This window comes from Bactrocera oleae, chromosome 5 (assembly GCF_042242935.1).
Source record: "Bactrocera oleae isolate idBacOlea1 chromosome 5, idBacOlea1, whole genome shotgun sequence".
NCBI classification, from domain to species: domain Eukaryota; kingdom Metazoa; phylum Arthropoda; class Insecta; order Diptera; family Tephritidae; genus Bactrocera; species Bactrocera oleae.
Window position 1 is genome coordinate 42,366,445 of NC_091539.1, and position 144,179 is coordinate 42,510,623.

The 144,179-nt window shown below is 33.7% G+C and overlaps 1 protein-coding gene and 1 long non-coding RNA gene across 4 annotated transcripts; one reads left to right on the forward strand and one right to left on the reverse strand.

The window, feature by feature from the left end:
- Positions 1-45,278: 45,278 nt before the first annotated feature.
- Myc lies at positions 45,279-99,963 on the reverse strand. 2 transcript variants are annotated; one of them, XM_014248233.3, is made up of 3 exons: positions 99,723-99,963; positions 83,008-84,461; positions 45,279-51,542 (listed from the first exon to the last, which is right to left on the reverse strand). In XM_014248233.3, exons 2-3 carry the CDS (start codon positions 84,311-84,313, stop codon positions 50,719-50,721), a joined length of 2,130 nt encoding a protein of 709 aa, XP_014103708.1. In that variant the 5' UTR covers positions 84,314-84,461; positions 99,723-99,963; the 3' UTR covers positions 45,279-50,718. The 2 variants fall into 2 exon arrangements, with proteins under 2 accessions (XP_014103708.1, XP_014103707.1); XM_014248232.3 differs by lacking the exon at positions 99,723-99,963 and adding an exon at positions 88,994-90,766.
- A 2,391-nt stretch (positions 99,964-102,354) lies between these two features.
- LOC118681461 (uncharacterized) lies at positions 102,355-118,138 on the forward strand. 2 transcript variants are annotated; one of them, XR_004977202.2, is made up of 3 exons: positions 102,355-102,569; positions 109,987-110,083; positions 117,783-118,138. It is a non-coding gene; the product is annotated as an uncharacterized lncRNA (long non-coding RNA). The 2 variants fall into 2 exon arrangements; XR_011396432.1 differs by lacking the exon at positions 102,355-102,569 and adding an exon at positions 102,826-103,326.
- Positions 118,139-144,179: the final 26,041 nt, after the last annotated feature.

Here is a 144,179-nt window from a genome sequence, read left to right on the forward strand (position 1 = left end):
TCATGCTTAATTAAGCACTTGAGGCTTTAAATGTTAATAATGCACACATATATACATAACACATACATACATATACATTAGTATAGAAAGGTACATATATGCGTATGTATTTTCAAGAATGACATAATATTCGCTAAAATATAATATAATATCAATGAAATCTACGAACTCGTAGTGAAATTTCTATATAAGGTTTTCTCTTCGGCCACAACAAGGCAGTAACATACATAAAAATGACAAATTGTGCGTTGCTCTGAGTCATTGGCAGCCGTCGTAGCAAACTCAATAGTTTTGACCCACACAACCAGCTTTTTTTTTATATAAACGATTCACTTTTATACGTTCAAATTTCAAACGAAAAAATTACCAAACACTTCATTACCACTAATTTTCTTTTACTGTTGACCGCTTATTATCTACCGTTGGAAAAAATTAACGCTTTGTTTTGTAGAAAGGTCAAAGAATGCCTACTTAAATCGTGATGAAGAGAAAATGTTATAAACAATCTAGTTAAAGATGTGAATTATAAATCAATAATAAAAAAAATACTAGTTTTTATATTTTAATATTAACAAATGTGTTTTATAACAGTAATACAAGTGTTAATGTATTTAATTAGTACTTTAGGTCTGCTATATTCTTAATTCACAGCAGTTAGTAACACATGGGTTTTTTGCATTTCCCGAAATTGGCTTCCAAACAAATACTCTACAACTGTTTACAGCACTTCTGTGTTAGTATTGAAAGTAAGGATGCAAATGCACGTTTGGTAGAAGTATTATAGATCCGTCTCTCCAAAAGTTTAACAACTCGTATAGTTTTAGAAGAGGGGATAGTCTCATGCCAAGAATACTAAACTCAGCAATATTTTTTTTTTATACCCACAATAAATTAGTGTATGTATGATTTTCCTTAATATTACTATAATATCTTTTCATTTATAAATTCCAACACGTCTGTCTCACATGAAATATGAGCACAACAAGTATGGTTTATATATAATACTTTTTTACACAGATGTCTAAAGACATCTTGCTGCGTATGCCGATCGAAGTGTATCGGTAACAAATTGATCTAACTACGAATCTTCGCGGATCACTAACAAACCATATTAAATTTCACACTTAACACTTGCTTTAGTACTTGCCGCCTTGCCCAGAGTATGCACAGGTTCACATAAAAATATATGTGTGAAGAAATTCTATGTATACGGGTATGTGTGTCTATTGAAAAATATAAAACGCTTGTGTCTATATAACAACAACAAATGTGCTGTTCAACACCTAACCAATGGCAGTTTTAACTTATCAATCACCTTCGGAACATTTCACACATTCATCATTAAAGAGATAGCTGCCTATCTGTAGACATACATAAATACATAGCTCTTTCGCGGTGCCTAGCACACAATTCACACCTGAGTCCATACAAGAGAGCTGAGCAAAGAAGGGTATCTTAAATTTTTATTTGCACAATGCCAAAATACAACAAAAAAAAATTATAGACACACACACATACAAATGCATATATGGCATATACTAACAATGGTGTTAATCCCAGTGGTCTCCTTAATTACAGCTTCACGTTACACAAACAAAAACTGAACTGGAGCAAAAAGAAGCATTAAATCATCGTGACACTTTCGTCGAGAGAAATGCGCAGCTTATTTCATTTTCAAAGAGAAGGGTATCTAAATGGCAGTAAAGTGATGAAATCTCATAACTCACTTTGATCACAATGAATGAAACTACACGCACATACATACTTATTTATATAGAAATAATGAGCTATCAGAAAAACTGATCGGTGTCGTATCACAAATGTCGCAATTCAGGTGTGTCAAATACTTAACTATGAGCAAAGGAGCGTTCACAGGCGATGAATGAATGAGAGAAAAAAATGGTTACTAAACAATTATGTTTCATGACGTTGACAAAATTTTACACACCCATTTAAATAGTTTACGACAAATGTAATGTAAATCTAAGAAAAAACACCGGTGACACCAAGTAGTAAGTAAACTAGAACAATAAGCCCATATATAGACACAATTGAGTGGATGTATTTACAACAAACACTCGATATGTGTGTAATTATTTCTTGATATTTGTAAGGCTGTTGCCGAACAAAAAATTGAAATCAATGTAAACAAACTTCCTAAAAACTGCTATAGTTTGTATATCCTACTTGCAAAGAATCGCTTGTGAATCGCAACGTAAAAAAAAAGCAATTATTTTCTTTTTATACCAAGCTCAATCAAAATAAAACAATATAAAACTTAGTAAATGTAGGTTAGGTTAGGTTAAGGTGGCTGATCCTAACAGAGATCTGTCCTTCACAGTTTATTAGACCGGTCCATTACGGGAGGTAGAACTCCTGTAAAATTAATAATAAAGACCCCCCATGAATCGACGAAGCTATTTGAGCCGATCACAAGTTGTTGATGCGGCTAATGTCAGCTTCGGCTAGGTTTCCAGGTTCGTTGAAGGTATGACTGCCGAGTGATTTCAACCTCTGTTTTGCAAAAACTGGTACAATATCCAGTAAGAAAACTTGCGAATGCGGCAAGATGAACTTTGCTAAGGGTAATTAGCTCAGTAGATATTCTATGTTTTAACCCAAGCTAAAAAAATCTCGTAGTCGCCCAGAGGCTGGTCGTCGACTAACGCCTGGTAAGCGCATGCGAGGTCCAAAGGTTCAGTGCTAGAACCCAAGATGACAACGGGGATCCATTCGTTCACATTCCAGTGTGAGTAAATGTAAGAACCGAACAAAAATAATTTAAATTCAATCCTTAATTTTATTTTATGTATTTTACTTTAATAGTTTAAGTGAGGAGTCCGTATCTACTCGTTTTTCATTGATAAACTCAGTAAACACCATTTTGTTATCCTAAAATGCTCAAGCTCTTTTAAAAGCTACTTGAAACAACATATTTTAAAGAAACATCTCTGGTCTTAAATTATCATCAATACAGGTTAATTAATAACTTTTAAGTAGTATGAACGGTAGGCAGGCTTACTTTTCGGATGAGGAAATTGGGTGATAAGTAAGAATCATCACAGGCCCACTTACCCTTAATGAAGATTTGGAACATAGATAAAGTGGAAACCGAACCATGAGGCAAATCGCTTTAAAATGCGAAAACCGAACCGGAGACGACTAAAAAAATGTTTCGGTTCGGTTCAAAATGAAAATCCCAATAATAAATTTTAAATTTAATAATATACAACGCGTTTAAAATGTAACCCTTAGGATAAGCTGCCACAAATTTGCTTGATGTTACATTAATGAGATTAGCAATAATTTTTCACTGTAACTTCAAATCGCGTTTGTGTTCTCAGAAGGTTGGCATACTTTTAAAGTGATTATTTTTTTGTAAATATTTTTTGGAAATGAGTGTGAATCCAGTACACAAAAATTTTTACTTTGACAAATACGTGATACATACATTTCAGAGAAGATCGTTGGTGAAATTTCGAAGAAGAAATTCCAGAAGCAATCTATATTAAAATTTCTTTCATTGACAGTCTACATTTGGTCATGCTACATATGTATATGCATATAATAATAACTATTGGTATCTTCCATACCAGGTTTTGTAATTAACGTTAAAAAGTTTTAATAACATAATAATAATTTACACGAATTTGATCTCAATTACGAAGCTTTTTGTACATATGTATAAGTATGGGTTTTTTTCATATCAATTAGTGTAAAAAACTGAACCATTTGAACCAAAACGAACTGCGATTCAGAGATGCTCATAAACCCGTTCTTGAACCGGTATAAGTATTTTCTGAGTGCTTCGAACCACTGAATAGAACCACATCGAGATCAGTGAATGTCCAACCCAATATTCCAATATTCCAATCTTAAAAAAAATTGCTCAGATTGGAAGAAAACAAAACAATTATTAAATTCCCGAAGATTTTGAATACGATATACTTGGAGGTACAACAAACCTAATGACGGGCCGGCATTCTCACTTTTTAATCAACTAAGTACTATATAAATTTCCCAATTTTCTGAAAATATTGTACATTTGTATTTTGTATTTAAAAGTTATGGGACCAATGAAGCCTTTGATGCGTGAAACATGGTTAATATTTCTGAATTCTTAAAAACAATTGAGCAAATCAATTTTTTATATGTAAGTTGGGAAACAATACAGATTCCAAATATATTGAAACGTTTATACAAAGCATTCGAGTATATCCCCTGTTCAATTTAGCTAAAATTTTTGCCGTCAAAAGACAATGACCATTTTTGAATATAATCAGTATATATTACTTTGAAAGGAATCACCAATTAATATTTACCAAAATTATTGGAATAACTTAACTAAATTAAGTGGAGCCAACTTAAGACAAGTTACTATTAAAATGTTTGTACCGTTAAATCGGTTGAAAAATTCACTGAACCGCAATGAAATAAGATTTTTCTTGATTTTGTTGAGTCTCGGCTTATAACTTTTCTAATTTTTAAATTACTGACAGTTTAGTGTAGTTAAACTCACAACTAATGGAATAATCAACTTAGTAAATGAAGCAACTTACACTAGTTTTAATACTAATTTAATAAAGCTAAAAGAATATTACTGAACGAAAAAATTACAACCAGCCAAAAGAGCAGGTATGTATATACAGTTGTGTGCCAAATATGTGCAGCCGCCAATGCATAAGATAGATTTTATGCGTATCTGTCATTCTACATTCAAGAAACTTGAAATCTACATCCAGCTAAATGCTACTTATAATATTTGTACAACATCAACCATAAATCGATGAGTGCAAAATAAATGCGCCTAAGCCTCCTTGGCAAGCGCAAGTCACCATCCAAAGCTTGTGTTGCTGCGAGATTCTTCTAGTCCAAAGTGGAACGTAAGAGCCTCTTAGCAAGGTTAATTTCTCCGTTATAGTAGGTGTTTTGAGAGGACACTGTACAATAGGACCACACACAGTTAGGTTGCTAATTGCTGTATAAGGGCATGGGGATCTATATCTATGAGTCTTAGAAGTCACTAAGTACCAGCGCTCACAGCTGTCCAATTGGGATCCTGCGTTATCTTTGGTGCAAGGATTAGCCCTACGAGCTAACCTGGCCTAAACTAATGCTCACCCATTCAAATTTTGAGTTGCTAGGGAGAGAGCATGCTGATGAAAGCTTTTGACCGTTACACATTCATTTCATAAAGAGGGTTGTAAACGCGTGTTTAAAATAACCCGAAAGCATAATAAAGCCTGAACCATGCCTTAAAGTGGGCGGGATTATGTGACTCATCGAGCATCAATTTGATGATAAGTTGACTGTGGCATAAGTTTTACACAATACTGTACATGTAAACATACATTTTTAGGTTTATCATTTTGTCGAGAGAATTTTATTGACTATTAATTTTATTTTGGCAAAGCTAAATCGTAAAAAGAAATTTACGTTTTAGATTTATATAATTACAACTACATTAGTTTTTGTTTTGGCAAGATTGGATTGAATGTTTTTTTTTGCGTGTATGCATGAATATGTGTATTACACCTAATTTAATCGAGTGGGAAGCTATAAGCATTTGATTAAGCATTCAAATCAAGAAACACGCGTTTAATCTGCTTATGACTCTATTGCCTATTCACCTGCCGTCCCATCTGCTTTACTACTATTCGAAATTGTTTGTTGTACTATGTATTTACGTTCTAATAAAATATTTTTTGCGATCATATGTTTATCAAGCATTATGCGCAGTTTATTTTTTAGTTAAGACATTCCGTAACGTTTTATGATTAAATAAGGTACCAGGTATTTAATGATGATGTATGAATAATTAGATTGGTTTATTAACATAGTAAAAGGTGAGATAACGCTATAAAACACATGATAACGTACGTTGCAGAATCGAGTTGTTACATCTGTCATAATAAGAATGAAGTCGTACTTTCAACTTTGTGGAAAGCCCAGCTTTTTCGACACTTTGTACTCTCTAGCCTGCTTTAAGCGTAATGAGATTGTTTTTTTTTTTTCAAAAATATAGTTGTGGCATCAACGCTGGTCTCTGAAACCATCCATTTCATTTTCAACTGTTCTGAAATCGATATCTTAGTATCGATATTTATATAATATTCGAATTTAAATCTGCTATAACATAAGTAGTAGTACTGTTATGCAAAATGATTGTTGATGGTAAAATTCTCTTAAAATAATACACGAAAATTCATTATAATATGTGCAAGGTGTGTTCCAAAGTAAACAGAAAAAGCCAGAACAAATGGTTTTATCGGCAAAATCAAGTAATTTTATTCAAAATAGTCTCCTTCTGCTTTAACACAGCTTTTTGCACCGTCCAAAAGCATGTCGAACGAGTGTTTTAGCTCGTTGCCCGGTATGGCCGCCAGTATGCCGGTGCTAGCCTTTTGAATGGCCTCCACGTCTGCATAACGCTTTCCTTTCATCGTCAAATGCACTTTTCCGAAAAGGTAGAAGTCGCACGGTGCCATATCAGCTGAATACGGGCAGTGATTGATTGTTAAAATGTGATTTTTGGTCAAATAATCCGCCACAAGCGTCGATCGATGAAACGTCGAATACGGCGCACCAAACGCTTCAAAACTCCAAGGTAGAATACCGCATTAACGTTTTGGCCGGGGGTTCTTTGTGGACAATACAGCAAATCACCATTGTCTTCACTTTTGACTTCTGCAGGCGCGATTTTTTGGGTTTCGGCTCATTTCTCATTTATGTCCTCACCACCACTTTGAAAACGTTGAAACCACTCGTGCACTCTGCTACGGGATAGGCAATCATCGCCATAAACTTGTTTCATCAATTGAAACGTTTCGGTAAAAGTTTTACCAATTTTAAAACAAAATTTAATGTTGACTCTTTGTTCGAAGCTCATTTTCGCACAGATGACAAAAACATCCTGACACTTAAAATGCAATAACTTCACTTCTAATAAATGAAATATCATGAAATTTTTACTGAACGTCGATAAAGGATAGCATATTCTAACGCACTAGTCGACATATAAATGGCGCTACTAGAATTTACTTTGTTACTGTTTACTTTGGAACGCATCTTGTAAGCTAAGATCATAACGTATGTTACGAAGGCAAGACATTACATCATTCAATAAAAATTGACTCAGCACATCAAAACATAGTTGTTGGAAATGTAAAAAAGAAAATTCTGAGCACAAACATTTTTTGCCAGATTTTTAAAAAATTGTTAATACAGCTTATGAAAAGTCGGTCGAGAAGTTTTGGTTAAAGTCATCACCTTCATCAAAACAATCGCAGTTTTTGCACCAATTAAGCTAATGGAATTCTGTTGGCAGATTTAAGACTGTCGCCAAGACACCCAACAGCGCATTCTTCTTACATGGTTTATTTAAGTTATAGTGAACAGTGTATATTAAGTCTGCCAAGAAGTTGGTAAAACCCAGAAAGAGACCCTATATAATTATATATATATAAATAATCTGCGTGATCATCTGTCCGTCTTTATATACTCCAACTGGTTGGTTTCTCAAGCTCTGAGATATCGATCTGAAGCAGCTCACTCGTCGGAACCGCAGAAATCGTACCACTAGGGCATATACAAGTAGTTACCACACAATCTAAACGATCGGAATTAAATGCTTGTACGGAAAACTTTTTCATTAAACGAAATATTTTCATAAAATTTGACATACGTTATTGTCTAAAGCAATGGTGCATTCTTCGAAAAATTGTTTAGGACGGATCAATATAGCATATAGCTGCCATACAAACTGCAGGATCGGTACGAAGGGTATTATAGCTCCGGTGCAACCGAAATTAACATTTCTTCTTGTTTGCTATAAGGAATGCACCTGTGTTTTTTCCTTGAAACCTTATTCTCCAATCGATCGTACATATATGTATGTATATGTAAAGGCTTACAGTATTCTTCACTTTTCAGATATTGCTCTAGCACCACATACTACTTCAAAAAAACTATTATTATATTCGCTTTAGTCAAATTTCTCTCTTTGTCTGATAAAGTTCCATTTTACCTCCCAAATATTGGGTGGTTTGGCGTTAGTGACCATAGACTAGATATGGTAAATATATGGTGACTAGCACTACATATAAATAAGTCATGTCGTATACTTGGTGAACATATCATTTCTTGTTCTATGCCTTCGCATACTAATGTTCGCCTAAACTTAGCCTCATGTAGGAATGTATGTTAAACTATTTAAAAGATTTAAGAGAATACGTCTATACTAATATATATGTAACATGGTGTCCTGCTAATCCCTTCTTCTTGTGCGTAAATATCTTTTTAGGAGGACATATGCACATACACACACATAAGTAAAATAAGCCATTCGTAACAAACGCACTTCTCGATGGACAGTCGCAGCTGTGGGGTTCGCTCCTTGCCCTGAGAAATAACATGTAATATTTTTCACTTAAGTAAATATGAAGTATCCTGAATGCATATGACATATGTATATATATGTATGTAAATACATCTCGTGCAAAAGTAAAAGTGAACACTTTAATACTTTGCTAAACTGTCAGACCTTAGATATATATTCCACTAGCACTAAAATTAAGACATGTGTATATATATGTATATATATATGCGTATGCGTATTTAAAGGTATGACTTCTCGTATCTAAAATAACGCTTCGGCCTTGAAAGTGGATTTAAACAATATATTAAAATTTATTTAAAAAGCAAAATTGCGCAATCAACTCAAATGTGAACTCATACATATCAATATACATATTTATATACAAACATAGTACCCCTGTCGAAAAAAAACAGCGAAAGTGAAAACATAATAAACTAATCAAATAAATAATGTGCCACTATCACCAGTGCTAATTTCGCCTCGGTCCTGATCGCCGCTGAACGGCAGTCGAAATTTGTCGTTCAGCGTTCTACGCTATCACCGACCTTGCCGAAATATAATAAAAGAAATTTTATTGTGCAAAAAGTTGAAATACCTGAAATCAACATTTACACGATACAAATACAAGAAAATATACATATGTACATACATACATTGTGGACTCTATAAGGCAATGCGCAGTATTTTGGAAATTGGCTGTAAGCAAATGCAGAAGAAATAATATGCAAAAAATAGTAATATATTCGAAAATTCAATATAGGTATGCCATGACTCCAGCAAATATTTTATATTCTTCACTTTCCGCAAGCATTAAACTGGTTATTAAATCTATTAGAGCTCTGGTAAAATAGTTCAACAGTTACTGTTAAATTGTCGACTAGAGCACCCCCAAATGATGAAAACGACGTGGAAGAAAGGCGATGCTATTATATTTTGAAATGATCAACTTTTTCAGAATTTAACTATTTTCAAGATTACTGTAACACATTATTGAATTATCTACATTCGCATGCCCTCATCTACAATCAAATTCAAAATATATAACATTTTCACATCTGTCACACGACTATATCGAGCATAAAGAGACTATTATAGCGAATATACATGTATACCTTTATCTTTCAGTTTTCCAGCAAACCTCTCCGCAAAGTTTAACCAGATTTCTCATGTGATAAGCCGAATAAAATTCCTACATTCTAAAGGGATTTATATTCAGTGTCGTCATCGATAATCCGAAATGTATTGTCTAATTTTATATTTATTCCAGGTCTATAACGAAAATAGAAAATAATTCCGAGCTAGGGGCACAAACCACACCTATAACAGTAATTACTGTGGCAGGTAAACGGAGAGGACCACTACAGTATCCCAGATACATATTCGCGACATTTGCTGGGATGATAGGTCGAATAATCCAGATATAACTTTATGTAGAGAATTTTTATATCTGAAGTGCAACTCATTACGATAAGGTTTTCAGAAGACTCTTGGGCAATATTGGGTAACACCTGATCTGTGAAGAAAAAAATAGTGATACAAAATCTGATTGAGGTTGTTGGATTCCCATATTTCATAATGTTGTAACTATTTTTTCTAACATTTTTTAATAGTAGATGTCTTGCTTAATGGAATATCGTTTTTATACCCTGAGCAGGGTAAATTTAGTTTGTCCCGAACTTTGTAACACCCAAAAGGAAACGTCGGAGACCCGATATCGCACCACTATAAAGCAGCCATACATACTGAACGATCGGAATCAAGTGCTTATATGGACAACTTTTTCAGTTGAGGGGGGTTCTTAATGGTACAGTCTCCGAAGAAATTGTTCCGATCGTCAGTTTCGATCGAAATCAAGTTCTTGAAACAAATCTTTTGTATTTGTGAAAGAGATGATAGCTTCGTTGCAAACAAAGTTAACACTTTTTCTTGTATTTCTTACATTTTTGAATAGTAGATATCTTACTTGGTGAAATATCGTTTATTTTACATTCCTTCGATGTGGTTGCGAACCAACTTCTGAAATATCGAGTACAACTCACCAAGCAGATTGAAAAGTTCAGGTACATCCCACACATATAGGAAAATAAAACTAAATTTTTTAAAAAGTTTTATCTTTCATTTATAACGAATCGGCTTGCCAGAAATACTGGCTTTAAATGTATATATTTTATTAAAAAAAAATATAAGTTTTTAGGGGGAGGAGTATGACTAAATCTATGTTGCATTTCATTTTGAAAATTTCCCTACAAGTATTATTTTATGGTGGTTTTCTCCGACGATTCATTGTTAGCTACAGCTGAAACTATTTGAACCATTACACTTAGAATATTAGCACTAACCTTAAGAAAATAAGTTTTCTAGACACTCATCTTATAAAAAAAAAAGTTTTTTTAAGACCGGCTTAAGCTTTAATTTCTATATTTGAAGTTAAGTTTTTTTTATAATTATTATATGCATTTAATATCTACTTAAGCACGCCCGTGAGTCTTTTATAATAATAATAGTTGTGTGAACAGTTTGAGCAAATAAAATAGGTACCAACATATATAGATACATATTAAATGTATCGCACAAACACCGAAACTAAATCGCAGATATGTGATATATCTAACACTTTAGTGCATACGTAGTGTAAGTACACGGCAAGATGTATTCATATTATATTACATAATATGAATTTATATTAGATTACATAATACTTGTGATAGCACTGTTTAGATATTTTAACATATTATTCGCTAAAAATTCAAACTTGGTGTGCGTAATTTGAAGGAACATGTTACGAACATGTTTAAAAGATCAACGAGGTTGAGACATCTTTTTTTTATCACTCTTAGTACCATAGCTATCACAACCTACGGTTTCAAGTTCAGACTAAAGCTTTTCGATAATTTTCTTTCACTTCTTATTTAAATCGAACGCGCAGAGTTATTTCTTTGGTCAAGGTATTGTATAATTATTATATGGTTTATATTAGGGTGGAGCGAAAAAAAAGTTTTATTTTTTTGCTTAACCGGGAGTCTGTAAAATATAAAAGAAGAAAATTTTTGAACAAAAAAAAAATTTTAACACCTCTCGCACTCAGTTTTAAAGTAAATTTCGAGTTTTCTGGACAAAAAAAAATTATATTTGGTTTAACCTTTTCACGAATTTGACGGTTTTTGACTCAAAATTTATTGTAACGCTAAAGGAAAGCATGTGGTCATTTAAGACTTTTTTTAAAACTCCAATACTGACCACAAAAAAATTTTTTAAGTTGTTAAATTTCAACTGGTCAGAAAGAGGACTCTCCACAGCTTCTAGAACACTTATCAAATTTTTTTTACTATATACAAATTTTAGCTCGAAAATTTACTTTAAAACTGAAGGTGCCTCTAGGTGTTAAAAAAAATTTTGGTTTTTTTGGCCAAAAAAAATTTTTTTTTTAAATTTACAGATTTTACCCCCAGGCTAAGCCAAAAGAAAAAAATTTTGTAGCTCCATCCTAGTATATATATAAATCATGATCCCCCACGAGTAAGAGTTTGATCTCATCTCTTACGAGTTATGAAACTAAGTGATTGATAGAACGAGTATGAAAGTAAATATACGAGTATATGCAAATTATATGGCTCGACTCGCCATATACTAAATAAAAGGGTTCGAATCGAACAAGCAACTGGTATAAATGCTGGTATAATTAAGTTATATTAAGTATAGATGTTATTTATTTTATAGGTATACTACATATATAGATGTATATATCTATAGATCATTCATTGTATATATCTATATATATATATGCCAACTATTGGCATCTTTTAAAATCTCATGCTCATTCTAATTTGGACCATAGTGAGATTTCGATTGAAATTTTTAACAACTAAATTATTGCTTTAGAATGCATAACGATTTTTTTTTTGCATTAATACTCTTTCATATGTAACCTATCCAAATTAAGCTTATCGGTGCCGCTAAAAATAAAACAAGCTTATCACTTTAAATTTAGATAAAAGTGCACACTTATTCCCATCGTTAATGGTATATGGAAACGGAATTTATTTGAGTTCATATTTATTATCTCCAGTTAATTTTATAATAAGAATAAGACACTTCGAGTGGTAAGTAGTTATATACAATATAATATTATTAATATCAGTTGGCATTAGGAACTATATACAAAAAAATTTCTGCATCTATAAGCATGTATATTTAATTGCTTAGTTGTCATTAAATACATACTACATATAAATATATATGTATCTTTTCAAGGTATTTAAAGCATTACTGCCTTGTAACACACGGTGAATAATGAAATCTAACCTAGTACGCGATAAAATGTAAAGTTATCGAAGGCCTTCTTGAAAGTAATCTCTCCTCCGATGTTTGACATCCACTGGCAGAGGCAGCATATAAGAGAATAGAGTTTATAACCCTCGTTAACATAAATATACCAACTTTTCATCTTAGTTTCTCTATGTCCGCTATAATTTGGCACTGGAGGGGAGAGAACACTGTATGAAATGGGCTGCTAAAGGGTTGGATCTACATACATTTGTATTGACTACTATATTAATAAATAAATCACCACGATAAACTTGAAATTAGCTCTAATTATCTCATACATCTAACTTTACACAATTAATTTCGTCTATCAACATATATATAGGTTAATAGAAAGGAGTTTAAATACAGACTGTTAACAATATAAAGAATGTTCGTAAAGATTATGATAGATATGTAAATATTAAAGTAAATTTATAATTTTTAACACAATTTACAAAATACTCAAATATTTGCGTGGGCGAAAGATAAATATTTTATTTGAAATAAAGTTACTTTAGCAAAAGATGTTAATTGCTGGAATACTTTATTACTATGATAATAACCGATATAAAACCATAAAATATATTTTTATTACTATGATAATAACAGATATAAAACAATAAAATTACAAAAATATAAAAAGACTCTGAAATACCTACATCTTTTGATATTTTTTACAAAGTGAATCGAGTTGATGTAAAAACCAGAAAAAATGCTAACTTCGGTTACACTTACGCTATAATACCCTTTACTGGTGCATTTCTTATAGAAGTAGAACCAACGGTTAATATCCTACGGAAAGCGCTTTGCTAGTCTGTTTAGCCACATTGTTTAATAAAAAAAAAACCTTAAAGTCGAATTAATGTTAGTTAATAAGGAAATAATAAAAAGCGTTAGCTTCATTTGTACCGAAACAATAATGCGCTTCACAAATAAAAATTTGATTTTGATCGTTTAGTTTGTATCGCAGCTATATTTAAGTTCATATACATGCATAACTATATACATACATACATACTATATAATCACCTGCTATATTGCTAACACATGAAACTTAAAGTCTATCTAAACGACCATCGATCAAATCAAAACACACGTGAATTTTCTATTTTTCTGGAATACTTCAACTTCTACACCAACAATATACTGATTTTGCTTGTTCGTTGAAAGCCGTTTGTTTAATTAATAAATCGCAATATGTTTACCATTATATAAGCCCATTAAAGCCAAACGGTACTCAAACAGATGGCAAGCGGTGAATCGGGGAACACGCAATCGGCAAATGTTTACCTACGTGGAAACAAAAAATAGGTCAAATTATTTTTAATATGATTTTTTTTGCGATTTTATTATTTTAGCGTTAGTCGCACTTTTTTCAATAGTTTCAGCGGCCTTGGCAAAAGATTATATATGTATATACTGTAAATATGTGCGTACAAGTATATAATATAAATTTGCGAGGAACAAGGTACGCGTCTAATGAGAAATATAACACATGGAAATATACTTAAATAGAGAATGAAAACGAAAGTAGGTTAATTTCAAAAATGGGAGCTCTCATCGGGGAAGAATGATACGTAGGCATACAGACTTACATAAGTAGAGCCGTGTGCTTTAAATGCTGCTTGGTGCTTCGTGCTTGCTAGCAGGTGACTACGTTTGCCGTGACGCATTAAAGGTGGGTGGTTGGTTGGCAATAAAAAATGCCATATTGTACAATATGTTCCGCATATTTGCATATTTATTTTTAGTAGCTAATATTTAGATTATATAATATACAGGCATTGTATGCGTTAAGCCTTTCGGAGCCTGAATCAGCTGAATCAACAAAATTTGTTTTTGTTTCTTTGTCTCTTTTAAAATCATATTTAACATAGATACATGCTGGCTGACAACATATAATAATATTTTAATGGAAAGCATTAGAAGTTACAGAAAAATGTTAAGGTAGAAAGAAATAGCCACGAAAAAATAACGTAGTACTAAATTGCAAAACGGGAAATTTTCATTTAATTTGCGAGTCAATAGAATGCTCAATATGTTAGTAGTAGCTATCAAAACTGATTCGACAAATTTCTTCAACAATTGACCATAATATCAATTAGAAGAACCCTGCGATTTTGTAAACCACCGATCGTAGTCACAAATTACTCAAATATTCTAGATCTTTCGGTAATTCAATGTTTTGCTTCACAACCTCTACAATTTCAGAAAGATCGCCGATATCTAGAACACATAGATACAGGAAACCAGTAAGGACGATGATAATTTTGATAGAGTTGCCACCTATCTTACAATTAAAATGTATATGAAAGTGCTCACACACACAAATGTTTCAACAGAATTGCCACCTATTTGGAAATTTTTAGGAAATTAATAAATAAAATATTTGCTTTATTATTTATTCATAGCATTTTATTTTGCCATTTCATGCAGTAGAGTGAAAATCAGTGAATACGAGAATAGCCCAAACTATTTGATACTTCCCATATGACCTCAAAATGTTCAACAAAGCTAGCACAAATAGTGACTCTAATATGTGGCAACTCTTCTGCCGACTTCTGCCTTTTTCTAACAGCGATGATGCGATTCAGATCGTCACTTAGCCCCCTATACCTAATCGAATAATTTCGATAGTCTAATTGACATTAGAGCACACAAATCGGTCGATGTCAGTTATCTTTATGAAATCGAGTAGAAATTTTTCCTGTAGCATATTTTAGTCTAACATAAAATTTAGTCTGCTCCAGGTACTGTAATATCCCATAAAGTGATTTCAATTTCCGGTTGACTTTATGTATTGTGTATATGTAATCTAATATTTCTTTTTTTTTGTTAAAAATATCTTCCCGAAATTTAGTATGGATAATTGCCCAGGGCAATGCTGCAATCTGTGAACAAATTGTTTGGATTGGACCACTATAGCATATCTCTGGAAACTTTATTATTTGTGACGGACCTTCTAGCTTCGGTGCAACAGAAATTTAGTTTTTCCCCCCGTTTTTAATCCCTGCAAATTACGAGAGTATAAATGATTCGGTTACATTTGAACTTAGAACTTTCTTTCTTTTTTACTAAAAAATTTGCAAATCTGTGCTTTTTTATTACTTTACTTCATTTTTGAATAGCAAACGCAAACAATTAAGTTTATATCTGTAATCATATATAATACTTGTACAGTTGAGCACGAGAACAAATAAGTTTATCAAACAAATTTACTGTTTCAATAATTACTTCCAAAATTATCTTTATATTATAAGGAAAGTGAAACCAAAAGGCATATTCGTTAAATTTTTCACGTCTCGAATTTCAAATCAATTTTTAGTAGATAAAAGTGTATGTGATGTGTATAATACATCCACGCATAATCCATTTGCAAAAAATGTCACTGAAAAGAGTTGTGCAAATTGCAAACTAAATCCAAATTATTATATTTTTATTAATTTATCAGCAACAAATGTCAAACCGAAATCTCAAGTGTTCACCGCATCTGTCACGTAGGCGACTCATGAAGAGTGGAAGTAAATTTTAATAACACAATAACAACTATAGAAAAACTAGCATAATCAAATACTTAAACATCTACACATGCACACCTATGCTAAGTGATTTGACTTAGGCACACAGACACATACACAACTACAAACCAACTTTTAATCGACCTTCTTGTTTCATTGACACTAAAAATTTGTGTGTTTTTATGTATGAACGTGTGTATTCGTGTTGGCTTACGATTTGCAAAAACTAAAAGAAAGCAGCAACAAACACGCTGCCAACAAGCAACAGGAATTCTCATATCTATGTGTGTGTATGTGTGCACAAATATTTCATGCAGTTATCGGAATACCTTCAATTTGAAGGAACCAAATCGCGAGTACAATGACCGCAGGCACACGCTTATGTATAATTAGTGGTAGATATATATTTTTGAATGCGCAAAGAATTAACCGTCATAAAAGCAGCGCAACAAACGACGAATTTGCAAGCAAAAAAAAATAAAAAATCTTCTCGAAGGATATGCAAAATGATTAATGTTAACGCTGGCAGCAGAAATCAAGGAATCACGCTCAGCAGCGCTGTGGAGCAAACTCATTAAGTCCGTTGATAGCGGTGAAGACCCTAAGCGGTGTTGGCATACTTTGCTGCTGTTGATCTACTTAAGCCATATTCAAATCAGCTGACTTAATAATGATTTACAGGTCGACAGTCGGTAATTACACTGCACTTCACTAATTACTACAGTAGGCCCGAAGCGGTAATTACTCAAGTACAAATTCATATATCAAGTCAGGGTTATCGTATTTGAAACACCTCCCGGGAGAGCGCTCCAATGAAGAAAAGTTTATCCAAAAATAGCTTAAAGTAAAAATGCGTTTTTAATGCAAATGTATTTAGATTTTCAAATATTAGTACGACATGCCTTGCTTGATTGCCATCAGGTTTTTTGATGTCGTTGCATTCTTTAATCAGCTGAATATTTAATACAGCAATTATTGAAAGATACAAAATTTATCAAAGTCTGTTCTGGAAAGTGAATGGACAACATACCAAATTATGAGGAAATTGTGCAAAATATGCTGGCAAATCAAACATGAATATAATATTTAGTCTAATATTTCCTCAACCATCTAAAATAAATAATAAATTTTGGATGATTTAAGAAATCATAGTCGTGTCATTTCACCAGGATCTAAAAGTGGTGGAGGAAAGGTATCAAGGTTGATGGGACTGTAACATGCTGACAGATTATGCTGGTCTTAAAAAAAAGATTCTTGACTATAAAATTATAAAGGAAAAGCCCAAAAATGCGTTTAATTGAGATATAACGTATGTGTTCGACATTTAGCTTCCTGTTTACTTCGACGTTTTAAGTTTTTAGAAGAAGTATTTGTTGTTATTTAGATTCTCTAAATTACCGATATTATTTTCAGTGTATACAAATCCCTTAAACATTATAATACCGTTAAATAAAAACTATTTACAAATATTTATTAATTAAATTAAAATAATAATATAATAATAATTTTATTAAGTCAACAAACAAATATTTATTAAATATCTCAAAAAATGTTCGTGTGCTTCTAATTTTCTGACCGCCAACTGTAGCTACCTCAATACCAATGCCAAGGCAAACGCTGACCACAGAGTATCACTGACAAAAGAATCTAACTTGACTTCGACCTGTCAACGGCAATTCTTTAAAGAACCATTTCGAAATCTCAGTCATTGACAATATCAAAAGTAACTGTATTTGCGGACGATTGCCTAAAGCGACACACACACATAATTCCGTATAATTTTCCATTGAACACAGCGCTCACTTTTATTTTAGGCACTGCGTTACATTTCTCACTTACTTACCGAGGTCAGGTGGTGTGTGACAAATTGTCAAGGCAATATGTTGCCAAAAAATTTACCATTTCTTCACACACATTTAAAATTTATATTATTCTCTTTAAAAGTGCATAACAGTCAATTGTTGTGTACTCTCTTTTCGTGGAATTTAGATGCCAAATAAGAACAAATACTCACTTTTCTCCAATAGGTATGTCTCTTGTGTGCTGTGTATACTCTCATGTAGTTACGCTTTGATAAATTCGATTTCTCTGCTTACAACTCTGAAACCGATTTATGTTTTTCATAGCAAGAGGGACTTGCAATTGATTCTTAGTTTGTTGAATCAATGAATTTGCTTCTGATAAATTACTCTCATCAATTTTGTTGCAGAAAAATGCCTACTCCCCCACAGATGTAATTTTTAGAATAATAGTAAAATAAAGTTCCTTTTGTTTTCTGAGAATGGAGAAAATTGTTCAAAAGTTGTACATTCGGCATAAATATGAACTATTACATATACATCACTAGCTCTGATATTATTTGTATCCTCGTTTAGCCTTACCTTGTGTTAACAATAAATTTTAACCAAAAAATGTATTATATTTATTTTATTTGAACTTCAATATTCTAGGTTGTTATCTTCCTGCAGTAATACTCAAAGAATGTTTCCTGGTTTTTTTTTTAAGTGAGAGTGATTGATAATGGTACATTTATGAAGTGTAGTTTGGTATTCAGTATCAGTGCGATGAAACAACATATAGTGTACATACAGTGGAATCTTAATGTCGATTTTAGAACGATACATTCATAACATATTTTTTTTAAATGTTATCGAAAAAACTTTTTTGAACAACAGAGAGCGCTGCAAGTGCTTGCTAAATCATTTCTTTAGCCTAAAATGGGAAATTGGCTTTGACGATTTCCATCTTTTCGCGCTGAGGTCGTTATTATCAGCCATCCAAATGATACCATTGGCTATCTCAAAATAATAGATGAATGCCTTTAAACTTGTGAGCCGGTTCTTAAAGAGCGGGATTACTCGAAAACCTTTATAAAAGAATATAGAACAAATACCATTTGTATTATATTCAAAACTACACTCGTATAATGCTTTTGGCAACCAAATATTAGTATAAAATAATCAGGTTAGTTTTAGAATTTTTTGAAGTTGTAAAGTGTTAAGCGTTGATCGTTAGAATTTGATTTCAGAAAAGTCAGAGTATTTTAAAAGTTTAACATAACCAATTAAATATCACAAAATACCACCTTGAAATGCAGTTGTTTCCGTCGATGTGTGAAAGCTTGCATTGACGTGGTGAAGAGTGATCCGCCTTCTGCGATTCTTGATGTTTTGAAAGAACCAATGGTTGTGTACCCCTCAGAGTTACTGTTCGGTGTTGTTCTAGTCGTATGGTTGCGACATAGCCTTTTTTTCCAAAAAAAAACAAAAATAGGGAACCATTGATATCTTGCAATATCAGTTTGCGTCACGAGTTTCCTTCACGAAATTCGTCTTGTAGTGATCTACGACCTCGATTGAATTCATCATACCAACCATAAACACTGGCCTTTGACTGAGCTTCATCGCCAAATCCCGATATATAAAAGGCAATATACGTATACCTCAAACATCAACTTTAATGTATTGATTCGTTCCACAAAAGTAGTTGACTATGTGCTTACTATCTTATGCTAATACGAGCCTCTTCGATTCTTCAAATAAAGTTCTACAAATTGCATAACAAAAAATATTTACGCATAATAACGCATAACGAAGTATATATTTAACGGAAGTAAAAGAAGCATGCAGCCACAACCATCACAAGTACGATGTACGGATTCATTATCTAAAGATACAACTTCGTGTGGCAAGAGGTTACCGGGCGTTATTATCCTAAATTTCAGTCTAATAAAAAATTTTGTAAGTGTGTGAATATACAGACGCATGCTTACATATGATCATATAAATTCTGTGCTATTATAAAGCACTACAGGCAATAATGTTTATTGAAATTTTACAACCCTTCATTAAGATTCATTAGCGAATCTAATATATTGTATGTTTGTGTGTAATAACAACTGTTCAGACTGAATTACGATGTCACGAATGCTTTATTTGCTCACATATTTCATTAAGTTTTTATAGGTTGTCTCATTGATATGGCAGAAAGCAGGCTTTTAAGAAGGGTTAATTTATACTAATTGCATTTAACTAATCAACTCTATAATATTTGGTGAGGCTTTGAACATATAAAATTCATATACCATACATACATATATATATACCTATATAGTTTTTGCTGTCGTTTCTTCCCTTCATCTCATTAAAAATAAAAAATTTTACGAATGGAAACTCATCATTGCTTTGTTTTCGAACACAAGTATTTACACTTTCACTTTCTGTCAGTTTCATGATTTATTTTCTTACCAAAATTCATAAAAATTAAAATATGTGCCATTCAATTTAATAGTGTTTGATCAGTAATCAAATCAGATGTACACATATACACATACACATAAATGTAAGTATGTAATAAATAGGTTGTCATTCAGCTTCAGGTTGTCATTGTATTAATGATTTGTTTAATTAACACAGTAAACATTTGTATTATATTTACAAGCTGGAAACACAATAGGAATTGACTCCGCGAAATAAATAATATTAAAAACGAACTATGACAGTCACGTGAGTAGGAACGAGTCATTAGAACTCTTGACGAAACGATATCAAATGCGGTTGACTATGCAAATACTTAACAATTGACTGACTAGTAACTACTAAGTCACTTATGTCATCGCTTCGCAAAGCTTGGTTACTGGTGAAACGAACAAACAACTCTCATAAATCGTATATACTGGTACCCACATGCTCTAATCTATTAAACACATCTGATTAACCTGGTCGTTCACATGCAATTTTTTTTAAGAAGAGAGCAAAGTGGGAATTTGGATATAACTATTATGGTTTTTAAAGCCACTTACTTGTACGAGTATATCCCAAAAATTAAGGTATATGTGCTTTGATTCTGTTCACAATCATCTTGAGTTTTTTTCTTGACCACCCATGATTACTTTCGGGCAAGGAATGCATCTTCCAAAAGAGTTTTTTATGCTAAGACCCAATAGAATTAAAAGTCTATTTTCGACAGTAACTTCCTTAAAAGTTATCCATACAGGAAGGTTAGTAACCGATTATATACCGTATACACCAACAAACCTTTTATTGGACAGTAGTTTTAATGCTCGAGAGTATGAAACATAGAGCAAAGAGAGTGTACTATTACAAGTGAGGAAGGGCTAAGTTCTGGTGTAACCTAATATTTAATATTCTCGCATTTTGCAGAGATCAAAAACCGGGAAATATTGGTTGGTGTCGACAGCACTTTATATTAAACATGTAAGGAAGGGTTGTACCAAATCTGGAATGAATGACAATAAATTTGATATCTTATTTACTCATAGACTCACTAAGTTGTATTCGTTGTTGTGTGTGTTAGACTTCGAAAATCTTTATATTAGGTACATTATTTTTGACAAAAGAGCACATTATTACAAGGGAAAAATTCTCTCCGTATTTCAATAAAGTATCTCACAGTTTGACCGAAATTTTCGGTAAAAAGTCAGCCATATGCACTATGGTCCACATATTCGGTATCTCGGGACTTGTTATCGTCCGGTTCCGGTTATTCTTTGACGAGTGAAAAGAGGCACTATTCGTGCAAGATTTCATCCCGTGAATGATATGCTGTAAAGTGAAAGAACCATATGGAATTTAAATATATGATATATGCGAAATATATGCTGTGGTAGTGATCCATACATAAGAATGATGAAGTAATATCATATAACAAATTCATTTGAAATTGGTCAAGCAAGTCCAGAGATATAGAATTTCATCAATAGTCAGTGGCACCACGCCCATTGTCAAAATAATTTTCAGTCCACAGATGCCCCTGTCTTCTGCAATCCCTTGCGCCAAACTAACTTGCACTTAGCGACAATATAATTGGTCATCGGTAGCTTAACTGTAATCTATTTTATTTGTACATACATATGTATATATGTATATATATTCTCTGCAGAATTTATAAGATAGCAGCCTACGGGCCCAACCCAGAACTGTATGCATACTAACAGACACACAAAGAGTAAAAGTTCCACCCGGTGGAAGTAGAATACGTAGAAGTAGAACGTAAATAGAGTAAAAATCTGTTATCTACCTATTTGTTGAACTAACCCATATTCTCTTCAATATTCGCTTCTTGAGTATATATTCACGCATTTATGCATATACAAATGTGTAACTAACTGTAATTTATTATTATAAAACAATGCCATCACATTGTACAATGAAGTACACACTCCACAGGTGACACATTTGCACTAATTATTATATAATATTCATATTATATATGATAATATGTACACATAATTAATTGAGAAAAAAGTCAGTGAAAATAACCGCATCAGCTAAACTCATTTGGCTACACTCCGTCTACGGTATAACCACTCAGAAGTATACCTACTTGTATACATATATAGAAGATATTCCTTTTCAAGTTATCTATTAATTCAAAGGGTTTCAAGCACATACTTGTATAACTTACTTTTTCAGACACTGAGTGATTTCACTTCATTATTCTCAGAACTACATGAAGTTTTGTATGTTTCGCAAAGCGAGATTCAACCTTTTATATGATATACATTGTTATAAACGATTTTTCGAGAGTTGAGTCTGATAACCCTGAACCACCACTTAGCATCGTTGAAGGTATATTAAATTAAGAAAATATAGACTGAAATTTTCTGAAACTACTTTAAAATGGAGCTTCTAATCCCTAGAAAAACCAATAAACCGACTTTGTGCAATAACTCATTTAAAAAATAGTGTATGATTTTCCTGTCAAGTATCTAACCGGGTGCGAACCCATTAAAATTGAGTATACTTCATATACTTGTAAAGCCATAACATTTATTTTTAAAAGTCACTCAATGTCTTTCCATTGTTATCTTATTCCCTTATCCTACAATACAGCTCTTGAATTTTTGTATTTCTAACTTCATGTGTGGCGCCAATCACAGCATTGTATGTTTGTTTAGTGTGTATACTTCTAATATATTATATATAATATGTATGAAATAAAAAATAGAGATATATATTTATTGGTGTGCACTTTAAAATTTTACGGCTTTGTTGCTAAAGTGATGAAAACGTTAGGAAAACCTTAGAGCTTTCATTTGATTTTATCTAAAATCATAAAAACTTTATTTCCATATTTTATCTACTGCCAGTGTCATTATCAAGTAGAGTAATAATTTTTTCATTATACAGGGTTATATTAATAATGCGGAAAAGAGAAGAAGATTACGAATTACTAATACACTTAGCAACAGCGACACTCTGAGAATAAGTATAATACGCTCAAATATTTAAGTTCGTACAGTTAAAATATTCACAGAATCCTTCTCTATTAAATTTTTTCGAATGAGGTTTCGGCCTCATTAATTTCACTGATTTCTACACTGTTAGCTTAACGAAATATGATCTGGACTTATTTAAGCTCAGCAGATCTTGTTTCCATTCGTAAAGACATCTACCTCTATCTAAAAGTTTCTTTAAGCTGTCGGCACTCTCAGCAGAATTTTCGCATAGTTTTCTCGTCTGACAGAACTTCAAGCTATACGTATCAAATGTTGCTTACGATCTGTTGTGCGCATTGTTCTGCGCAAAGTTTACTGGTTTTGCAATACACAATAAGCTTGAGTCCAAAAAACAGTCAGAATTGTGAAGACAAGAAAGGCGGGGATCGGTACCATCCGATCAAATTTTACCCGAACTAACAAAAAAATATAACTATATTTCATACAAATCTTTGTTATCGCTTTCCATGTAAATGATGTCCTTCAGTGCCTCCAACAAATTTTTCTTTTGAGTTTCGGATCATTTTTAGAACTGCATTCGCTAAACTGTTGAACAGTTGTGACGTCATATTCATTAACCCACGTCTCGTCAGCAGTAGAGCTGCGTTTAATGAATGTAGGATCCTTAGAGACGTTGGCAAGCACCTCTGTGGGGACCTCTACTCGACGTTGTTTATGCAAAAGATTCGCATTGAAACGCTTCATACCCGAAGCATTAACCATGATATGGTGGGTCAATGCATAAGAGATGTTCAGATTCTCTGCTATCTCTTTGATTTCAACACGTTGATTTTCAAGCCATTTCTCCTTGTACTAAATATCATTCCATGGACGACTCACCTTGTGTGAATATTAAACACATCGGCAGTATGAATATATAATTTATAGATTATAGCCAGCTTTGAAAATTTTAGTTTTGAAATGTAATACAATATTTATGCATAACTTTTTATTAATATGCCTTTAATTCGACCGGGTAGGACAGAAAAAAGTTTTAATTTTTTCCCTTTGTATTTATTTTTATGCTGGTTGGTGTGTTGGAATTCCCTTACAGCTACTTAAAACAAATTACACTCATCACCAGCAACACCTTTTTTGTAAATACTGTTACTACATACATATATACATATATGAATAGCATACTATATGAAGGTGTAATTATGTTGCACATATGTACATATGTAAGTATATATATACATCGATATTAGCATTGATGTTGTTATCACAGTTACTGTTGAATGGCGCCATCACATCAAAGAACTCCACAATTATCGCATGCAATTATTTAACAATTATAAAGTATTTACTCTGCGCATAAGCGTATTTATGTGCTGCATTTACATATACTCGTACAAGTGCATATACTATGTACAAGTATGTATATGTGCAATTGTGTTCACCTGCAATGCAATCGGACATTGGCAACAACGACACACTTTTGAGGCAAAACTAAAAATTGTTTTAGGCAAAGAAGCAAGTTGGAGCATAAAGGTGAGTCAATAAGAATTAATATAAATTATGGGAGAAATAATATTTTATATTTTATATATCAGTTGCGTCCAACAATCTAAAAATATTGCTAAATGACAAAATGAGGCTAATCGAGATAACCAACAGCCTAAAAATACAAAAAAAAAAAGCCTTGGGCATAACATTTATAAATATTTGAGAATATGAAAGCTCTGTGCTCTCGATTGTAACGATGACCATTAAATTGCACGAACAATGTTTCGAATTCCGTATTCACCGCATTCTAGAGATCTGGCATCCAGCAAACCATTTTTCATAACCTGAACAGGTTATGTAACACACATAAGGAAGCGTCGGAGACCCTATAAAATATATATGTAAATGATAAGCATGGTTATTCAGCCATATCCGTCTGTCAATACGCGAACTAGTCCCTCAGTTTTTAAGATATCGGTATGAAATCTTGCACACATCCGTTCCTCTATAAGCAGCTGTCCGTTTGTCGGAACCGCCCATGTCGGACCTCTATAGCATATACCTGTCATAGAAACTGATCGATCAAACTCACATCCTTGCATGAAAAGCATTTTTATTAGACGAGATATGCCATAAATCTGTCATACAAATTGACCGATCGTTATCAAAACAAAGATCTTTTTTACCCTTGTAAGAGTGAAGTATACCCTGTGAAGCGTATTATAGCTTCGATGTAGCCGATGTTAACATTTTTTTTTGTTTTGTTCTTAGACTCACCAGAATGTCCTCTGAGTAAAAATTCCGAACAAAACACAGGAGATTTTATTAAACATAGGATACTCTGGAGAAACATATTACCGAATAGAGATGCCACCGTTTAAAAAATTCGAGAAAGTATGAAGTTAAGTTGCGGATAGGTCCCTTTTCAGAACATATTTTTGAGCACAGTAGTCAAATATTGAATTATCGAAATTAGACACCACAGTATAAATTTAGTTGCTATTTATGATGGATGGATGAATTGAAAACTCAAAAATATTATTAAATCATTTTGCATTTTTTATGAAATATTATTTCTAACTTCCGTATATAATATAATACCGAAATCGTAGCAGTTAAAGCTGTAAAAAGCGCCAAATACTAATATTATTTAACAACTCAGTTTTAGTTTCGCAGAATTTCCTGCTTGATTTGAAGTCTTCTATTTGAATAAAATAAAAATTTTAAAGTACGAGTCAATCGTATAATTAGTTTCACAGCAACAGACCGCAAATAAAATTTCGAATACTTACTTAATAATACTTTACTTTTTAATTTAATGTGAAATTATACTTTATATTTTTTACTTTTGAAAATGTAATCACCCTAATGTTTAGTGGAATTTAATATGTGGGTATTTACTAACCAATTGCATTTAGGCGCCTCCGGTCTTCGTAACAAGTGCAATGCGGCTGTGCCAAATTGTGGCAAGTGGCAACTAGATGAACATTCACATGTAATCATATAATTATATACATATATGTATGTTATGTGTAGCGGAACAACTTTTCAGTCTCCTAGTACCACCACACAAATTACAGTTGTACATTCGTCGATGAACATAATAATTATACTTAGCACGTGCGCAATCTGTATATAGTACGTATGTATCTATATAATAATTATAGTTTCAAATACAAAGTCCAGAAAAGTTCAGAAATAACTTTAGTTTAAACGAAACGAATTTGTTTTTGACATGTAAAAGCACTAGTGTCAATGGTAAGGTGTAAAAAAAGGTGAAAAGGAAATCGATTATTTTAAGCCCGGTGAGCACAATTCCAAATACTGTTACAATATTTATACGAATTGTATTTTTCCGACAAATAAATATTAATAATAATTACGAACAAGTATTAGACATTTAGATATCTTTAATATAAATTATGATGTTTGATTCAAATATAATCTTGTTGATAACCACCAAACTAAAGTTTGCTAGAACAAAAAGTTCGTGGTATTAAACACACTCTCTCCCTTTACATTGCCATCCAGTTCCGAATCAATAGAGATTAAGTAGAGTAATCCAAAGGGTTTTTTATGTCTCTCAAGTTCGCGTTGATAGATTATTAACAGTAAACTCCCTACTTCATGAAATTATAATACAAATTGAAGGATACTAATAAATAGATTTTAACACGTGAAGTACGCTGTCGAATAGAAATCCGTTTACCTCTTTCTAAAATTTTTTAAGGTGATAGTTAGAAAAATCCGCTGTCATATATTTGTGGTACACGTCTATATCTGTGACAAGATGAAAGACTCAACTCACAACTAGACTTAAAAGTACTGCTGACCGTAAAAAACGAGCTTTTTGTTCGGCGAACACTGCAAAATTACGTTGACGAGATTACTGGAAAACCTGATTCCAGTGCTAAGGTACCAATGCTACAGAATTTTTTCGGCATCATTGATGGAGGTAAACAATTGTTTATCCGAGGTAAGAGACTTATTAACCGTTCTCCTTTAGCCACACTCGCGGCAATAGTACAACATAATCTGCGTAAGATACATTTTCTCGTTGCAAGTTTATTGATTACTTTTAAGTTTGGAAAAATATTGGGTCTTGAATTTACTTGCTGGATAAGCTTAAAGTTAATGATTTCTTCGTTTAAAACGTTAAACGCATCTACTTTATAAGTCTTATAAAATGACTTTTACTGTTTTTTGAGATCTCCTTTATTGCGCTTTAGATAAACAAAATTTTCATAAAAGTCCAAATTTGCTTTAAGTGCTTTTAAAATAAATAAAAGTAGTTCAGAATAAGATAAAAAAATAGTCCTTGCTTTAACTAAAGCTTTAGAGTTGGAATAGCTGCATCCGAAATCGATTTTCGTCAAGCTTGCGAGGTCTATATTTAAAACCAAATCGCGTGTGAGTGTGTGAATGAGCTTTAAATGCATAGAACCTGATTCATCGATTGCACCGAAGCTAAAATAAACAAGAAAAAACCTTAATTTCGGTTGCACTTAAACTGTATTACCCTTAACAAATACAAAATGTTTTTTACAAGAACTTGATTCCGATCTAAAAAATTTCTTCTAAAATTCCATTATTGCCTTAGACAATAAGCCGTGCCGAATTTCGTGAAGATATCTCGTCACATGAACAAGTTTTTCATACAAGAACGTTCGCAACGTTCAGTTGGTATGGCAGTTATATGCTACAGTGGTCCGATATCGGTGGTTCCGACAAATTAGCTCCTTGGGGAGTGTTCAAATTTCAGATAAATATCTTAAAAACTGAGGAACTAGTTCGTGTATCGTGTTCGGGCATGACTAAATCAACTCGGCTCGTCACGCTGATCATTTATACGTATGGTTTATAGGGTCTCCGGCATTTCCATCTGGATGTTACAAACTTCGTGGTAAACTTAATATACCCTTTTTAGGGTATATACCCTGTTCAGGATATACAAAGTTTTTAATACAAGAGCCGGATTTGCAACGGTCAGTTTGTATGGTAAATATGTGCTATAGTGGTCCGGTATCAGCAATTGCGGCAAATCAGCCACTTCTTGCTGAGAAAAAGACGCGTGCAAAGTTTCGGATCGATATCTTTATAGAGTCCCCGACATTTCTTTCTGGATGTAACAATAGTCTATTAAGGGGATTAAAATTATGAATAAATAAATATATTATTTATATTAATTCATGGAAACTTATTATTAACATATATCAGTTGCATTACACACATTATGTTAATATCCAACAGGTGATTTTGCATTTTCCCATAGAATTACAAGCATCTTTCATGCTTTAAATGTACTACGTAGAAACATTTATAAGTAGACTCATTCATAGGCATGAGTAATCAAGGAAATATTTTAAATGTTTGCTCATACCTCAAATGTAAACGCGTTAAACCGACTTTCTTTCCTTCACCCTTTCACCTAATCTTCACCTTGCAAGTCACACTTTTAAATTTATGTACATATATATATACCACCATGTATATATGTATATAGTTATGTATGTATGCGTGCAAATATGAGTGAGCAGATGTTCGCTTGCCTATTTATCGTATGTGTGTATGTGAGAGAGATTTGCTTGCATAGCTAATTGAAAAATGCATACCCGCAGTTCCTTTCAAACACTTTTCCCTGGTGGTTTTTCCCCTACCCCATTTCCTTTATTCGTTGTGCCATTTGTTTGCATTATTATGTTGTTGCAAAAACGTTGCGTCCTTCTGGTTCAGCAATCCTTCCAGTGCAACAATCAACAGGTGCCGCCCATGCGCGTGTGCGTGTGCCTGGATGTGTGTGTGAGAGTCTCTTGTTATTCTGTCAAGGTGCATTTATGCGAGTATGCATTTCGCCGCAAGCTGTTTTCCCTGTTTTTCTTTTCAATTTTATCGCTATGTTTTGCATTTTGCTGCGTCACAACTGCCTACCTGTCGCCATAATTTGATATGTTGATGGCAAAGTGTAAATTAATCGCTTCAGCACCCTTTATCGGCTTCTGCTATACCCACGACCACAGTGCTGGCTCATTTATTGCAATTTGCTAGCATGTGTATATACTTTATGCAATTCTTGTTTTTTAGACTTCTTAAAGCAATTCGTTCCACCTGTTTGAAGTGCTAAGCAGTCGATAGGGGTGCAAATTTAATTAGCTTTAATTCACTAAGTCACCTTACTTTATTACCTTATGGAGTCTATAAATACTATTAGGAGCTCACTACAGCCTTTGGCATTTTCAGCCTGCACTTCTTACTCTTTTTCCTAGAAGAGGGGCTTCATAGCACAGCTTGCTTGACTTCCTAGAGAGATTTGCATACATATGGATGTTTTAAAGGTAAGGTTGAAAAAAATGCAATAAAACCGTGACGGCGAAAATAGTTAAAAGCTTTCAGATCTCTGCAAACAAATTTGCGACCCCGGTATACCCCGATCATAGATAAGATATCTACTTTACGCTGCTTCTATTTGAAAATATATAACCTGCAACCTGCACCTGTTCTGATTAAAATAAGTATTAGTTAAGGCAATATATCCTAAAACTCGCGGCATACTAAGTCTACTTGAAGTAGTAATTCGTTATCTCGAAATTTCATTTATGGACACCAAACCAGTTTTCGTATTATATAAGTGTTAAAACTGCACACTGCTATGCATCCATGTGCCGGTGGTATCATAATGGGACTCCTAAACGCCTTGGTGCGCCGTCAGACGTAGAGGTAGAGGGACTACCTATTTACGCATCCACGTTACCATAATTCATTACTATCAATAGTCGTACGAAGCATGAGGATCAACTATTGGGAAATGTTATTGAAATGCTGTACATGACTGCCTCTCTTTCAATAACGGCCACCAGCTAAGATACGAAAGGCACAGAACTAGTTAGAGGTTCAAATTACGATTCCAGAATAGCTGTTTTCCATCTGCTTCCACATCAATGTAGAATCTTCATAACAGGTATACCTCCACATTTATCTCTGACGAGGGCCTTCGACAATTTTACTTAATGTTGAAAAATTTTTTTAGGTATGTCGATATAGCAACAAAAACAATAAGCTAGGTTCGACCAAATTCACCATTCCCGATAATTTCCGTATAAGGTCTTATATCCGTCAATTCGTCAGCATTTCATAAGAATATTTCATTCCGCTATAATAAAACCTTAGGTCCTCGATCTCCACTTTCGGCCTGAACTAAGTTTTTTTTTTTAAGAAGCATTGCTAAACTTTCGAGTTAACTTCTTTCATTAAACGGTTATTCAGGCGGTTGAAAATTGTGCTACATATTTGCATAGTGAAACAAGGTCGAGAAACCATATAACGGTATTAAGTGCCTACTCTAATGCACACTCTTCTAAGTAGCAAATGAAATTTCTTGCAATTCAAAAGCTCCAGACTAAGAATCTATGATGTAAGAAGTTTCTTGTAACATGAGCTTATCAGGTTGCCGGAAAATGTCTTTCCAAATGCTACTATAAAGAATGTTAGTCAAAACTGAGATCTTAAACCAGCTAATAGCTTTCCAAATAATAAGTAAAATGAAATGGGTGTCGAAATTCCTGCCAAAGCCTAAATAACCACAAAGTATAGCACAAGATCGTCTTGAGTTCTGCAATAACCACCGGAGATGCTTTCGAAAATAATATTAGACTAAGCATAGCATTTGGGTTCATAACTGATAACAGAGTTGCTTATATCGCAGTTTACGGCTTAAGTGTTGTACAGTACCATTTCGAAAGCTGTAAATTAATTTCCATTTATTGCTCAACTCTAATTCCCATTGAGATTTGCGAAAAGTACCTCGAAACTCAGAAGATTTTGTGCATCACTCGAAACAGGATGTTTGTCTGTTGCATTCGTTGAAATAACAGACAAAGGTAAAGAAGACTGGCGACGCGGGCAGGCAGACCAATGGACTACAAGGACAGGTAAGCATTACAACAAAAGCAAATTTCGGCACAAAGGTAAAGTAAATTCGGTTAGTACAGGTATTGTACAAAACAAAGCGAATCGGTATCATTTTGGAAAACAATAATAAGCAAATTTAGGTAAATGCAGTGCCAGTCGCAGATAACAAAACTGTACAACACTTATCGCAAAAGTAAACACCAATTTTTATGTGCCCTGCTGGAAAACTGAGTAGAGAAATAGCATCGATGGTCTTTTGACATGTGGTTTTCAAGAAGAAATAAGGCGTATATAAATTAATGTAATAGAATAATGCCAACAATTTAACTTTTTTATAAAGATAAGCGTTTGTCATTATGTTTTTTCGATCAAGCTTATTGCTAAACAAAATGTTCTGGTGAAAATCGGGATCGGTAGCCATCTCATTTTGAGCCTATTCACCTAACGTGCGACGCGCTTGTTGAACCTTCGCTTGTATTCTTACACGGCTTGGATTTTGTAAACCCGCAAACCAAGGTTGTTCCGTAAAATCTTCCATAAAGTGGATGGATCATTGAGGTCTTCTTCGATACTCCGCTCCATAGCAGCAATAGCGTCTTCGATGGGCACAACCCGGCGTCTCTGAGGATACGCATTATCTACAAGAGTAAACGTGCTGCGAAACCAACCTTTGGTTGCTCGAATTGCAGACTCTTCTGCGAATTATTATATTTACAATTGTTTTAACAATAAATTTACGTGATTTGAAAAGGTTGTTCCGCAGTAAGTCTGTTTATTATGAAACGGCAAACCCAATTGAGTATAAATCAAGTAACAGCTGTCAAAAAAACAGCTCCGAAAGAAGTATTGCGTAATTGGAAACCACACGTATAAAAGCGTCTACTACTATGTAGGAAGACTGATGCCAAAAATCGTATATCTTCTCTAAGAATTAGGAAATGAGATCTAGCCTTCAAAAGGAGATTGTCGGTAAGAGGCACCGTAGGTGACTAATGCACGTCAAAAAATGTTTCGGACGAAAACGTGTTAAAATGAATGAATGATCGACATAGTTCACACGCTACAGATTTCAAAGGAAAGTGTTGAATATACATATTACTTATGAAAATTTTTGGTAAGAGTTTTTTTTTTTGGAAAGGGGGTGTCACCTGAGTCACCATTTTCCAATAGAACTATTCACATCAATGAAAACGATAGACAAATTTCTGCGAAATATTTCTGCATCCATTTTTTTTCCGGATCTACAATATTTTTGGAAACTGTTGCACAGTCTTTATTCTAATTATTGATACTACAAAATTTTTTGAAACGCACAAAAATCGATGAAGAATAAATCTTAAGAATATTCGACAAAGAATATGATTCCTGCTTATTCTATTGAAATTCCAAAGCACTATTTCGATATCTGTTGTGAGGTCAGTAGGTTATTCCCCCAAAAACGATTGACTACATACATTTCCCTACAGGATAGCTGTATCTCCGAGCGTCACATCATTGTACGAGCAATTGAAAGGAGTTTACTACACTTCCTTTGAGCATTATTTTTTTTCGCAATTCTTGGAAGTACAACAAATGAAATGGGAACCTGAAGATGTTTGCGAAAAATACAACAATACTCTGCCTTCCTACATGAATACGTACATACATATGTATTATAATTTCGGAAATTCGCAAATCAACATAAACAATATATAATATTTACTTGTGTGTTTGTGCAGTCGCAAACAACCCCATATTACCTACCGAACCAGGTGTCTGTTGCAGACTTTGTGGCAAGCATGATAAACCAGATTACACAGCAGACACATACATAAATAAACCTACTTATGAATACTTATATAATATTAAGTATATAATTTTACACAATTGCAAATTCATTAGGACGCAATACTTTTGTAATGGAAATTTTTATGAACATCAAATATTGTATTTATGTAGATACATATATAATATATATACACTGAGCTATACAGAGGCACCAACCTATCAAGTGGTTATTTGTTCAGCATCGTGTACAGTTGTCACAAATTGCTAAGCATTTTATTTCTGTAAAACCATTAAACAGCAGGAGCTCATCTGAGCTGGACATACTCATAAAACAGGTTGTACCTGGAGTGCGCTACGCACACACAAACGCATGCACATATACAATTATACTGAAGCACTTACACACTACTTTCTCGAAGTCTTATCTGTCTGCTGGGATGGGTGCCGTCTAAGGATATCATTCAAGCGTTAAGCAGCTGTCAGGAATGCAAACTTAAATACAATACTATACTTACCTTTGAGAATTAGCAAGCAAATAACTGTTTTCACATATTTTCATCCTGGGCTGGATTTGCTTAAAAAGCGGCCAAAAAAATCTCTTGCGATCAATATGAAAATAGTCCGTTTAGCTTGCTGAGTGTTCCACAATGTTCACGGTATATAGAAGAAGTTTTAGTTGACTTTATATTATATACCATATATATGTATGTACAGGTATATAGTACATATGTACTAGGTACCATATATATTTAAAATTGTCCACCTTTTTGTATAAGCGCAGTATCTTACTTCGGCGTATTCTACTCAAAGTAAAAGGATACATGGTACATCCATCGACAAGACTACCCGACCTTAGTTGTTACTGGATAACACGGATAACGTGTGTTAAAAATAGTCGTATGACTTGGATCACAGTTCACATAAACCGTATGTTAATAAAGATTCTACCGTCTATTAGGTCATCAAGAGACCGAAAGCCTTTTGCTTTAGTCGAAGTTCGAATGATCAAAGGAAATAAGTTTCCAATTCTTTATATTGATTTATATTTTTTCCCAGCTGGTTTAAGTAGAAACTAATTAGAAGAGTTATAAAGAGTAAATTTCAACAGAATCATAAGGAAATTAGGACACGTCTATTGAACCGGCAACGAGGAACTACATAATACGTTAACTACTTATGGGCTGAAAAGTCTTTGGTTCGCCAGATCTGTGACTTGCTGTAAAAATTGTTTAGCAAAATGAGTAGATCAAGACTGAAATAGCTTAGTTTGATGGCGTTGACGCTTCACTTTACCGAACGGGTAACAAACTGTTTGAGGGCCTTTTCAATAAATGCCTTATAATATTACTAGATGGAGAATATGTTGAAGAATATTAATGTATTGACTTTTCATATTAAAGCATACTGCTCACGAATTGTATGTGATTTGCTGATGATCATGCTGCTTTGGATTGGTTAAAGAGTTCAGAAGTAAAGTCCTCATTATATTGCTAAAACCGTAGAGTCAACTTATAAGGTGTTCAAAAAGAGTATGTTAAACCGCAAAAGATGATATGGTTGTTGGTTAATAAACTTTATAAAAAGCCGACGTTAGCGCTAGCACATCGAATTATCGAGACAGAACCGGCAAAATGAAGTACTAAGTGTAAACACACGGTGAATTCATTAAGAAGTATTCTATGTATGTAAATTTTTTCAATGTTGATAATTTGTAAAAGTATGTGTAGATGTGTTTTCCCCTAGTGATGTGAAATACCCGACTACAAAATAACAAAAAGACCACCAAAACTTTCACGGTTTTCCCCTTCTTTATTTCTTCAATTGTTTCATTCAATATTTTCAACCAAACTTTCATATCTTTTTCATATTTCTTTAGCAATCGCTTTTTGTTCTTACTTATTTATATATGGCTGTCTAATAATCATTTATTATGCTTGAAAATTACACGTTTTCATATTTCATATTTATGTGTTGTAATAAATTACGTGTTGAGTTTAGAATTCGAAACCAAGCAACTTTTCCATATCTATCGCTTTCCGAAACAAAACTCATCAAAAACAATGCAAAAAGTACTTTCCGCTTAACTTATTAAGAAAGTTTTACATATATTACTTTTTTTTGTTTATGTTAACTCATATTTATCAACGCCAAATGGAAACAGTATCAACGAAATTATATATATATTTATGTTATATGTTTATATGTGTGTAAATAAATATAATTATATAAATAGAAATAACTTTATTTAATGAGAACTTGCTAAATTATTCCATTAATAAAAAGTTGATAAGGAACTAACGAGAGTCAAATCGTTGTACGAAATAAGTTTTAATGCAGCGTGTATCTAAAAATTAATAATAATGTATTTATGTATATATAATTTTTTGAACACTATATAGAATTTGCGAATGGGAAGGCTTCTAATAAAGAAACCTACAACGCAACGGATAATATTTATTTGTAGTATTATATTAGTACCGGGTCTAATAAGTTCAATCATATTTTCATCTAAACCTTTTTAGCCAAATCTCTAAACTATTTTCCTTAATTTCAATATCAATTTACAATTAAGTAAGAAAAAACCGTAATCCATTAAATATACCAAAATCGAAAATAGAAAGTTTTTAAACGACAGATGTCGATTTGTTATTGAAGGTGTCATACTTTGCTAAATAAATATTATATTATATTGATCGCCATATTCTTTTAAATTTTAGCAACCATCTTCCCCATCTCGTTATAAGAGTTCTCTACGAAAGTGAGGAGCATTTCTCTTTGTAAAATACTCGCCTGATAACAGGACTGTTTGAAACTGATTCTAAAGTGCTAAGTTATATTTGTCTAGCTGGAGATATACTCATATTTTCTTCAGATCTCTTTCCCACACACCCTAAAGGTGCTTCCAACCAAAAATTAGGATTAATATAACGGAAGTCATAATTTTTTATTTAGCTTGGTTTTAAGTTTGTGTTGCTTGGTTAAAGACCGAGTTAAACGTGAGGAAAATGCATATTTCAAACTAGTTTGAGAATAAATCCAGTTTTCAGTGATATATTCAAAGGCTAGAATAATTCATTCAGTTTGAACCTAGTTTTTTTCTTATGTGTTCTCGCTCAAAACTTAAACTTCAACTACTGTGGAACAACTTTTCAATGAATTCACCATGAATCCCATTTCAAGCAGATGAGCCGCAGAGATGAATCCAACCCTGACAACAGGAATTACTTAAAATCGAATTTCTCCCGTATAAAAAGTGGTTAAAAAATTTTAAAATTTCCCTGAGTCTAGACAGTGAAGTGATTGGCCGATATGAAATCGGCACAGATAAACTCTCTCTAAATAAATATAAAAAGCTTAACCATATTTATTATCAGCATTTTTCATCAAATCCTCTTTAGTTACATAGTAGTTAACGAAGATTATTCCAAAATTCTCTTTGCCCTCTATTTCATTAGTTGTACAATGTTTTTTCCCAAAGATTAATGGAATTCTAGAATTAAAGAGGTTTCTCCGAAGCAAACAATTCGGAACTGAATATGAGAGACATAATATAAGCTCTGAACAGTCATCGATATTGTCAAAAATAAGTTCGAAATCGACTTTAAACAATTTTCAGCAAGCCAGATGGTTAACTATAAGCGAACATACATATAAAATTTATCTGGATTAAAAACTCAAATTAGTATTGATGAAAATTGCTGGGGGAAATTAAACACTTCTTACCCGTCAATGGCACTACGTGCACTTTTCATGTTAATTTCTTTATATCCTATATTCTATTCTATAATTTATTTCATTATTTCTATTTTGAATTTCATTACTATTGAGATTTTTTAATAAGCTCAAACTTTCCTATTCATAGCCTCACTCGGATTTTAATGCACATGCAATTTTTTGATAGGAAAACCCCTAAACCTAATGTATGACTATAATTATATGTATATATGTATGTAGAAATGCATATTTTTATGGGTATATAGAATTCACATAAACGTTTAGGTGAATTATAATGTTGACTTATAATTTTACACTCAACAAATTATAAAGTAGTATAAATATTATATACATATATATTTAAAAGAAAATTAATTTTTCAAAATTCAAATATTATTTTAGAAGATTTAAAATTTTTTAAAAATAAAAGACTTGTTTATAGTTAATAAAAAATCTGACATTAATAAGAGCCTGTCAGAATCTTTCAAAAAATCATCGCTGTTTATCGTTATGTACTCAAAAATATTTGAAGTGAAAGCATTTCTAAAAATACCTTCAAGGCTTCCTTGCATGCAGAAAAAGTTGATATAACATATTATTTGGTTTGCATGGCAAGCAAGGAATCATTGATGCATACTGTCTTAAAACTGAAGATGGAGTCTATGATATTGACAATCGTCTAGAACGTCTTTGCACCAAGCCATACAGATCATGATCAATACTTCATTAGGTTGAACCTCTAACGATATAATCATATCAAGAAATGGACCTGCGAACGGGCCACCAAGATCAGGTGGTTTGACTCTGTTTTCACACTGTTCAGATTTCGCCAGACTAATGTTGAAGCATATCAGTTGTCATACTTTCTACTAACCCGCCGAATTAACTGGAATAAATATGAGCCGGCTCTATAAACTCATGGCTGGCTATAGGCGCTTTGTGGATTTGAGTCGGTCTTTTCGATCCGTACTCAGCAGTTCTGAGAATCACAAAGAGCGGGCTCACGAAATATCAGCATTTTACCTAAACTAATCGCAGAAGCTAGTATCCAATGTATATTTACGAATTCTTTGAATATGTTACAAAAAATCGTTGGGTCCGATATCCTCACGGTCGAGACTAAATCTTATATTATTAAATATTGCCTAACCCCGTTCACTCTTTTGACAAACAATGTCGAACTGGGTCTATGGGTGGAAAATTGAAATCGACCAAAGCCATTGAGACATTTAAAGAAAGTTCGCCTTTTTAACTGATCATGAAGTGTATAACTAACGAAAATATAAAATGTTTTTTCCACGCCTAACGGACAACATAACCTAACTTAAGGTTTGGAAAAATCGAGTTTCTTTTCGAAAGTACTATATACTTGTATTAAGAATGAATACACTGTAAAAATTTTATCACGAAAAACGAAATATTGACGAAATACGCACCTATACGTGAGCTTCTCGTAGTAGCTGCAAGCGCCAATACCTGCTTCTCCCTACACATTTATTTTGGACCTCAGGTATATTCGAAACGAACAGTCAGTGTATGCTCGTTACTTTGTGCGTAAACATCTTCGAATAGCGTTAAAATGGATCGAAAAAGAAAGAACTGGGATATTTTTTATTCTACCTAAAAACTGTCACTCTTTTTCGAGCTCAACCATTTTTTGTATTTTTCAACGAAATCCTAGTTCCAAGCTAACAGAATAATAATCTATCTTTTATTTGATTTTTCTATGTCAGACGTTCTCAAGCGTCTAAATCACCGAGGCCAGCCACCTTCATTTTTTTTTTTGGAGACATCCACTTCAGTGCTACGAGACATCATATTTCAAAACAAAAGACAAAAATTTTTTTTTTGTACACTCTGAGATACCATTAATAATATATTACAAAATGAAAGTGACTGAATTTTTTTTATTCCAAATAAAATATTCCTAAAAGAGCATTAAAAAAATTCAAGTTACCAGACTACTTCTTCAAGCAACATGAGCTAGGCAACTTTATAAAATAATTTCTGTTTTATGAAAGTGTATATCTTTGACTGGCTCTTTAACATACAATTAAAAAAAATTGTTCATAAATTGTAAGAACATCTAGAATAACATTAGGGAATTTTCGTTAAATGGGTAATACATTTAAAATTTGTTGAGACCTATGTATTTATATATGTATGTGTTTATATATGTATATTTAAGTATGTATGTATTTACAAAAATTTTCAATTCCTGCAGGAGTTTATCTTGTATACAAATTCTCGAAAAAGCAATTGTTTTCATACTTTTGTTTTTGTTAATTAGTTTTTTTTTTCAAAGAAGTCCGGCTTCCGGTTATTATTTGCAGTCCTTAATTGCTAAGTAGTTGTTTTCAAATACATTTAATATTCGTTTGAAACTTGTTTCGCACTTTGCGCAATATAAATCGCTTGTATGTATGTATGTATGAATGTATGTGCTACATATTTCATGTTTCATTTATGTTAAGTTGTTTAGCGCATTTTTGCGTATGTACAGATGTATATTTAACATTTTTAACTTAATAATTTTTTATTGCTTTGCTTTTTAATAATGGAAATTTTTAATATTTATTCTGAATTTTATAGATTATTTAATGATGTATACTAATTTCAGTGCTTCCTATTTTAATTTAGTTGCGTTAATTCTATTTGTACTCTCTGTTTTCATTCTATTAAAGTTCACCAAACATAATTTAGCTTTTAATGTTTTTTTTTGTTCTATTTTAACAAACGAAATAAAGTTTAAGTAACTAATTTGTAACATTAGGGAGGTTTAGAATTTTTATAACTAGGATTTGGAATCGGATATATTGAGTGGGAGATTTTTTATATGTTTTCTCATTGTATGCGAAGAGTAATAAAATTTATGTATGTACATATGTATATAAAAAATATATGTTTCAAAAAACACAAAACATATATTTTAAAATTCAACATTTCAAAATATTGTTATTTTTATTTTTATAAAAATAAATAAATATTTTGAATTAAGAAAATAAATATTTATAAAAAAATAATTATAAAACAGGAAATAAAACAAAACAAAATAAATTTCAAATTTGTTTAACAATTAAACTAATATCAAATACAGCACTGACCACTGTATGAGCACCCTCAATATCTTTAACACATTTTTTCGCCTGCACCAACCTCAATTAACTCACATTTTTCGAACACTGTCTCTATATTCCATGTTAATATAACTCTTTCGTGCTTCGATCTCACTTGAATTCAAACGGAATTTGGGAGTATTCTTTTACTGCGATTAATGGGTAAAGTAATTATTTTGTATGACTGGTTTGGGATTAAAAGTGTTTAGTGTGAGCCGATCTACAGCATTGTCTGAAGAATATAAAAGCCAAAAGTAATCAAACAACAAATTCAAAGCAATAAAATTAAAAAAAACTAAAACTAATATTGAGCGTTGGGTCTGAAATTTATTATACCTATGTTTTTCTCTACGATCGTTTTTCAGATATTGTTAAAGAGAGTTTTTAAATGAGAGAGAAACACAAAATGTCTACTATGTCTAAAATCAAATTATACATAGAATCAAAAATGTAGCGAAAAAAATCATGCATATCTTCGAATCGAAAAAGGTTTTATGGTCTAGTAATTTTCAAAATATTTGCGACGATTCTAAATTTATAGATTTAATATCGAAAAATTATTTTATGAGGTTATATTATTGAAGTTTTTTCCACATTTTTTATTATAATATATAAGACCGTTAGCATTCTGCACTCCACTGAGAACAGAATTTGAAAAAAATATTAAAGAAAAAGTATTTCTATAGTTAATTTGAAAACTTTTACACTAAAGTTAAAAAAAAAGAAAAAACATTCGCTTCGGTTGCACGGAAGCTATAATAACTTTCACATATTCTAAATTTTCCTTACAAGAACTTGATTGTGATCGTGCAGCTAATATGCCAGCTATATGCTATAGTGATTGGATCTGAACAAATATTTCGGAGATTGCATCATAAAAAATAACCCATGCTATATTTCGTGAAGATATCTTGTCAAATGAATAAGTTTTCAATGCCACAACTTGATTTGGATCGGTCAGTTTTTTATGGCAGCTATAAGGGTTTGTTATTGGCGGTTCCGACATATAAGCAAGATGCCTAAATCGACTCAGCTCGTCATGCTGATCATTTATATATATACTTGTATGTATTTAATATCAACACCGACATTTCCTTCTGGGTATTACAAACTTCGTGGCAAACTTAATACGCATATACCCTGTTCGGGGTATGAAAACAAAAATATACAGGTTGCGACATAATTTATGTTAAAATGTAAATATTGACTAAATTTTACATTTATAATCCAACCTGTATCAACATGAAAAATATTGCCAACCGATTGTCGACGTAACTGCGAATGTGGTAACAGAGTTCTTGAGTTACCGATATATAAAATAGGTCAAATAACTGGCCACGCTGATCACCACATTTGACTCCCCATGACTTTTATTTTCGGAATTACTAGTAAAACAAAGTTTAGGCCAGCAAACCTCGGACCTTTAACGAGTTCAAAGCAAACATTTATAGATAAATCATCGATGCACCCACCGTGATTCTCAAAAAGTTACAGGAAACGATAGCAAAAAGAGCTTGATTTTATTGTTGCCAACATGATTGCTATTGTATTCAAAAACGAATCGAAATAAATTGCAGAGTGCCAAATTAAATAAAAATATCACAAGGAGGGCGATTCTCTTTTTGAAAATCTTGAAGATTTACATACCAACAGATACCACCTTTTCTATATATTACTTTATTTATTCTTTAGTAGGATATTCCTACTCCTTTCTTATCAAAACTTTTCGAATAGTACAGCTATTGTACACTATATCATATAATATATACATTTATATGTATTTAAATTGTGTCTATATAATGTACATGAGTACGTTTTATGCAATTGCCACCTAATCGCGCAAAAAAATGTAATTTATTTCGCACATTAATTATATTCGCACACACATATATATGTAGATAAGTGTGATAAATTATTAAGCACAAAAGAATATGCAAAAACTTGCACGCAAGAATACATACTAACTATACCATATATATGGATATATGTACATATGAGTATCTAAATATGTATCTGAAAAAGTGAAGCAAAACAATTGCAAGCAAATAATGAAAAAAACAAAAAAAAATGAAAAAAGAAAATCGATAAACAAACACACGTAGGTAGTAGATATAAATAAAAACATAAACTCGACTGACCTTCACCTATAAATTGCCAAGCTGCCGGCCGGCGTGTACGCCCCACAACAGAGAAAATGACAACAACAACAACATTCGCGGTCCGAACGCCGGTATCAGGCGAGCCATTATACTACATGCACGGCGCTACACAGCTGATGGAGCCAGCGTATCAATGCTTTGTGCGGCAATTAACTCCACAGAGCGCGCGAACCTCATCAGCGCACTTCCCTCGCCCCCGTTACGCCGTCGACTAGTTGCCTTTTCACCGTAATTGATGTTCGGCCGGCGGCCTGCATGTTGGGCGCGAATGCACAACACCTAAATATTTATTGTTATTATTATTGTTGATTGCGCATTGGTATGCGTGCAGTGACGCCGATTCTACAGTTTTGAAAACAGAAATAGTAACAATAACACCATTGTATGATACATGCCAAAAACAACAAAGTGAAGTGATTTACAAAATGAAAGCCCTCGCGTTTTATTAGAACAGTTAGTCGAAATAATTATTATGGCGTTATTTTTTTATATTATATTTAGTTTTTTTTTTTTAGAAATTTGCACACATAGGTGTGTATGTATTTAATGCAATTATTTGTAATAATTACTAAGTTTATACACAGGTTAAAGTAAATTTGGTAAATATTTATTAATGTTTTTTAAAACGATATAGGGTTGCGCTATTTTTAATTAAAAATTATGTTATATTATATATTATTTTTTAGTCACAAAGTCGGAATTATTCACAAAATGGAAATTAAGAATTAAAAATATCATAATTTAACCCAAAAATCAGAAACACAATTGTGATTTTATAATATATTTTTCAATTTAAAGATTGAAGTAACAAATAAAAAAACTATTTTTTAAAACAAAAGTTTGAATGAAAGTAGATAGAAAAGAAAGTTTTACGTATTTCGAATCAAAAGTAATTAAATGTAAATAAGACCAAAAATTATAAATTAATTGAAATTTTATTATAATCAAGAAAATATGTTAACTTAGTGGCACCGAAGCTGTAATACTCTTCAAAAATATAAAATTGCCTAAAAAAAATTTTATTTTGATCGGTCAGTTCGTATGTCAGCTGATCAAAAAATTAAATGTTCAATTTATTATCTTTTGACAAATTTAGTATTATCGCATTACGAAGAAGTCTTTCGGCGGAGGCAGAAGATGACAAAGACGTTCGTAACTTCAGAATGATTTCTTTATAAGTTGACAGTTCAAGTTTTTTAAATATCTGGTCACTTCTGCAGCTCGGGATTCTTGAGATTACCTTTTTTTCAGACGGTCTTTAGGATTAAAATTTGTATTTTTCATAAGATTTTTGGAATTACAAATGTCTAATTTTTCAATCCGGTATTTGGGATGAGAAATTCGAAAATGGTTTTTAATTAGTATTTTCGGGATTACATAAGAAAGCGCTAATCTAAATGTTAATTGAAGTAACTTTTTAATGCATTATTTGCAACTCTGAACGATATGTGAAAATTAAATAAAAACTTAAACATAATCAAAATATGTTACCAAAATATATGTTTATAAAATAGAAAAACTTTATTTTTTTTAAAGTAGGTTCCAAACTTTAAAAGGGTCAACCTAATTTTCAAGCAATCTTCCAATAATAAATTTGAATCCCTAAAATTTTCTAAACCATCCACATCTATTATTTAAAAACATGAATTATACACTTTCATAGTGTTTGTGGATGAGAAATAACCTTTAAAATAAAAAATCAAATAAAAAATAATAATTTCTTAGAATTTTTACTACATCAAAATATTATTTTTCAGTATCTCTAACGAATTTTTCTGAAACGTAGATCTTATTATGTTTAAAATCTAGCTGGATAACAATAAAATACTCTCATTAAATCAGTTCTGGTATACTGGTCCCCCAAAAATAAGAGACAAACTTTCTGTAAGTTTAAGGCGCTCGCATTACTTCAGTTTACCTTATATAACATTTTACAACTTCCGGGAAACTCAATTTCTTAAAAAACTTCCGAGAGCATGATAGAAAGAAAGTCCCAAAAATATAATACGTGGTTCCAAAGAATGTCTAATGCTGTTCGGCTGTCAGATCCCTGTCCATAAACAACTAACGGAAGTGATGCGCTTGCATCAACGAAACGATCTTTCCGTTTTCTAAGCCCCAAATGGCCTTAGAACATGATAAACCGATAATGGCAACAGATTGAAATTAAAAAAGACTGGTTCGAGACGATTGATACCAATGAGCAATTAATACATATCAAGAGTTAGTTTCTATAAACGAACTGAACTGGCCTTGTTTAATTTAAAATATGGATATGAATACATAATTTTTATATGTAGCTTGGATTAACAAGCCTATTTTAAAATCTGTCCTTTATAAGGCATAATCAGGAACGTGTAAGTCACTGACTGCAACAGTACACCTTAAAGTGTGGCAGAGTGCATTGAAAGTTATGACTACACAAGAACTCCCAAATTAAGTTATACTCGTAAGCCTCCTCTTATCATGTCATCTAGACCATTTGGGATGTATCTTTTCTTTTCGATCTTTTTAAGAGTTTTGCGAGTATCTTTCTTTACAATGGATACTATCGAACCAGTTAACGGAAACCGCTCGGTGAGTGTGAATTAATTATTTCGTATGAGTGTCATTTTAGCCGGAACATACCTTCCTGTACGAGTATTACTGACTCATTCAATATATTTTGACGACAGTTATCTCTATGTAATCGGAACCGAGCTGAATTTTTATGCGATTATGAACTGTCAAGCGCCAGCAATTTCTGAAACTGTTTGGCTAAAAAACATATCCAACTTCCCTTACCACGGTTGATTCCAACTGGATGGTTTCGAATTTATAATCGCCAATGTGCTACAAAACTAATAATGTTGTAATGACATAACAACAAAATGAAAATCTGTTCGGCCAGATATTGAAAATCGAATGCAACTCATTATATGGGGCATGCATATGCAAAAAAGTGGTTCCTCAATTTTTTCGGACTAAAACAACTGCCTCGATCGGAGTTTCAATTCAGAACATTTGTGTCGAACGCACAACAAAAACCAACAAAATGTAAAACTAACCGTTACAATAAAACTCCAACGTTGCCACATAGGAAAAAAGCCAATTACAACAATAAAAAATACGAGCGTTTGTGTACAGTGCAGACCAAAGTAAAAGGCAAATCGAAATAAAAATGTTACCAACCAAAGGAGCGATATCCACTGAAAAGATCTAAAATAATGTCCAAAATAATAATGCCAAATGTTTATTTTTGTGCTTTTGTTTACTATCAACTTCAAAAAAGTCCAGTTTTATTTACATATTTCTTGCATTGTTTTTGCTTTCACAAATTTCATTTCATATTTTCATATTTTGCTTTCTCCTACAATTAAGTAAAATTTTGTACATACAACTAGAATTCAAAGAGAAAAAAATATTTGATAAAAAGCGCTTTAATAGCTAATTACAAACAAGTACAAAAGAAATTAATTATATATTTAAAAAAATAATATAATAATAATGTATGTAGATAGTTCGAACGTAGTAGATATATAGCGATAGATAACTAATAATAATAATAATAGTATTCATAAAAAACGTTTCATATGTCGTTTTTAGCAATAAAAAATATATAGCATTATTTTGAAAATAAAATTAAAGTCCATCATTGTATTTAACACAAACTGAGCGAGTTTTTTGAACACAAGTATTATAATTTAGTTTGTAGTTCAGTCGCGAAACGCAATTATAAAAAAAATGCATACAATTAAACAAATTCAAAAACAAAATTAATTGAATTTTTCGAAAGGATAAATTGCTGTATAACTGAATTTAGAGAGTTTGCGTATTTGCGTCGCTGAAACTAAATTGTATAATGTATGCACTGTGAGAAATTAAATAGTAGCAATTTTTTGTTTCTTTGTTTTTGCGTTTGCGTTTTGCAAAATAATAGTAAAAATATATGCACAAGCATTTTATTGTCAAATTGTTTAGGTTTTATTTCATTCTCAATAGTTTTATTTTCAATATTTAATATATAAGCGAAATTGCAGCAAATAATTCAACTAAAATGCCTAACAATGCTGTATTTGCAATGCACAGTTAATTTTTGAGTTATATGCCATTATGCATAGATTTTGTATGTTTGCTTTTGTTTGTATATTCAACTTATGTAGTTTTCAAAACATTCACTAGCGAAAATTGCTTTATAAGTTTTTTTTTATTTTTATTTTTAATTTACATTTTGCGTGTGTCAACAATTTCGTTTACTCTTTTTTTTTTTTTGTTTTTAGTTACTTTTACTATTTTTTACAGTGTATTATATTGTTTATTTGCTGTTTATGTTGTATATAGTTAAAAAAAAATAAACTTTTCAGGTGTGTAAAAAAATATGAAAAGTTTATGCGAGGATTTCAGATTTTGGTTGCTCTCCCTTTTGCCGTTATAACCGTAAATTAATGCAAATCATTACAAGTTTTATATTTCACGTTCAATTTTGCTGATTTGGGTTTATTCGCTTTATTACTGTTATTATAAATACATACATATTTATATTAGTTAATGGTTGGCTAACTACAAGTACGTACATATTTATATCCAAATATATATGTAGGTGTGTGTGTGGGTATGAGCGTTTGCATGCTGGCCTATTTCATTTGCCGTTGTTTGCTTTGTAAATATTTCACAGTTTGCATTTTGTTTTATTTTGAAATTAAATATATTTAAATAATAATATATATAAAAATGTATATTGTAATTATAATTTAATAAAAAAAATAACAAAAAAAATTAATTAGTATTTTTTTATTAAAAAAGAAATGTATATGTATATAGGTATATGCATGTACAAACTTCATTACGTTTCGTTTCACTTGATTTTCATTAATTTTAAGGTTGCATTTTGCGAAAAAAAAATATTTGCTATTGTTCTAGGTTAAGTAGAAAAATACAATTTCGTTTTCAATTTGCTATGTGTGTGTGTGTGTGTTTTTATGGGTATGTGTTTATGTTTTACTTTTTTTAACTATTTCTATTTCTATGTCTATTGGTTTGTATATAAAAAAGGGTATTTTGCTTATTGTACCGGAAGTTACTGTTGTTTTTTTTCTTTGTTTTTTCCTTTTCTTTTCGTTTGCAATTTGCTTGACTTTATGAAATTCATTGAACGAGATTTCTGTTTTATTACTTTTACACACTTGCGCTGCTTTATTGTTGCATTTGCAGTAAGCATAAAAACCGTTACGCACTTATTTATTTCAAAAATTCATATAATCGTATAGTATTGAATATTTACATGCTTTTAATTTGTTATTTTGCAATTATTTATTTGTGTGTATGTGTGTGTATGTATATTCAGAAAAACTTTAAATTTCGCAGACTTTAAATTCACAATCCAAAAGCATGCAGTGTTAAAGCGCCAGTAGCGTGTGGCAACACCGTTTTAACCGTTATTTCAATTATTTGAGCAAATCAGTGGTAAAAAATATGGCAACAAATAAAAAAAAAACAATATATAGAAGTAAAAAAAAAATAAAAATTACATAAGTAAAAAAAATACAAAAGTAAAAAATTTAAAAATAAAATAGGAAATGAAAACGAAAAAATTGCAGCAAAATTTAAGAAATTAATATTTTTGTTGTTGTTAATAGTTAATTTTTTTTTTCGCCAGCACAAAGTAATTTATGTGCCACTCGCTACTGCAATAAATACAAAATACGCATTATCGTTGCAAAGCGCCTGCACACTAAACTATTTACAGTTGGTTCACTGCCTGCGCTAACGTTTATATGCTGTACTCCGCATGTATGTATGTATAATTCGTAAATTTAATATCATATTCAAATAAGCTATACATATGGTAACTCTATACTCGTATATGTACATATTTCATATTTATTATGTATGTATTTATTTATTTATACATATATGTGTATATGTAAGTAGTAATATATATACATATATATATTTATATTTTAAATATATTTATATATATATGTGCAGTAAATAAATCTTATTAGTAAAAGTTACATCGACAGTTAAACAGTTGAGAACAGGCAACTAACACCCAACCCAACCAATTAGCGGTGAGTGACTGCACCGTAAACTCTCGCCCCACTCAGCGCGTACACTTGAAACCACACAACAAAAATTATGTAAAATAAAAATTAAAAAAAACGCCTGCGAACAGCCTGCCTCAACTTGTATTTGTAAATATATATATATATATGTATATAGTTCTCTTATATATATATATATATATATGGTATATATATGCATATTTATGTACATAAGTAGCATACTAGCTTTTATTTTAAGGTTAAATGTATGTAGTTGTATTATATATATATGTAATAATAAAAAAACTATTAATGCATATTTGTTGGAAAACTTAAAAACTTAATGATAATTAAGAGATAATTGTAATAAAATAAAGAAAAATGTAAACTCACTTTTAGGCAAATAATTCATAACCGCCAACTGCTTAAATTATATAAACTACGCAACTACAAAAAAAATAATATATATATATATATTTTATATAAGTGTATGCAAGTGCCAAATGTAGTGGTGGCGATTTGCGTAAAATCACCAAATCAAAAGAAAGATTTGTTTTCATATATTATTAACATTAAAAAAGGTAGCTAATTAATGCGCTTTATTCATATTTAATTCTTTTGCTAAATTGCTAAGTATGTAGTTTAACAACGTTCGTTCTAGTTTGTATGTGTAGGTATGTATGTTAAAAAAAAATTTATATGTATAATATATTATATATAGTTATCCATAAAAATATGCATGTAGTTTAGGAAATTTTTGTATAGCATGAATTTCAACATTGTTTTTGTTTTTTGTTTTTTGTTTTTTTAAATTTTAACATTATATTTTTACAGCCAAACGAAGCCTAAATCATATGAAATTAATGTAAACAAAAGACAAATTATTTTTACTTGCAACATATTGTATATTACATATGCAGTTATGCTGCTGACACACATACATATATGTATATATATATATATGTGTGTGTACAATTTACTTTAATACGAAGTCAAATTGAATTGTTACCAAATTTGTAACCGTCAAATTCATTGCTTCATTATTAAGTTAGTGAAATTGTTTGCGCGGGGCGTGGCAAACAGCCGCGCTGGAGTGGTTGCTCGCTAACGCAGCTGTCCCAATTATAGTGCCGCCGCTGTATTCGTTCTTTGCTAATTGTTAAATGTACGCTTTGTTTTTGGTTTTTTGTTGTTGCCGTTTTGTTACGCTCATCAAACGCTTATCGTGCTTCATTAAAATACATAGTTCTTCATTTTGTTTTGCTTTCAAGTCGCATTCGTTGCAATTCTTGGTTTCTTAGTTATATAAGCACTTGTAGGTATTTATGCTTTTTTGTATCCACGTACTTTTGCGGGATTTTCGTTTTGTCCAGTTAAATAATTTCTTTGCTTCATGCTCAAGTTCATGTCATTAATTTGTTGTTTTTTTTTCTTCTAACTTTAAGTTTTTTTTTTTCGTTTTGGTTAAGAAAAATGATATCACAAAAATTTAAAATGTATAAATGTAAGTAAATATGTATGTGCATATACATATACATAGTAATTGTAATAAGAGTAATTATGTATATTAAAACACTATACGCTAAGCATTGCAATGGAAGCAAACTTAAATATTAAACCTATATGCAACGCTTAAAGCCGCAATGGAGCAGAGAATCTACCGTTATTTCGAAGAGCACATTCTGAAGTGTGTACGCTTAGTGAGTTTGAATTCTTTCAAATAAACTCAAAGCATTATCACAGCAATGTACTTTTTCAATGCAATTATCCCTATCTCTCTCTTGCTCCTACAATATCCTTGCCTTTTTTTACAAAATATCCAGTAGTTATAAATTTAGTTTAGATTCGTACATATATAAGTATATACATAAAGTATAAGAAAACAAATCAATTTCAGTTATTACAAGCAAGGGTTGTAGTTGTTGTTATTATTATATACAAATAGCTAGGAAGCTAAACCCTGCGCTATCAAATTGTTTTGGTTTTTGTTTATGAGTTCAATGTTTCAAATTTGTTTAACTTATCGTCTACGCTTTAAAAAACCAAGTAGTAATCAATAGTAGTTATAATCGTATTTTTAGTAAAGAGTAATAGTAAAGGTCTGTATTGTTACACTAATCATCAAAAATTTTATACATTTTAAATTAGAAAAAAAGTATTAACTATATCAACTTTCTTCAAGAAAACAGCGCGCTAATAACTTTCGCTCACTTCCAACACGGCGAAAGCCTGTGTAACGACTTTCGACCGCTGCGCGCGCATCTCCTACCGCTTGCATGTACATATATATGGTATAGAGTAGTTTAAAAACAAATATTTTACAAAAATGTTTTTACACAATCTTTCATGCCAGCACATGCTAGCGCGCTGCACGCTCACATTTTAACATTTATAGGTTTTTAATTATTTACATTTTTACAAGCTTTTTACCACTTCTCCGCACACTGCACGACAGACAACGTGCGCATAACGCTGAGTGCTGTGTGGCACTTCTGGCGCCGTCGTTGCACCTTCCGCACACACACTTCATCTACCGCATCATCCGCACCGCCAGCTGCGCTCGAAAAATCTTGACCGTCGTCTTCAGCGTTCTCATCACCACCGCCTGCCGCTTGTGCAACACGCGGCCGCACGCCCCATAACGGCTATCAATCCCGCATCAAGTTGCGTAAGCGCGCCAAATGCTCTTGACGCTTACGCATCTGCTCCCTAAGCAAGTCTTTCGTATCGCAGAGCTGTTGATTTTCGCGTGTCAACGACTCGCATAACTTGGCCGCCTCACGCAATATATTCACCTTGGGCGCGCGCTCCTTATCCTTAATGCTGGGTATCTGTTTCTTTAGCTCTTCGAATAGATTCTTGAGACCGATGCGCCGTTGACGTTCCATATCATTATGCAAATTACGTTTTTCAATAGTGTCGGCGCTCTCGTCGAGACTCAAGTGACGACGCATAGTGTCACTACCGCTGGCATTATGCAATGCGCTGTGATGGCCAACATGCTTGGAGGAGGATGACTTCTTGCCGCGATGTTTCTTACTCGGTGGCAATGTGTAATCCAGGTCGCGCGTGACGTCAGCACTGTGTGCGCTGACGCTGCTGCCGTGCACAGTGAGGCGTTTACGCGATTTATCCCCAGCGCCAGCGATAAAACGGTTATCAGCGGAAATTATATTACCTTGTTGTTGCATATATTTATTCGCATAGGTAGCGGTGTGATAGGGTGTGCCTGATGGTGAGGGATAACGTGAAGTAGCGACTGACTTCACGGGACTACTGGTGGCTGGCGAGCAAGGTAGCGTGTAGGCGCCGTGACGACGTGGCGGTATGGTACGTATGCCGTTGGGGTTCTTGACGATGCGCGCGGTAGAGAATCGGTAGCCGACTTTGTGTTCGATGGCGCGACGATCACGATCTGAAGGATTTGTGGGCAACTTCTTATCACTAACGGATACAACGTCGATTTCTTCATCTGCAATGAGAAAAAGTAAAGCAAGTCATTAGTCAAGTGTATCTTAAACAAAGTATAGAAAGTTATAATTAAATATATGAAATTAGGCGCTTTTAAAACGCCACTGTTGCTACCAACATGATTAATTAAAAGCTTTATATACAGCTGCCAACAAGTTCATGGTATCAGCTTATGCGTATCGGCGGGCCTAATGTCTTGCTGCAATATTTCAAAATATACGATAGCATCTTACAAATCATATAATAAATTGCTTTTAAAAGCGGGGTGGGGCCAACTAACGCGTATGAAATCACCCTACACACTAAGTGAGTTTCATTTCATTGCGAAAAAAATGCGCAAACTTAGAAAATATATCGAACAACACGTTCCCATTAATCAATAACAGACGTGTGACGCCACCCTTTGTGCAGCAGCAAGCATAGAGCTTCAAATTTATGTGTAAATACGTTGGTATAGTGAGTGAAAGGCATTGAAATATATGTGGAAACATGCTTACAAAACGATTGTATAAACATGTCGAAATGGAGCAATGCGTTAGAGGTTTAGAAAAACTATGCAGAAGCACAAATCAGTGAAGAGACAGCAGGCCAGTAGCCAACGCGCCAATCAGCCACCCATTCACCCACGCAAATAAGCGAGTACTCGCACAAAGTGAGCATGAAAACTATTTCAGCGAAAATAGAATACTAATAGATGATATACTAACAAATATATGTACGTTAAGATACACGCGTGTTGAGCATTAAATGCAAAATGTCAATGGCTTTAGAGCCATGTCGCTTTACTTATTGAACAGCAGCGAAGCGTTGGGCGATGAGAGTGGACGTCAAAGTAAACCATGGAGCCACCAGACCGACATTTCCCGACGTCAGCAAGCAGTATGATGTCACTAAGCGCCAAATGCTCTAGCAATCATCCACCCACCTACCAACAGAATCTAAACAAACGCCAAGGCAGCCAAGTTAAGTCAAGCCGTCAGCTGTCAGTGCATGCAGATAAAGCAGATTGTACACCCACTCAGCCCACTTGATTTATTTCCACCGACTCGGTGAAAGAGCGTTACCCATAAGCCTAAATATATTACAGAGTTTGTATGTATGTAAGTCACTTATACAATGCTAAAGAGTAGGTGAAAGGTATCAGAATTCAGGAAGCAAATGACACTGGCCACTGTCGTGGTTCGTAACATATGCTAACGAAGGTGGGCGTGCTGCTGTCAATGAGCTCAACATCCCTCTAAATATCTAGAAAATCTAAAAATAATTGTGCGCTTAGCTATTTTCGGCGCTGTCAATATGTGAAATTTGAACTTGTGTGACCTTTGGCCGTTTCACTGGCCTTTTGTGACAAGATTAGCGGCGAAATAGCGAACGGCCTAGAAAAGCTTTTTATAGCAAAAAAAAATTGTAGCAAATAAGTGCCGTAAAGAAAAAATTGATGTGATAAAAATTTCGCTGGCGACTGAATAGTGGCGCCACATATTTCTTGGCCTAGCAGCGAATTTGGTAGTAGAGCTGTATGAAAAAGTAATTGTGCAAAAACAAAACTAAACAAGTAGGATGGTTTTACAGTTGCATTACGAAGTTGTAGCGCGCGATTTTTGTTCGGGAAATAGTGTCAAAGTAGTGACAGTTGCAGTGCGGCTTGTGTGACCGCGCCAAAATTGAGCAACCAAGTTACAACATCAAGTGCCTGCCTAGAGCTAATAAAAAGCTTTACTAAATTAGATTTGACATAGCATAAAGAAAAGTCAAAAATCAGAGCAGAAAGTGGGTTAATAGATATAATATATTTTAGGGCAAATAATTTTATTACCATCATGCAGGTCAATAAAAAGTTTCATTTTATTTTTGTAAAGTGAAAAAAAAAATAATAATAACGACGAAAATTAATATACATAAATAAATTTTTTTTTAAATTATTTAAAAGACTATCAAAAAATAATTCTTAAAATGATTATAAAGAAAAAAATTTAAAAGAAAATATATAAATAAAAAATATCTTTAAAAGAATGTATGATAATAATTTTTAAAATTTCTAAATTTCTCTAAATGCGCATAGACGTCTGAGAGATACATATATAAAATTATTCTACCAGCAATGCCAAAGAATGCACCCACAGCATAGTAAAAACCCACAAATTACTAAACAAAATTGTAAATTAAAAGAAAAAAAATTAATAAAAAATGATTTCCTAAAAATACAACAAAGCTACGGCAACACACCCCGTTTTTCACAGACGCAATTGCTGCACTATGCGTGGGGCGATGTTAACCAAAAAAATCACCAAAAACTGTGCCAACACCAAAACAACAACAATACACATACACATAACGCTACCGCAGCTGATGCTCAAGTCAAACACGCTGATGGAGCAAGACGCTGCGTGTGCGGTGGGAAGCGCGGCGAGCGGTATGCTGATATGCCAGAGTGAACCATGATATGCGAAGAGAGAGCGACAAGGCAAATAGACGCACATTCGCACGCAAAACTCATACGCTCGCACTGCCGAAATTTTTATTGGCAACAACAACAGCAATAAGCATGGTATTATTAATGTAACGACGCCAACGAGCGACACACTTAAGTCTTTTCCGCATAGCAACAGCTAATTTTCGCTTTTCTTTTTGCGCTTTGGTCGTACGCAAAAGAAAATAAATTCTTTTGTAGGCCTCCTCTTCCAATACTGTATATGTAACCAGCGCAGCCGGGTAGGCACAGTTAGTCGCTGCTCTAAGTTCAATTTGACTTTGCTTCGGCTTTGGCTATTTGGCGAAATGGCATATAACGGCATAATGGGCTGACGCTAAGTGACTGTCAGTGTTGGGATTGTCGAAAAGGTGGTGGGGTAGGTACAGTGTGAGCACACAGACAACGTTAACTAGTTAGTATGAGTGAGATGTACTCGTACGTAAGCATGCGAATTGTCGGCTATCAGGCTGTTGGCAAACGCGTGAGCAGCAAGTCATGTGCTGTAGCGAAATGTAATCAATGAGTAAAACGTATTAAAAAAAAATTGTGCAATAAAATTCGTATATGTTGGCGTCTTGTGTTTATACATACATACATACTTGTATGTTTTTAGGTAGTTGTATATTTTTGGTTGGGTAAACTTTCGGTAATGTTTATTTTTCAAGTTTCAATTTCAGAGCTTGTGCTTATTTTGCTTGCTTTGAGAATATAACACAAATTATTGCAAAGTTTTTTTTATATTTTATTTTTACTATTTTCATGTGAATTTGTGTGGTTTATGTATGGAAATATTGTTTTTATTTTTTGGAGTATTATAGTTTTTTCGTTTATTTCATGTGAAATTTATATATGAAAATATTACTTTTTATATATACATATGTGTATTTTTATTTGTTTGCTAAAAAATTTCATTTATTGATTGAAGCTTTTACAATTTTTATTAATTTTATATGAATTCACTCTATGTCCTTTTATAAATTATTATTATACATATTTTGTCTTTAATGACTTTTTTGAACTTTATATAAAATTTTTTTGTTTTTTTTATTAAAAAAATTATTGCAACTATTTTTATTTATTTTAAATCTTTTTTAATTACTTTCAATAATTTGTTTATGAATTTTAACAAAATTAAGAACATTTTCATCGTTATTTATAATAAAAAATTATTTTTAATGTTCAGTGAAAATCAAATTTTATACATTTTATGATTACATAAACGACAACGCACAAACGCAAGTACAACAATTTATTAATGGACGCCTTATTAACGTATAGAAATGCCGGCTGTTATCACTGTGACTGCGTGTGCAAATGGAGCGAGCGCTAATCATCGCACTTGTTGGCGCTACATGCTAATATGCTTAATAAAAGATTATTATATACATTCAAAACCAGGTCGTAATTACGTACGTACATATTACGCAAAAACGCCACGCAAGTGGCCAAGCTACTGTATTTTGAATACAAAAACCCTTCCAATCGCGCTGGCCGCGCGCAGTTGCGATTAGAATTTGCAAAATTATGTTGCGACGTGTTGTCAAGCGCGACATACGCACACATATGTATGCATTTAGGTATAAACTGCGTATAGCCGGATAGCGCAACTATTACAACACCTCCGTAAAGTCAACGCCTGATGAATAAATCCACAGAAAGTAATATGCTGCGCAAAATTATCTAACAGCAATGTGCAGAAAATACAATTTATGGCCTGAATCTTTCGAAACACTCATCTTTTAGTTTAGAAAAAAAGCGTGTTGTGTTGTTGTTAGTCTGCTTGCCCACAACAACGCTTATTAGCTTTTTAGCATACAAATATATGTATGGACATACATAAGTATTTGCTAATTTAATTATTGCAAAAATATAGCAGAAACATTTAGCGAGCTTATATGGCTGAGCAAACGTGGGGCGGATGAGTGACATCAGTATACAGTGCGCTACAAAAGTGCAGATAAGTAAACACATGCCTATTTATTTATCAAAAAATAAGAGTATGATATACTGTTACGGAGTAATATGTCGCAATTATCAGAGACTTTCCGATCATACATATGTACAGCTAAAAGCTGGGTTGCTTGCGTAACAGTAGGTGTCAAAAAGCTGCGACACTAATAACGGTAATAAATATTATTATGGGCGTCATTGCCACATTAAGGCACGATGACATAATTAGCGAAAAATCTCTGCATAATATTTGATTAGTTAAATTCATATGCCAAAATTTGGAGAGTGGCGATTCGTACAAACAACTGGCATAATAAAACCGCTATGGATAAAGATATTTAAATAATAAAAATTAGGAGTAATTTGAATCAAACACTACTAGTAACTAATCACACTAGTTATAATATACACCAAAAATAACTAGTAATATACTACTGCATATCAAACTAGGAACAATCTGGTACAAAACAAACTAGTTTATATACAAACCGTTATGAAAAACTGCTTATAAACAGTTTTCACAAACTTTTCTACATCTATAGCTACATAAGTTCAACTCGACCCAAACTAGTTACCGACGCACCACTATTGCACCCATTTAGAACTTAAATGATGTTTTAAACACAACCTCGATGTAATTTATATGCAACGAAGCAATATTTGAAAATAAATTAAACAAAACATCAAAGTAACTACAAGTACAACACCCTGAGAACTGCGCGACCTTTAAAGCAATTTGCAATGCCAAACTGTGAATAATGCATGTAAACACACACTGATTTAAGCAGAACGCAGCTTCCATTAAAACACACTATTGACGTCTCTTCTCAAGCACGCACACGCAATCTTTAGAAATTTAACAACACATTTCACGGCAAATTGCTGAACTCCAAATCAATTTCAAACGACAGGAGGCACAAGAAAAAACAGATTACAGCTCAAAGCATAAGGGGAACCAGAGCGATTATGACGCATATACCAAACCAAAAAAAACTAAAGTTACCAAAAAAAATCCAAAATAAAACACAAAATTCACGCAAGAATTGTGGCGCAAACAATATATACACACACGCACATGTAGAGAAAAAGAGTAACTAAAGTAGGCGACAGAGCGCAAACTGATGCCAAACAATTAGCCTCCCTCCGACCCAGCTACCCGGCAATTAGACACACACCGCCACCATGAAGCACGAAACGAAACAACAACAGCAACTCATAGAAGATTAATTGAAATTTCGATCAATTATTGTATTTCGGCTACAGCAGCCATCACTTCGCTCCTGCAGTTTCACATTTTATAACTATATATATGTATGTAATACAAATACAACAATGGCAAGCACAACAAACCGAAATTAGATCAATAAAAAGCCAGCGGTAGCGGTGGTAGGTGGTGGCCCAAGGAACGTCATGCCACCACTCAATAGCGCTAGCTAGCTGGCTACCTACCCTACCTACTGATCGTTTGAGGCATGATTTTATTACGAAAAGTACAAAAATAAAACATTTTTGCGGTCACATGATTAATAGCTAGAGAAATGCCATACAAATGGATTTGTAATATGAAAGCATTTCTCTTTTTCACTAAGCCATTTGCGTTCGACGAAAATGTTATTGACCGTTAATGCTATTTGTACATACATACTAAGGTGTGTTAAGTTGTTGTTGTATTGACATATGGAAAAGCATATGGGAAGGTGGTAATTGCTTCTTCGCGCACACTGTACGTAATTGTCTGACGACAAGCTTAAGTCCAAATGAATTGCTGCTAGCGGTAAAATGTTCAAATTTGTTTCTACTTCTTTTCATTTACTAAAATGTTTTACTTTGATACATTTTCATATATATTTTTTTTAAATTTTAAAGACATTATATTTATACAGTTGTTACTATAGTGATTACTTTTGCACTACTTATTAGTTTTTCTATTGTAGTAATCGTAGTTAATCGCCAGGGGAATTCGCAAGCCGTCAACAGCCAGCACTTTACTGCGCGATGAATGTGGGGAAAACCATGACATATGTACACATTTTCAAATGTAAACGACGTAGTTTCAGGCCTACAAATATAATATATACATAGTAAATACAAAAGCAGAAAAACTGACGGCTAGGCCAGCTAGTTGCTAAATGACTTAATTCACTCAATGCATTATCGAATGAGCGTAAAAATATGCGTGCGTCAAAGTATCCGGCGTAAAATATATGCGTTTGTGGCGCTATTTTCACAGCAGCAATTGGAGACGTTGTTTCTGCAAAGCCACTTCAAATGCACATACATGTGTAATTATGTAAGTAGGCCTAATGTCATGTAATTACATAAATTATGATGTGCAAATGGCTTAACATGAATTTGCTGATAATTACTACGGTTTTTCCAAGCCATAGCAGCCCTGTTGGAAAAGTATCAGACGTAAAAATCAATTTAATATTGTTAGGCATTAAGTGTAGTGAAGGTTTCTTTCATGAAATAGTTTAAAACAGGCCGAACTTATAACAAAAATTTAAAAGCACATTATTATCCTTACTAATATGAATTTTCTTGCAAGGATGTATAAAATCAAATTTTACTCTGTATCCAAGATAAAGCTTAGATTTATAACAGTTCGCGTTCGCATTTCTTCCACTCCTATAAGAGATTTCAAAAGTACTGATTTGCTTAACTCCCTGTTAAATAAATAAAATAGCTTAAAGTTCACTTTAAGAGTTAAATTTAAAGAAATTTTAATATTTTTTTTGGCTTTTTTATAAATAAATTGTCTATAAAGCAACTCAAACGCTTGAGAAATCATAATTAAGAGTTAACTCCAAATGTAAGTCTAAGTGCCGAGTATTTAATAATATATTTAATATAAACTTATTAACCGAGCAGCTCAACGAAAGCGCGAGAAAACTAGTTCAGTTAACAGTAGGATAAAAAAACTGCGTCCCAATTGATAGAGAAAATTTGTTTCGTTAACCGTAGGATAAAGTAGCCGTTAAAAATAAATGTTAAAGGAAACTTTGTCGAAAAAAATTGCGTCACAATTGATTGAGAAAATTAGTTTAGAAAACTAGTTTAGTTAACCAAAAGATAAAGTAGCCGTTAAAAATAACCAAATGTTAGAGAAGTTTTGAAGAAAAAACTGCGTTACAATTCATTGAGAAAATTTTTTACATTTACCGACCAAAGTAAAGTCCCAGTTAGAAATAACGTAAGGTTAGGCAAACGCTTGACTTTTTATTCAAAAAACCTTTTAAGAGTTTATAATGTACAACTACTTTGACCACATCTATCAACTAATGAAGCACATTAAAAAAAAGCGTCACTCAGAAGCACGAATGCGCATTGTATTTAAATGCTGATTACGGCGATTACCATAATACTTTGTGTAATTAAACAGTTGTTATCGGAAAAACGTGTTAAGCAATAATTAATGGTTTCGGAAAAAAAAATAGTTTAAATAGTAACAGTTTCAAAGTTCGTGTTGAGGGCGAAAGAGAGCTTCTCGTGAAACTATGCATGACTTTTCAGCTGAAATTATAAAACTGGCGCCACTTTCAACAGCAGAGAAATCTAAAGTTACTGTTACTAAGTCAGCTTGTCACGGTAGAGAGCATGACGCTGTAAAGTCAAGTGTGTAAGATATGAATAGCGTGCGAAACAGGTGAAGAGACAAAAGTCGTAACAGTTAATAAAATACTTAAATTTAAATAAAATACGGCTTATAATTAAAATCAGAGACAGCTACAAAGGCATTTTTAATGGGTAAAACTTGTTGGAGTGGAATCAGTATGAGATACAAATTAATATGTAAATACAATACGTAAGTATATAAGTATATGCGAGGCCAAAGTGGTTTCTCTGAAAATATACAACAATAATAATAAAAACTAAAAGCTATCTAAAGTCTCAAATGAAACGACGACAATGCTTAAGCCAACACGGCGTGATAAAGCGGCGACGCAAGCTCGCCCGCAATACCAATCAATTAAAAGGGTCTTTCAGTATTGTAGATCCAACAATTGTAGAATAGGGGAAGGCAAAAAACCGCAGATATGAATGAACAAGGCAATCGAAAAGTCATTAACTCGTAATGAAAAGTATCAAGCATAAGAACAGGCTACCTTTATAGGCAGGTAAGACGCTGTGACAAGTGGAATGTTGGACCGCAGCAGAAATGGGCGCACAAAAAGTAAAGAATCATGATACAACTTGTAGAACGGAGTGTTGCCACGCTTGTAACGCAAGCAGTTTGGCGTGGCAACAAGTCGCATGATCCGTAGAGCTGCGCGGATCGACAAAGGATGCTGTAAAAGGCGACGCCGACATAGCAAACACAATGTCGTCATCGGCCGGAGATGAGTATCAACAGGAAAAGGTGAGATAAACGACCCCCCTTGGTCGCGTCAACGTTGCCAGGCTGTCGAACTTTACTATATATATCACAACACCGGTTGTGCTGCGGCTTGTTGACTGCTGACTGTTGGCGGCAACACTGTCAAACTCATTAACATATGAGCGCTGAGGGGCGAAGGCAGTGTTGTGAAGTGGTGTACTAAACAGCTAAGAAGCAATAAACAAACAAAAAATATGAAGCCTAAAAAATAAGGGAATATCTATGGCTGTGGCATGCTTGCTAGGAAGGTGCCATAGCAACCTTTTATTTTATTTATTGTTTAGTAGAAAATAAACATCTTTAAGCAGTTGCTGTTAAGCGGATGATGCAGCAACTTTTGCAAACGGATACACACGCGCAGGCAGCGTTTGTGTGTGATTGCCTGCAACGAAAAGCTGCTTAACGGCATTCCAAGGAAATACGCGGCAACTGTCGACTGCTGGCTGCGGCATTGTCATTTTTTGCGCCACTTAACATTTCACATTATACATCATCAGCGCATACCACTTTACCATGTTGCATGTACACCACACATCACACACTACATGTGTACATATGTGCTTAGTGGAATGTGTGCATGACAACACAAAAGTCAGCTTAGAGACTTCAAAGCCGCAGCAAAGTGAATGTTGCTCAGCAGCGCTCAGCCTGTCTGGCTGCTGCTGCTGCTGTGTCTATCTATTACGCTGATTACTTGCCAGACAACTCAAACAAGCAGAAATGAATGGCACTTAGCAACCGTATACAGCCAACAAAAAAAAACACAAACACACATAGGCAATAGTCAGCAAAGCAGCGCTCAAACGCAACGACATGCAACTTGCAACATGTCTACAAGTTCGAGCTGCAGCCTGCATGTAATCTACAAATCTCAATTCGTTGACCCAAATTCCATGGGTCTGGGGTAAGCTGCGACAGCAATTCGCGCAAACGACCTCCAAAAATATGTTGCTTGGCCCACCCGACAGTGCGGGCGCCTCAACGCGCCGCGCCCCTCCACCAAACACAAAGTGAGTGGAAATGTAGCAAAGTTGTAGCGGATAGTTGCAGCGACTAAACTCGTGCAGTAGTGCTGGCATTCACCAGTGCCAGTTACAAACAAAAAAAAAACAAAAAATACAACAAATACAAGCAAAATTTGCAATGCTGCAAGGGGGTTGTTGCACGCCAAATGTGCAGTGCGCAGTTTTTGCTTGCCTCCACACTGGTTTAGCGACTCTCTCTGCAAGCTTGTCAAGCATGTCGGTTTGGCAGCAGATAAAAGCTTGTTTCAACCGCTATGCCTCCCTCCTGCCGCTGAGCGGCGCGCAACAATAGAACGTTCCGAGTGTAAAAAGCAGACAGAGTATCTGTTACGGAACTACTTTTATGCACTAAACACACATACACACGCACACACAGAGTAAGAACTGCAGTTACGTTTGCTGGCGTGTGCATTTGTTGCTGGAAACAATGTTGCTGAGTTGGTGATGCTACACCGCAGGAATGCAACAAGAATGAGCTGACTGGTTGGTTTCAAATTGAAAAAAGTTTACGTCAAACACACGCACACACACTTATGTACAGCGTTGTTGCTTGTAAATATAAAAATAAAATAGATAAGATGCAATGTAATTACAATTTAGCTATTTGAGGGCGCTAATAAAAGGATGCTTTCTTCTATTGAATTTGCTTTTCATTTATTTCTTAATATTTTATTTAATTTTTTGGATAACGGGGCAGACAAATATGGCAACAACGCTGAAATATGCAATTAGCGATAGGAGCTTGTGCCAAGCCAATGGCAATTTCACTTAATTTATGGCTTGTGGCGCAGAAATCTATGAATGAAATAGTGATTGTCTGAGTGATTTATGCTGAAAGTGGCATGAAAGAGCTTTCAAATTACAATTTGCAATCAACGGAATAACAGCAATGAGCGGTAATAGCATTTTCAATGCAATGGAAAATACAGTTTCACAAATAATTAGTTGCATTTTTTATGGAAAAGTATTTTGTTTTTAAAATGCAAAGCCTTTGCGGGTTTTTTTTTTATATGTATTTTTTTATATTTCTTATTATTTTTTATTATTTTATAATTATAATTTAAGGTTTATTTTATTAATATAATTAACGTGTTTTTAATATAATTTTTTACTTTAATTTATTTCTTTCTATTATATTAACAAAAAAAAAATAATTTATATTATTTTTGATTTTCATTCCATTTTAATTTTTATTATTTTTTTTTGTATTTTTTAAATTAATAAAAATAATATTTTTTTTTTAATAAATATTTTGTTTTCATAACCACTTCGAAATTATTATTTAAAAATATTTTTTTTTTTAATCTTATTTATATTTTTATTATTATTATTATTAGTTACATTTTTTATGATTTTATTATATTCATTTTAGAAAGCATTTGTAATTTCAACCACTTAAGTTTTATAACCTTGTTTGTTGCAATATTTTATAGTCAATTACCAAGAAAAAGGTGTGCACAAAAATCACCGCATTCGCAGAAGTTTCGTGAGTTTTGTGCTTTCAAATTTGCAAGTATTGGCAAATACGAATGCATTCATTCATTTATTGCCAGCTGAATGCAAAACAAAACATAATAAGCAAATAAAAATTCATTAATATGCAACGGAAATGTGCAAGATTTGTTTCTGTTTTTATTTGCTTTACAATCAAATATAATAAAAACATGATTAAAACAAACTTACGTAGAAACATAAAAGTAAAAACAAAATAAAAATAAATATATAAAAAAAAAATTGTTAAATATAAAAAAAGTTAATATATTAAAATTTTAAATATTAAAAAATATTGTATAAAAAAAATATATATATATATATTATATGAAAATTAGAGAATAAAAATAGGGGAAATATAATTATTAAAAAATCAAATAAAAAATGTAGAAAATATAAATAATAACAAAAATATTATATAAAAATAAATATAAAAAAAAACAAAAAATGATCAAAGTCTAAAGTATAACCAAATATAAATAATAAAATTGTAAAAAGTAAAATATAATAATTTTTTTTTATGATAATTCGGTGAATGTGAGAAAGCGCTAAACAAATGCAGAGTCAGAGCAAAAAAATATTAAACTTTCAAATGCAAATTATAATGATTAATAGAAAATTGAAACACATACACAAACAGGTATATAAATATATTATTACTACACTTTCGTGCGCATTTGAAACGAATTAAGACAGTAAAATGAAACGCAAATAAAAATCGCACAAGAAAATATTGTCAGCCTTCAAGCAAACAATAGGAACGAAGATAAGTTTAATAAAAAAAATATATAAAAAAAACGCTAGAGTCTGCAAAACTAGTTTCTTCATTGATTTGCTACAGCGCCGCACATTTTTAAGCCGGTTGCTGAGCATATGCAAGCGACTCGAGCGAGCGCGGCTGATTTGCTCACGCTTTACTACACCTCTGCTATGAGTGCAGCGCGCTGTCTGGGTGTGTATTTCGATTTCCAACGGCTGTTGTGCACACACGACAGCAACAAAAGCAAAAAAATATTTATGATTGTCGTTTTTGTTGCGAAAAGCAGCGCGATGCTTGTTGCTAAGCCGCGTCAAGTTGAGCAAAAAATTAAGCCAAGATCAATAGCAATAAAACGGTCTGTCTTGGAGGGTGAGTGAGTGTGTGCGGCGGTGTTTAGCAACAAGATTAACGCTGTACGTACATTTCAATGCTGATAGACGCTGTGGAGGTGAGAGGTGGCTTGCATTAGTTCCTGCTTGCGTGTAGAAATTATTGCGCTGCAACGCGGGAGAAAATGAACGGCAATATGCTTGATGGTAGATACATACATATGTATATAACATTTTATACTTATATAAGTATGTATTGATGTATATAACAAAAACGGCGGGCTGACGTCGTTGAACCTGAACTACAACCTCCGTCACCTTTCGAGTCTTGCGCCGGCAGCAGGCAACATTGTCTACAACAAAATGCACTTGACAAAAGTTTTCACGACAAAATATGGTGTTTAAATAGAAATAATGGGCGTGCTTGTAGACTGTAGATGATGACAAACATTTTTCTATGAAATTTTAAAACATTTAATGTAAATGAGCAAACAGTGGCATAAATTAGTGTAGATTCCATTTCACTTTAATTTTCAAGGTGAAAAATAATAAAAAATATTAAGGAACATAATAAAATTTCTTTGCAAGTATAAAAATATAAAGTAAAGGGGGGCGAAGAAACTGGTTATGATGGCTTATGGCCTTAGCGCAAGCTACATGACTAAAAATTACAATGCTTTAAAACTAAAATTAAAAAAGAATTAATAAACAAAAAATTAAAATCAAAATAAAAAAATTACAAAACCAAAATAATAAAGCAAGAAAAAAAAATAAAGAACAAAACCAAATTTATAAAATTAAAATTGTACCGATTAAAAAAACAAAAAGAGGGGATTTAAAATGAAATAATATTGTTGTGTGAAATAGTATATATAAAAAAATGTTTAGGTAGTAGAAACCGCTGCAAAGAATGTAGCAAAAATTAAAATCAAATATATTTTTATATTTTCTCTTTTTTAGAAACAGCTGTTAGTGTGTATGCAGGCGCTGCTTATATATGTATGTATGCCAGATTACGCACGCTTGTTGGCTTGATTTCTTTACAACTTTAGAAAGGCCATAAAACAGCAAATAGCTAATAGAAAGAAAAAAACAGAAAAAATAAAAAACTCCTTAGTCAATATGTTTGTTCGTAAGTAAGCACACCCGCTTCGATTCTCGATAGGTTGCCGGCAGATCACTGCTGATCACTAAGCATCGATAAGAACAAACACATATACCAGGGCATATGGGACGCAGTTGTGGTGGGAAAGTATCAAATCAACTGAAAATGCTGAATAATGGATAAAAAGACCTTCACAACTATAAAATACATGCTTAAAATGTATGTCACAGCGGCGTCGTTCGATTTTTTCTGTTTTCAATTTATTTTAATTTCCATTTTATATGTATGGGACGCTGTTGTTGTTGTTATTGTTGCCAGAGCAAAAGAATAAAATATTAGTAGGTGAGAAGTCAGCTAAATGTACCGCACGATACACAAAGGTGAATGGCACAGCAAAGGCAAGCCAACGACAAACGGACAACAATGCGAGCGAAGACACAGAAAAAAATAAAATTTAAAATAAAGAAAAAATAAATTGGAAAAGAAATATAAAAAAACGAAACATAAATAACATATATAGCCAAGAATAAAAAATAAGAGTAAAAATAATTTTAAAAAAAATCAGTGCCTGGCATGAATATGTGATTAAACAAAAGGTGAAATCTGATTGCTGTGGGCGAAAGAAATTCAAATGCCAATTCAATCAAACAGGAAATCAATATAAATAACTAAAGCAAAATAAGAAAGTAAAAAAAAGTGAACAGTTAAAGGAAATTATGAAGAAAAATACTTAACAAGGTGCGGAATTGTCAGAAAAAAGTAAGAAATTTTAGGAAAATATTTGTTTGTGTGGCAAATAAAGGAAATCGAAAGTCAACCTGTTTGGCACTGCCAGCTATGAGATTTATAAATAACAGGAAATAGCAGGAAATGCGCATACTAATAAGCATGACAGCTAAAAAAAAACTAATGTAATTATTGGGAATGCAGTGTGCATAGTAAATTTTAGCTGACATTTGTGATAATTGGAAAGATTTTAGATTGAAAAAAGGGGGGAAACAACTTTAGAGTTAATTGAAGGAAAGAGGGAATAGAAGAATTTTTTTGGAGGAAAGCAAAGTGTCGGAAAAACGTTCGAAAATGTATTTAAAAATTTTGAAAACAAAACATTTTGAAAATGTATGATTTTAGAGGAATGAAGTTACCCCTCCTTCAAATTTTGTTGAAAGAAAACTAAGAAAGTGTCTCAAAAACATTCGAAAACTACGGATTGAAAAATAAAAATTTTAATTTCAAGCATATAATTCAGAATAAAAACATAATTTGCTTTTTTCAATATTTTTTTGTTTATTCAAATCAAAAAGTAATATTATAAAATCTAATTTTTAATCCCAACGTTGGGATTAAAAAGTCAAAATTTAATTTTTTAATTACAAAATACACAAGCCTGGTAATAGCACAGCAAGAAAAATTAAATAAATACAAAAAAGAAATTTATATTAGCATCAAATGCGCACAATTGGGTCAATAAACTAATTTGGTAGCAAACAAAAATAGCTACAGAAATATTATATGTCTGCTATTTGCAGTGCCGTTAGTGCATTTAAGAAAATTTCGCTCTCTCGCTCCTTTATACATGCACGATGACAGCAGCCAAGCATAACAAAAATAATAAAAAATTAAATAAACTATGCCACGTATTACAACAACAATTAAAACAGTTGACACATGCATTGCAAATTGAATCGCAAATTTAGTGGACTGCTTGTGACCGTTTGGCATATGACAACATCAATGAGTCAGAGTGTATTAGCTAGAAATGACGTCAAAACGTTAGAAAAATGTGTGCAAGAAAACTTGAAAATGATGCAATTTTCCAAACACCAATAAAAGCGTGTGGGTGTGAGCAGAGTTTGGTATTAAGAAAATATGCGCATTAAGGAAGAACTAATGTGGCAGTAAGTCGTTTTTTCACAAAAAAAAACAAACTTGAAGGATAAATAAAATTTTATAAACAAAAAATAAAAAAATAATATTTTGAACAACGCTAAAGTGCATAATTAAATGTATGTAAATTTAAAATTTATATTTTTTCATGAAATTTTTAGCCGCCAAACACGTACGCGACATTTGATATGTTTTGTACAGTACAAATTCCTAAAAATGGTGCGCATTATAAAAGAAAAAAAATTATTTTCGATTTCATATAATTTGCATTACAAGTAAAACCGATATTTAACGAAAAGCAATAATGAATTGCATTGCTAAGCAATTATACACATGTAAAAAATATATAAATGTGTGCTTCCAACATCAACTGCAGGCCGTTTTGCCTGCCAAAAGCCACTCAAACTCAAACTGCTCATATTGCATCAATCATGCGACACTGGCGTCATTTTGCAGAAAAATTTGCTACATACACGTTCCCCTGCGGCCCGCTAACTTTCTTGCACACATGGTATATAGCTGCCTACTTGTCGCACACACGGTATATTTTCGGCTTATGTAGCATGTAAGCTTCTGTCAGACAGTCAATCAAGTTTTTGTTATTGTTTTTGCTTTTTTGCAGATATGCAGTTTTTTGTTTTGAATGTTTGCTTTGATTTTTTTTGTTAGTGTTGGTTTTTTTTTTGCAAAATTTGCTCGCACAACATGTTTATCCGGTGTCGGTTAACTTTTAAAGAAATACGCTACACAAACAAAACGCGCGCACAAGCGAGACAATGTATGTGACACATACATATATGCGTGTGTGTGTGTGCGCTACACGTAAATGCCATTCAAATCGCGCGAAAGACAGTTGAGGCCGGACGCGCCGCAGCAGCAACGCAGACACATGTTGCCAGCGAACCGGCTGAGCCGCTGCATTCGCGATTTTTCGCACGTTTTGCAGAAATTTCTTGCATATACCGGCGCGAAAGAAAGGCATGCAATAAAAAATAATAATGTGAAATTAAAACAAAATGACAAAGAATATTAAAAAGAATCAGCGGAAAAGCGGCAGCGGATGCGCCACGAATGCAATTTGAATGCATTAAATGGCAAAGTGGGAATGCGGCGCGCCTTTGGCGGTTGTTTGAGTGTATGTGCGTGCAACGACACTTAAAGAAAACGCGCACACAAGGCAGCTGCCGAAAACAACAAAACTGGTGATCAAAAACACGTTGCCGTCATAAGCGCTGCTGAAGAAACAAATCAGAAAAAATAATTCTTCTATAATAAATGGTAGAATTGAGAATTTTTATGAAATCACAGCAAACTCAATGTAATTGTAATTAATTTTGGGAAATACAACTGACGCGCATTAGCAGTTAGTTGAATAGTAACAAGCGACAGCGCGATGTTGCTGAAGCCGAACTAATTCTAACACCCAAAGCAAGTCATGGAGTCTGCGCAATGGCGAGCGCACAGACTGTTGAACAACAAAAACAAACAAACAAAAAATACAACAATTACAAAACTGCAATGAAATCGCGGCAGCCAGCCAAGGCGCTGGTGGCAAAGTCTATGCACAACAATTACAATTGCCTGTTGCGGAAGCGCTTAAATGAGTTGCAAAATTAATACAAAAAAAAAAACATTATAACAAGCACAGAAAAAACAACAATAAAGTTGTAATTGCAGCTAAGCAACAATAGCAATACAAGAATCCCAGCGGAGACACGCGAATGCTATATAGCGGTGAAAAGTTGCAGCAACAGGCAGGCAGACAGGCAGTCATTGCACCAGCAAACCGCAGAAGCAGCAACAAGCAGCAAAAGCAACGAAAAAGTAAGAGTCTCAATAACGCAAAGCGCGCCTATGTGCGGTGGCGGCGGTGGCGGTGACGGTGCGCTTGGTTGACTGCGCTAGCGCGTTACCAACGACTGGACTAGCCTTGGAACTAACTAAAGCACTGGAGCAAGGCGCGACAATTACCAGATGCTGACGGCAAATGAGTTAGCTAGCGGCGGCGCAACGGAAAGACAAACTGGGAGTTGATTATACACAGTGCCTGCTTGCACCGCTGCTTTGCGGTTCAATGTTGTGGCACTGTCGGTTTTTCGTTTTTTCTTTTTCCTTTTGCTGCTGCAGATCATTAACACTGCATTTCTTTGCGTTTGAATTAATTTTGCTGCTGCGCTTTGTCTTATTAGCAGCGCTGTTTGTTGCTTTATTTGATACAATTTTTTGTTATTATTTTTTCGCTTGGCTTTGCCTGCTTCCTCAGCCGCCTTAACCAACACAACACTTGCATTTTTCTTCATTCAAGCGCAAACGAATTTCATTCATTGAGAAAACCGCAACAGCGACGCGCAGACAGACAGACAATTGACTCATGCGAAATACACTGCAAGACGGAAGAGGGGGAGAAGGCAAGGCGCGGCGCTTGGTGTACGTCGTAACCTCGGCACTTGCACTTTGGAACTGGCAGGCAAATTGCCACTGTGGGAGCGCACGAAGAACGACAGACAGGCGCAAAGAGATTAAGCTGACGCGCTGTACATCTTAGTTGTTGTTGCATATATAAATTATCTTATGTTCATAATTTTGCTTAACAAAGTGCAGTTGAAGCTGTGTGAAAAAGTGCGAATTCCATATAAATTAACAGGCATGTCAAATGTCAGTGGTGTTGTTTTTGCAATTTTGCAGTTTTACAAATCACACGCCCTAGTGAAGCAGAAATTTCCCCCACACACATGTTGACAGTAAGACGACGTCTGTCCACCGAGGCGCCGCAGATTTGCGCCTGTTGCTGCTGGAGCGCAAATAAGAACATACAAACACACATACGCGAGGTCTCACATGTGTGCGAGACAGACACAAGAAGTCGTGGGAAAATTTGCGCAACTTTTTTAAATTGTGTCTGTGTGTGTGTGTGCGTGTGTGCATATGCAAAACGCCACCGCCCAAAGCGGTGTAAAAGGTCGCCGGAAGTTTGCGGGTATAATACGTACAAGCAAAAACAGCAAAGGTGACGAGAAGAAGAAAGGTAGAAATAAAAAGAAGTAAGAAAGTGGAAAAGTAGTAAAAAAAAAAAAAGTGAGCGCTTTAGACGCTGCGTAGACGCGCTGGGTGTGTCCGCCACACATATACACACGCGCGCGCACAGTAACTTAGTTAAATTGAAAGAGGCGAGACCGCGCAACATTGGCGCTAATGAATTATGAAATTGAATAAAAGCGCCACACACACTCATTTCATATACACGTACATAAATAATAGGCAGAGACGTGCGGAGAACCGGCGCGCTAGTAAACAAAAGAAAATACTCGTAAGCGTCAAAGTGTAAACAATAAGCATAACGCGGCGGATAACAGGCACACAGCGCACACTCAAAACAGCTGGCAAAATAAAGACAACACAACACAATGCAATACAATCAAATGAAATAATAAAAAATAATAATAATAACAATAGCAATTCAATCACTTGTAGGCTGACTGAAGCACGAAAGAATTACATCATCTTTAGCGGCGTTGCGAGCGGCGCGACAAGATCACTCAATGCGCACAGACTGATTTACGACAAATGCAGAGACCGCAGGCAGCAGTGTGTGTGCGCGAGTGGCGTTGCATGTGTGGGCGGTGGAGCAAACGTGTCGCAAAACTGGTTACGGCGACAAGTGAGTGTACGCCGCGTGGACAATAACGGTTAAGGTGGGGATGACGTGCGCGCAATAGTGCCGAGCATTTACGCAAACACACACACAAACAGACGAGATCTTACACATATAAAAGCGCACAATGGACGCGCGCTGCACAGCAACAAACGGCAGATTAAACTGGTTTCTATTAAGATAAATGTTGAAATTAGAAACTATACAAATAAATGGAGCTTGGAATTTGAGACACATACACACACAAGCGCGCTAATTCACAAAGTGACATTACTAAGCGTATGAGTAACATCAATTACAGACAAGACAGCGTAATTTATGCGCAAAAACAACACATAAATGAAGAAAAAATTGCGGCACATGCATGTAAACGCAAGTGTATATATGTATGTATGTGAGCGCGCTTTTAAGGATGCGCATTGAAATCACAGTGGCCGCACATTTCGATGAGTTATCGCGCTGCAGATATCTATTTGAAGGCATAATTTAAAAGCAAAAATGTTCCATGCGCCGCTATGCGCTATTAATTCATATGTAAAATGCAAAAAATAAGAGTTTTGGGGTGCAACCGCTACAACCGCACAATTACATGCGCGTCAAATTTCATAATTTATGTATAATAATGGCTCGGCGCCTGAGTGTATGCTGTGAAAATTGAGTGCGGCACAAAAAACATGAATTTAATAAAAATAAAAAAATAATGACATTTAGCTACATTAAATAAGCACGTGGCATCAACAAAAAAATCAAAAATTAAAAAAAAAACTTTTTTTTTAGTGGTTGTAAAACTTTTTTCCCTCATTTTCGCTGCCTACAAGGATTTAATGTACTCCAGGCGAATGCAGAGTAGACAATAACATAAGCACGACGACGCAATAGTCTGGCAATATTTTACGAGTACAAATAAAATTGAGTGCGGCGAACCCGACATAGACAACAAAGTGCTCTCCGCGCGACACACAAAGGTTGCTGGATGCCGAAGATGTGCGCAAATACGCCACGATAGAATGACGCATGCAATAAAAATGATGTATTATGTTGCAGTAAAATGGCAGCAGGGTGGACGTATGGCAAAAAAAAACACCCATTTCGTAAAGTATGGAACACAGAATTGCGTCTGCAAATGGAAAGTAACGGCAGTGGAGAGTCATAACAGCTACAATAACAATGCAAAGCACTCAAACCTTGCCTCAGCATTGTCATAATAAGGGGGGTGTCCAAAAAAATTAAAGGAAAAGAAAATATTTCCAAGTCCTGGAAAATTTGTGAAATTTAGGCCGTAGGAGGTAGTAAATTGGTCTAAAATGGAAAAAAAAAACTAGAAAAAAAATCGCTCAGTGCGCAATTACGAAATGCCAAATTAATTAGAAATATTATATATTATATTAGAAAATTTGTGTCAGCACAAGTGTTGCATGTTGCAATATCAACGCTTTAATTAAAACAACACAGAAAATTAATTAAATTTCCGGGAAGCTAGAAGTAGACATGCGCTTACTATCTTCTTTGTATCAACAGTTTTACGCAAATTCACGGCGCAAAATGTTGCAAGTATACATATACATATGTATTCACATAGAGTACCCCATATAATGAGTGTAAACACCCCAACACTACAACAAATTAGAGCCAGCCGCCTCTGCATGCGGTTAGTAGACGTTAGTGATTATATGAGAAAAGCCACTGCAGACATTGCAGGAGTGAGCGCCATTAGGGACTTGCATACAATGTTGGCATGGCGTACCTCTCGTGTGTATCCTGCTGCCACAAAAGTAAGCAAGCAATGCGCAGTTAGCGTCTATGGTTGGGAGTGGCAAGAGGCAGACACACCATGCAACATGTGTTTCATGGAAGAAGTGGCAATGACAACAACAAAACCAAACCGCCAAACCAAAAGTCAATCACAAACAATGGCAGCATCAGCAGGATGTGGGGTGCGCCGTCAACTTTGGGCAGACACATAAAAATTTGCAGCAACAAAATCGAAACAAAAATTGCGCGCTAATACAAAAATGTTGTTGTTGTGAATATAGTAATGGCTGTTGTTGAAAACGCATTACTTGCTGTTGTTTTTGTTGTTGCAACAATGTTTGTTGTTGTTGTGATTCGGAAGCCAACGACACCATTGCGTTGGCAATGAAGCGGTAATAAAAAATAATCACATACCAACAAATGTTGCAGCAACATGTTGCTTGTTGAGAGCTGAGCACTGTAAAGCATAACAAAAAACACAACAAACACACTGGTAATTATTTTAGCATGCCCTTGCATATTTATGTCCACAAATGTATTGCTAGACTTGCAACAAACACCAAATTGCCGGCAATGTTGCAAAATTCAGGCGCATAGGCGTGGCCAAAAATTTTGCACCAAAAGGCGAAAAATAAATATGCCTATATCTACCTAAAATATATATTGTGTATCTATATATATATGTACATAAGTTACCACCTATGTATGTATTTGGGTGTGTCAGCAACACTAGAGCCGCAAATTTCTAGAGCGTCTAGTAGAAAAGCAATACACAGCAACATTACGAGCTAGAACACAAAAAAGAAACATTAACTTATAAAAATTTCCACAACATGTCATATATCTTAAGTATGTAAATTTGTATAACAGTGCGCTTGATAAGCGCGCCAAGTCAAATATTCGCCACGCCAGCAAAAACAAAAAACGCTGAATGGCTAGACTGGAATTCGCACTAAACTACTACGCGGCACTACAAGTGCATTAACTAGTGCATAAATACTACGAGTTGTACGAGTATCAGGTTGTAAACTCGCTTAGTATGTAGTATATAAGAACACATACACACATAGAGCTTTCGTTTAATTTGAGAGCTTCGAACGAAATGTGCCGACTTGGCGAGAGAACAACATGCGAGTGCGCGCACAGTACGAAAAGGTGAGCGTGGCGAAGCAAGTGCGTAGCAGTTTAACATTATACTACATGCGAAAGTATGCATACAAAAACAAAAAAGTGGGAAAGGAGGTAAGCGCTCGTTAGACATAGAATCGAGCGTTTATACGCAAAAAAAAAAGAGCTTTCGTGCGCCTGGGCCAATGCATACTCGTACATATAGATGCCAAAATCTCTATACTTGGAAAGGAAGTAAGCGCACGTAACACGCATACAACTAAACGAACGAATACAGCTTGAGCGGCAACGCGCGCGAAGACGGTTCGCTAAATGCTGTTGGTGGTGTCGTGAGCGCCTGCTGCCGCCAATAAAATGTTGCTGACGCGACAACAAAAAAATGTATAAGTATGTACATGCGTATAAACACTACAAAGACGTAAGGCAAGAACGCAAGATGAGGCGGCAGGTATACAACGCCTTACAAGTACATATCTACCGCAATAAAAGCTTTTGCGCGTTGTGTATTCGCAAGCGTTCTGTGAGAAACTGACAATGTCGACATTCAAGCCATCGCAAGTCTAAGCGCTATCAGCGCGGCTATGAGCAACCATATAATATAAATACACAGCTACTTATGTATGTGTGTATACCGGCTATGTACAACAAATTATGTATACGCGCTTAGTATCCAGACAGCGCTCATGTTGCTGGGCAGCTACCTAGCTGGCTGGCTAGCTAACAAAAGCTGTGACTATCGCGCCGCCGGTTGCTAGATACTTGCTATTGCTACTGCTCCGCGCGTCACTAGCAGCGTTTGGTTCGGCGCGCTGGCGTTTTGCTGCTGCTGTTGTGGCTATTATCGCACGACCTTGAAGTAGAAATTTATTGCTACACGTGTGCAAATAAAATACATTCGGTGGCGTCGTGTGAACGGCGGAACGAAAATGTGTGTGGATACTACGGGCGTTATGTGTATACACACTGAGGTATGTATGTATGTATGAATGGTAGGTGGGAAGCAAAAATTACTAGCATAAAGTACAAAATATTGAAATTTTTAAACGAATTTGTAAATTAGGCGCATTTAATAAAAATAATAAAAAGAAAAATCAACATCGAATTTGTGTTTGCAACAATGTTGCCAGGCGGCGTTACACCAAGCACATGTACCGTGCGCGTTTTTCGGCGTTGTTTATATACCTGTGTGTGTATTGAATTTGCTATACAACTTTTTATAATGTAACGATTTTATTAATGCTTTTTGTAGCATGCAACCGCTTGCGCGTATACAAGTAAATGTACTTGTTTATATATTTATGTTTGCAACAAATAGTTTTCACGATTCACATGGCGATGTCACTGCTAAGCAACGAGCTATTTAAATACTCGAAATTTCCGCAGTAAAACGGTTTATGACCAACAACCATTTATGTTGCCGCTAGATGTTTCTTGTTGTTGTTAACCTTACCTATGTGCATGAAAAATTCATATTTTTATTAGAGTTTTTTTCCTTTAATTTTTTGTTTTGACAGTTTATGCTTATCACCGCACGCAATTGCGTGTGAGCGCTCAAGTAAACTCATACAAAAATGCTTGGGAAATAAAAAATATATATACGAGTATGTATGGTATATAGTATAGGTATATACATACTTTTATGATTTCTTAGCATGTGCATAATAATTTTTGTATCTTTTTATTTTTTGATTTTTTTTAATACAGTTTTTTATTAGTAATGATTACTTTTATATATTTTTTTCATTATTAACTAATTTTTTTTCTTTTTTTTTATTTATTTTTAATTTTTCATCTATTTCTTTTTCAATTTTTAAATTTTTTATCTTTTCATTTTTATTTTTATTTATTTTATTTTTTTATTTCTTTATATTTATTTTTTTCTTTTTTAATTTTTAATTTTAAATTTCTTTATTTTTATATTTTTAGTTTACAATTTTTGATATACTTTTTTAGTTTTTTATAAATTGCTTTTTAATATTTTTTTTTTACTAGCGCGCCCACCTGCATGCCCAATATAAATCGAGAGCTCATATTTTTTACACTTGTTTTTATGTACCCCCTATACTATATCGCATATTTATTTTCACCTCAAATCAAGTTCGATTCCAATTCAAAAATGATTTAATGCTATTTCCCTCAATACTACGCAAGAATAGCTCTCTCTCTCCTGAGCCTCATACTGCTGTTAATATTATTTATTTGTTGACTGTTGTTGTTGTTGTTACTACCACTGGTGTTATGCGTCTGGCTAAACGTGAGCGTGCGTATGTTAATTGACACGCCTTTTGCGTGCTGACCTTGAACGAGTTCATTCCCATCACAACACACGAAACCACCAGCGAAATGATTACACACAATAAATATGTAATACATATGTATACATATGTACTAACGAAATAGTTAGAATGCTAGTAGAAATATAGAAACACAATTGGATTATTAAACAAAGATACATACAGCGACTTTTCCGGACTTTTTCTCCACAAAGTGAGGCATGGAAAGTAAAAGTCAGCGTTATTTGGCAGGCTTGTGCGCATTTGGGGCGGCTGGGACTTACAAGCACACGCCACAAAAAACAAACAAACAAAAAAAACCATATCTATATATTACTCATATATTATTTAGTAAGTTTTTTCTAAAGCAAACATGCGCTATTTATATTTAGAGCCAAGATACACGTGCGTAAATGCGCACGCAACGCTTTTTTTTTTTAATTTTATAGATTTTTTTTTATACTTTTTCATTCATTTTTTTATATTTACTTTTTTGTACTTTTTATTTAATTTTCATATATTTTTCTTTTTTTTGCAACTACTACTTCCTTTGCCGTTGTGTATTTGGTACAAAGTTCGTTAACGAACCTACAAAAAATTCACTCAAATCGGCGCTAATAAAGTCAAGTGCGCAACAGTAATTAGAAAATCATAATTAAAAGCGAAACAGAAGAAATATATATATTTTTATTTTTAAACTTTGGAGTACACTGTTTATATACTGACGCTTTTGTTAAGCCTGCATATCAGAGCACCGCTGACATATGTATAAGCTAGCTAGTGGCTGAAGGCGGCTAGGGCACTTGAGTTCTCAAGAGACTTAGCTTGATAAGCGCATGGCGCCGAGCAAGCAGATGGCTAACAAACTGTAAATCAAATGATAACTGACACATAAGCAGAATATGTATGTATTGTATATGTATATATCTACATATGTATAAGTACTGAGATAACAAATAGGCTTACAAAAAATGTCCTAAAGCAAAGTCTCAGCATATTTTTTAAATAAACAAACATTACAATAATATTCTGACACACAAATTTTACAATAGGCTTGAAAACATGCCTTCTAAGAGCTTTTATAAAAGGTCGCCAATTACTTCCAAATGAATCATTAACGGCACTAAAGCGCTCGTTTGTAAGCACTTGTTAGGTGTTAATTACAAATGTCACGTACAAACGACTTTTCGATAAGTCACTTTTGCTATTTCTAAGTGTTTGAGTCATTCGATTGCAGTGAAGTATGACAGAAAAGCTTTTTGAAAAAAAAAAAAAAATTATAAAAATTGTTAAATGCATAGAAATTACAAGAGAATTTGTTTGACAGCATAACATAGCATAGCTTAACATAACATAAGACAATATATCATTGCATGGTTTAACATAAGACTGCATGGCATAATGTGACATAACATAGCAAGGCATAGTATGACATTATTTCGTATAATAAATTGTATCTAAATTTAAGTTTGACTTTAAACCTGAAAGTTAGAAGAATTTCGAATATTAATTTTGAATGAAATAAGCAGGCAAATTTAAATTAAATCGAAATGAAGTCAAATTTAATAAAAATCTCATTTTATGATGCTTGCAAGTTAGGTAATTAAGTTGTATACAATTTAAATGGATTGCGAAATAGAATAAATAAAAACGCCACTATACCAGTTTCACTTTTGAAAAAAGGAAAAAAAACTTTTTTTGCGTGATTTTTGGCAAATATTAGGCAAAATATTTAAATCAAGCAGCAGACAAATTTGAAATCGACAAGACATTGTACACATTAAATGAACCCACAAAATTTAGCGTCGACACACAAATATACACTTTTATACAAATGCAATCAGCATCCGCAAAAAGATTGAATTTCATATGAAAATCGTGCAGACTATATGCGGACTTAGTGATATACTTATTTATAAGTATGTGTGTAAGTATTTGCCTGCCTGTATATAGTCTATAATCCCACACATCCCCCGTTCCTTCTCGATTTGGCATTTATTACTTTTTCGGCGAATTGGACTTGAAGAATCTGAGTCAGAAACAGACAGCAGAAAAAAAAAGCAACAACAACAGCAAAAGCGCGCAGTTGAGCAGTGAAAAATTCCCATAATTAACATTAATAAAAGAAGCGCGCACACACAGGAACAAACCAATACAAACACATTTTTGTTTATTTTTTTTTTTCGAATCTCAGCCGTTGTGAGAATGGGTAAATGTGCAAATTGTACAAATTTACAAATGTTCGCAATATTTTCTCGTTGTAAGTGTGCGTTTATACGTGATTCAGTGCGATATGTGGGGCGTATACACGGCCGCGCTAATTAGCGCAGCGTACAACCGTCAATTGAGTGTTCCACATATAAATTTGTAGATATGTATGTGTACATTTTGCTTTATTTGGCTTATTTCCATCATTTTTTTTTTTGAGGAAATCGCCAACTTAATCAATGAAATCGTCATCAGCGGACGGCGCAGGCGGCGGCACTATGCCATGCTGTGCGGCGCGACCGCACCATTTTGGCAGCGCCCGTCTGAAGTTAGAAGCTGCGGACACCAACGCGCTGCCGTGACTTCCATAAAAAAAAAGAAATACATATGTGTAGATACATATTTTTTCAATGCTTTCATGTGTTTTATTTGTTTGTTTTTTTTTGGTTTTATGCTACACGCTTTAAGTTTTTAATGCTTGTATCTGCTGCTCTTTTGCTTTGCTTTTTATTGCGCGTTGCGGTCAGCATAAAATGTGGTGCCTAGCAACACAGCGCCGAAGCGGTGTAAGCGTGCATGCAACTACTGCTATATACCAAAATATATAAGCGTATCGCGCATACAAATTTTAACCCTATAAAAAGAGAAACTAATTAAAAAGTTAAAAATTTCAGATTTCAACACTATTTACTTATGTTTCTATATATGTGTAGACTAGCGTTCACTCAAGCAATTGTCGTGATGTTTTTACTACTAAAACGCCCTATGCTATTCACATAAGAGAGCGCTACTAGATAGACATACATAGCATATATGTATAACCCACAACAAACGCCTTGCCTACAACAAACTACGCGCAATTACCCGTTTTGCATACAGTCACATTAAGCGAGCACTTGTATGTACATATGTATGCGTGGCACTATGCATCCGCACATACTACTACTACGCGCCTACACACAAGCGCAACCATGCCACAAACATTTCAAGTTTTACGTTGGCAAATTCTGTGAATGATTTTTCGCGCCAATTTCTGTACGTGCCCTGAGCGCTGCGACACCCCACCAACGCCCTTGCAATGCACGCCAACTATTGCACGCACACTAACTACTATACACACACAACACATTTACATAGTGTGTGTTCACATATGCAAAAAGATTGCGCGCGTGAGTGAGCGGCAACAAAGCGCACAAATCCAGAAGTCATACAGCTTCCGCCGCAGTAGTAGGCGCCGCCACCGCGCCGCACCACCAACGCGCGCATCGACGCAATACGGGACAAACTGCAATTTAATTTTCATGTTTTCTTCTTTTACACCGTTTCTTTTATATTGGTCTGTCTGGTACGAACCGGTAGCGCTTGTGTGTTTGGTTTGTATATATGCCCATGTGTGTGTGTGTGTGTGTCATGGAGTACATAGCTCACACTGCGCCAAATTGCAATCGTTTATGCGAGTGTGCTTCGCGTGTGTGGGAGCGCGTTTGTGTTGTAGTCTGCGATGGTGGGTTGGAGACGTGCGCGCGGGAGCGCCGGCCGGTTGTGCGCATGTACCGGCAGAAAACCACGAATGCAGATGTACAACATACGATGTTCGCATTTCACATAGACTTTTTGTTTTGTTTCTGCATAATATGGACAAACTGACTGTTGCTCTGAACACATTACAATGTAGGCGTAGTCGCTGCGGACGTTAACGCCAACGCGGACGCCGCCGGTAAAATGATAACGCGTGCAGACAGACAGCCACTCGTATGTATGTATATATACCCACAGCTTATTGCTATTGTGATGCGCCGGGCCAACCGCGCTCTCATGCAAGTTTGTCGGTATGTGCGGCGCTTGTGCTTTTTGTGAGTATCTGATAAGCGGTAAATGCGCGCAATTTCAATTTTGCCAGTACTTGGGCGCGACAGCAAGCGGGTGTGAGTTACATACTTAAAAAAATATTGATGTAGGTTGATAAGGGCAGTGTGTGTGTATATGCTGCCGGCTAGACAAAATACTATACACACTACATGGGAGGTAAGTTTTTAAAATAAAATAATTAATTCTTGTAAGAAAGTACAGCAAAAAGCATGAAATGAAAAATATAAATAAAATATATGAATTAAATAAAAAAAAATAAAAATAAAATATATGAATCAAATAAAAAAAAATATTAATATTATAAGGTTTAAAAATAAAAAAATTTTAATATTTCGTGAGTTAGAAAAATAATATGCAAAAGTATAACATAAACATTTAGTTGTATTTTGATTTTTTTTTTTATAAAAAATTAATAATTTGCCCAAATGGTTCACTAAAGAGATTAATTATAAAATATATGAATATAAAAAGAAAAAATTAAATAAGAAATACCAAAATAAAAAAGTTAAAAAAAAAACTTAAAGGTGGAAAAAAATATAAAATAAAATGAAAATATTTTAAATTATATTATTATAAAATAAAGAGATTATTTAATATTATAAGTATGAAAAACTAAAAAAAAAATATGAAAAGATGTATCCTCAAATTTTTAAATTAAGGTATTTTTAATTAATATTTACCTAATATGAACTTATCAGTATTCGAATCTTGTATTGACCTCTGCATTTTACAATTAAATTTTAAGAATCCGATAATTTTTATGTTACATAATTTTATGAATTGTAAATTTTGCTACTTATCCGAAACATTATTTCGCTAGCCACAACTCGTGTTGCATGCAACATTTTGCACTTAAAAGCAGAGGAGAAGTATGCCGCACAAACAGGTGCAGTCAACAGCACTGCGCAATAAAACCAAACGACCCGCTTCAGCCAGGCAGGCAGGCAGTCAGTCAGTCAGCAAGTGCAATGCACTTGGCACGTCTACCGTCAAGCACATACACACACACGCACACTTGCAACACACCAACCGCCACTGTTTGCAACATTACCTACTTCCTACAGCTGAAGCCACTACGGCGTTGATATTTGTATGGGCTGCTCCATATACTTGCCACATAGCGCAGACTTGCAACATAAAGGAAAAGAATTTCAAGTGGGTACATTACGGATTTACTACGTACGCCCAGATAGATAGCAAATAAATTGTGAAGTATAGCTGGAAAAAAAGTTGCATAGAAAGATAGAAGGAGGAGCGGGTATACTAGCGACCATTATCAGGCAGTGCCAGTCGTCATGGTAAATGGCCATAGTACTTGCAACGCCTGAAGTGTTGTCGTTTAAGTCAGTCGCTGGTGGAGACGGCTAAGCTGGCGTGTCGCGTAAAAATGCACGCCAAACTCCCTCCCCCCAGCAGAGTTGAACACGTGATTGAAGTAAAGTATTTATGAGAGTAATTATAAAAAGCTGGAAATTTATGCTTAGAAGTTGAGGAAAAGTGACAGCATGCTTTTTTATTTTTTATTTAAAATTAATGAAATTTCATACAGTAGATCCATTAAGTATGTAGCAATTGTATGTAGTTTTAATAAATAAAGTTTCAAAGCTTTAAAAGCAGAACAAGCAGTCAAAATAGGGTGTTGCCACTATGAGTGATTTTTTATTTTATTTTTTGCTTGCAACCGGCACTATATTCTTACATATATACATACAAATGCATATATAAAATGTGGTGTTACTCATCACTGCGGCACAGAGCAAACGCCGAAATTTCTACAATCGAAAATATATTATATATATGCACATATGTGCACAAAATACTATATACATATATCTATGCTTAAATATACATTTTTGTATGTACATATTTGACGCGCATCACCACTGCGCATGCTCCATTTGCGCGCCAAGTGAACACACCCAGTAGAAAAGAGCGCTCATACGAGCGATGTACGCAAGAGAGCAGCGGCACAGCATGTACCTATATACATAGTAGTACTTTGGCATAGAGGCCAAATAAGGAAAATTCTCGAAACAAAAGCATAACTGGCAAAAATAACAATGACAACACAGTAAAAATGTTTCGCAATAATTAGAAGGATATGATAATGACGGCGAAGAGCGCGCGCTGATAGCCTTATATGGAAAGAAAAATTGGTAGGTACATAAAAAAGTATATATGCTGAAAACAGCGCAAAATGTTGCACAGCGGCAAAAAGTGGGCGCGAAATTATGGACGCAAAAAAAGAAGCCTATAAAATGCGCAACAACAACAAATCACTTTTGCATTTTTTGCGTCTATAAACTATTTACGAGTAAGCACATAACTACTAATATATCGTAAAAAATATGTATGTACATACAAATAGCTGTAGTTGTATGATCGGCCTTGTGGTGCAAGCCATTGCCTCGGCTATACACATACATACAAACATACACATGTTAGTGTGGGTGTCTAACGACAGTTGGCCAACATTTTAATAGTATTTTGGTATTGATTTTTTTCCGCTATATGTGTATGTAAATATATGTATATGTATATGCAACGTGCTGTGGCGCCAACTTTCTCAACTACCGACCAACTGCCAAGTGGCAATTGCTGCCGTCACTTGGTAGTAAATGGGCGGCACTAAGTGGGCGGCGGTAAGCTGATTGTTTCCAACTGATATTTTAGCACACACATACACCTGTACATATGTATGTATATGTCGTATGTGTGTGTGTAGACACACTTGAGCGCGGAAGTGCAAAACTTGAGCAGCGTGGAAATGAAATCGCAGTTAGCTGCATTTGCGGCAGCAATGTGAACTACTTTAGCGAGTTCAAAAAACTGTTAAATGACTGCGCGAAAAGTGCAAAACAAAATAAATAAAAATAAAAAAGATATACTATATTAAATATATGACGCGCTGGCACATAAAACAATATTATATAGGGTGTAAAGTATTAGATTACCAGTTACAACCTGTTTTATAGCGCTTGGAATCAAACACAGCACAGAGTCACGCGGACGCCACAAACGTCATTTCACATTGTTGTGAAATTATGACAGAGCACTGTTTACAATCAGATGGGTCAGCTGGCAGCGAGTTTGCCAACTTTTCGCATTTTCTTTTCGAATAAACTCAACCACTATACTAATACACATTAATTCTACAAAAATAATTGCTTTGTGCTTTGCACTTACCGGAATCGGAGGGTGTAAACGCCGAGCTTGATAGATCATCCATGCCTTCCTTGCAGCGCGTGTAACTGTGATCGCTGTGACAGTGCGCTTGTGTGGCGTGTAGACTCATACTCGTTTGGCTGGAGGCTTGACTCGGTACCGGCGATGTGCGTCCATATGACAGTTCGCCGTCAAGCATTGACGACGCTGAACCATAACCGGAATTGGCGGTGCTCTCTTCATCCTCATCCGATTCACAATCGGAAGAGGTTGCCATTTTATTAGAGTACATAACGGATTTGTGCTCATCACGCATTATAACATCGAGCACTTCGTGAATGTCGGGGTGATCGGAGGTGAGACGTGTATTTATTTTATCCTTACTCGTGTCCTGCAATTCTTTGCTAATGTTGTCGATGATGCCAGCATTCAGGGAGATATTATTGCTGCCCATCATGCAGGCGCGCAAATCGATGTTGGTCTGTTTGAAATCGGTGGCTTCGTCATCTAGGGATGGTGGAGTCTCCGGCAGCTCGTAAGCCATGGTATCGAAGGCTGTTACAACACCACTGTTGTTGTTGTTATTGTTGAGTGTGTTCGATCTGTTGTTGTTGGTGTTGCTGCTGCCCGACAAATGTAATGTGGAAAGTTTATGTTGCAATTGTTGATGTTTTTGCAATTTGCGCTGTTGTTGTTGCAGCTGTTGCTGCGACACATTGGATTTGCGCAGTAGCGATGTACCAGGCGGTATATGTTGCATACTTTGTGCTGACGACTGCTGTTGTGACGATGTTGTGGCATTGCGTACATTTGGTATGCTATGTTGTTGCAATTGTTTCTCGTAATCATCGTTCGGTTCCATTTTGACTTCCCGCTTTACCTCAACATATTGTTGTTGTTGTGTTGGCTTTTGAGCGGCCTGCATTTTATGTTTATTATTGTTGGCAATAACAACAGTTGGCGCTGGCACTTGTGCGGGCTTGGCTGTGACAGCCGACAACGGTACAGCGCGTGTTACTGCCAAGTCGCTACCTGTCGAGGTAGCCGAGGTGCTTAACTCTGTCTGCGATTGACCGGACCACATGCAATCGCTGTTGCGTATCTCGTTCTTAAATGAACAGTAATCGGGTGTACCGCTGATGGGCAAATCATTGCCGTTATCCATTTTTTGTATGTCACCCCAAATGGTATTGCCCCAAACGGGTATTAGATCCTCGAATAGTTCACTGGGATCGGGGCGAATGATAGAGTAGTCCTCTGAATGATCGGGCAGGTAAAGGCTACCCAAAATGGGTGAGGTGCCGAATGTGCTGCAAATTTTGGCCATTTTTGATTCGTTTTCAAATGGGTCAAAATCAAAAATGGTGTCGAAAGTTTCTTGTTCTTGTACTCGTTGTGGTATAATTTTACTGCTTGTCGAATACACTTTGGAGGTAGAAAATGTTGACTTACGACTTGTAGAGCAAGTAAGTGAGCTGAAACGAGAGAAAGCAAAAATCAGCATTCTGTGAATATTATGTTGCAATTATTTTTTATTTAAATTTAACCAAATTTTAAAATTAATAGCTTAATAATTATTAATAAACGACTTTCACTAAGCATACATCCGTAATATACGTTGATCTTTCACTGAAAGCTTTTTTACAGAAAAGGAAAAAACTTTTGCATACAATATACGCCGAGCCGAACTGAAAGCTTTCTGATATGGAACTTAAAAGCTTTTACATGCACTAAACTATGAACTTTCACTACAGAATATGATGAGCTTTCACTGGAAGCTTTCTTATTTGAAAACGAAAAACATTGACAAACAATATACACTGAGCTTTTACTATAAGCTTTCACAATTGTAACATTTAAAAATTGGCCACAATCTTCTCAAAGTTTACATTTCGAATTGTAATTCCCTGTTATCGATCACTATTTGTTTACATATTTCCTTTATCTGAGCTATGTGAGAATATTGATTGTGTTATTAAACAAATATCAGATAGAGACAATTTACTGTGAATCAGCTATGAAATTCCACGAAATAAATAAGCGAATATAAAATAAAACCCCTGTTGGGTATATTACGCAAACATCTATATACGTACATTTTATTCCATACGAAGGTGTGTTAGAAAAGTGTGACTTGGTAATTATAGCAATCACGACTATATGTATGTGAGTATGTATGAGTCTAGTCACAGATAAAGCCAATAAATGTGGCAGTAAGTATATGGTAAGACTTGAAGCCGGTAGGCAAATACCCTGCAGGAAACAAAACCGAAGTTAATTAGAAAATTTGTTTAACCGAAAACATGGAACTGTTAGTTAAAAGTAGCGGTAATCAAATAAAAATATACGAGTAACCAACGTAAAATAATTTTTTAAGATTATACAAATCTCAGATTTTTATATTATTACCTGCAGGGTTGTAACAACACTGTACAGTTTTTACCTCAACTTGGCAATAATATTGGGAAAAAACCCAAACTATCTTGGAATTCCTTACAAGCGATTAGTTTCAGTGGCGGGAAGTGTGTTCAACGTATCAGTCATACTGTATTAAGTGGCGCCACAAACCAGTTACTATGCGCCAAACTGCGAAACAGTAATCAAATCGTCATTTAATAAACGACATCAATCAGAGAACAAGCGAAACGAATCAAAACACATACATACATAAATACATACTATAAATTATACAATTATTCGAACTTGTGAATTGATTTTCAAAATGAATGCATATTTCTTAAAATCAATGAAAGCGCAATTTATGGCCATTATAAATTATAAATAGATAAACTACCGTAAATAGTTGTAGTATATTAACCGCTTTTATAATTGTTTTTATAATAATCAAAAAGTTTGCGACAACTGCCCGCGAGTATATGAGCACCACTACAACCACATCAACACTAATTGGTCAGCGCACTAACCAGTGATTAACTCAGAGCTTACTGAATGCCGGGTGGCGGACTGCACGGTTGCTTATACCAAAATCAAGAAATGCAATTATTTCGACTAGTTTTCCTTTTCAGCATTCTTCACCACGCCTGTATATGTATATGCATGTAGTATTCGTTGTTACTGCATTTTTTATTTTCATTTTCATTGTATGTTATTTATAACACTTGCTACAACTGGCAAGCGCAACGCCATATTTTCTCTGCTGTTTGTTTTGATCGTGCACAATTTAGAAGAAAAACCTATTTGTGTCGTAAGAGACAAACGCGGCGTGTGAGTATGATTTGGCGAAATGCGCGATAAATCGATGAGTGCAACAACAAAATGTCTACAAGAAATGCAATAGCAAATACACACAACAATAAAATAGAAAGCAGATTAAATATTATTATTTTTTTAATGTTTATTACTTGCAGGTGCTCCACCTTGTTTATTTGCAAAAGAAGAGAACAAATATTGTACAATGTAAATTACAGCAACAAAAACTAGCCCAATGGGCTTATTATAATTGACGATTTTATGAATGAACCGTTATCATCAACCAGGAAGTCGGTAAGGTTGAGTAATAAATGAAAAATTATATAGACAAAAGTGAATAAGTATGCACACACAACGATTAGGCGCACAGAAATCAGCAGCCAGCAAATATACACGATATAAAATGTAGGCAGCCAACACCGAAACTCAAAGGCAATTGATGTATGCGAAAAGTATGACATATTTTTATTTTCATTTTATTTCTTTCGCACATAAACACAACCGGCACCGGCGCACACCGACGTTAACAGAAATGTTGATTTCACGTTTGGCATAAAAAATGAGCGCTAATCAGCCGGGTTGCCGGCCGGTATGCAGACTGTTTTGACATTTGCGACGCGTGTGCAAAGTGCAAAAGCAAGCAGCTGTAGTGATTTGTGGAATAATTGTATTAAAATTACTTATAAGGAATGCTTGCATATATATCTAAAATTATATATAATATTTCACAGAAATCCGTATTGGTATGATAAAAAAATTATAGAATTAAGATAAGAATTATATTTAATTGAAGACGCAAAAAATGTAAGTTAGATAAAAATGTATAATTATTTTACTGTAGAATAGAATTATAAAAGGCTTTTTTATATTTATGTATATATTTTTTACTTATTAAAACTGTTATTGTCATATTAAAATAGGCGAAAGTAAATTTTTTTTAATATTATATGTGTTTTTTTTTTATTTTGTATAAAAAGCAAAAAACGATAAGTACAGTTACTACGTAATAAAAAAATCTAACAAAATATGCATAACACGTTAACGCATTCTATGCGCAAATCATAAATAATCATGAAAAATGAAAGTCTGGCACCGCTCTGTAAGCTGATATGTGTGCAATTAAATGGTAAATAAATGCACAGGTGTAGTAAATGTTGCAGTCACTCATAAAAAGTGTTAAGTAATTTTTACACATTCACCATTTATGTGAAACATACACCAAGGCTGTGTTTAAGAGACATTATAATATACACAAATTCTTTTTGCATAATAATTGCAAATTCGCTAAAATGACTATGCCCAATTGATATTCAAGCGCTAATAATGAAAGTTCTAATGCAAAATAGCCACACTCTGTCTGTATTTCAAAATTGATGACAAATTGCGCAATTCCGAGAATGTTCCGCAGGAGTCTATATAAATATGTAGAATAGACTAGTAGATAAAAAAAAAAAAACATTTTCTATTCGCTAAGAAAAAGAACAAATTTTCGCTCGAACATACAAAACTTGATATTTCAGGCATTTCTTAGCAAATCGCTACAAGTTTATTGCGCAGCATTTAAAAATATTTAAATAATATTTAATGTTATGCAGAAATCCAGTTGTTAAATTACTCATTCATATATTTTTTTAATCTATGGCGATTTCCAAGAAAAAATTAAATTGCAACGCTGCATCATCAAAATAAACAAATGCAAGCAAATCTATGCACCTAAATTCGTTTCCCGCTCTTGAAGCAAAGCTGATGCCACAGCTGTAGCTTTAAGTTCACAGAAATTGTAATTGGAACGCAGAGGCACCCCCAGAGCAACGTCTTATTGTGCAATTACGCCTACAATACTACAGGCATGCCAAAGCAAAATTGGAAAATTTACAGCCCACACACGTCAGCGGCAATGTTTCTATTGTTATTGTTGCTTGCTGTTCATAAAAATTTGCAACTGCACGTAAGTTGGCGATATTAAATGATAGGCTTTATCATTATACATGCATATTAAACGTATAAACAACAAAAGAAAGGAATGCGCAAAATAACAGTAACGTTCTATATGTACATAAATATGCCTGTATATAGGTAAATAAATAATAAAAGTACGTCAAAATGATAATGATGGCGCTAAAAATTACTGCTGATGCCATACTACGTTTAAAAATTATAATTTAGGTCTGTCATTGCTGTAAACAAAATTTTAGTTAATTTCTTAATTGCGTACAAAATTATTAATATCCAATACGAATAAAAATTCAAGAGCGAAAATTATTTTTTTTTTATATATTATCTAAAATCCTTAATCAATAATATTTTTTGTAAAAAAATTAAGAAAAAAAAATTATTTAAAACAAAACTTGAAATTATTCAATGATTGCGTTTACAAAACGGACAAGACAAGAAGAAGAAAATGAAAAGCACAGTTATTTATTACAATTGACATGTTAAAGGTGCCATATTTTATGAGCAAGGGCAGGTGAGGAGGCAGTATAACAAAAAATGTACCGGTAACTTTAACAGAACAATGGCAAGACACTGCGTTAATTGGAGAAAGCAACAGAGATGTTAAAAATTGATTTCTAAGACATCTTAAAAAAAATAAAATAAAACTACAGCTAATTAACTGATTTTATTCAATTAATTTTTTATGAGGCAAAATTGCATTGCAATTTTTACTCAATAAATAATTTGCAAAAATTGCGCCTAAATAATTTATATGCCTGGCATACTTATAAAGCTTCTCGAACTATTTGGCCATTTCAATTATTTATTTGTAAAATTTTTTTTTTTTTTGAATTCACTTTACCTTTGCTCAATTGTTGTAGAAATCCTTTTTTGTAGTAAAAAAAAACACAGTAATTAGTAGTGGAGTACAGGTAAGTTTTTTGCAACTTAGTGTTTTGATTTTCCTTTCAACTGTTGTCCACCTTGTCAAGTGGTTTTTAAATTTACTGCAAAGAGTACACTTTTTCAAATTTATCAACCTAATAGGCGTAAGTTATTATATATTATAGTATTTTTTTATAGTCAATACACTTATTTCAAAACGAAATGTTCTTTCGCGCCTTTTGCACTCGTCAGGGATAACAATTAAAATAAAAAAAAAATAAATAAAAATAGTACGCGTTGCTTGGACGACAGGAAGCGATTAAACACTTTATTCCCGTTTACTGTCACTTTGACCTTTGCTGGCGCAGTGTTGTCTGACAGAGTGTTTGTCTACCGCACAATTTTGGAAGGTAGGTTCTCGTTGCTGTTTTTCCTTCTAGAATTTGGCTTTTGCTTAGCCTCTGCCTTTTGTGCTTGTGTTCAGCTCACCACAAATGGCTCTATTGGAATTTGCGTTGAATAGTTTTGGATGCAGAGGAGGACTTCGGCTTAATCGTAGCGGTTCTTCCCTCTTTTTTCCTTTATTCAACTATTTTTCGTAGTTTTATATTCCAAGCTATTGTTGTTAAATGCCTTTCAAGGTCTCACTCTATGCACAAAGCAGGTAAAACAACAATATTTAAGTCGATTTTCGTAAATAGACTTGTTGCAGTAAATATTCTTGTGAGTTGTTTTTTGGAATTAAAATTGTCACACGCGTTTATTGATTTTATTATTTGTTTGTTCACATTTAGACTTTGCCCACAAAAACTGTTATACAAATGGTGTAATAAAAGTATATTTGCACTAAGTTTCTTCTTTTGTTTATTATTTGCAAAGTTGCGAATTTTCGTGATTTTTAATGATTTGGTATTGTTTTCAACTCTATGCATGACAACAATTGCTCACAGCTTTTTGGACTTTTTTCCTGTGATTTCGCCGGCTTATTAGCTGGTGTTGTCGCTCAGAAATTATTGGTATATCACGTTTAAAATATATTTAGTTCTGCTAGAAATTTAATTGCTTGCGATGTGTAAGCTATTCACTGAATTTCTGCACTTTAAAAATTTCACGATATTTTTAGTTGGTTAGTTTTAGTGATTAGTCGAAATTTCTTATTTCGACTATTGCGCTTTTGTTTGGAATTTACACATAAAAACAAATCTTGCACGATTCTCTTAATTAAAAGAGTCAGCTTCCTGTTCCAGTTGAGAAAATATTACACAATATCGCCGAGGATATATCTTCATTATTTGATGATAATTAATTATTTCACGAATCCCGATTTTGATTTGATTTGAGCGCAATATATTCTTTGCGTTGCAGGTTGTGTGGTGGAATGATGTTGACTGTGTATGTCAACGTTGGTTTTAAAATATTTCAGTTGTAGTTGTTGTTGTTATATAATGGTGGTGTATTAGCATAACCGCTTAAAAAATGCTCTTATGAATTTTTATAATTTTCACAAAACCTCTCGGGTATATGTATAGCTGGCAATAGTTATAGGTAGTTGTCCGACGAACGTTTCTTGGCGATTGCTACAAGAATTTTGTGACCATCGTCTTTCGCTTTCAAAATGAAATTGAAGTCAGAACGACGTAAAACAAATACCCACGGGTAGCGATGATAGCGGTGACAGCTGTTACAGCAACGGCTAAACCACACGACGCATAAACGCGGCGAACAGGCTCAAAGCGTACGAACGAATGAAGAACGTTGATAGAGTGTTTTGTGTCTTTATTAGCACGCCTGAACAAGAAAAATCGGCAAATGAGTAAATGAGTAAATCAGAGTGTAGCGCCATCGTTGTGATATTTTTTGGAGAGCGCTTTTCGGCGAGCGTAGGATATCTTGAACGAGGGTGTGATAGAGCAACGCTGTAATGTGCGTTCATACATACATATGTAAAAGTATGTAGTAGACTTTGGGTGGTTATTCAGTATGCTATTTTCGTGTAAAAATTACTCTTTAAACAAAAGTAAACATATTTAAAAATTAGCTTTATTCAATAAAATAATATTAATATAATTTTGTTTAATACACAATGGTAGGGTGGCAATGTGATTAAGAATGCTGTTAATTGAAATCTAAATATTTTTGTGTAATAGAAAATAGTATTTTCAGCTACAATACTCGTTAGTACTGACTGAAGAATGATTAAAAAAAAAAAAAAAAACTAATTTGGACTATATGTATGTATATAATTAAATTAATAAATTCAATTCTACATGTAATTTTTTTAGTCACATGCTATTTTGAATCTCTGTGATAATATATTATACGGATGTAGGAAAAACCAAAAATATCAATATCACAATAATCACGAAACATAAGTACATATTCTTTAGATTTATAAAATATGCGCGCAGATGGAAAGGTGAAAAGAACAAATTGGATTTGCTGTTATCTCTGAGTTCTTGAGTATTTTTACATTAGTATGCAGAATATACCTTTACATAACAAAAAAAATTAAAAATATTGACGAATACCGCTTTCGAACATTATCAATTTTTTAAAAAGTAGTGTGTATACAGCAATTATTATTAAAAAGAAAACATTAAAAGTCTAAATAAGCAAATTTTGAACGAGAAAATAACGCTTTTGAACAGAACATTTACAAGATGTATATATAACAGGTCTGAGAAAAATTTAGTTATCAGAAATTATACCTTTTCTCGTGCTAGACACAGCAATACTTCTCCCATTAAAGTAAATCAAATTTATAAATTTGAGTATGAGTAAAAAAAAAAACTAAAATAAGAGAGAATTTTCAGTGTACTCAACTAGTTTCCACTCAATTTGAGCGCGGAAAAACTCTTCTACACGCGAACGATTAAACTCATATTGCTCTCTTTAAGGAAATCGCTCAGCAAATGTCTTTTTATCAGCGTCTCGAAGCGTTTGCTCTCGCTGCAGCTTTGCCGGCAAACACCAACAAGTTTGGCTTATTACGGTTTTGTTTTGATTTGCATTTTCCTCTACGAAAAGAAACAAAACGAATTTAATTGTTTATCTGCAAATGCGCTTTTGGAGTATGTAGCATTTTTTGCAATTTGTGTTTTGACTTGCACTATTACGAGTTTTATTTGTAAACAAACCTATTTCTCACGCTGCTTCAGCCGTAGTGAATGTGCATAGCGAAATGCATAATAGTCAGAGTTAGAGCACTTGTGTACAATTTACGCTGCCCAGCAGGAAAATCCGGCACTTGTGGAAGATTATTTCAATTCATAACTTTGTCGGTAATGCCTAGCTATAATTTAATATACATATGTATGTGCGACCATAAAACTGAAAGCTTTTCAGCAAGACAATATAACAAAATAGAAAAAAATGCAATTATTACTATTATTAATTTAGTCTTCACTGCAAATGTGACAGAAATCCTAAATTGCAACTAACTAAGAGAAAACTTCCCAATAACTTATAAAAATTAAAATATCTGACCTCATTAGAATTTCATTGGACATAAAAAATAGGATCTAATCAAAACAGATTTTTCTTTAACGCTTGGCGAATCGAATACAGTTTTTAAAGAGTAAATAGCTTGCTATCTTAAAGCTAACCATAACCTGCTTACCCTATATCAGGAGAATCGCTCGCCGATTATATTTGGCAAAAGCGTCGCATTATTATAATAATAAAAAATTATTATCAATTTTTATGATTACACTAGTTTACAGTCATATTGCGACAACGATCATAAAGGCTGTTTCTTGCTAATTTTGGGTTGCTAAAACCGAAAATGATAGTAAAATTTTCCTAACGCGTAGGACTTTTTGTGTTGTAGTTAAGGGGTCAAACCACCATTATTTATGAAGGAAAAATTTTGAACTAAAATCCGTAATCAGGACATCTCAAATACCCCCACAGACCTCTTAACACATCAGTCGCAAATTTTTTCTTCATTTTTTTTCTAAAAAACCGCGTATACGGGAAATGTTTTACGAATCATTCTGAATAACTTTGCTTAAGAGAATATAGATCTAAAACCGGTTTCGAGCCAGCGATTTTTTGGGTGAATTTTAATTTTTCGGGATTATACAAATTTCTTCGCTTTTAGACCCATATTCTCTTAAGCAAAGTTGTTCAGAATTATCCGTAGAACATTTCCCGCATACGCGATTTTTCCATTTTTTTTGGTTTCCTGTAAATCAACCCGCTCTAAAGGTATATACTTACATATGTATGTATATGTTTCTTAATTAATGTTGACATGCTATTTAGGTTTATCAGTTACCGTTAAACGTAGTATATTTATTCCGATGCCACTTTACAGTATAATCCTCGTATGCTTGACAGAGAAAGTAAATAAAAACAATTACTCATATTCATCTGCAGTCATGTTTGTATGTATTTGTGTGTGTATGTGTGCATTCAAAATAATTGTTGTACGCTTTGTGGCGAAATACTCAATACAATACAAGGCAAAGTGCATTTTATTCATTCATATTTATTATTCTAGAATACAAGTACATACGTACAGAGATATTGTATATATAAGTTCTCAGTGATAATTTCACTTATTAACAATGTTTTTCTATTGTGAAATCACCATTTGCAACTAATCATGACATTTTGTGAGGAAATCGATTTTTAATATGCAAATACACCAAATTAAATATATCGCTTAAAGCAAGCTTTGTTAGATGGATTAAACTTTGAGGAGTAGCGAATCGAACAACCAACTGGTATAAACCACAGGAAATGGTATAGGCGAATATAGATAGAATAGGAGAAGTAGCAAACCTAACAAACAACTGGTATAAACTACAACAAATAGTAAAGGAGAATGAGATAAAGTAGGAGGAGTAGCGAATCACAAAAAAAAATGGTATAGGAGAACAGAGTTAGAGTAGGAGGAGTAACAAATTGAACAACAACTAGTATAAATCTTAAAAAATAGTAAAAGTAAGAGTAAGAGTCGAGCCGCTTTTAGAGTACATAGACCGGTTGCTACAAACGTAAGTAGCATTAGAGCCTTTATTTCGTTTGTAAAATTTTATTGTCAAATTGTTAGTTTCTATCATAGATGTCGGATTATGTACTCCTGTTCTTACATATCGTGGAAATTGCACCACTTTCATGAAAATGAACAACAATTGCATAAAGCTCTTGTAGAGAACATGTTTAAGCAACATTTGCTCGAACCGAAAGCTCTATAAGTCTCTAAGTGCTTTAGTCATAGAACGCGAACGAATGTGTACTTCAGCCAAAGTAAAATACTATTAAACTATTCCATAATAATTTCGTGTATACCATAATATATAAAAATTGCAATTGCAAATCGGAACATTAATACTTTGCACTCTTAAATACATTGTAATTTTATAAAGGCAAAGCAGGAAATAAATCGGTCACAAATGTGCAAATGATAGGCGCCGAATGGTTTTCAAATGCACAAGTATGTAGGTATGTATGTACATGTGCCATAAGTATTTTGTACTTTGGGAAAACGTGTGTGTTTGCACACCGCTATTTCTGTTGTTCGTGGAATTGAAATTTTCTAATCAGAAAATGCGCAAAGTGCTGAAAGCCTTACACAATTATCAGTGGCAACATTGTAGACCTTAGCCGATGAGCGTTGCAATTTGCAAATAATATTCAGTAAGTCAAAATGTATTATCTGATAACCATTTACATAATACTTAGGGCAACGGAACTCATTTATAAATACGCAACAATGGAAATATGCTCGGCAAAATCGAAGTTAAGATACCCTACTTTTGGTTTGAATACAATAGAAATTTCACTAGCAGAAACTAGCAGCTCTCTCAGCATTTTACGCTCTCAACTTGTGCGCTCTTCTGCTAATTTCTGCTGGTTTTTTGGATTAAGAAACTCTTTTCTAGCAGAAACTTTGCAAGCTAGCGATAGTTAGCAGCTAAGGTACAGACCTATTATGTATAAGCAAATTTGGTAATGATGACTTGATGATACCAGAGAAATTCTTTCCAGCGACTGCAATAATCATTTGTAAATCTTATATTTATATATATACCACAAAGTCTAAATCTGTAATAGTGGCGAAACGAACAAACTATTAGTATAAAATAACTATAATTACAACCAAAAAGAATAGCAGGAGATTACAGCACTTCAAAGCTATCGATATACTCTATTCAATTGAACTCGATTAGATAATATTGTTGTTGCTCTCTGCTCATCTGCATGTGTTTAATGACAAGAGAGCAGAGCTCAAACATATCGAGCGGAAAAGTGGCGAATCGAAGACGACTTATTAATGATTATGCAAGTATAAAAGTACAAAGTTATTACTTATATTTAGTAGTGACAAAATAACGGTTTAATTGATTAAATTAATTGCGTTTGTTTTAAATATAACGAGCAAACCTCCGTCATTTCTATAAACACACATAAAATGGATCGCTCATTCGATTCGACCACATGCCATATCCTGAAAGCTTTTCTTTTAGCGTTTCCATCAAAATTTGTATATCAACAAATTGTAAATTGTAAACAAAACTAAAGTTTAGCATGTTTACACAAAAGACTGAAGAAATAGAATAAGTAATTTATAAGCTAGAACTAAATATTGCAATTCCCGCTGCAAAAATAGTATAAACTCACGTGGCAAGCACAACAACGAAAGCTTTCATCCAACGCAATAACTGAAAAGTTTTCATTTGTGTTGGCACGTTGCGAATATAAAGTTATGAATAATAAATAAATTGCATTGCACAATAACAAAAACAATATGTTAGGTGTTCTATTGATTATCAAACAACAATAGCAAAATGTAAACAAAACGAGTAGCACCGAGTGCATGGACAAGGATACACACATACACACATTCGTACATAAATAATATAAGTCATTGCGGAAAGCGCAATGCCATTTGTGTGTACTTTTAGTTTATATACTTGTATATATACAAGTACATACATATTTACCTACTATATTACTAATATATAAAGTGGTTCTGATAATAGCGCCATTACTTAGTGCATAAATATGACAGCGTAGTTCAAACAGAGATAAATAATGTTTGTCAAGTGTAATAATTTTGTTCACCTAACGGTTAAAATTAATCGAGCTAGATATAGAGTTCTATAGGTACATATAAATGATCAGGATGACAAGATGAGTTGAATTTCGACTGATTGCCTGTCAGTCCGTCCGTCTGTGTAAGCTATAACTTGAGTAAAACATAATAGTGTACATATATTGATGCAACTTGGTACACTTGTTCTTTGACGCCATTAGTCATTAATGAAATGGGGGGAATCGAATTATTGCCACGCCTACAATATACCATTTGCGGTTTAAAATTTTTGAAAAAGTGGGCGTGACTACACCCTCTAATAGGTGTAATAGCGTAACTCACAAGCTACTGGAGGTGTTTCACTGGAACTTGCTGAGAAGAAGTCTTTCTAGCACCTTCTCATATTATATATATTTTGAAAATGGGGGCGTGGCACCCTTCACCTTTAGGTGAAATTCCATATCTCCGGAACGACTCGACCAAATTTGGTGTAAAATATTATCTTAATATTTCTTTGTTACAGTAAGCAGCATCGACCTACAACCACGCCTTCTCATATATAACATTTTTTATATATCTCTTGAGAATAAGACCTTGAGCAAATAGTGCCTCTAAGGTAGGTCGAAATCGGGCCATTACTTTTCAAGCACCAAATACCGAAAATGTGCACGACAGTGCCTATGGCTTACTTCTTCCCGAAAATATGGGTCAATCTGTGTGTCAAAGATGTTTAAATCGGACCAATACTTCTTTTACCCCCACATACCTCATATAAGAATTTTGAAAACATCCGCATGACGTTAACGGTCAATGTATAATATATGTATAACGGTAATAATTTATGTATAACGGTCAATCTTTGACGTTTCTTAATGAAACTCAGAGCGCATTTTTTCTGTTAATAATATGTCATGATTCCAAAAATGGGTAAAATCGGATCAATACTAGCCTTACTAGCCCCAGCCGCCATATATTAAAGAATTTTAAATTTCCGTTTGGCTTTGTACCGTAGAAACCGTGCAAGCTCTAATTTGAGTAAAAATTGAGATATCTCTATGAAACTTGGTAGACATGTTTCTTGGTACCGTGAGACGGTTGGTATTGCAGATGGGCGTAATCGGACCACTGCCACGCCCACAAAACGCCATTAATCAAAACAAAAACAAATAACTTGCCATAACTAAGCTCCGCACTTAAGATACCAGACTGTTATTTGGTACACAGGATCACATTACGGAGGGGCATCTACAGTTAAATTTTTTTTTTTTAAGTAGGCGTGGTCCCGCCTCTAATAGGTTTAATGTGCATATCTCCTAAACCGCTAATGCTATAATAACAAAATTCACTGGAAGCAAATGTTTTTAGCACTTCTATTGACGGTGTGAAAATATAGTTGAAATCGGGTGGCAACTCCGCCCACTCCCCATATAACGGTACTGTTAAAAACTACTAAAAGCGCGATAAATCAAGCACTAAACATGATAGAGACATTAAATTTTATCTCTGGGATGGTATGAGATGACTTCATAGGAACCGCGTTCAAAATTAGACAGTGGGCGTGGCACAGCTCACTTTTAGGTGAAAACCCATATCTTGAGATCTGCTTAACCAATTTCAACAAAATTCGGTACATAACGTTATTTTCATATTTCTATGTTATAGTGCGAAATCGGACTACAACCACGCCTTCTTCCCATATAACACCATTTTCAATTCCATCTGATTCTTTCACTTTCCACTATGCAAATCAGGCAACAATGACTGTATCGGGATAAAACTTTGCGTGAATAATGCGATTAAAGTATGCCACCTTGTGATTAAAAATTGTCTAAATCGAACCAAAACTGTTTAAGCCCCTAAGTACTAAATATGTGGACCCCAGTGCCTATAGTTGACCTTATACCGAAAATATCAGTCAATCCACAAAGAAATCTCAAACGAGTATACTATTTGACTTTGCGAGAGTATAAAATGTTCGGTTTCATCCGAACTTAGCCCTTCCTTACTTGTTCAGGTTAATATTGAAACCAATGTATGAGCTATTGGTTTATGATTCTAATTCGGAATATTGCACAAATTATGTATCATAAAGATATGAGGACTCTCATCTTTGAGGCCAGAAGCAAGGTATACACACACTAGTAGTGCTAATTTTGATAATGTAAGATTTCGACGCAATATCTTATTAAGTTAAAAAAAGTATTGCCTCGTCGAAGAATTTAATAACTTATTGAAGATGGTGTCACTAGCTGTTGATTAAGATCATTCTTAGACTTAAGTGGATATTCTAGTCTAGAGACATGAATTTTAGGTAATTTTTTAAGTGTCGTACTAAAAGACAATCAATATTTTTACTATCGATTTTTTTATAAGTTATATATTAATGTTACAAGAGTACAGAATTAAAAGTTAAATAATTTCAACCCTCCTAGTCATCTAAAAATAAAAAAAAATATTATCAATCTGCAATGATTTTTTTCTAGTATTTTTTAAAAATAGTAAACATTGAAATTTGGGATGAGGCTAGTTCATACTCGAGAGAGGTCTATAAAAAAGATTCTCTGAAAATTTCAAGTAAATCGATCCAGTAGAACTTGAGAAATCGTGGGTATCGTATTGGAAAAGTCTGGTCTGAGAAAAACGCATTTAAAGTTTCGCGTAAAGTCTTTTGTTCGATTAGACCCAGCCGAACCAGTTTGCAGGCCGGGTCAGTGAAATGTCTATATCTCCGAAAATAATTTAAATATTCAAAAATCCAAAATCCAAGACATATTCTTAAATAGTTTAACTTTAAAAATATGAAAAAAATCGATTGTTTTGAAATTCTGAATTATAATACCCCTTTAAGTTAGACCATGAACACCAGCTAGGAGAGACTGTCAAGTAGAACCCAACTTCAGAGAGCGTAGTGTTGTCATATTTTTCAAAATACTTCAGTGATAGCATGTGGAGCAGGTATTCATAAATTCGATCCTGCCCAAGGACAGCACTGATTAGTTATTATCATAATGACAAATGGCTTTTAAACTTTCTTATCTTATAGGAACAAGAAAATGGCAAATGCAGTTAGTTCAGTAAAGAATATTTAAGCCACATACTTATATGTATACTAAAATACCTATACATATGTACATATATGTACATTTGTATATAAACTAGGTAGAAAGGTAATAAAAATGTAAACAAACATTGACTACGACACTTCAAGTGTGAATGCACATAAACTTAAGTGCTTTTATATGTACATATGTACATACTTACATACATATGTATTACTCGCACACACTCCAACAGCGAAATTGAGTTGTTGTACAAGTATAATAAAAATGCATTCTTACAGGCATTACCATTAAAATTTGCAATGGTTTCGCTATAGGTTACGTTTATTGTTATTAGCGAATGCGTATGGGACAGACGGGAAGGGAATGACGGGCATACATACATACATATGTAGTAGGTACGTATATATGTACGTAGGTGGTCGCTAATTGCGGAAGCACACCGTCAATGGCGGGCTGAAATTCCGGAAGACCTTTGCCAGAGCATGATTAAGCGCAAGTAAGTTGGAGACACAACTAATAAGTTCGGTAAACAATGAGCTTGTATTTTAATTATCGATTTGTGCAAAGTAAATATATTTAATTTTTTTACGACCACTTACCTTCGGCTTTGGTAGACATGATTTTATATTTAGCTGGAGTTGGTGGCGTTCGAGAACGATGGTATAATGACTTTAACACTTATGGAATATATCTTTGTACTATAGATTTGAACACACATTTCGTTGGACCTGAGATTCTTAGCCGCAAAACGACTTTCGAAATTAGTTTCAAAATAAAATAGAATTCATTTAGAATTTTTCTTTTTCTTAAATTATTAAAAACTAAGAATATTTATTTTTTCTTCTATCACTAAAGCGCATTAAAAGCATGACTGACACGTAAGATATGAGATCTGAAAAGAAAAACAAATTAAAATAATTAATAAAATAATAATAAACAAAAACAAGAAAATACGTTAATATCGGCTTCACTGAAGCTATTATACCCTTCACAACAGGTGCATTTCTTATGGCATAAAAAGGTATAAAAAGTTCTTTATGTTAAAATTGATCGGCCATGATCGGTATAATGATCTGATCTTATCGTAAATCGTAGCATTGTCTTTGATAATAATCCATGTCAAATTTCGTGAAGATATCTTGTCATATGAAAAAATTTCCCATCTAATTTTGATCGATCTGTTTATATGATAGCCATGCTATACTGATCTAGGTCAAATTTTGCAAAGAAACCTTGCCAAATAAAATGGTTTTCCAAACAAAGATTTCATTTCGATCGGCAAGTTTGTATGATGATCCGTTCTGAACAATATGTTCACAGATTGTAGTATCGTATTGGATACTAAATTATACCGACTTTCGCGAAGATATCATGCCAAATAAAAGAAAAGTTCCACATAAGGGCTCCGCTACTATTTAGGAATGAAGAAGACTTAATATTTGCTAGTTTTTATCTGCAATGCAGTTGTAAAACGAAGCAAATAATTTAAAAAAATGTCGAAAACATTTTTTTAACGTAATTTATTTCAGTTCGATGATACCCCAACGTAGTCATATACCTCCGATTCAATTGTATTACTAGAACACGACAAGATGCTTAAGATATATGTATATTGTACATACATACACCTTCTGACTTTGAGGTCGATTTCGAGGTAACGAAAAGGAGTTCATTCAGAATTGTATGAACTATTTAGAGCCAGATGCAATTAATCTAAGTTCAAGCATGGTGATTCTCCGTACTGCGACTATTTTGATCTAACGATAAAGAAAAAAGAAACTATTTACACTAAACAGCTTAAAGAACTATGATGATTCCTCTAGACATGATTAAGTTATGCGATTGGGTAGAAAAATCCAGAAATGAAGTGGTCCTTTGTTGAACAAAAATATCATGGTATAAGGAAAGCGAAATCAAAGCTTTTCTTTAGTGAAGTGGACAAAAACTTGAACGTTGGAACCAAATGACATACATACATACATATGTATGCATGTATGAAAAGCATAAAAACAAAGTAGGGAATTGCAGAAATATTTTTAAGTGAGGTTAACTGAAGCAGAATAAAAACAAGAAAAAACGTTAATAGTGATCTGATCTGACCAATTTTTGTGGAGAATAATTTGTTGCCTTAAGCAATAACTCGTGGCTAATTTCGTGAAGATACCTCGTCAAATAAAAAAAATTTTCCATGCAAGCACTTTACTCCGATCGTTCAGTTAATATGGCAGCTATATGCTATAGTCATCCGATCTATACAATTTCTTCGGATATTAGATTAATGCTTTAAATAATAATACATGCCAAATTTCGTGGAGATACCTCGTCAAATGAAAGAGTTTTCCATACAAACACTTGATTCCAATTGTTCAGTTTGTATGGCAGCTATATGCTATAGTGGTCCGATATCGGCCGTTCCAAATGAGCAGCTTCTTTGTTAAAAAAGGACAGGTGCAAAATTTCAGATCGATTGCATTAAAACTGAGGGACTAGTTTGTACATATATATACAGACAGACGGACAGACGGACAGACAGACAGACGGACTAGGCTAAATCAAATCAGCTCATCATGCTGATCATTCATGTATATATTTTATAGGGTCTCCGATGTTTCCTTCTGGGTGTTACAAACTTCATGGCAAACTTAATATACCCTGTTCAGGGTACTGGATCAACCAGTATAAAGCTGTAGGCTGAATTCTTTGGACGTATTAATATAATATATTGATGTGATAAAATGTATAATTTTTCTCTACACGTCTCTTGGGGTTCTAAAGGGACACCGGGGGAAATTATTTCTGAAACATTTTTGGTACATTTTTTTACCAGGCTTGCAGGCATACAATGTGTAGGCTAAACAGATGGTGACTGTAATTTGTAGAAAACGTAAAAAAAAAGTAGCAATAAGTGAGCGAAAGAGAAAATCAGATTTCAACCGAACTAAAAATTCTCGTTCTTATATAAATATTGATATGTTTGAAAGTCTGCTTGCTCACCAAGTACAGTCGCTGGCGAAAAACAACAAAATATTATTTTAAAACGTTTGTATGTATGCCAAAAGTGCCCGCAACGATAGCAGCGTCAAAAGCTCTCGCTCACTTTTGCGAAAGAGACACAAAAGCATTATAAAAAGCGAGTAGCGCAAAATAAATAGAGAAACAAGAAGCAAAAAAAAAACTTGAAACCTGCCGGCCGGTTTTCATTGACGTGTCGTACTACCAAATGAGTTACGATTTTTGTAGTAATTGTGGTAGTCGTGGTAGTAGTCGTAGTGGTAGCAGTATTTCGTATGTGGCAGAATCAAGTGGACTGCGTACAGAACCGATTGTATATGGGCAAGGATATGGGGGGTAGTTGCATTATACAAATATTTCACAATTTTGCAGAAATTACGAGAGTATCTGCTGACCGACCGAACAAGAATTTCACAACAGAATGAAAGTACCAGGTATACATACACATATGTATGTATATATATCGGTGTATATATGCATATATAATGTATATAATATATATATATGTATATACAAATATATATATATATACATAATTATATACTAATATACATACAATAAAGGTAGTATCTCTGTTCGTTTGTCACTTTCGCTAAGTCCCCCCAAAATTTCACCGCCATCCAGGTGATAAAAAACATCGTAAAGATTACTATTGTAGTGGAATTGTCAACTCTAAACACACTGCGATTATATTCATACCTATGTACGAATCTTTCTAAGAACTTTGAAAATTCAATTCGTTCGACGTTTGCAAGCGTTTGGTAAAAATTCCTATAGAAGATATAAGAGCACAAAGTACATAGGTAGCATAGGAGAAAAATATCAGGAACCTGTGAAAGAAAGAAACCACTCAGTGAGAGAATAGTTGCTGGTGCCTCTCAAAATCAAAACAGGGATTTTGCTCAAAATTAGGAGAGACAAAGGCAGTGAGTGCTCAAAGGTGGCAAGAGAAATTAAATCTGTGAATGAGTAAAATGCTCAGTGTTGATGGCCTACTACTATTGTACTATCACTGCTACACTTTTTAGTATGAATGTAGTAGTATGGAGAAGTTTACTACTCTTTTAGCAAGCATTTGCTACAATTTTCAAGTTTAGAGATATACAAGAATGGTAGAGAGATTACGATAGCTTTATCTTGTTACTTTTCTTGGCGTGCATTTGACAGCAAAATACCTTAGGTCGTGACTAAGTAAGTAAGTGAATTTTATTAACAATTGCTATAAAGTTTGACAGTTCGTAGGTCTGTCGCAATCATGTCTCTGATATCCTGAGGGCTATCATTCCATAAACTGGTATTTTAAATACATTCGTCAGTACAACTTATGTAATTTCCTGTTATGTTTCTTTTTTTCAAAAAAAAAGTTATAAAAATATTATATAAATTTTATTTATTCAATTAAATAAACATTCCCAATTAAGCACAGGTAATTATTATTTTTGTCAATTTTTGTTATTTTTGCAAATACTTAAATATATTTCAATGAAATTGTAGTGTAAACAAACAATAACATTGTGTGTTTATGTATGTGTAAATAAAAATAAAGTAAAATTACAAATTTTTAACAAATTAAACATCAATGTTTGCTGACGCATAAAATAGTTGATAGACAGTGTTAGACAGTGTATGCATATTAGGGTGCCACCATACACATATTTTGGGTAAAAATTTGTTAAAACAGCGGGAATTTATAGAAATTAAAGTTTAAAAGATCAAGCAATTTGCAACATGAAATTTTGTATTTTTAGAATACATTTACTTTAAAAAAGACCTATTGAAATTCATAAACTAAGCTATCTTTATTATTGGCATATTGGCTAACGATATTTTATTTTAAAGGAAATTTGATAGGCTTTCTATTTTGCGTTCATTTAAAAAATCTAGTCTATGGATAGTATGAGGATTGCCTTTTATATTTCGGGATTAGCGAACAAATATTAATCATCAATAATCGCTTTATTGTTTTACAAAATATTCTCCATTAAGATCTAAACACTGTTGCATGCGTTTGAACCTATTGCGAAGCACTTTTGCCACTCTGATTGAGGTATTTTCAAAACATGCGTTCTAAATGCGTTAACTGTCTCTCAGTTTATTCTTTATGTACTATAAGACTATACGGTAGATAACTCATCAAATCCATATTTTGAGTACACAAAAAGAGAGGTGAAGAGTGACCCGTCTTCGGTGGTTAGTTTTCCTGATTTCTTGAAAGACAACTGGCAAACAAATGGCTCAGAATTTACTGTTTTGCGTTGCTCTAGTGGTATGGTTGCGACACGTCCAGTCCACAATCCAAAAAAAACACAGGCAACCATTTGCTTGGAAATACTTCGTGCGCAAACAACATTAGTTGGATTCGACTCATCTGGAAACACCCATATAGGCGACTGCTGTTTACTCCAAAAATCTTCCAAAATATAGTTTTCAAACTGAAATGTACATAATTTGGAATTTGAAATCAATGTAACTTAAGTAAAATTATCCCGGCAGAAGTAAAAAATATTTGCTAAAAGTAGTAGAGGCTCAGTTCACTGCCACATTGTTGTTATAGATAGTTCTTATAGTAGTTGCACCCTAATGTACATATACAAATAAATTCAAAGGCATACATATATGCATTTATAAAGCTACTACGCAAATAAATGTATACAGTTGTGCGAAATTGAAACAGAAGTTTACACAATTGAACAACTGTAGAAAAATACTCAAATATTAAGTATGTACATATGTATGATACTTATATCTTCAACAAATAGGCTTATATTTAATTTGTTATTTATAATTAGATATTTTCTGCAAAGGTCAGCACTTTATACGTACTTTAAGTTGTGCTATATTCTTAACACTCAATACACACCCTTGTACAAGAGTATTATAGATTTCCACATCGAGCATGAAGTTGTTGATTAGATGAGGAGTGCGTAAGTAATTAAGCCATGTCTGTCCACAAAAGATAGTTCTGTCTTAATCGTACTTGCCGCACATGTAACCCTAAATTGAGTTAGGTTCAGGATTGCAAATAATGCATTAAAAATAATTGATTTACATTAAAATTAGATTTCATTTTATTTCGTAATTTCAAATACCGCATCGAAAAAAATAGATTATTCTAAATGCGGGATTAAAAAATAAAAAAAACAAATATTTTAATCCCAAGTTCGGGATTAAAAAAAATATAATCCCACTAAAAATCACACCATCAGGATTAAAAAATGTAAATTTAATTTTTAATCACAAGTTCGGGACTATAAAATAAAAATCTAATTTTTAATCCCAAGAACGGAATTAAAAAATTAAAATTTAATTCTTAATTCAAATAATCTAATTCTTAATCCAAAAATTTTGAATAAAAAAATTCGCTACCCTGGTTGCGTTAGTATTGAAATCCTTCTTAAATTCAATTAAAAGTTTCAGTTTTAGAAGAGTGTAAAATTAATATGATTTTAAGTTTGATTTGTATATTTTACGTGTGACCAGTTATTTGGATATTCCATAGCATAATTTTTACATGGGGGTTAACGAAGCAAGGTATCGCTTTTATTCCTGTTTGTTACAATGTTCCCTTTTGTTTTGTTGATAAATAGATAGACCTTTGCTTAGCTGGTTTCGAGATTTTTTTTAATTTTTCTAGACCAACAAATATGGGTCAAAAGTGGGTAGAAACGATTTGATAGGGCTGGGAGTATATTTGAATATTCGGATATGCACATTATCTGTTTACACGGATAAAATGTGGATAATGCAGATAAAAATCTTAACTCGTTGAGACGAATGATATAAAAGCAGGCAGTAGCTGAGACTACACGTTTTCCTGCTAGGTATTTCATACTACATATGTAAATCAGTATGCGAAATTTAGTTACGCAATTTTCTAAAGGGTCATTGTCACACCTTCATATGTCAATTAAATGTTAAATATTTTACATTTTCAAATTTACTTATCAATAAATCGTGAAGACTTCAAAATAAATGAATTCAACAAATGGCCTTAAAGTGATTTTGATACTTGGTGGATAGTATGTTCTGTTTTACTTATAGAAATGCGGCTGCGGTCAAAAAAATAATTACACGTAACTCTTTGCTTTGATAACTAATTAATTTGTCGATCAATTTCGAATAACTTTAGTAAGGAATAGTGCTTAGAGGAAATGAGAAAATCTTCGATTTCACACCCAGTTATACAAGAGACCTTAGTGGTATAACAAGTAATGATACAATAGGAATTGAGATTACGACAATTGTGTACTCTTACTTTTAGTGGTGTGCGTTTGACAGAAAAAGTCATTGACGACGTCATGAACGAAAATAGAGTCTTTGTTTACAGTTATTATTGATGTTTGATAGTCCGCTTTGCTTACCACTTCTACTGCATATGATTACAAGTATATCAGTCAATTTGATTTACACCAGTAACTTGTTCGATTCGAGTCTCTCGTACACTTAAGGGGGTCGTCTGTCTACGCGCTGAAATTTTGGGTCTATTTTTGACGATGAATAACAAAAACACTTTAAGTATATATAATTTATATTTTCAAATTTTATTAATTAATTCTTATACTTATAGAAATAAGATATAGACATTTTTTTGCTTTCCAAAACTTTTGAGTCCTGGAATGCACCTTGGCAATAGATTCCAGCTTAAAAACCTTGAAACCAAATAATTTTTTTACCGAATGTTTATAACTCCAGTTATAACTAGACTCAAGTATTTTTTAAATTAACATACTTTTTGATCAAATTCTTTATAAGACAAATTTATAATATATTATATATAAAAAAATGTCTACATTACAAATATGCAAAAAAAATAAATTTTTTTTCAACCCGTGAAGGTTAACGACCACCCTAATATTAGACATATAATAATACAGCAATTGTTTCGCAAATGTGATTGTGTGCGTAAATTCGTAATTGATTGGCAGCAACAAGCCACAAATTGTGTGTGTATATTATTTTGGCCAAGTGTGTATTGATTTTGAAATAGTGCGGCGCTAATTTCATGCTGCTACAACAAAAAAGAAAACAACATACAAATATACAAATTCAAATTTAGATTTGCGATTACAATGACTTAAAAAGGCCGAACGCGAATTTTCGAGTTTTCTTCAAATACGCGCGCATGGTATATTACGATTTCTTATACCCTGAACAAAGTATATTCAGTTTGCCGCGATATTTGCAACATCCAAAAGGAAAATTCGCAGACCCTATAAAGTATTTGTATGTGTATGTATATGTATATAAGTTATCAGCGTCACGAGCTGAGTTGATTTAGCCATGTTCGTCTGTCCGTCCGTCTGTACATACGCGAACTAGTCCTTCAGTTTTTGACATATCGACTTGAAATTTTGCACACGTACATTTCTCATCAAGAAACTGCTCATTTGTGGGAACCGCCGAGATCGGACACAATGGCATATAGCTGCCATAGAAACTAACCGATCCAGCTTAGCCCTTGTATGGAAAACTTTTATTTGACAAAGTATTTTCACGGAATTTGGCATAGATTATCATCTAAGACATTGCTATAATTTCCAAAGAAATCGTTCAAATCGCCAAGTTATAGCATATAGCTGTCATACAAACTGACCGATCAAACTCAAGAAAAGATATTTTTATGCGCTTTTATGCTATAAAAAACCACATGTGAAGGGTATTATAGTTTCGGTGCAGCCGAAGTTCATATTTTTCTTGTATTGCTTGCGTTTGTCGTTGTTGTTTTCTTTATTTTTTGCACAAAGCTTGTGAAAAATTAAATTGCGTAACAATTGCTGGCCATTCCATTATGGAATAAATTGCGTGGCAGCGGCACTTAAACGCATTACATTTCCTTAGCTGGTAATTGTATCTTTTATCAGTTTTCCGCTGGAAAAACGGTGCGCGAAATGTACATACATTACGCCAATTATAAATAATAAAATACAAAATTTGTGAATGCATATGCACTCATGTACATATGTATATGTATACAATAGAAATGTAAGCGCAATCATTTATAAGAGCACAGTTGCCAAAGTATTTGAACTGAAGAACTACAAACATAGATAGGTAATACATTTGTAAGTATGTATAACTAAGCTTTCACATGCACCGCGCTTACGCCACACACGCACATACGCATCGCTGCTTACTACCCGCAGTGGAACAAGGCGTACAACAATTGCAGATACAATATTCGAATTTTTACCCTTATTCCGAAAACTTGAGCTGAGTTCAACGACCTCCACATTGTCTGCGCAGCAAGTTTTTGTTGGTTGAAGGTCATCGGAGACGCAAAAAAGCGGTGCCACCTGCCGCCACCCACTTTTTATTGTGCGTAGCGTAAATGAGCAAAAGAGCGTAGAGGGTGGGTGGGCGTGTAGTGTATGAGAGGATGCGAACAGATTGAGAGCGAATACAATTTCAATTAAGGAGAGAGTATTTCAGCTTTCTATGGCAGCGCAGGAATGAGTTTGGAATAATAAAAAATTCGAACTAAGCTCATTAGCTTATCAAGAAGTTTAAGCGAAAGTGAGCTTATATAAAAAATAGCTTCGGTAATAGTTTTAGATGCATTAATGTGGAACTGTTAGTAATTATTAATCCCTAATCAAAAGTTTAAAATACCAGCGAGGCTCGTTGACAGCCTTATAATACCATTTACAGGTGCATTTCTTATAGCATAAAAGTGTAGCTATATGCTATAGTGGTCCGATGTCGGGAACTCCGGCAAATGAGAAGTTTCTTAGGCGGATCGATATCTCAAAAACTGAGGCATCTGTTCGCGTATATACAGACGTACAGACAGATGGAAATGGCTAAATCGACCCGGCTCGTCACACTGATCATTTATATATATGGTTTATAGGATTTCCGCCATTTCCATCTGGGTGCTACAAACTACGTGGCAAACTAATATATCTTGTTCAGGGTATAAAGAGAAGGGAGGTCTAAAATTAGAGCACTGCGCACTCCTCTCTGAAACGTTTCACATTGAATAATTTTGTTGAAACCTACTAGCCATTTCCTTGATGCAGTCCAGCTCACACTTCCGTCGCAATAACGTACGAACGGCTACTTAACATAATTTACATTGAATCCAATTAACATGTTCTTAGACTCCCTCCTCTTGAATGTCATTCTGGAAGTTAAACCATTGTAGAAATCTCGTGTTGTTTCGAGAAACCGGTATATTTAGAATTAGTTAAATACCAAATTTGCGGCGTTATAAAATGTCTGTTACGCTATTTTAGAATTCACCACAGTAAAGAAGAAGCAGAAGAAAAAAATAAGTTTCAATTCGCAAACAACTATAGTGGGTCTAAAAATGCTAGTATATGCAAACTTATTAAGTTATTCAGAGAATAAAATATAATGAACGTAGATCCGGCATCTTCAAGCATGCAAAGAAGATAAAAAAGAAAATGGAAGAGGCGATGCCTCTAGCCAATTGGTGAATAATCGCAAAGTTTAACGCAAAATGTCTTTAATGATCCCCTGGCTCAAATCCTTTCGCCACACCACTGTGCACACGCAATACAATTTGGCTGATTTCAGTGCCATATTCATAATTGCATAGAACTTTTTTAATTAATTTTAAATCATAAGTTTTCAATAGTTTCCACCATAAATATAAATTTACAGACTGTGTAAAATTGAAGGTATATTCCACAAATTTATGTGAACATTCTATGCAGTATATACATACACACATACTTGTATGTACATACATACAAACGAGTGTTCATGCGTATTTGATTATGCAAATTTCTGGCAAATACTCAATTTGCTGTTTCACGCGCTTACTGTTTATATTTATTCCTCATTTCATTACAATGTATTACAATTTATATACATTCTCATTCACAGATACTACACACACGCACACAAACGCAAATATATATTTGAATATGTGTTCATGCGTACAAAAACTGCAGTAAATTGGTTGGAGGTTAGTGCGGAAGTGGTAAGTTTGTAAGTAGTTTCGGACCGCTGCATGTTTTAAAAAATTTTTGGATGCATTTTTTTTTTGGGATATTTGACATGCCCTGCTGAATTGGCGCCATTTTTTTTCAATAAAGTTCGAAAAACGAAAGAAAGTATTTTTGTAAAAATGCACTAAGATATTTTTCTAATCCAAATCCCAATCATATTTGAGGCATTATGCATAAAGGGTTATCAATTTCATCCACATGGATTATTTTTTTATATAGCTTAGAAAGTGCTTGGTCGAACAAAATACCGATATAAATTAAGTATACTGGTATAATCAAGGAATAAGGAGCGGTTAGACCACTTTAAAAAGGCATCCACATACCCTTGCGTATGAAACCTTTTTGTATCTTTCACATAAAAATTTTTGATGAGAGTAAAGCTCACAAACAGAGAAACGAGAAGCTATTAAAAACGAATATAAAGTAGTGAAGCAGATTGTCTGCAAATACTAGAGTTTTGGGTAATTTGTTTTTGGAAAATTTATGAATTCCTATACATTAGAAGATATCGAACATTTTAACAAAAGCTGTGATAGCTGTGTTGGGGTACTTTTTTCAATGGAACCTCGAAAAGCAATAAAATTAAAAGAAACTGGAATAATTAGGAAAAAGCTAACACTAAGCAGATTTGAAAAAAATCGACTTTACAAAAGGCTAAACGGTTATTTTGCTTTTTGAAGGTTTTTTCTTCTACAAACTCAAATTTGGATATTTACTTTTCTTAAAAAATTATTACTATAAAAATATATTACAATTTCGATTTTGCTAATGAATAGTTGTTAACTAAAAGCACAGAAAAAGCTCTACATTTAAGCAGCGAACTCTTTAGATGAAAATTTGGCGATTAAAAAAATTGAGAAAATATGGAATTTTCAAGAATGAGATAAGGTTAAGCAGACCTTAGTTAATCGAAAAAGTTTACAAAGCGTTATAAAAGCGTTTAGTTTCCTTTCCAACATTATGTTAGTGTATTAACGGAGCACCGCCAAGTAAATCTCAATAAATCGAAAAAGTTTATAAATATCTAAAAAAAAAAGATATTTTCTTAGAGTTATAATATGTTCTTTTCCTTTCTTTTCCTAACTCAAAACATTTCTGATTTCAACTGAAGCAGAGCTAAAGGAAAGTGGAGTTAATGAGTGCAATCGAGAGGGCATCTAGCAACATCTTCGCTCTAAACCCAAAACCAGGCTTCTACCCCACAATTTTTTAAAAATCTTTGCAGTTAAATGTGTATACGGTAATTGAGCCACACATTTACACATGCGTAATACATACATATAAACCATTACAACACTATACTTACTATTTCTAAAAATTCGACAAAACGAAGAATCGACACGAAAATAACGATTGTGAGAAGCATTCAGTTTCCCAAATAGAAAATGAAATCAAATCAAAAATTTTACATACGACTGTTTGTTTGTATCTGTATAAGCGTGTGTATGTGTGCCACGCATATGTATTATGCATAAGCTTTCAGCTGACCCTCAAATTGATATTAACATTTTGCGTAAAACTCAATTCCGAACGGTTTTCGCTAATTTACCATATTCAAGGCTTCACAGCCTTGCTGCTTCGAAATTTTGTGAGTTTTTAGTTTTCACAAAAAAAGGCAACACATTTGAAAAATGGCCTTGAATTGTAAATTTTTGAGCGCTGAAATTTCTTAAGTACGCAGTACAAGTATGCTTGTGTGTGTGCTTTTGCATTTGAAATTAAAAAATCAAATTTTATGTTTGATTAGAGGCGCTGGCTAGCGATGAGCAAAATAAAAGTGAAAACTTTTTTGTTGCGTCCAAATGGGACTATATACATAAATGGAAATAGAATTACGTGGTGTTATGCTGAAAAATGGTAACGCTGATAATGCAATCGCACAAACTAACAGGCTTATCTCGATGAAACGGGTGAAGTCACAGAGGCTCTTATGTTCTGCTCAACATAATTGAGTAATCGGAAGTAATGTTCGAGATGTTGACAAATTGCGGTGTGTACTTGATTAAAAAAATTATTTATTTATTGCAAAGTCGTTATAAAAATAAAGCAGCTAATTGATGTTTTGGTTTGTTAGAAAGAGTAAATACATATTCAATTAATTTTTAATGTTCACACAACTTATTTTTTTTTTTCAAATAAAATATTTGTATGTGGCAACTGTACCTTAAAAATGGATCTGCGATCAACTGTTTTCAGTCGCATGTTGTGATATATATTTTTTCAGTTATGGCAAAGCCGATATGAATATGTCAAGTTAGACATTGTTATTTCTGAAAATAGTTGCTATAAAAAGGTTTCACAAAAGGGTTACGATATTCATGTTCATTTCAAATTGGTTTTTGATTTTCGCAACCTTAAAGGTTTTCTTTTTGATCTTACTTATACTGCAGCAAGAAACATAAGTAATTCAGGGTGAACTCTAACAGAGCAAGTGGTTTGGAAGATGGCTCATCTCGCAAACTTCTTAGCATTGCATTTGCCCGATTTAAAAATTAAAACTTTAGGATAAGTAAATCCATTAATACAACAGCTAGCGAAAATTAATTTCACCATTGCCGTGGCAACTTTGAAAACTATTGTTTAAGAAATAAGATGTAGAGTCTATCTATTATAATAATCGGTGCATTTGGAGTGAGGAGTGGATATATAAAGAGGTATTGAGAGGTTTAAGCATAATCTTCTGACTAATTCGCTATGGTTATGAAAACTTTTTTATCATTGGCGATCACCTGGATATTTCGTAAGCCCACTTTTTAGCCCTGTAGAGATTTTTTATACTTTGACATTGTTTTGTAGATCAGCTGAAATCCCTCGATGGGTCATGAGCTTCAAGAATAATGATCTTACATTAAGAAGTTCCTGAAGATAAGATATCGGGTGTAAGTGTTCTGTAATTATCACTACCGTATTTACCAATCACTCATTCCGAAAAGTAGGAGCCATTGGGTTTGTTCACCTAGTGTATATGGTCAAAGTGATTTTGTTGTACGCCCTGTCTAGCTGGTATTCTAAGGCTTGAGGTGTCCATCTAAAATACTTTCAGACGGCCTTTAGGATGTGAACAGTGCAGCTTGTCCCCTTTTTCGTTTCTTACTATATCCTATATGATTGAGTGTCCAAAAGATGCTCACTAAGTTTGCTACTTAAAGTCTATTCAGTGAGACTTCGTGTTGATGCTAAGGATAAAATGTATTTTTCATAGAATAAAAAATTTTTGCTTAATTTAGTTTATGAATACCACACAATATATTTTTTCTTTATATGCCGTCAACACTTGCTAGCAATACCTGTTCTCATTATCGGGGCATTACATTTTCTTCCAACTACCTTGTAAACATAAACAAAGTTCCAAAAATAAACGACATTACAATAAATAAATAAATATCACCGTGATAGCGGTTCATTCATTATTAAAGCAAAAAAAAAAAAAAAAAAAAAAAAAAAACTGTAACACAAACAAAACGAAAACATTTAATTCGTCGGTCGGTTACACCCAAAGTACCGAGTTTATCAAAGCAACACAACTGATTGAAAATGTGGACACCAGGGACTACAATTGTTACCTTAGAACACAGGCTAAGTTTATTGGCTTTCATTATATATATATATGATGAGAAAGCATAATTTCTCTTGAAGTGCGGTAGCCGATGAGAGAAGTAGTTGACTTTGAAATTGCGTGACAACGTGCGGCGATACATAATTTATCAAAAAAAAAAAAAACAAAAATTGCTTCGGAGCCTTAGAAGGACACACCTAAATGCCAAGTTAAGCGCAAACATACTAGCACACATATGTATATCTAGTATTATCTTCAAGACTTCTCCTTGTCGAAAATCAGCAATCGGCTGTCGAATTGTAACATTTAGAGGCTACAGTTTTATTGGACATTAACCTGCTTGAAGTTGAGCACACTTTAACCTCTCTCACACTGCCCATTGCGGGGTACATACATACATATATATGTAAAGCTGGATACGAACCTCTACAGTGCATGCACTATGTTTGTGTACGCGTTTAACTCACGAACAGCTAGAGTTCAAACAAAGTTTGTTCGCCGATGTTATTCTGCTTTGTCTCTGCGGTTGTCTCTGTTGTTGTACTTGAGTTTTGCTATACGAAAAATTCAATTGTGGCTATGACCTCGTGCATGAGAGATTTCATATTTGTATGTATGTATGTGTGTGTGTATTTTTGTTACGCATCAAAGGTGGCAACAATGCCAGGCCCTTTCCACTTCGAAGGAGGTGGTTATTCTTTGTTCGCATTATGGAAATTCTTTGTTTGCAACTCTTCTCTGTGGATGCATTGCGCACAAAGAGTACGCGAGCACACCATGCCAAGGAAAATTGAGTTAATAATGAACCTGATTTTTCTTCATTCAATTCACAAAACGAAAATAATTAAAAATAAAAAACCTGTAGTGTGTACTACAAGTACTAATATATATGTATGTATATATTTAGTTTAAATTTCAAAAATCTCTCTACAATGAACATCACTAGTTCCTTATCTCAGTTTTCCGGCGAAATCAAAATCTGATTAAACCCAGCAAAATCGCTGATATAACTTACTTTTCGTACAACAGCTGCAGAGAGGATTTACAACAATATTTGATCTTCATAGCGGCACCGATTTTTCAACAAACCCTTTTTGACCAAACACTTGATAAGACAGGAAAGAGATACTTCTATTATCTTAAATATATATTATATACTTTACTATACCATGAATTATAATTGAATATATAACAAAATACAAGAAATCTAAATAAAGATTTAATATTAGATCAAACAATCAATTTACGTATAGCCAGAGTGAAATATTCCCTAGAGTACCAAGCCTAGTCAAACTAAACCCATATGTCATGGGAATTGGTTAATTGCCGTACTTAGGCCCATTGTGCTAACCAAATTAAGCCTTATCCAACAACTCAGTGGATTTGGGGGTTTTCCACCCCAGTTGCTAGATGTCTTTTAAGTTGGTGCATTGGGAGCCGTGGAATATACATTCTGCCGAATCTACTTTTCCATTTTCTGAAAGTGAGATCTTAATGATAGGTGCCCTGTGATGACCACTACAATATTACTTTTTCGGTCGGTCCACCATCAACACTACCCCAAAGTAAATTTGTGGTAAGCTCTGTGTTGCTTGTGTTCCAACAGATGAGGTGTTCCCCTAGGGTACATTGCTTCAAAGAGCCCCTGAAGGAGCTGAATGGTCTCCCAGCTGCGACCGAGAGGGCCAGCTCGTCTGCTTTTTTATTTCCTTCTATTCCTATATGACTGGGTAGCCAGATGATATTAAACGAGTTACCTACTGAGAGTCTAGTTTTTGTCTGATTGCATAACCTAACGCAATGTTACTAAGTATTGGCGCTGCGGATAGCCTTAATTGCCGCTAGGCTATCCACTAGAAGGTTTATGGACTTGCTAGTTAGTGCAGAAGCCCATTTGGGATCTTTTGTTATGCCCACTATTTCGGCATGAAAGACTGAATCTTAGTCATTTGGTTTGAAGCTACCTTCTGTGTATAAATTACTACAGAAGAAGCTCACTCCTGTTCCTATTTCAACCTTTGATTCGTCGTGAATATGCCGTTGTAACTGTCGAACTCAGAGCCATCAATGGTCAATTCTTCTCTACTGATAAATGAAAACGTTGTATATAATAACTCATGGGAATTATTACACAGCCCTATAATTTAAAAGAGTCTAATTAAAAATAAGTAGTCCAAAAGTAAACAACTCTTATGAAGTCTTGATAATGGAGGCATTATTCGGCTAAGAGTAATAAGAAAATATAAGGCGAAGTCCTCAGGGAGTAAACTGAACTCAAGCCATTCAAAAGATTTTTCAATCAATATTTTTAAGTTTATGAATTCAAAATGGCCATCCCGGACGATAACATCCGAGAAAGTTTGCATTTTTATCATTATTTTATTAACGGTTACCGATTTGCAGATTGAGGATATACCAAAACATTTTGTCAACACTGCCAGGCAATGCTATTATAGCCATGTTCAAGCAAATAGCACACTTAGCCATAAAAATGCTGTTATGCAGTATATAGAAATATTGGAGTATTTTTTTTTGGAAATTAAGTATCTTGAGTTTTTCAAAGAATAACATACAAATATTTTGTATAGATGCCACTAGTTTCAAACAAAATTTATTTGAAAATTAGCAATTGAAATTCTACTAAAACTTTATACGGAAAAGCATAAAGATGTTTTTTTTTTTAAAGAGTTGCCACCTATTTTGAATACATTTTTAATTGCAATTATGAGACTGATAACGTATTTAGGCATTGTTAGAAAACATAAAAATGTTTTTATGAAATTGCCACCTGTTTTTAGACAAAAACTGTTTGAAAACTATTAAAATAAATCGAATATTGAAAATTCGAAATGAAACATCTGTTTAACAATGCTTTTAAATGATAGGTTTTTGTAAAAGTTTGCATAAAATTATCACCCTTACAGAATTTCCGAAAATTCTAAAAATTATCAAAAATAGAAATATATAAAAAACTATTGGGTTACTGCTATTTAGGAAGTATTATTTTATATTTCACAACAAATTACAATAAAAAATAAAACAAAAATAATAAACTACAATTTTCACCTATAGTTATTTTTATCCACTGTTCTTCTGTGCTGATTTTTGTATTTACTCATATGATTATTTTCGCTGCTATGATTTGTTTTCTCCACTAACTTGTCATTTTGAATTAAAATATCACAGTATTATTATATTTTGACAGCGCCTGAGGCAATATATCAGCAGCAGCAGCAGCAAAATATTCGACACAAATCAATCGACACCAGCCCGGGGCCGCCTTCACCTCTAGATGCTACATGACAAATAGCAACTTCCCAAGCTTTCAACTGCAAAACTTTGGTTTACGTTGCTCGCATTATTTACGCTAGCAGCAAACATTAGTTCTCAAGACCAATTCTGCAATGTTAAACACTCGAGGAGTTTTTGCCTACATAGATTTGCGATTTATTTGTTGCATAGTTTTTCTAAGAGAAACGGTATATTCATAGGCAAGCTGGGGTTCGCCGGGAAAACCTAATAAGAAATTTTAGTTTTATTTTAATTTTTTTCTGAAAAGATGCTGACAATGAAATTGAATTATGATTAATAGAGAGGCAGGCCATATTTCATTCGCTTTGCATTGGTAATAAAAACATCAAGGGAAGCGAAATCTACACAAATTAGACAAGAATGGAAATTCTATTTTAATTTTTTAAATTTCATTTCTAAAATATTCACTCATCTTTAGTCTGAGTCGTCAGTTTTTTGTTCTTTTAAAAAATTCTCAAAGGGACGTGCGTGTATATGAGAGAATGGATGAGCACTTGTCCGCAGGAATAAGTTTCAAAAAGTAATTAAGTACTTACCGAGAACTATGTATACATAAATACATAAAAAACAAACACAAATCCATATGTTGTATTCATTGTTAGTAACGTTTCATAAATTTAGTGCCTGCCGCTTTAGAAGAAAGGTCTTCTTTTTTGGGCATAGTTGATAGCTATTACTAGCACTTACTGTGTGTAAATATTAAGGTGATCGAATTTTTGCTTTCTTTTTTGATGTTCCGTTTATTTCCGACAATGTGGAAAATAGAATATGAGTAAAATGCTAATAATCAAAATATTTTACAGGGACAAATAGAAGCCAATAACTAACCCCGAAAATGAGAATCGTTTAATAACATCTGTCATATAATTTAATATATATTTGGCTATCCTTGGAAACTTCTCGAAAATACTCTGAATACACGGATAGCCAGATGGCATTGTTGACCTTGTCGGCGCCACAGATTAAGTCCAACGTAATCAACAATTGCAGAAAGGCTTTAAGCGCGCAGGCTGAATGCCGAACTCTATCACAAACTTTAAATGCAATACCTGAAATCCATCCAGAATCGCTGTCAATAAAAATCATAACGGAATATATTAATATACTTTATATAAAATGTAGATATAATTTTGTTTAAATAAAATACTCTTGTATTCTAGCGAACATTGTTTTGTATTAAACTTTAAAATTGTTGTAGAAATAAGAGTAAAGAGTATTTGATTAAATAATGGCAGATAAAATTATCATTACGAAGATTTTATTCTGAAGTTTAACAAAAATTATTAATCTCCACTTGAGTTAGTTTCATTGACTTCTTAAGAAGTTTTACTTAGGCAAAAATTTATTTTAGTTTTTATTACTTATAATCTTATATTTTTGTAGTTTCGATCGACTCACGATTATATTACTTGAATTCACAACCGACTTATAAACTATTGTCCGCTCACCCTAGTATGCGACGCTGCGTGAGATAGCAATAAGAATAGAAAGACTTCTTGCTGTTATGTACCTAATGACTCTCCTGTGATAACCTCAACTCTTCGTAGATACATACATACAAGTATGTGCTTATGCTTGTAAGTGACGTTGTCAGCGGAGCGCAACAAGTGAAAGGCCTAACATATGATGGGGAACGTAAAGGCAAAGGCAAAGGGACCACTTCAAGTGGGTCGCTATTCCACTTCATGTACACCAATATACATACCTATATATAATGCATACATATATTTTAGTAAGTGTAATGAACGATGATAAGCAATTCAATATTTGAGAATAGTTTTGAGTGGAAAATAAATGTTAGATTGGTACAAAAAGATACAAAATATGTCATAAACGCTTGACTTTGGATTTTTTTAAATTTAATTTCACTGATAACAGTATATACTAATAAATATATTTTCATCATTTTTACAGATGAGCTTTGTTGCTTGATCTAACTTTGGCAACTTTTGTTTTTTGCATAATAAGGTACACTTCATACTCCGTTAACCGCTTATGAAAAATGTAATTATACCCTTGCAACATGTTGCTACACAGTATAACAGTTTTGTTCACCTAAAGGCAGTTTGATTCTTCTAAAACTAAACGAGAAAGATATAGTGTTATATATGTATAAATGATCAGGATGACGAGACGGGTCGTCTATCCACGGACGGACGAGCAAGCTGTAACCTTAGTAAAAATTAAGATATATTGATGATACTTGGTACACAGGTTCCTCGGCACCACAAGAAATTAGGTATTGTAGATGGGCGTAATCGGACAACTGCCCCGCCAACAAAGTCTTTAAACGAAAACCTATAAAGTGCCATAACTTAGCACTAAATTTAGATATAAAACTGTAATTTTATACAGGCAATCGCACTGGGGAGGGTCATCTATGGTTAAACTTTTTTTTTCAAAAGTGGCCGTGGCCCTGCACTCTAATAAGTTTAATGTATATATCTTCTAAGCTATTCGAGCTATATAGCCCAAATTTGCACAGAATAAATATTTTTGATTCTTCCTATGACAGTATGAAAATGGATGATAACTTCGCCTGCTTCCCATAAAACGGCTTTGTTGAAAACTACTAAAACTGCGGTAAATCAATAACTAAATGCGTCAAAGGCATTAAATTTTACATCCGCGATAACACAAATGGATTTTATAGGGGGGTTTATCACATATATCCGGAACTAAATTCCATATAATTTGTATACTTTCCAGTATACAAATCAAGCCCCAATTAATATATCGGGACCAAACTTTGCACAAATAGTGCCTTTGAGATACGGAAATACTCACATCTAAAAATTTTTCAAATCGGACCACTACTGTTCAAGTGTTCAAGTCAAGGCCCAGTTACCGAATATTGGGGCCATACTGTCTGGTGCTAACTTTTTGTCGGAAATAACGGTCAATCTGAGAAATATATTATTGCAATTCGAAAAGAATCTCTTTTTGATAATAGCATGCCAGTATGTCAAAAATGGATTGAATCGGGTCAATACTTTTCTTAGCCCCCAGCTACCTTATCAAAATATTTTCGAACTTCCGGTTTACTTCATACCGCATATATCGGCCAATATGTGAGCTATCTTAATAAAATTAAGTAAATTGATTATAATGGCGCATTTTTGTGCCTAAAATGAGTAAAATCGGGTGAAGCTTTCCCTAGCTCCATCTAACTAATTACAGAATTTTTAAACATACGGTTGATACGGTTGAGTTGAGGTATCTTAATGAAACCCAGGAACATTTTATTCTGTTAATAGTATGTTGTATTGCCAAAAATAGATAAAATCGGGTTAATACTACCCCTATCTCTCATATACCTAACATAAGATTTTCAAATTTCCGATTAGCATTATGCCATATATATCAGTCAATATGTAAGATACCATAGTTTAACGTATAATATTCGATATAATATAGTTCAATGCCGAAAATATGTGCATTTAGTCTACGAATTACCCCAACTCTTATTTTAACAAACCGAACATGTCACTCAATATGTGAGTTATATATTTATGAAACTGCTTGAAAATATGATCTCAAGTATACCTCCGTAATGTCAAAATTAACTAAATCAGCCCATCCCTTTCTCCATCCTCAATATAGTCTGTACAATAATTTCAGACTTTCCACCTGACAAAATGTGTGATATTCTAATAAAATTAAATGAACAAGTTTTCTGAAAAATCGTGTGGGAATATTAATGAAATTGATCAAGACTTTGGTTCAAACCTTTTACCCCTCAAATAATGAATTGCAGTCCTCTGATTGACGTTCTCACATCAACTCATTATATTAAATGTAGCTTCTTCAGTTGAGTTTTTATCCCTTATATCTCATTTGAAGATAATTTTGAAACAACTTTAGCTGACGCGAAGTAAAATATAGTAATAAAACTCAGTGAGTCTATGACCTATAATATGTATAATTTAAAAAAATAACAAATTTGATTGTAATTTATTTACAATTTCATCGAATAATGAATGTTGAATTGTTTCGCAAAATTTTTTAAAATAAAGTTTTCCTAACACCTGAAAGTATTTTCCCAGCTTTGACCCACGCAAGTTGCAGGACTATAAAATGTTACACCCGAACTTAGTCCTTCCTTACTTGTGGTATGGTATTTTTCCTAAGTAGGTTCCGTCATTACCTCACCTACTACTGGTGTGCTTTTAAGCACTACGCAGAAAGCTTTCTTAGTTTTTACTATAGCAGAACCACACCCGAAAGTTGTTCAGAATAACCCACCTTTTTCAGGCTTGGTGAAAGTTTTACACTGATGTTGCGTAGATAAAAAAAAATGTATTACTGCCACACCGGCAGCTGTTTCTGAAACCAAAGAGAGGTTTAGCCTCTATATTTCGCGAGTACATTACAACTTAAACGCCAACGCATCTACTTTTAGACTGATCTTATATAATGAAGAGCATCAATAGCAGATGAAAAAAGAAAAAGTTAACTACGATTGCACCGAATCTATACCGATCGTTTTATATGGCAGCTAAATGCTCTGAAAAATTAATTCGGTGCGAAATTTGGAGAAGATATCTTGTCAAATAAAAAGTTGTCCATACAAGAACTTGATTATGGTCGTTAAGTTTGTATCACAGCTATACGCTGTAGTGGTCCGATATCGGTTCCGACAAATAGCAGCTTTTTGGAAAAAAAAAGGACGTGAGCAAAATTTTAGACCGAGATCTTAAAAAATGGAAGACTAGTTTGTGTATATACAGACAGGCGGGTGGATAGATAGATGTACATGAATAACTCTCAATCGACTCATGACGAGCTGATTATTTATATATATACTTTATAGGGTCTCCGACATTTCCTTCTGGGTGTTACAAATTTCGTGCAAGCTTAAAATACCATGTTCAGGGTATAACAACCTATAGAGGTAACCATAATGATTTTCGTTCTCATTATCACATTTTTTTTGGAATTTCTGGATAATCACAGGCATTAAAAGCTTTTCGATAATAATAAAACCTATATTTTTATATTCTTAGAAGTATCTTAGTGCCAGCGCATAACTAGAATAACTACTACTTAATTTCACTTAATTTTAAATTGGTTTTAACGACAAATATCGGTTGGATGCACTATTTGATTTCCAGTTAACCAAATGTATTGAAATTATGCCATCACGCTCAACAAGTCATGCTCACTAACCGTTGCATACATTGCTCGAATTATAATTTCAAATCCATATGCTCTTCCTATATATCTATATGCACTTCTTTATTATACAACAAATCTTCGCTAATTTCCAACTGACGAATGAACTGACGTAATCCCAGCGATCTGCAAGCGTTTAAGTAATTTTTCTTGAACCACAAGGAAACAAACCAAGACGACAGTGATCGTTTCCCGCAAGAAATACACAGTGATATCGAGAGAGATTCTGCATATCGAGTCAAACAAAACAGTTTCTTGTTTTAACCTGATGAATATTGCATGAAATGGACGATTAAATATGACAGTAGCGGTAAAAAAAGATGATAATCACAAATGTCATATCCTCATGAAAACTAAATTTGTAGGTAAATGTATGGATGTGATAAGTCTGCCGGAACAAACTACTCAGACAGTCAGACAGACATTTGTATACATACATTTGAATGATAATCATTTGCGGAAGTGCAAATACAGACTATTAGTTAAAAGTACATATGTATATGTATGTATATATGTATTGTAGTTGAATAAATGGCATAAGCGGCTGATTGATCGGCAAGCTGCAAAAGAACAGTGCGACAGACAGAGCACCACAATCGCCGACTCCAAAACATATGAAGACTAAGCGACGAAAGAATAAAAAGTGAATCGCAACAGATGATAAGAGTGCGTATGTCGGTCTGAGAAAGTAAAGAGTAGGCAGTAAAGTGTAGTACCAACATACATAACAACGAAGGAAAAGAGTAAGTAAGTAGTTTTTTGAAGCGATTCATCGAGGAAACAAGGTCAATTATTTTGATGAGTCTTGAGTGTTGATAGGGCGCAAGAACAATGACCGACTGACAATTGCGATGCTGATGGCGACAACCGCAGTGACGAGCAGGAGATGCGGCTGAAGATTTTGTTCATGGCAAAACGGTTGCTGACGCAACAATGCATGCACACATTAAAAGTTGGTCGCATTGTGTAATGCTCTGCCTCTTAAGACACGACTTTTATGTACTGTGTATATATACATACAACTCTATATAGAAGTTGTGAAGTAAAGTTTATTGCTGCATGGCGCACAATTGTCATATCGAATACCAAGTGCAGCATGTACAACACTTAGGCATTTAGCTGCTCTGCCATATTACCATACTTATTACGTTCAGGAAGGAAGTGGTGAGGTACAAGCATAAGTACAGGCATACATACATACCTACGTATGTGTGGAGGCACATACTTCTTTTTATGGAATCCGGAAATATGTAAAATAAAAACGGAAAAATCCAATTAGATTGGAGGGAATAAATTAATTCGCAACCTTCATTCTGGATGCATGCAGACATAGCCTTTTGTAAAAAGTACCGTACTATCTACACTTTATAATCTATACACTTATATAATGTAATGTAAAACTCCGATACTCTTGGGTCCTGGCTTTGCTCATGCTCATTATGTTAAACTCAAAATCGTATCGGAAACATTTATGGTAAAGAAGCTTCCAATCATTGAAGAAATGTCTATGCATGTCTTAAAGACTTTCACTTATAAAATACTTTTCAAGATTGGCAGAGCTTTTTTTTATATTCATATGAAGTATGTTAGCTGCGGATCCTAAATTCATTGAACGCATTACTACTGGTGACAAAATGACATCGAAAATGTTCGACAATGTACCGCTTGGCGCTCCAAAATTTAGCTAAAATTGAAAAAAAAGCCAAAATTCGACGAAGGTACTGAAGGCCATATCAGCCGAGGCTTAAGACAAGTGTATGGAATATTCGATTACAATTTAATCGATCGGTTAGCAGCTTGTGTTGGCTCAAAAGGAACCTAATTTTGAAGACGATAATAAAGATTTTTATTAAAATACGTGAAAATTTAGTTTTATTTATGCTATTATTTTTTAGGACCCTTTATGGTCTGAATATGATAAGCCACACTTTTGTTAGTTTCATATCAAACTTTAAGTTAGGTTAGGTTTTAAAATTGAGTTCAGCGACGAGAGAAACATCCTCTATACATATTTTGACAAAGCATTTTGCGAATAACAAAATAGTCTAGAAGAAGTGTTACGAAAGCTGGACAAACCAGAAAAGTCGCTTAGAGCAAATATGAATGCTGAGAAATCCCAAAAAACTTAAAACCAAAATATTAATAATAAAAAAGTGGCCGATTAACAATGGAAATGAATGAAGTAAAATATTGTATATAGGCAGATATAAGCTCTGCAGAGGTATACAGGCATAAATTTATCCGCTTAATGTAAAAATTTATTGCGGCCGCTGCTCTTGCTAATTAGCTACTGCAAAAACAATGAGGTGAATAATATTGAAAAGAAATAAGAAACCGAAAACATAACAAAAACTATTATTTAGACAGTTTAAGCCAAATTAGCAACTCATTAGCAAGTCACCGGCCGGTGAATTAAATAAAAGAATAGAGTAATCGAAGCCACTATTAGGCAAGCATGGAACCGGGTAACCTGTCTTCAAACAGCTGCAGATGGTCAAGATTAATGAATGAAGGTGAAAGGCACTAATGCTAATATCTGTATTAATTATTCGCGAAATATGATTTTTTTCCAGAACTCAACTCAATGCAAAAAAAAAAAAATATAAAAAAAGACAAACAAAAAGTGTTTTTCTACTCAAACAAAATTCAAACGCAACTTTTTCTTTGTTTTTGTGTGGAGAAGTTTTCAAATAAATAGACCCAAATAGTAGTACTTTACTGATCCTCGGGAGAACAAAAATAAATCTTGCAGATGTTGAAGAGTTTCTGTCAGAGGGAAAGCCTAATGAGATCAGGGGGTTTTTTTTGGGCATGTGGTTATCCAGAAGAATTTAAACACATTTAATGTTATGGATAAGAAGGGTTTGTCATTATATTTTGAAATGATTTCGGGCAAGTGATCGCAGCAGCTCCACTAGAGTAAACATGGTTTTAAACCGATTCATGGTGGCTCGAATTACGGAATATTGGCCACAACGTGATATCTTCCCAACCAGCTAGTATGGATGGGTTTTATAGAAGCAGCAAGTATAAAAATTGGACAACGGGCGTGGCATCGCCCTTCTTTAAGTGAATTCCTATAACTCAGAAACAATAACGCCTACTTCCCATGTAACAGATTTCTAAATGCCATCTGATTTTTTCACTATACGGTATAGAAATCAAACATTAAATAAGTTATCAGAATACAACTTTGCTCAAAAAGTGCCCTCAAGGTAATTCATCTACCGCTTAAAAATTGTCGAAATCAGCTAATATGTAGACCCCAGTGCATATGACTGATTTTTTTTCGAACATATTGGTAAGTCTGTGAAATCTAGTGAAATTTGTGCAGAATATTTTTGTGATGACAGCACAAGCTTGGGCCGAAAATCCGTACAATCGGGTCAATACTTCCCTAAGCCCCCATATAACTAATATAGATATTTTAGAATATCATAGATTATTTTGTTTTTACGCTTCTAATTTTCAGAGAGAGAGAGAGACCTATTTGAAATAGGTATATGGTAAATCTTCGTAGTTCTAGTGTTAATTTGCAAATTGCGAAAGTATAAAATGTTCGGTTACACTCGAACTAAGCGCTTTCTTACTTGTTTTTAGTTTAGTATTATATATTTTTGAAATTTTCTCATAATGGAATTCACAAATGAAAAATGTTCACTATTTAAAATCTATAAATTATTCGATGTATACTTTCTTCGATTCTATTTACTGTTTAGTTCTACTGCAAGCTAATCGCTTCGTTTAACCCGAGCCAGTAAAAGGTTAGTAATAATTTAGAACTCTTGACGAAGAATACTAAAATTAAGTTATCAAATACACACACATAAATAATAAAAATGAATAAGACTAAAACTTAATTCGAAAAGTAGCTAAAAAATAAAAAAAACCACACCGGAACAAAAAAACCAGAACCGACTAAAAGAAGAAAGCCACAACGATTCTTTTTCTCATTTTGCATGTGTGAGAATCTAATTTAAAAGCGTAGTAAAACCCCAAAATACCAAACCATACCAAAATGCAATTGTATTGGTTTCGGCAATTGACGGCGAATATAGCAATCAAAATAAAAGAGATCGTAAAGCATTACATTGCTGACCCTGAACTTTGAGAAGTCAGCAAATGACTTGCGGCAGATCGCAACAGCATTATCGCTTATGTATGTGTGTATATAGCTGTGCAATGTTTGTGCGCTTCAAATCTCACATTTCATTCTATTTCATTTATTTATTTATTTTTTAATATTCTTAAATATTTTATATACTCTCGCACTTATTCGCACATTCGTTTCGGCGCTCACACGCTTGCAGCCCGAAGACAAATGTAAGCTTTTTTCATGATGATGATTATTAGTGTTGTTATTTTCTGTTTAACTTACAGCATTCCTTTCTACTTAACACATTCACCTCAAAAATACGATCGCATCTAGAAGATCACTGTAGTGACTTTACAAATTAATATGTATTTGTGTATCATTATCTACGCATGTTTCCGAAGTCTTCCGACAATACATGCATATGTGAGAGAAATAATAAATTTTTGCATAGAGTGCAGAGTAATAAATCCATTCACACCATTTCTGTAGCAGATTGCCCACTGACCTCACCGATCATGCCGCGTTCGTTCAATTTATCGATTGTTGACGCATGAAACAATGGTTTTGAGGTGGCCACCGCGATCGTCGGCAACACCACAAGCTGCGTTGACCCGCTCTGGGGCGTGCTGTTCCACGATTTCACACCAAGTAAATCCACACCCATCGGCATAATTGCCATATGTTGACCACCATTGTGACCACATCTAATAGTCTATCCCATGCGCTCGAACATTCAAATTTCTTTACAATATAATCTATTGCTACTTAATACTTTTTGTGTTCGTTATGTTGGTGACTCAACGGTATTGGATTTGCCTAAATTAAAATTCACATGTCATTGTGATAATAAATGAAGAAATGTGTGCGAGAGGAAAGCATACAAAATTCGAACCTTTGCTGGTGGTTGAAAGAAAGCTTTTGTGTGGATTTATTAAGATTTGAAGGTGTATCGAACCACCGTTATTGTGTTTTTGTAAATTTTACATTTAATAAAGCCATAGAAGTGGTCATAAGATCATATTACATTATCCTAATATAAAATAAGTTTACAAAGCTTTTCTGTGATTATAAAAACAAAAGTCAGCAATAAATTTGAATGGATATGATGGATATGGGCAACAAACAATAGACGACTATTCAAAATAATTAAGCCAAATAATTTTAGTTGAAAATAATATTCTTTAAATTTACTTAAAAAAGCTTTTCTTCATTATTCACTACTGGTTCTTGATATTAAAAACAACCCGATTTAAATTCAATATTTTGTATATTAAGTTTGACATGAAGTTTGCACAACACCAAAATTCACGAAATTAGGCGTGAATTATTGTCCAAGACAATGGTACAATCTTAGAAGAAATAGTTCACTATAGCATATAGTTGTCATAAAAACTGAGCGATCAAAATCAAGTTCTTGTATGGAGTGTTCTGTATTTGTGAAGAGTATTATTGTTTCGGTGCAACGGTTTTTTTTTTTGTGTTTTTTTGTCAATTGTTACTCCAATTTTTAAATACTACTTTTTAAAATATTTCCTATTTGAATTTAAAACTTTTATTATTAAATTTAAAAAAAAAATATTTAAAATTTTTATCCCAAAATGTTACTTATCCCGAGAAGCTGGTGCTTGCCAAGTTTCGCAAATCTAAGTTAAAAATAACTATTTGCTATGAGACGATTTGAGAAAACTTTGTTATTATATGAATACCATTAAGAATTTGGAGACCAATTGCAAAAAAAGAAAATATCGAACAATTGATGCAGTAGAATAGAATTTTGAGTAAATCAATTTTTGATATTTTGAAAGGATAAAATTATGGAATTATTCATTATTAGTTAATGAAAAAACGTTGCTGATACGAAGACTTAGGCATAATTTCAAGCAAATTTGTGGTTTAGTCGGAGAAAAACATGCAAATTAACATTATTAATAGAAAATGTATTCAAATTTTTTTTTTTTCAATTTGTCCAATCGAATTTGAAATTGCAATGGTAGACACAAATATATTTAAAATATTTTTTTGAACAAAGAAAAAATGTAAAATATAATTTTTTATTTTATTACCACTAGCGGCCAATCAACTTAGAGCACACCAACAACGCAGCAAACCACAAGAATTTTTAAATATTTTATTAATAATATATGTGTATATTTATTATCGCACATATATGTACATACATACAGCCATACATGTCAGTATGTATAATGTGCAAATATGAGCACTAAGATTATATGGTTGCAACAAAGAAGCACTTCCTTACCACAAAATTGCACTAAATGCAAGTAATGTATAAATATAATATGCATATAAGTATCTGTGTATTGCCAAAAAACGCTGCAGATGTATCAAAGAATGTGCTGTTAATTTATACAGCTATGTGTGTGCACTTGTGTGCGTTGCATCTAAACAATTTTAGCCGGCCGGCAAGTGACCGCCGGGAACAGCAGCACACTGCGGCCGATTTATTTTGGTGCAGCTAATTTCTAAGCGCTTTCACCTGACCCCACATGCGCTCTTTTTGGCGCTCCACAAGCTTTTTAGCGCTCGCTGCCGCTTCACTCCCAGCAAACCGCGTAAAAAAAATTTAAAATAAGTAAAAAAAAAAAATAAAACAAATCTTTATGCATACAATTTAAAAATAGCCGAATTTCGGTGCGAAGAAATGCAAAAATAAATCAAAATTGTAAATATTGGCAATTTACCAGCCGCCAAGTCCAACACCAACAACGCCGTGAACGAATTTTGCATTTCATTTAATTTTATTCAATTTTTTGCATTTATCTTCCTTTTTTATTGCTTTTGTTGTATTCAGCGAATTTTTAGCTCGAAATTAGTTCAGCGAAAAAAAAATCAGCAAATAAAAAAATTTTTGCACACATTGAAAAATGTTGTTGGTGAAGGGTTGCACGGGATGTGGTTGAATAACAGGGGGCAGCGGACAAAAAAAATCTAAAATTAAGTAAAATGTGAAATAAATAAACAATAGGTTTAGTATAACTGAAATTCGCTGAGTTTGTATTTAATTTTTTACGCAGTAGATTTATACAACAAAGTAAATTTAAACTAAAACAAGCAAGAAAACTAAAAATGGTTAAAAATGTCGCAATGTGAGGGGACGTGGTAACAAATCCACTCGCATACATACATAGATATATATGTACCGTATATAATATAATATATATATAAGTACAAGCCGTAATACATTTTCTTTATGTTAGTAATCGACTTACTTTTTTTTTTTTAAATAGCAGGTTATTATTTAAGTTTTTTAAAAACGAATGCATGGAATACCGAAAAGGGAGTTTGGATAGTGCAGAATTACCATGCTTTGCAGTCCGTCATTACCGTCCAAAGGGAATTATGACGAGATTTTGGGGGTACTCCCACGAGTAGATGGACCATTATGAGATTGGTTAACATGCTTGCCGAATCTGGAGGTATCGCAACAAGACCGTACCTTCGAGAACCGTATCTTCTTGTACAAGAAACAATCGCGGCAGTTGCATCGTCAATTCAGGCAAATCTAAGAGTTTCAACTAGCAACTTATCGGCGCAACTTGGAGTTGGCAGACGGTCATTACAATGGATAATTCATGATGACTTAAAACTGTTACCGTTGATGAGGCCCATTTTGATCTAAACGGAAATGTAAACAAGAAAAATTGCCATATATGGAGTGAATCAAATTTAAAAATAATCCACGAGATGGAACTTCACCCAGAACGAGTCACTGTGTGGTGCGTAGTTTCATCAAGATGTATTGTCGGGCCATACTTATTTGAAGAAAACGTAACTGTCAATGTGCACCGTTATTTGAAGATGTTGAATGAGTTTTTTTTTCGCAGAACTGCGCCGAAGACGTATCAATTTTAATAGCGTTTGGTTCTAGCAAAATGGAGCAACTGACTTTTTTATGGGGTTATTTCAAGCAATAGGTGTACAAAACAAAACCCAGAAATCTTACTAAATTGAAGCAGTCCATTAAATCGATAATTGAGGCAATCCCGACTGCAACCCTTCAGGCCGCAATGAATAATTTTCTAATTAGGTGTCGCATATATGAGACTGAGAGCGTGGATGGACGTCATTTACGGTCCATAATTTTTAAAAATAATTAATTACATAAAACAAAATAAAATTCGCTATACAATAAAAAATAAAATAAAATAAAAAAGTAAATGTATAGCTCTGATTAAAAGAAAAGTTATAACGGTATGTTTTTGTAGCATGATTCGTGCGACATCCTGTATATGTTTGTACCCGGGTAAGTTCAAAGTATGTATTAATACCCCATATTATGGTGGTGTGATAACAGTTATATTGAATGTATGCATACTTTTAAAATAAAAATTTACAAAAAACTATACCGCATAAGCAAAGTTGCAAACAAAAGTTGTGTTGATATCTTATTGCGGTTTTAATTTCGTATGAAAATATAGTTGTATAATAATATATAAATAAAAGCTGTCTTCGATGGGTCATTTCTCAGCTCTCTTGTCAAAAAAATGTACATGTGAAAGCAACAACAAAATTATCGAGTTGAATTGAAGCAGGAGAGTATGCGAATACGACATTAAAGTGGTAAGTGGTATAACTTCTATCTACAATGCTACCAAGTTTTGCTATTTGAATGGTTCCAATGGCAAATGAAATACAAATTTCTTCTTCTTTTTTTTTCTTGTATTTATAAAACATAAGACTTAAAATCAACAATAATAATTTATATAAAACCAAATTGCAACTTTCTGTAACGCGTAAATAAGAATTTCTCTATTAAGAAAGAATCAATACATTATTGCGCACGCGTCAAAAGACATGTTGGCACAGGGTTGCACCACAAGTGCTGCCTTTTTGTTTGATTCACTGGAGAGTAACGCTTGGCGAATCGAATACCGCTAAGATTGTTTCTCCGTTGGTACCAATTTATATTGGTGGCCTATAATAGTCATGCGAATTATTGAACCGCTGATGTCATTGAGTACTGTCTGATATAAGAACAAGTAAGGAAGGGCTAAGTTCGGATGTAACCGAACATTTTATACTCTCGCAAAGTCAAATGGTATACTCGTTTGAGATTTCTTTGTGGATTGACTGATATTTTCGGTAGAAGGTCAACTACAGGCACTGGGGTCCACATATTTAGTACTTAGGGGTTTGAACAGTTTTGGTTCGATTTAGACAATTTTTGGCCGCAAGGTGGCATACTTTAATTGCATTATTCACGCAAAGTTTTACCCCGATATAATCATTGTTACCTGATTTGCAAAGTGGAAAGTGAAAGAATCAGATGGAATTGAAAATGGTGTTACATGGGAAGTAAGCGTGGTTGTAGTCCGATTTCATTTTCACACTATGACATAGAAACATGAAAAGAACGTTATGCACCGAATTTGGTTGAAATCGGTTAAGAAGATCTCAAGATATGGGTTTTCACCTAAAAGTGGGCTGTGCCACGCCCACTGTCTAATTTTGAACGCGGTTCCTATAAAGTCATCTTATACCATCTCAGAGATAAAATTTAATGTCTCTGGCGTGTTTAGTGCTTGATTTATCGCGCTTTTAGTAGTTTTTAACAGTACCGTTATATGGGGAGTGGGCGGAGTTGCCACCCGATTTCAACTATTTTCACACCGTCAATAGAAGTGCTAAAAACATTTGCTTCCAGTGAATTTTGTTATTATAGCTTTAGCGGTTTAGGAGATATGCACATTAAACCTATTAGAGGCGGGACCACGCCCACTTAAAAATTTTAACTGCAGATGCCCCTCCCTAATGTGTTCCTGTGTACCAAATAACAGTCTTGTATCTTATTGCGGAGCTTAGTTATGGCAATTTATTTGTTTTTGATTAATGGCGTTTTGTGGGCGTGGCAGTGGTCTGATTACGCCCATCTGCAATACCAACCGTCTCACGGTACCATGAAACATGTCTACCAAGTTTCATAAAGATATCTCAATTTTTACTCAAGTTAGAGCTTGCACGGACGGACGGACAGACGGACGGACGGACAGACAGTCACCCGGATTTCAACTCGTCTCTTCATCCTGATCATTTATATATATATAACCCTATATCTAACTTGATTAATTTTAGGTGATACAAACAACCGTTAGGTGAACAAAACTATTATACTCTGTAGCAACAGGTTGCGAGAGTATAAAAACAAAGAGAGAGAGAGTGGGGGAGTTTATGAATAGAAACTGGAAATAAGCACCAAATATATTTTGTTACCTCCGTCTTGTCTCCCTATATTATAAGTGACACAGAAGGAAAAAAGGTGTATTTTGTATAGTATACAAGGATTGAAAAAAAAATCTTTATCTTGATTCTGTTGGTCAGTCTGTATCACAGTTATATGTTAATTGTAGCATTTATGCCGAATTTCGCGACGATACCTTGTCAAATAAAAAATTGTTTCATACAAGGATTTGAGTTGGATTCAGTTCGTATGACAGCAAAGTATATGCTATAGTTGTACGATATCGGCGTTTCCGACAATTGAGCAGCTTTTTGGGGATAAAGGATGTGTTCGAAATTTCAGGTGGATATCTCAAAAGCTGATAACTTAATATACCTTTAAAAATATCATACTAAAATTTTAAATGAATATTTTTTGAGTTATTTGCTTTTAAGTGTAGTTGCTCAGTGCAATCGGATTATGTTTAAACACGTTTTCTTCTAAGAAAAAGAGCATTTTTCGAATATACTGCACTACTCGGAGACAAACGATCCGATCCCTATCAAAATGTGTTCAGCATGTTCTGTATACAAGTATACTTATTTATAGTGACCCGTACAACCTGAATTATCTGAAGAAAACTCGAAAAACGACGAGAGTCAAAAATGACTGAAACTTTATTTTTAAATGCCGACATTTTCTCGATTTTTGATTTGTTTTCGACCGTAGGTCATTGTACGGACAATATCTTCTAGAGAGAATTTTTTTTTGGTTTCATACACGGTGAAGGCCGGCATCACTGGAGCTATGGAGGACTTTTTCTTAGCGCCGTCAAAGATCGCGTGTATAGTAAACAGCGTTAACTCATATACATAGTGACTATAACACATAGTGACTGCTGTAAGGAGTACTTTAAGCATCGACTGTTTGGTAAATGTAAAGAAAATGCTCGGAATTTATTTAATTACCGGCCTTGTTCTAGCAATAGAATCTCGTTTAAACTATAGAAACGCACAATGTGTAGTGCGGTTTCTTAAAACGCAAAAACTAGCAAACTCAAAAGATAGCAACAAAATAAAAATAAAGTAGCGATAAGTAAAAATAAAAATTAACGTCCCTGAATTTGGCATTTTCACATTAGTATTTCATAAGCAAATTATGGGAGATTTCTACCAACACATACGCAGATAAGAACATTTTTGTTTCTATATTTTTATACTCTCGCAACCTGTTGCTACAGAGTACAATAGATTTGTTCACCTAACTGTTGTTTGTATCACCTAAAACTAATCGAGGTAGATATAGGGTTATGTATATATAAATCATCAGGAGGAAGAGACGAGTTGAAATCCGGGTGACTTTCTGTTCGTCCGTCCGTCGGTGCAAGCTCTAACTTGAGTAAACATTGAGATATCTTTATGAAACTTGGTAGACATGTTTCTTGGTACCGTGAGACGGTTGATATTGAAGATGGGCGTAATCGGACCACTACCACGCCCACAAAACGCCATTAATCAAAAACAAATAAATTTCCATAACTAAGCTCCGCAATAAGTTACAAGACTGTTATTTGGTACACAGGATCACATTAGGGAGAGGCATCTGCAGTTAATTAAACCAAGCACTAAACATGCCAGAGACATTAAATTTTATCTCTGGGATGGTATGAGCTGACTTTATAGGAACCGCGTTCAAAATTAGACAGTGGGCGTGGCACAGCCCACTTTTAGGTGAAAACCCATATCTTGGGATCTGCTTAACCGATTTCAACCAAATTCGGTGCATAGCGTTATTTTCAGTTCTATGTCATAGTGCGAAAATGGGCGAAATCGGACTACAATCACGCCTATTTCCCATATAACATCATTTTCAATTCTATCTGATTTTTTCACTTTCCACTATGCATATCAAGCAACAATGATTATATCGGGGTAAAACTTTGCGTGAATAATACGCTTAAAGTATGCCACCTTGTGATTAAAAATTGTCTAAATCGAACCAAAACTGTTCAAGCCCCTAAGAACTAAATATGTGGACCCCAGTGCCTATAGTTGACCTTCTACCGAAAATATCAGCCAATCCACAAAGAAATCTCAAACGAGTATACCATTTGACTTTGCAAGAGTATAAAATGTTCGGTTACATCCGAACTTAGCCCTTCCTTACTTGTTTTGAATACAAAACGAGAAAGAACGCCCTCTAATCTAACATAATTTAAAAAGTAGAAAAAAAACGCAAAAAACCATCAAGCGATAGAGGACAGAAATTAAAAAAAACTACATACTGATGAGGAAGTAATATAGATTTTTTTAAATAAAAAAAAACCTGAAAAAGGTTGGCAGAGGAGCGCTTACCTTTATTTAATAAATTTTGTTATTAATTTAACTAAATCGCATTTTACTCTCACTAATGAAATTTATTACGCACGGCATGTAGATAATTTCTAACTCAAAGTCGGTTCCAAATTTTTCAACCTGGCGAAAATTCAAAGGTTAAAATTTATCACCATACGTTTCGTTCGTAATCGGCGCTAAAATAAGACAGGTCGTAAAAAATTTTCACAAAAAAAAGTTCACACGTAGTATGTTTTATACGGCCCATTATTTCTGATTTTATGTGTGTGATTATTTGGTGAAAATTTATGTGGCTTGTCATGCTATAAATTTAATTTGACACGAAATAGTTAATAGGTAGTGAAAATGTATACTTTTTTGTATGAAAATGTAACATGATTGCTGCATTTAAAAGTGCGAGCAAAGCTTTTATTCGCAAAAACATCATTAAGGCGATGGTATACATGGTATATGTTACTTATATCGGAATGTTTAAGTAAACGAATGGTTCATGGATTCAGGATAATTTTAATTTGTATACCCTGAACAGGGTACATTTAGTTTGTCATGAACTTTGTAACACCCAGAAGGCAACGTCCGAGACCCTATGAAATATATGTTTATATGTATAAATGATCAGTGTGATAAACTAAGTTGATTTAGCCATGTCAGTCTGTCTGTATATACGCGAACTAGTCCCTCAATTTTTGAGATATCGATATAAACACATCCTATCCTCCAAAATAAGCTGCTCATCTATCAAAACCGCTGATGTGGGACCACTATAGCATATATCTGCCATACAAATTGAACGAAATTTTCAAGATCAGACCACTTAGCATATAACTGAACAATCAAAGTCAAGTTCTTGGATGGAAAACCTTCAACGTCACTGAAATATAGGTATGTATGTATATTTACTCACAGAGCTTGAGCCACGTCGATCCATATATTACAATTATGGCTCTCAAAAGATACATGTTTCAAGATGAGATCTCTCAAATTATAATTAGTAGGATCAACTTCAATTTCTTGTAGTGTCCAAAAACTACTTTAAATTATCGCACTGTGGGTCAATTCATGAGCACATTTTACAAGACTATCGACCACATGCAGCGAGTTGGAAAGTGGGTATTCACGATAGCGATCTGCTTTAATTATAATGTAAATAATAAATATGTATATTGATAACCTTTTCTGTTACTCTGCACATAATATATTACAAAATTTTCACATATAACTAGGTTTTGGTTGTTTACATACCTTACAGTGGTGGCCTAATAATTAGCAATGACTTCTCCATTTATTATTCAGCGTATGTATTATATTATATATTAAAAATTTAATTCACCATATTTTAACTAAATAATAGATATATTTGGCTACTGGCCTAGAAAATTGATATTACACCGCTAAAATATTAAAAAAAAAACTAAATATGTAGAAAATTTCAAATTAGCTTTAAAATGTTTAAATATTTTTTCTGATAATATTGGCCTATATTTTTGCTAAACTCTCAACTATATTTTGGCATAATATGTTCTCCCAGCTTTTGTCCACCAGTTGAAGCAATTTACCATTATTTCTGGAATATTTGTTCTTTAGATCTCCTTTCAGAACTGCCCACAAATTTACCCTGAACAAGGTATATTAAGTTTGCCGCGAAGTTTGTAATACCCAGAAGGAATCGGAGACCATATGAAATGTGTATATAAATGATCCAAATACTCATTCTTTACTAATATTAAATTGTACTTTGGTTCATTATCATGTCGGAAAATGAATTCATATGATAGGCATATTCTCTGCTTCTACTCGTATATTGAAATTAGTATATTATTCATTGAATTACCAAAAGGGCACCACGGATTATGATAGATCCGACGTCGTGTTTCAAGGTTTTCTTGGTGTACCTGGGATATAAGGCCTTGTTGAAGGTTTTCTAACAGATTGGAATTGGATTGGATTAAACTTAGATTTGTTGCTCCAAAGGACTCTATTCCGATATACATCTAGGTTTTCAAAAAATGTCAGCACCGACTTAATTTTCTTATCCTCGTTCCTGATTAAAAACCCAACACTGTACAATATGCATAAGTACAAGTATATTTTATACTTTTCGGACGTCTGTCATTTTTGGGGGATGGTTGCTAGATATTTGATTTTTTTCTGACTCTTTCTTGTTTACTTTTGGTTGGAATTTTTTCGTTTGTCCACCAAACACATGCAAAAGGAGATCACCGGCGAGTGTTTGCCGTATGTCTTATCGTAATCGTAGACTTTAAAATACATATTTATTTACACACATGTATGTTTGTGTGCATTTAATAGTGCAGTGCAGTATGGCACACTGAGTACAGGTGCAGTCTACGCTAATGAATGATGGATAAGTGATGGATATCGTCTAACTTGGCTATGTTGGAGCTAGGCGATAGTTGGATTTTATCTGCATTACTTTTTTCGCTTCACTGCTCATTTGAACAAACATATGTATGTATGTATGACAGTTGGTACCATAAACCGAAATCCACCGAGGTGTTTATTGTACCCCAATGTGTGCAAAGTGTGTTTGTAAAATATGAAGTAGATCACTCTACTTCCTTAACAAAATTTCGATGTTTGAGTAAAAAAAAGCGAGATCAAATATTTAAGGTGTAAATTTATACAATATATTTACTTTATTTAAATATTTAATTTTCAGCTCCTTTTTTTTAAGAAAAGAATCTTATCCAAATTTCTTGATGTGTAAGCCATTATAAAGAGTTAAGAGATATATATAAAAGTATTCGGCAACATATGGACCACATAGCGTTTGCGTGGAGACGACTTGAGTGTTAGTTGCTCAAAATGTTGACAATTTGTTAATATTATAAGCATACTTGTATTGCGTTAGCAGCAACAGCAAATGTAAAGTGAGCTGGCACGCGTGGATTGGAGATTATTAGAAATGCATTTAGCACCAGCGAAAGTGCAATTAACAAAAAAAAAAAAATTGTATATGTGGAATAATTGGGGATAAAATTACCATTACGCATTACAAATATATATTTATATGTACAAAATTATTTATGAGAGCTGAATTCCAATTAAATATTAGAAGCCACACTATTCTTGTCAATAAAAGCTGTTAGCCGAACATAATGGCTACCCAAATCACACTAAAAAATCTCGCCGTTTATGTAGTTCACCTTTTTCATTTATTCAGCCTTAACAAATATTTGGTAAGGTCAAAGAGTTATGTCGAATAATGAAGATCTTTATGATGAATACCTTAAAATTTTGTGTTTCCAATGACGTCACAGCTACGGAATCGTTGAAAATGTTGCAGAGGTGTTTTGAGGAGTCTGCTTTATCACGAACACAAGTATTTGAGTGGCACAAAGCATTTAATGAAGGTCGTGAAGTCATAAAATAACTTGTCTCATGCGACCATCCGCCTCTGTTTCTGACGCTAACATCGAAAAAGTTAAAGAGACAGTGCTTGGAAATCGCCATGTTAGCGTCAGAGAGATAGCAGAGGGTCTTAACATCTTGACTCAATACATTTTGGTTATGAAGCGTGGCAACGCTAGACTCGTATCAAAAGACTAGAAGAGTAGAAGTCGCTAAAAAGATGCTTGACAATGTAAATGAGGACGCTAAAACCAACAAACGCATTATTACTGGTGCCGAGACGTGGATTTATGAATATGACGTCGAAACTGTCCAACAAACTAGCGAATGGCGCTCTAAAAATTAGCCAAAATCGAAAAAAAAATTCGTTGAAGGCACTGAAAGACATCCCCGTCGAGGGTAGTGTATGAAAAATTATATTATGAGTTCGCATGCTTGTATGGTGAAAATGTAGTTCTTTTAGGTCAGTTTTGGTCACATATATAGGAGTTTTAAGTATCACAATGGATTGGCGTTCTAAGCCGTCGAAATGAGATCTCTGTTGGCGCTTGTAACTAGATCGAACTTTTCACCTAACACTAACATAAAGAACGGCTCGAGTAAAAAATAGATCAATAAAATTAATAAACGGAAGCATATGAGCACTTAAAACTTGAACTTATCGATTTCTAAGCAAAAACTGAACCTGTTTTGAAGCATTTTTCATTATTATTTACAAGTATAAAAATAGTAAACAATGGAAAAAGTTAAAAAACTGGACATTTTTGAACCAATGTGAACCATGGTTAAATGTGAACTGTTGGCTTTAATTTATAGTAGATACAATAAAGAATGCTTGTAATAGAAATATAACGCTTTTGATAAGCATTCTCTCTTTTACAAACGTTAGATATTTGTGCAACTTTATTGGTTGGATTAAAAAACCGATATAGGTATTGTATTTGCTGTATCTTTCGGGAAAAACCTATCATGTATCAAACTGCTTGCGTACTTTACATAATATTTACAAATTGGATAAGGTATTTTCTAACTTTTTGTGTAGTTAGGTTTGTTTTTTGAGATTACATTAAGATGCAAGCGATGATACTTTTCAAAATGACAGTGATCAAAATGAAGATATGATAGGGATACATCTTTTATATAATATTTGACTATGGTTTAATTTGAAACGATTTACTTGGAACAAAGCTAATAACAATGAGGTGTGTTTAGGATAGACCAAATCGGCTTGCTGACTAGCTTTCCCGAATTGGAGGTGAAGATTTGAACTTTATATTTTTCGATACACTAACCCAAACGAATTCGTTAATTTTCTTCTACAGAGAGCAGCTTAGTAAGTAAATTCTTGAATACTCTCTTCAGCAATAAATATGCTCATATCTAACTCTAATTCACTACGAATTGGATTCGCTCTGAACTAGTAACAACCATGGTAACTATTTTTCATGTACACATACTTACTCGCAGGTATGTACATTTGAATGAGTATGGTTTGTTCGAGGCATATAAGAAATATTATGAAACGAGTTTAACATTTACCTTATTTATTTGCATTAGACAAGTAAATATTTAATATAATAGTTATTGTATTAAAAGCATGATTCCACAAGTGTGTGTTTTTATTTACGATCATGTGTGTAGATGTACATATACATATGTAGGGCATACCTTACGAGGGCACAGTTAAGAAAATAGTTACTTTTTCATTGGCGAATTAACAAACGAGAGATCAATGGCCTTAGCAACAGTATTTTTATTAGCATTTGCGCTAAAGCAAACTATCCGCATTGGAATTAATTCTGAAAGCAGACGCGTAAGGCCCTGATGAGAAATGAGTTACAGTTATAAATAACAAATAAGGAAGGGTTAAGTTCGGGTGTAACCGAACATTTTATACTGCTGCAACTTGCAAGGATGAAAGCCGGGGACTTACTTTCAGGCGTTGGCAAAACTTAATATTAACTCTAAAGGGAGTTAGGGCAAGTACTGACCGATTCTACCCATATTTGGAATACGGGCATAGTACTGTCAGGAAAGGATTTTTCCCGAATTTCATTCATAAAATGTTTGTTGTAGAAACTGGGGTCTACAGATTCGGTAGCTGGGGTTTTGAACAGTTGTATTCTGATTTTAAAATAAATACAACAATACGATACAAACATTGGTGCTTGATCTGCATATTGGAAATCGAAAGAATCAAGGGGAATTTTAAATTATGTTATATGAGAAGTAGGCGTGGTTGTAGTACGATTTCGCCAATTTTCGTATAAGAATGTCAAGATAATATTACATATAAAATATGGTCAAGCAGGCCCTAGGATATGGCTTTTTATATAAATGTGTGTTTTATATAAAATGTTTTTTATTCAAGTTAAAGCTTGCATGGACAGACAGACAGCCATTTGGAATTCAAGACGTCTCGCCATCCTGATCTTTTATATATATACGAGTATATAACTCCATATCTAGCTTGATTAGTTAGGTGAACAAAACGATTATACTCCGTAGCAACATGTTGCAAGAGTATAAAAAATTCATACGATATTTTCCACTTTCACATTGTGTTGATCGATCGTTTTATAAGCTGAGGTCGTTTGAGAAACAAATTCAGTGCAAAAGAATGCATAAGAAAATAGGAGTAATTGATCGCTTAATGACACACTCACTTTTAAAGTTAATTTTGAGTTAAAATTATTTTTGGACAAAACAAAATTTTGTTGGGTGTAAACTCTTCAATTTATATAAAAATTATCGAATTCGCCGGTTTTTGACTCAAAATTTATTTTAACACTTAAGGAAAGCATGTTAACGCTTAAGATTGTTTTTTGAACTCCAATAATGACCACAAAAGTTCTTTTTTAAGTTGATAACTTTTAATTGGCCAGAAAGAGGACTCTCCCCAGATTCTAGAACACTTATCAAATAATTTTTACGAAATATAAAATTTTAACTCGAAATTTACTTTAAAAGTTAGTGTTTTTTTCGCTCCACCCTACTAGACACACAAATACATATCCCGGTTGGAACTATAAGCATCTCCAATCGATCAGAACAATCTCTTCAGAGTTTGTACCATTGCCTTAGGCAATAATCCATGCCAAATTTCTTGAAGACATTTCGTCAAATAAAAAATATTTCCATACAAAAACTTGGTCAGTTTGTATGGCAGTTATATGCTTTAGTAGTACGATATCGGCGCTTCCGACAAATGAACAACTTTTTTGGAAGAAAAGAGCGTCTGTAACATTACAGATCGATTTCTAAAGAACTGAAAGACTAGTTGAACGGACAGACATCTGCAAATCCACTTAGCTCGTCACGCTGAGCATATACATATATTTACATAATTGTATATACATACATATACTTTACCGAAAATGATATAACCGGAGCTGACTAAAGCCGAAAGTTAGCAACATAAGATTCTAACATTCCAAACGGATTAAAGAGCTGCCAGTAAATTGAACATGACAAAACAGTTCGATAAGAATTAGGAACCTTTTTGCAATGGTTACAGAAGTAGTTAGATATTTGGGCGCAATCTCGTAAATAGGCGAACAAATATTTTTATAGAGCAACACTACGATTCGTTGAAAGAAAAGTTGTGCGCAATGTTGCTATGCCTTTGCTGGGAGTTGGTCGCCTAAAAAAAATACAAAATATTATTTCCTAATATTTTAACCACGATTATCTTGGAAATACCCTTACCGATAATGCGTACATATTTCAACACTAGGGAAACAAACACATAAGCCAAGTAACGTTTGTTCTAAACAAAAATGTAAGTGGAAGTGACACACGTTTTACGGCTGTGATTTAATATTTTGTTGTGCTATTTTTCTAGCATTAATTTACTTATAATGATTAAATTTAAATGCAGCTTTTTATTTAAGCTGATAACGTGTTACAGTTTTTTATAAGGAAGTTTGTGGTTTTCAATCCAAAACGAAATACTTAGAGTTGATTTCACGATGGGAAAATTCCCGCTTAAGGTTTGTACTTCTGTATACAATTTATATAATTCTCGTCAGTTCAGCGGCTGACGAAAGAGGGGTTTTTGTCAGTGGTCAAAGGCATTAAAGCAACAAACAACTTATGCGAATCATTTAAAATTCTTTCAAACAAAAAAGATTATTTGTATGAATTTTAACTTTTTTAAAATAATTTGGGGAGAAGCTCAAATCTTTTCTTCTATATACTTTCAACATGTTATAGTAAACTGACGCTTATTCTTTATTTTCAAATTTGTAGACACAATCTTAAAAGTTTTGTAACGATGTCATAAACCCTTAATTACGTAAACTAAATTTAACAAGTAAGGAAGGGCTAAGTTCGGATGTAACCGAACATTTTATACTCTCGCAAAGTCAATTGGTATACTCGTTTGAGATTTCTTTGTGGCTTGGCTGATATTTTCGGTAGAAGGTCAACTATAGGCCCTGGGGTCCACATATTTAGCACTTAGGGGCTTGAACAGTTTTGGTTCGATTTAGACAAGTTTTGGTCACAAGGTGGCATACATTAAACGTATTATTCACCCAAAGTTTTACCCCGATATAATCATTGTTGCTTGATATGCATAGTGGAAAGTGAAAGAATCAGCTGGAATTGAAAATGGTGTTATATGGGAAATAGGCGTGGTTGTAGTCCGATTTAGTCCATTTTCGCACTATAACATAGAAATATGAAAAGAACGTTATGCACCGAATTTGGTTGAAATCGGTTAAGCAGATCCCAAGATATGGGTTTTCACCTAAAAGTGGGCTTTGCCACGCCTACTGTCTAATTTTGAACGCGGTTCCTATAAAGTCATCTCATACCATCCCAGAGATTAAATTTAATGTCTCTGGCGTGTTTAGTGCTTGATTTATCGCGCTTTTAGTAGTTTTTAACAGTACCGTTATATGAGGAGTGGGCGGAGTTGCCACCCGATTTCAACTATTTTCACACCGTCAATAGAAGTGCTAAAAACATTTGCTTCCAGTGAATTTTGTTATTATAATATAAACATATAAAAGGCGGGACCACGCCCACTTTAAAAAAAAAATTTTAACTGCAGATGCCCCTCCCTAATGTGATCCTGTGTACCAAATAACAGTCTTGTATCTTATTGCGGAGCTTAGTTATGGCAATTTATTTGTTTTTGATTAATGGCGTTTTGTGGGCGTGGCAGTGGTCCGATTACGCCCATCTGCAATACCAACCGTCTCACGGTACCAAGAAACATGTCTACCAAGTTTCATAAAGATATCTCAATTTTTACTCAAGTTAGAGCTTGCACGGACGGACGGACAGACAGTCACCCGGATTTCAACTCGTCTCTTCATCCTGATCATTTATATATATATAACCCTATATCTAACTCGATTAGTTTTAGGTGATACAAACAACCGTTAGGTGAACAAAACCATTTTAACTCTGTAGCAACAGGTTGTGAGAGTATAAAAACAGTGTAATCTTGAAAGAAAAGCTCACGCTCAAAAGTGCTCTTTAAGACGTATAGAGAACTTGCTCGTTTATTGGCCTGATGCGATTAAAATTTATCACTTATTCACACTGAAAAGCATCCAACATCAGCTCATGCAGCTCATGATATGTCAAAGAACAGTCAAAAACGCTGATGCCCATATTTTTAATTTCAAAATCCCATTATCGCTTGAAGTTGAATGCTGAAAAAGCCGTAATGGAGAATTGATTAGGCGTTTAATCCCAATCGCAAAATTAGAGGATATACGAACTTTTACGTTTCAAAGCCGTAATTCCTTGAATATTAAATGTCTAACTTTTCAATATTGCTGACATTTAAGACGTTTATAACCAACAAGTCAAAGCATCCGTCATAGACCAATAATTCTCCCCGTATCTATGATACAATGTACTACATATATAATTCAACCCTGTAAAAAAATTTGTTCCACCTACCATTGGAGACCACAGTGACGATTAAAGTTAAAGGCAAAGTATTTTTTTGTTTTTTTGCAACAAAATTTCCCTATGGGACCGAAAAAAAAGTTAAAAAAAAGCA

Bases quoted from the DNA above. Each gene is read 5' to 3' on its own strand.
- Myc (XM_014248233.3), bottom strand. From the start codon at position 84,313: ATGGCCAAAATTTGCAGCACATTCGGCACCTCACCCATTTTGGGTAGC. The intron at 51,543-83,007 runs GTAAGTGCAAAG...TTCTCATTGCAG, and splicing joins GTTTACACCCTCCGATTCCG to ATGAAGAAATCGACGTTGTA.